Here is a 144,179-nt window from a genome sequence, read left to right on the forward strand (position 1 = left end):
GATATACTGTATGATGGAGAGGTATGTCTGGAGACATATTACATTTCATTTTTATCTTAATTGATACACAAAATTTGTCAGGAGTATTACTAATCCCCAGCAGATAGGAGGCCCAGGGGCACACTGTAGAAATTGACGAATCCTTATTCAACCGAAGAAAACATAACGTTGGGAGAATCCTAGGAGGGTTTTTTGGTCACCGTGCCAAATCAAAACGCTGAAACTCTCCTTCCAATAATAAAAAAGATTCTGCCGGGTATAACAGTCGTTTCCGACTAAAAAAGAAAATCAATATTTTTGATACAAAAAAATAATACTAATAATTAAACAAAAACTTGTACTTACATCTAACAATTATACGGGTGAACAACCTTTTTTTTTGTTTTTGCAGATAAATTAAAAAAAAACAAAAAAAAACTTGTTACTGATAAATATTATGCAAAAAAAAAAAAAAATTGTACTTACACCTAACAGTTATACCCGTAATCAACCCTTTTTTGCAGATAAATTTTAAAAAAACAAAAACTTCTTGTTGATAATTATAAAAAAAAATACAATAAATTAAATATATTTGTTTTTTTAAAGGTAGGTTTCTTGTTATTATTTGAAAATTTTAAGGGTTTTTTTTTTTCCGTTTTGTTTTGCTTTTTTTCCTTAGCCTGCGTCTGTTACGCCGCTCGGTTGTCACCGATGATTGCCAGTCTCGCCCGATCCGGGCTCGACGGGAAATCACGAGGATCCAGATCAAATTATGCAAGAGTACCCACTTTTCTATCTCTGTTTTATTATCTTTGACTGTTAATAAACTATAAAGCAGAAGGTAAGTATAGATCATTATAAACAATAGGGAATATCACAAGTATTATTAATGTTTAATCCAAGCTTAATAAGAGAATAAGAGATAAAATGAAAGAAAGAGTGAAAAGGAAATAAAGTGAGCAAACAGAAACTAATTTTAGATTTTGTCTTTTTTCTTTTTTTAATTTAATTAACTTTAATAATGTACTTTTTTGCCCAATTCAAACAATCTAACACAAGATCAGTTGGTAACCCAACGGGTCACATTTCTTTCTCGTATAAAATAATATGGATAAATTCTTGTAAAGGAACTATATCTTATAGAAAAATTGTTGTAGACAAATTCACCAGATTCCATACAGACTATTTGATGTAGAATATAAATCATTGAAATTGAAAGAAAAAAATCTCACAAGAATCATAATTACTTCCTAAAAATTTCTTCTTTCAATAAAATATTTAGAACTTATCTGAATTTTTGTTTCCAATTAAAAAAAACAAATTTCAGATTTGTGTTGTTAAATAATTTTTTTCATTTCGAGCAAATATAACCTTTTGGTTTTTTAAATTCATCACAAGATAAACATCTTATCACAAAGAATCTTAATGGTTTTTATTTTTTATTTAACTATTACCCTAATCTCTAGTTTAATTAATTTTGCTAAAATTAGCGTAAATCTTATGAAGATATTGCTTTCAACCTAAACTTCAAAACATCAGAATTTTAACTAAATATTTGTCTTTAATATTTTAAAGACTGTGAAGCTTTATTCTTTATTCAATATCTAAAAATGTTTTTCTTATTAAGAAAAAGAAAATCATTTCATGGAATAAATCAGAAGCAACCAATCTATTAATTGGAAAGCAATCTGTCATCCATTTATTCAAACATTTCAGTCAAGGAAATTTTTTTTTTTTTAGGGGGGGGGGGGTAATATCTTTTTTTTTCCTGCATTCCAAGACAAAATATTGCTCAATATTTGGAAGGAGAGGCCGGATATTAAACACTCTCTCTTATAGATACAGAAGATAGATTACCAGTTGCCAACTTTCTAGCAAGTATATTATCATAATAACTGGTATGGAAATCTCTAAACTATCCAAGGGCTAAAACCGATCATTCAAGATCAGCTCCTATTAAAGTGCTTTATGTATATGTTGTCCAGCCATCTGAATACAGAAATGCTGTTTATATCATAGAACATGTCTTTATCTCTTTTCGTCTACCAAGCCCATGAAACACCTTCAGATTTGGCTTGTGTAAGCAAACAAATTGAAAATATATTTTAAAGACCTGAAACAATCAGATTAGTAAAGGAATAGATAGTCAGTCAAAGTGTAAATTTCTGGAACAATCTATAGAACAGACAATTCAATACAAATCAGACAAAATATTGATCAACTTTGAGAATCAAACAGCTGCCATGAACACTATGTATCATCAAGCAATATAAACATGTATGAAAAGGAAATAAAAGTTACAATGAGGACCAGACTTTGATGAAAATGAATGATTTTCTTAGTTAACTATGTTTTTTGGACAGATTATTTTCTTTATCAAAATCCAGGACTTCCATGCAATATAGCCATGATAAAATAATAATCTCTAGCTTAAATACGGTTCCAGACTATGGGGAACTTTTGGTCTTTGTCTGTTGAGCAGCAATTCAATCCTTTGTACATTATTTAATATGAAAACACTATTTTAATTGATCCATTGTATACAATCAATTGAACAAAGGTTGCAATTTTACCTATAGCTTAGGGGAATAGCAGATTCATACTTTTATCAAGAATATTAGGGCTGAACATTACATTCTATACAATAAGCTATTTCATGGTGCAACTGAGAAGCTTATTGATTTTTTTTTTGGAGATGTTTTTAAGAAAAATAAATCAACTATATTCAAAAATAGATACAACATTCTGACTCATACCGGAAGTTGTATTGAAATATAAATCAATGAAAATACATAAATTATCAAAGATGTTACTCCATAGCAGATATCTTAATATTTAGCAGTAAATCCTATATTTACTGATTTAATATGTGAAATGTCTCTTGAAAAATAAATAAATTTTGTGAAGATCCGTAGCCTAAATATTGTCTTTGTTCTCGTTTATACTTTCTTTCACCATTCAGGTTTTTTTTGTTTTTTGCATTATCATCTGATGAACAGAACCAACCAATCTATTAATTGGAAAGCTAAATATATATTTTCATTTATTTCTTTTTCAACACATTTATTCATAGAATATCATTTTACATATTTTCAAATGTAGTTGTCTTAATTTCCTTAAAGACGCATAAAAAGAAGAAGCATACCTTAAAGGCATTCAGGCATGCTTCTTAGCTGTGTTATGCGCCACAACCATGAATGACCATAAGGATTGAATAGAATATAAACCGGGCACAGCTGATTTCACAGTCACAATCATCCATTGGTTCTTCATAGAATATTAACATTTTTTCATAGTAGCAGATTTGGTTAGTTTTTAGTTTTATGGCATATCAACACTTTCGGGTTTAGCAGTAATATATACATTTAGGTTAGCTATGATTAACGCTTAAGTTTATTCGATATGAGGGACAAGATGTGGCCTTGAATTCAGCTATGATCCTATCTATGAAAAAGTGGATGTGATTGGTCAATTTATTCAAGATTTGAAGTTGTTTGGATTTTTTGCTTTTGCTTTCTTTTAGTTTCCAAGATATTTTAATGATTAGATCTCTTATAAAACATAGATGCTTTTATACTGCATATAAAGGGATAAAATATTCCAACAAGACAAGTTTTTGTTAATAATATCCAATTAGTTGTTAGTAATTTTTTGTTACTAATATCCAATTAGTTGTCTCCTTCCTCAAGAACTGAACAGCTTCAAGTTGCCCATGCACCATGAGAAAAAAGTATCAAGGGAAGGAACAGGGTGACTCACACAAAAGCGGACAAAAACATGGTGATGGGACATGGTAATAAGGAATATAAAACACCTTTATTCACAAACTTCTGTTTCAAGTTTTGTTTTTGTTGCTTTTTTTGTTTTCAATTTTATTTTCATGTTTTAAAATCGGTCATTTAATGACTTTAAAAAGATACATCCTTATTAAGATGAGGATATTAGCACAAATATTGTATATTATATTGGTATCCTTTTTTTTTTAAGAGATAATGGATACCCTCTGAATGGATGTCTGTACATTGAGGAGTTTTAGTGAAGCAAGGGTTGCACAATCCCCTACTGCACTTCTCCTCACTTAGTATTGTTTAAGTCCAGTCGCAAAGATAAATCCAAGACAACCGAAATTAAAGTTCAAATAAACCGGTGAGGAATATATATATATATATATATATATGAGGGGGAAAGAGAGAGAGAGACAATGTTTTGTTACAAAGAATGTACATATGAAATTGTGCTTTCTATTAACACATTTTTCTTTTTCTTTTTGAGTGTAATGTTTTTTCTTTGTGAAATAAGAAAATTTTCACCCTGAAAACAAAAAAGAAAAGGGGGGGCGGGGTATTTTGATTTAAAAAATAAAAAATATTTGTTTTTTGGAGAGAAAAAAAAAAAATCAGAAAACCCAGCACTGGCCATAATCGACAAGGAACAAAGTCAGAGACTGATTCTAGAAATTATCTTTTTGTTCAATCATAAACATTAAAGTCGGGCTGAAAACAGTTTCAAAGATGGCCAAGGAATCGACAATGTAATAATCCAAGATGGAACCAATCCATGTTAAAAAAAACCTTCCTGAGAATTTTTTTCTTTTTGTGGTTGGAAATTTTACGATTCTTTTATATGACAGAGATGCATGTGAAAATTCCTTTTTATTTGGTTTAAGAGAAAAAAATAACCATAATAATAAGACTTGACTTTAGCCTTTAAACTGGAATTCAAGGCAGAAATTACTTTCTTTTTAGCAGTTTAAAGGCTTCAAAATTACTTTTGAATCTCACCCTAGTAAAAGACATATTAGTCACTGTTTAATTTATTAATAATAGATTCAAAAGATGATTGGCATATATTTACTATTGTAAGACACTCTTATCCAAACGTAATTTTGAAGTCTTTAAACTGCTGAATAGAAATTAATTTTTTGTGTTACATATTATGAGGGGGTAATATGCTTTTAGGGCTAAACATAAATTTGTGTTATTCACAAGTGTGACTGACAGGATCAACTATCGTTGTATGCAAGAGTAGATAACAGATTGGTTTGAGTTTTGGTCATGTGACTGAACGAATGGATTTGAAGTTATAACAGTTGCAGGTGTGAAAACATGTAAGATCCTATTAGAAGCTTTAGAACCCTTTTCTCACCTCTGATGAAAGCTACAAGAAACTCATAGTCAAGGAAAGGGATCTATAGTTAAAGTAATAAAATATATAGTTTAAGATTAAATTGTCATTGTTATCTTCATGTGTTACCATGTTCTGGCTATCTGCCAGACAGAAAAATCTGGAGATAAGCATCAAACCCGACCTACTGGAAAAAAAGAGACAAATAAAGTCAACCCCTGAATCACGAGAAAAAACAAACTTTCATGGCCCCCTTCCTCAATTAAAGAGCTATGCAATCCTGGCTTAATTTTTTTATAAGTTTAACGACAAAAGTTAAATATTATGGTACTTATGTACCTCCAAAGAAAAAAAACAAAAAAATTTCAATAAAAATTTTAAAACAAAACAGATTTTCTTATTATACATCACTGTCGTATAAAAGAATTGATTTTCCTTTGAATTTGTACACAATGAAGAATTTTTTTTGTTTCCTTTTGCAATTTTTGTTGTTGTTTGTTTTGCCAAGAAGTTCAAACGGCCATTAGACTGGCTAAGATGAGCGATTTCTCTTCTGTTAGAAATTGGTAAATCACTTTCTCAATCGGTTCGCTGCTACGAGCGATTTGTTTCTCCATTGTGGCACGGAAATCTTCCTTCACGCCTTTGTCTACTCCTCGGGTAACAGTACGCTGCCTGCAGGGAGAAAAGAACGCAAAGAAAAAAGGATAATGGGATTAAAAAAATTAAAGTGTACCAACTAAGCATTCATCTTTCAGAAATTGATTTTTAAGGCATTTGGATTTGTTTGGGACAAATATCACATTTAAAATTGTTGCTGACAAGTAGCTTTTTTATGTTGTTAAAACCTTTATTATCTTATGTATTTTCTAATAGTCTTCAATGGTCGCCATTGTAGTTTTACTGCAGGCAAGAGAAAACAAACCAAAACAATTTTTCCAAACATTCTTTGAAGATTTAATCATTTTCTGTAAACATTTTTTTAGTCTATGAGCAGTAATATTTTATCATTAAAAAAAAACAATATTCATGTAAAAGTTGTTCACAGAAATACTTCAGAGTTTTCTATTTAATTTTTTCTTTGTCAACTAAGCTCCAACCCCTGTCCCATCGCCGCAATGTTGCATCCCTGTGCCTGTTTTACAAGTATTTTAATGGAATGTGCTCTGATGAACTCATTGTACTTCTGCCTCCTCAACGTATATATCCTCGACAAACCCACTTAGCAACAAAATCACATCCTTTCACTGTTGAGGTCCTTAAATTTCAGAAAGCTTTCTACTCTAATAACTTCTTGCCTCAAACAGCTAGACTTTGGAATTCCCTTCCTGCTACCTGCTTCCCTGACTATACTAATATGCAGAAGTTTGAATGTAACATAAACCAACATCTTGTTTATCTTTCCCAGGCATTGTCTCAAATAGTAGCCCCAAGTGTCGATGTGCCTTGTTTGGGGTGAATGTGAGTAAAAAAAAAAAAAATTCATACTCACAGGGAAGCCCAACATCGCATGGGATTGAATGAGAATCAACAAATGTTCCATGCTTCTAATACCTTTATTTTCATTGAAATCAGTGACATTGCCCATTCGTCAATCAAATTGATTGATTGCCTGTTCTAGACGGAAACTCACTGCAGTGCACCAGGAGGAAGTTTGGATACATCCCTGCAGTGATTTAGTTCACAATACATTATAGTCTACATTGCACTGTAGAGAACCTGCTGTTAAATTTACAAAATTGTTTTTTTTTTATATATATAATGACTTGAATTAAAGTTTAAAATGCAAGTATCATGGTTTAATTGTACTTTAAACAGATGCACTTGTGATGTTAGGCTGTATAAAAGTGTTCTTTTATCGAAATCAGACTGTTCCTTCTTTAATTGGAATTTTTCGATTATCAATTTTCACTACTGATTGGAGGTATTTCGATACAAAACCTATCTAAGAACACTCCCAGGCACAGAAAGTACATATGTATGAACTTTCAAAAAGATCAGCCGAACCATTTTGGGGTACATAGGAAACTAATTCACACACACACACACACACACACACACAAAGTGCCTTTTTTTATATAAGTAGAGATAGTGTCTATGCTGGCAAATGATCATAGCTAAATATAGAAACTAATAAAAACAATAAGATCATCAGCATTATTGCTATTATTCAGTTTTAGTTTTTGTTTTTTGTTTTTTACTTTTAATCACTTAAAGAAAAAACACAGAAAGTAATTTAAAAATTTAAAAATATGAAAAAATAAAAAAGTTGAGTTAAAGAAAATGATGATGTTGACTACTTACTGAGCCATCACTTTTGTGCTTATTGGGAGAATATCAAGGTTGACTTTGCCTCCTTCCTGGGTTTTGATGAATGCAAATTCCTCTAAAATATCAATATCTGAAAATCACACTCAAGGAAAAACAATAATGTACAAAAAATTTATATATATATATGTGTGTGTCTGTGTGTGTATGAATTAGTTTCCTATGTACCCCAAATTTCTATGACTCTGTGCTACACACACATGTGTGTAGCACAGAGTCATAGAAATTTCCAGGTTGGTATGGGGGGGGTATTAATTAACTGGGAGAGATGCACTCTCAGTCTTCGTTAAAACATGCGTCTAGAAGGAAACTCTGATGTAAAAACCTGCAGTCTACTGTATGCTCTGTCTAACAGAAGCCATTGCACCGACAAAGATTAGCAGTAATACGAAAAAGTGTGGTTGGTTCTACACAAAGGCTTCACCACTATAAAGAAATCGTCTGTGTGGATTTCTGAACAACTTGTTGTGGCGGAACCTCATACATCGAAATTGACAGGAGAGTGATATATATATATATATATATATATATATATATATATATATATATATAGTGATTTAGGAATTTAAAAATTTGTGATTTGAAAAAATTAAATTTCAAATATAGAAATTTTATTGTATGCAAGACAAAGAATACAGTATAGTAAAAAATATTTCCTTAACCCATGAGTTTTCGATGTTTATACATCTCCTCGGAGGAAAAATATTAGCAAATATTATAAAAGGTTTGCACCTAATTTGCTAAAGGTAATAAGCATAGAAAATTAAATGTTTTGAAAGTTTTTAAATCATTTTAGCTACATAGAATAAGGAAAATTGGATATTGATGCAGCAAAAGAAAGAATATTGAACTTCAAATCGAAAGTGTATGCTAAATCTTGTAATGGAAGCTCTTGTCGGGGGACCAATAAATAAAAATTCAGAGAATTTTGCTTAATTAGTGCCTAATCATTATTGATCAAATTTTATACAAATCTGAAATATTTGAATTTTCAAATGAGACGTTAAAACCCTTTTAAAATATTCCAAAGAAACTAAAAATTTGGAGAATATTTATGATGATTAATACTTACTGTTAAACTTTCATAAAGAACTTTTACTATCTCTTAGCAAATTTGCACAAAACTAAATACAGTCCACAATAACCATCCTTATGCCTATCAGTTGTGTTCCAAAATTCCTAATAATCAGCTAATTTAGCTGCTAAGAGGTCAAACTTGAAAAAAAAAAAAACAATTGACCTTGCCAGAAGTAAATCAATTAACTGCTGAGCATGTCTGCATATACATTTTTAGCTTGAAATCACTTTCTTTATCCATCTGGCAATAGCTCAGACGACAACAATGAAGGCTGAAGCGCTGAATGTTTTGGTTTCAATTCCAGCTATGGCACTGAAGTCATTTTTTTTTTAATATTTTAAAATCATTACTATATATATATATATATATATATATATATATATATTGGATAATCAATAGAGAATTTGCTCTATAATAATAAATATGAAATCTGCATAAATTAAAATATCATATTTAAACATATTTTATGACCAGGCAATGCCAGGCAGCCTGCTAGTTAAAGATAAAAATCAGTTTTTGTATTTTACCCATTTGTCATTCATTCTTACTTGCTTAAATAACAGACTGACTTATCTCCCCCTACTTTACAGGTATTTCTGCTCTTTTCAGTGGAAAATCAACAAAATACAAAAACTGATTTTTATTTTTGATTAAACTTCTACTCAATAGTTTTTTCCTAATTTTTGGTGAGGATAATTATTTTTGCTTGATACGTAAGTATCAAAGAAGTTCTACTTGGAATACGATCTTCATATGCACCCCATCCTGTATAAGCGCCTAAATATACATGCTTAGAATTACAAGATATGTGTATCCCAGCAAAATAAGTCATATAGGAGAATTCCAGACTGAAGACCTGAAAATCAATCATGGGTTCCAGCGTCCCCATTTAAAAGGGAGAAGGAACAATAACAATAAATAGTTTGTTTTTTTTTTAACAATTAGGGTCAATTAATAATTTTAATAAACGATAATGTAATAATTAAATTTGATTTTCAAAATTAAATTTAACAAAATCTTTGTGCCATAGTCATTAGCAACTGCAGTTAATTCAAACAGAGAATCTTTACTTATAACTGACAGGGATATCCAGTGCTGCCTGGGAAGCATGCATAACAAAACAGAAGAATCCAAACAGTAACATCTTTATTTTAAAACTTTTCTTACTCCCTCATCATCCTCAGTCACGTTACTTTTTGACACTGCCACCACACTGTCTGTGTCTCTCTCTAGAAATTTGTTTAATACAATAGAAAGGAAAGCAAAACGAAAAAGTCATCAGGGAATAATTGACTCTTCACCCTAGTTTCAGTATAGTTTTTTGAACAACTACTAATAAAAATGAATTTTTTTTTTCTAACTACCTATCACACTAATTTGATCTCTGGTGATCTTAAGTGAATGAATATTACAAGGAGAGTAGAAAGTAGACCTTACATTTACTTTTAACAGTCTCATAACCTTTGCTTCTTTTATCCTGTCCTTTTGTCCCCATATTCTATAGAAGATGTTCCTGGCAAAGGGAGAAGAATTTCCATTTTCTGGGTCGGAATCTATCCATCTAACACTTATTTTGACCTTGAAGTGTTATTTTTTTTTAGCTCATCTTTTTAGCTTATCAAGTGGCTTCATGCCTTGTCAAGAACGATTTACGTGTAAAAAAAGAAATATATTCTTGTTTTTCTTTTTTTATATTAGACAAATCAAGATCATATGAAATCCAATGATATAATGTTTGTAACTGTATCTGTGGTAGTTTCTGAGTTTTAACTGGAACACACACAGAGGTGAAAATATCATTTTTCTTTTATATAAGAGTAAATCCTTTAACTAAAAGAACAATGACAATATAAAATAGGCGAAGATTACACAAAGACACAAAAATAATATGCAAAAGGATACTGATCACATAATTGAAGAAAATGTTATAAGTAAACACTCCACGCGATTGTATACTGTGTATTGCCTTCGAAAAAGTGGAGTAATGTTTGGGCCAATCATATTGAAGCAATACAATCATGTGACCAATGATAGCATCGGCTGCATTAGCTTGAAAGACTTTCTCCTGAAAAATCAATTTAAAAATCAAAACATCCAACTTCAACGGACAAATGTGCAAACACAATTTAAAAATAAAAACAAACATCAACACATGATCGCATATAAAAGAATGAAACATAGAAGTGAAAATTAATGTTTTCTTTTAGTTTAGAAGCACAGGTGAACCATAATACTTGACTTTCTTTTTACTTTTATTCACTTCAAACAAGGCATATTGTCATAGAGTCATAAGAGACTACTATTTGGGACCATGTGTATAAGGGACAATGTACAGAATTTAGCAACGAGATGTCTGTTCACATTACATTTAAACTTTTACATATTAATAGTCAAAGAAGCAGATAACAGGGAAGAAATTGCAAAGTTTAGCAATTAGAGGGAAGAAACTATTAGAGTAAAAGGCTTTCCAGTATTAAAAGCAGTGAAAGAGTAGGGGGTTTGCTTGTTGGGTTGGTCAGGGAAGGGGGTATGTACATCGAGGGAGGCACTAGTGCTGCAAGTTCATCAGAGCATGTTCTATCAAAGTATTTGTTTTACAAGTACAGAGATGCAACATTGCAATGATGCGACAGGGATTGGAACTTTGTCGATAGTTTGGGACTCTAAGAAGGAGAGACTAGTCAAGCCAAAATATTATCGTAATCAAAAATGCAATAACATAAAATAAAACTTTTTAAAGATTCTATTTAAATAAAAAATAAGTTTACCATATTCAGTTTAATGTCCATTTTACATGCTGGAATGTGTTGGGATAGCTTTTAAAAATTGACTTTCAAATTAACCTTATCTCTGGATAGGTCTTTATTTATCCCTCTTTCTCTCAAATCCATCCTTATCACTTCGTTCCAGGCCAACTGACCCTACTACCCCAACTGTTCTACATCTAACTAAAGAACTCATTGATTCTTTCAATGTGGCTAAACTAACAAAGTCTCCTAGTTTAAATTGGACACCACTTTTGGAACTTTGGAGATTTACATGATTTACATAATTTCGGAAGGCTGCATGTTTTGTCTAGCGTAAAATAGATCTCCTAACATTTATCTCCTTTTGCCAGCCATTTTTTTTCTAAGAGGATTCCTTCATACTTGTGACTGACAGAGACTTCTAGTGCTCGTCCCCAATCTATTTAGCTGCCTTCTTCATGGTTCTCATAATGTAGTTTTCTATCTCTTTAAGTATCCCAACATTTTGATCATCAACAGTCAAAATTATTGTCTTTCTTCTAAGTACATGGTGGAACAAGAGAATTGTTGCCCTAGAAAAGACAACATGATTCCATTTCTGTTTGATGAAAACCAGTTTTCTTTTTTGTTGCAGACCATTTACTAATTGGCCAGTTGTGTACAAATCCCAAGAGTGATAGGAGCCTTCTATCATGTCTGAAAGTAACACAATGTTCAACAAGCAGGATCGGAGATGTGCCGCTGTACAACTCATGCTCTCTACCAATCCAAGTTATGACAACAGAACTATTGCCAGCACCCTCAAAATGCATCGCTGGGTTGCCACAAATAACAGGAGTGTGCCCAGGGTGATGAAAATGTTTCCGGCCACAGTTATGGTCTTTGGTATGGTTTCAAGTAAGGACCACATCATGGTACCTCACATCTTCAAATTTGGCTTGAAAGTCAACACCAAAGCGTACATGGATGTGCTGATTAAGTGGCCGCAGGCACACACTGGGTGTGGCAGCAGAACTCAGCGTCAGCCCACATGTAAAAAGGGACCCAAGCTTGGCTTCAGAAGGAGTGCTATGACTTTGTACCCTTCTCTCACTGCCCCCCTCCCTCCCCTCCTGCTGGACTACTTTGTTTGATCATACGTTAAGAACATCACTAACATGACCTCCCACAACAAACCCAGCCCGATCGCTGCCATCCACTGAGTATTCGCCAAGTTCCCACTGGCGCTTGTGAAAAAGGCATGCTCCCAGTTCCGGACTGTACTGTATTTTGTTACTAACTTTTAATGCCATATTCCGGGGTTCTACTGTAGTTTTTATTTTTATGAAAAAAATAATTTTTAAGCAGAATTTAAATGCATACTCTAAAATCTTGCAAATTGTTTTCAAGAAATTGTCACAAAATTGTCACTTGTCATTTAGCAGAAAAATTTGATTTTCTTATCTTCTATAATATAAATCTCACCTGTCTGTTTAAATGTATGTATGTTTGTATTTCTGCCCAAAACTTTTGACAGAGGCGACAGATTTTCACGAGATCAGTGTTGTTTTGAAGCTCGACCCTTCGGACGAAAAATATTGAAAAATTGGCTAAAAACATTAATTCCTTCACCCTCAACCGGGCACTTTTCTACAAGGAGGGGGGTCGCTCTTTTCATCAATATTTTTGAAAGTCATCCTCTCTTTTCGATTGACTAGCCTTAATTTAAACCTTCGCCACTTTCGATTTGGTGATGAATGCAACAAAAAAGACAATCTTTTTTTTTTTACATTCTTTTCCTTCTTCACGGTACGGGTTCAAGCCTGTCTGTCTATTACTACTCTTTTTTTTTTGCTCAACACACACCTTCAAACACCCAGGTAACGCCAGGCACTCAGGCTAGTTGAAAAATAAAACTACTTGATCAATTTATGTGATTTTTAGTGTACAATATTTTTTTCCATCATGTGTATGTACATCATACAAATTTTTCTTTATTTTTTGTTTATTTCATAGGATGAGGGGTATTGAACAAGCACCATATAATTGCACTAAAATTTTCTTTGAATTTGAATTCAATAAAAGCTCCAAAATGCAAATTTAATTATATTTTAATATCAAAATAAGACCTTTGAAAAGATTATAAAAAATATTGAATTTCAAGTAAAACAACTGGTACCTACATAACTGTCATGTCACAAATAGTAATATATCCAAAAATTACGGAACACGATAAGCTTGAAAAATAATTATTCATGAAAAACAGTGCTGATAAGGGTAAAAACAGTTCCGATAAGGTTACACGGTAGGTCAGACATATTGGGTTATGTAACATAAGAAAAAGGGGAATTAACTTAATTGAAACACTATGTAGCAGATAGAATTCATTCAGAAATCAAAAAGTAAACATACTATACATAATTTGTGAATTTTTAAAAACAATTTTTTTTTAATTGTTTGAATTTAAGAATGTTTTTATAAAAAATAATTGATTAAATTCGTGAGAAATTGAAAACTTAATTACCTCCCCTGTTAACTCTCCAATTCAAATCGGTAGATCTTGAAATCAAATCACTAGATTTTACAAACATCTTTTGTCATTTTTTTACCTCATTGTTTTTGGATATGTTACTATTTATGACATGACTATTACGTAGGTACCATTTGTTTCACTTGAAATTCAATATTTTTTTGCTAATATAGAAGCACCAAAAAATAATAGGCTACCAATGGCGGTAAGTCTGATTCAAAAGACATAACCTGGCCTACCAGAGCCAAAAAATAGGTAAATAAACTAGAATCATTTATATTCAGAGAAATTATATAAATAAAAAGTGCTTATTTACTTCTGATTAGAAAGATTTAAAAACTTTAAAATATCAAGCTAGACATGAAACTTGATGAGTAACATGCAATAACACTTGTTTATATGGGTGAGAAAAATATTTTCTGATATGAGGAAATACCTTAAAACAAGAGAGTAAGATTTGAACACAATAGGAGAGAATCTCTGACTCTGAACAAACAGTCAAAAGAAGTTGACGTCCCGATGAAGTTTTCTTCGTTTTGTTCTCTTTATCTGTCACAGCTGGAGTTGCCTTAGAGTCCATGTTGGAAAATTCAGTTAATGAACCAACCATATCCAGTATGAGCTCACAGGCTCGCTGAAAATAACCAATCAAATTTTAGCCATCAGACTTAATTTACACATCATAATTAAATGATAAAAAAAAAGTTTTAATTTTAAAATGCAATCACTTTTAAACAATTAAAAAGTTAAAAGTTACAAAAGTTCAAACAATTTTCAAACAATTATTTTTAAAGTTATAGATCATATTTGTTCACAAGCTCTTCATAAGCTTTTGAGAGAGATACTCCAACCTCCACCCCCATAACAATATATATTCTGAAATCACATTATGCAGTGTATATAGATGTTTCATTTTTATCAAAGTGGATGCAATATGCTCATTAGGTCTGAGTTCATACTTGACATAAGAAAATACATTATTTTATTAATAATGTCAAATTTAAAGAAAATAAAAAATTAACAAGCCGAGCATACAGGGTTCTCCTCCAAAAGTGGGTAAATTCATTCTGGCAAAAATTTACTTTCACCATTAATGTTTGCGTAAAATTTCAACTAAATCTAAGGCGTGGTTATTGAGAAGAGTGCAAACAAACAAACAATTTTGGGTCAATTTTACCCCCATAAGGCCCCTGGGGGGGGGGGGACAAATAGATTATCCTGGAAAATCCGTTCTGGCAAAAAATTACTTTCACCATGATTAACATTTGTGCAACATTTCAAAACCATCCATAGCACGGTTATTGAGAAATGGACAAACAGACAAAGGAGAATGATGAAGAGCTTGGATCAGAAATGCACAAGGATCTTAATTAATGGCAGGTGTGCCTCAAGAGGGTTAAAAATTATGAATTTACCAATTCTTTTTTTTCTGTAAATGTCACTATACAATCACATTTGTTTAAATCACTCTAAACAAGGTATGAAGCCACTTGGTGTAAAGAGTTAAAAAATGTAACTACAAAGTTTAACAAAAAAAAAAAAAAAAAGCTACTCAATGATATTCCAATCTAGAAAACAGCATTTCTTCCCCCTTTGTCAGAAACATTGCTCATAGAAAGTGAGGACTAAAGGACAAAATAAGGGAAGCATGAGTTATGAGGTTTTCATTTCATTTCATTAATGTTATGTATATCCTTGGGCTCCACCCCAAAAATTGAATATTTAAAAGGTAAAAATTATGGACACAAAAAAATTGTGCAAAAAAAAAAAAAATGGTAAAAAAAGGACAGTGTTCCTCAATCACAAACAATGCCAGATCTTCTGGTTTACGTATAGATATAATAAAAATTATTTAAAGCAGTTTTAACTAGTAAACATTTTACTAGATAAAAACAATGATAAATTACTTTTTATCTCTACGTAAACATGCACTGAACTGTTTTAGTGGTGCATTTAAGTGACAGACGTTACAGATGATGGATGATCAACCAAAGGAAAAAAGGAGGGGGGAGGTCACAGAGAATTCCTGAGAGCTCTTATTCAAAGAGTTGTGTTGAGACTTTGATTTCAATTTCGATTTGGTCAGATAAAAATCTTGTTCTGTAAGTCTGCAATTCAACCTCACTGCTGATGCTATTCTCTATCTATATAAGAGCCAGGTACGTCCAAGGATGGAATACTGTTGCCACATCTGGGCAGGAGCTGCTAGAAAGGACTTGTCCTGCCTTGATAGAGTTCAAAATAGACTTCGTAGCCTCGTAGATGTCCTTTTCTCCTCCTTGCAACCTCTATCTCACAGAAGAGATGTTGCGAGTTTGTCTCTGATGTATCGTTATTTTCATGGAAAGTGTTTGACTGAGCTTCAATCTATGGTCCCCCCTCGCCAAACTTTCACAAGAAACACTCGTCTAGCTGTAAACACTATCAATAATTCCCCCCACTCTTTATCTGTGCCTAAACCTAAACATAGATTCCATGAACAAAGCTTCTTTCTTAGAACTGCACGCCTGTGGAATTGTCTTCCGTTTTCCTGCTTTCCGGCTGACTACAATATGGTTGTGTTCAAGTCTAAAGTAAATAAGTTCTTGATGAGCTGTTCCATATAAGTTATCAAATTTACCAAATTTTCATTACTATATTGTCCAATTTCTACTGTACACTCTTTAACCCTTATCCTTGAGTGGCCTCTGGGCCTTGATAATGTGGTGATGCCTATGTAAAAAAAAAAAAAAAGTAAACGGGTATCACTTGTAATCCCCAAAATAAAATAAACATGTTATTTGTTTATAAAATGGTATCACTTGAGATGAGAGTTTCTGTGTTGTAGCACTGACACTTTTTACCTCCAAAATATTTTTTCTGTTTCTTTTTTTTACCTCCAAAATATTTTTTCTGTTTCTTTTTTTTTTACCTCCAAAATATTTTTTTCTGTTTCTTTTGTTACCTCCAAAATATTTTTTGTTTCTTTTTTTACCTCCAAAATATTTTTTCTGCTTTTTTATCACCTCCAAAATATTTTTTCTGCTTTTTTTATTACCTCCAAAATATTTTTTCTGTTTCTTTTGTTACCTCCAAAATATTTTTTCTGTTTCTTTTGTTACCTCCAAAATATTTTTTTGTTTCTTTTTTTTACCTCCAAAATATTTTTTCTGCTTCTTTTTTTACTTCGAAAATATTTTTTCTGTTTCATTTTTACCTCCAAAATATTTTTTCTGCTTCTTTTTTTACCTCCAAAATATTTTTTCTGTTTCTTTTTTTACCTCCAAAATATTTTTTCTGCTTCTTTTTTTTTACCTCCAAAATATTTTTTCTGCTTCTTTTTTTACCTCCAAAATATTTTTTCTGCTTCCTTTTTTACCTCCAAAATATTTTTTCTGCTTCTTTTTTTACCTCCAAAATATTTTTTCTGCTTCTTTTTTTACCTCCAAAATATTTTTTCTGCTTCTTTTTTTACCTCCAAAATATTTTTTCTGCTTCTTTTTTTACCTCCAAAATATTTTTTCTGCTTCCTTTACCTCCAAAATATTTTTTCTGCTTCCTTTTTTTACCTCCAAAATATTTTTTTTGTTTCTTTTTTTACCTCCAAAATATTTTTTCTGCTTCTTTTATTACCTCCAAAATATTTTTTCTGCTTCTTTTTTTACCTCCAAAATATTTTTTCTGCTTCTTTTATTACCTCCAAAATATTTTTTCTGCTTCTTTTTTTACCTCCAAAATATTTTTTCTGCTTCCTTTTTTTACCTCCAAAATATTTTTTTTGTTTCTTTTTTTACCTCCAAAATATTTTTTCTGCTTCTTTTTTTACCTCCAAAATATTTTTTCTGCTTCTTTTTTTACCTCCAAAATATTTTTTCTGCTTCTTTTTTTACCTCCAAAATATTTTTTCTGCTTCCTTTTTTACCTCCAAAATATTTTTTCTGCTTCTTTTTTTACCTCCAAAATATTTTTTCTGCTTCCTTTTTTACCTCCAAAATATTTTTTCCTGTTCCAACCAGAGAAAAAGATTTTACATTGTTCACTTTAGTTTTCATAATGTTCTAACTTGTTGGAGAAAATGCTGCCTGAAACAAGATGATCAACACCCAAGGGATACGAAATGCAGATCTTCAGTTTTCTTTGATATATCAGATATTGATGAGTTACAAGCATTACAAGCAATTTCTTTAAGCAAAGATACAGGCTACGCAACACATAACCATCAGAAGCAATGTCACAAATAACCACTTGAAATACATTGGAGACATTAATATTTGAAATTCTCTTATGAACAAAATAAGGAGAGATTTCATTACATTTATACCCATACGAATCAACAGTTTTTATAGATCAGATGATGTCAAGAACTTCAGAGGAAATTTCTTAATAAGGTCATTTTAGTGAGATTTGAATACATAACACAAACATAAGTGTTTAAATTTTTTTTTTCAACAGAAAATAAATAAAACAAGTAGAAACTTACTGGGTAACTTGCAAGACAATAGAAACAGGAGGCCAACTGCAAAGTATTCCTTAACTGAAAGAAATAAGAAATTAGTTGAATAAATCATGTCTTTTTAAATACTTAATTCAGCGGGACACATTGTTATGCGATACACCTTTTCCCCTGTAAATGAGTATGTGTATATAAAAATTAAGAGGAAACAAAAATTTTAACAATGAAACAAAATAAATTATGCGTGACTCCCTGTGATCAACACAAAGAAATTTGATTTGAGGCAGATTGTTAGTTATTTGCTCAAAAAAAAGGCATTTAGACATTATTTGGGGGAGGAGGGGCAGGTCTACATTTTTAATAATAATAATAATTGTCTGCACAGTTGACGATTTATTATTAGTTATTATTATTAAATTGACTAATAAATGTGAAATGAAATATGAATGACTTGATATTGCGAAAAAAAAAAAATCGAAACTTCTTATTTTTTGTGTTATTTAATTCTATTGTTTTTCATTTTATTTAGGTAGTTTTATAGTTTTATATATGTTCTTGTAATTAAATACTTTTTTTGCAATATCAACAAATTCTTATTACAAATAAGTAAATTTGGGAAAAAAGTTAAAATTTTATTTAAAAAAGGGTGCTTTTTTTAAGTAGTTAAACATTTATCATTGGCAAATTAGAAAACAAGTTATTTGTTAAAGTTCTGAATTTTTTAGATGAGGGCTGATTATATTACTCGTATTGATCAGACTACTATTCTCATTTTGAATGTTATTTGTGCAACGCTTCAGTCAGATTGGCCTTCGACCATCCTCAGGCATGTTCATTTTGTTTGGAAAAGAAAAGAGAAAAGTTACTGGCTCCGTAAATATTTTTGTATTCTTTGAGTTAGTCTGTACTTTATGGTTATTGTTGTTTTTCTATGTGGAGACTACACATTTCACGTTGGGAACCAACATATATCAATGAGAAGAAGGTTTAGCAATGGGTTCACCACTGTCCTCAGTACTAGCCAATATATACATAGAACATTTTGAGGAGTTGCCAATAATCTCAACACCACTGAAACCAATTGTGTGGCTACGATATGTAAATGTTGGACATTTTGGATATTGCTTTCCATACATATTTGCAGTCATTCAGCTTTATCATCCACATATTCGGGATAGGTTCTGGAAAGTGCCAAAATGCTTAGCCAATGAAATCACAGCAGCTGATAATTAGCAAATGTATTTTTAATTATTAAAATGTTTTTTGATATCTTTTGTTTATTAAATTGTTAGGTAAAAGTGAAGAATAGTTGAAAAGTCCGTTCTCCCTATGTTAAAAATGGCTTTCTAAATAATAATGTTATTATTACAGCACAGTCCATGAACTGCACAAATACCTTTTTTTAATTGAAATTACCATAGTATTTCAAACATTTGTAATAGGTTTTAGAACAAAAAAAAAAATGAAGTTTTCGTTCAACACCTTAAAAAAAATCGGTTAACGTTTTGGGGGGAAAAAAACACTAAGTTTTGTTTCACATCTTATGGTAGTTTACGTAGCCATCCTGGAATATGCTGTCAATAACACAGTCCATATTCTGCATAAATACTGACTTTTGTGCCGGTTGGACATGTATCCTGACCCAACAAACTTGCGGGAAATGTGCTTCAGTGTTCACCAGAGATCAAGCAATGGGTTGGAAAGCCTTATATTAAGATCAAAACTCTTCAGGAGAAATACACTGGACTCTTAAGATTAGAACTCCTGGCCAAGTAAACATTGTGGTTCACACAAACTGTATAAATGTTCCACTGTCAATTTTTCTTTTTTTTTTACTCATGTTCACCCTTTATGAAGCCTATCGCCACTTGGATGTAAGGGGCTACTATTTGGGCCCATGTCTAGGAAAGATTAACAAGATATTTGTTTATGTTACATTTAAACTTTTGCATATCAGTACAGCCAGGGAAACAGGCGGCAGGAAGGGAATTCCAAAGTCTAGCTGTTAGAGGGAAGAAACTATTAGAATAAAAAGCTTTCTGGCATTTAGGAACATCAACAATGAAGGGTTAAGATCTTATTGCTAAGCGGGTTTGTCGAGGATATGTACATCGAGGGGGTACAAGTGAAACAAGTTCATCAGAACACATTCCATTAAAATATTTGTAAAACAGGCAGAGTGATGCAACATTGTGGCGATGGGACAGGGGCTGGAGCTTAGTTGATAAAGTGGGACCAATTAGATTGACAACTCTTTTTCGGACCCTATCTAAGAGGGAGAGACTAGTGGTAGATGCATCAGCCCAGATGTGGCAACAATAGTCCATTGATGGATGAATCAACACAGGGAAATGAAAAATATTTACTGATTCATAAAATGTTAATACCTGCAACTTTTCTGTCATTCCAACGCGGAAATTTTGTAAATGACCAACGGCTTCCTGAAAAAGTCCCTAAAAAGAAAAAAATAATTGCAAAAAAATTTAAGAAAATGAAAACTGATGAAAAACATAAAAAATTTGAATATTTATATTATACTGATAGATTTGTTAGCTCGTTGTGCTGCAAAGTTTGGAGAATTATGGCTCACAGCAGCAGAACTTTTTGCAAGGAGAACTTTTTTTCCTTGATCACCATTTTGTTGCATAAGCATGGGCGTCTTTTGATGATGGAGGTTTACTCATCAAGCGTGAATGAAATACTGACTCAGCTTTATAGTTTGGCCATTTATGTTCAGCAACTCTCACCACTTCACATGGTTTATCTTGTCCTTCTCCATAAAACACACCACATAATCTTGCATCTTATTCTTCTCCTGGTTTCCCTGCACTGACAGCAGTGAAAGCATACCTTTTGCTTCTTTAAGGTGAGGTTGTTTGTAGCACTACACTCACGTTAGGTATCAACCTAAAAAAATATAGTTCTCTTGAACCAAAGGAGTTATTGCCCTTGGGGAAAAAGGAGATCCACCATGACAGTTTTGGGAGGAAACAAAATCATTATGCATTCAGCAGCTTCTACCTAACTATTTTGTACTTTAAGTTGTTGAATAAATCTGTTAGATTATATTTCATCCTTTGGTTATTTTTGAGTTGATATTAAACCATTAACATGTATCATTCATTAGTAGGGCTGTGACAACAGAAATTCTTTTCATTCTTTTGACTCTCGGGTATATATTAGACACAGTTAGACACACATAATCAACTGAGAAGCACATCCGTCTATAAAAACATAAGATATTAACGGATATATACTCAAGAGTCAAAATAATGAAAAGAACATGCTGTTATCACAACCCTAATCATTAGACATAACAGCTTGTTTGTACATTGAAGGTTTTAGATGATGGAACGAAAGGGGAATGACATGAGAAGTGATAGGAAAAGCAGAATAGAAAGAGAGGGAAGTGGTTGAAGAAGAATGGCATAAATAATTTCAGAATCAGATGAGAAGTGATAGGAGGAGGGGAATAACATAAATAAAAACCTTTTGGACATTCCAAAGAAACTTCATCTAGCAGAGAGTTTGGCAATTTAGCTTGTCTAGATATTGACTTCTATTTCCTTTTTATCCAACACATGTTTCATAGATTTTATCCAACATGTTTCATAGATTTTATCCAACATGTTTCATAGATTTTATCCAACATGTTTCATAGATGAATGTATCAATTTTCAAAATGTATTTTGTATTATTTCGATTCTTTGGACAACTGTTCTCATCTTGAGTGTCATTTTCACAACGTTTCTATCGATGTAACTTTCCACCTTCTGCAGGTGCATCTTTTTGAGTTGTAAGCCTTTTTAGTTTCAGAAAAGAAATGTTGTCCCAAAGAAAATGCCCACATCAATCCAGAGTAGCTTTAAATTGTAAAAGCTTGCAGACGAAGAAAACGATTATTCAGGAGGCAGCCACTCTGAAGAAGTCTTGAATTGTAAAAGCTTGTAAATGAAAAGCAAAGTTCTTTCTCGTGTGAAAACGAAAAGTTATATGCATGGATTCTAAACACAGTATGTTTTATGGAGTGATTCCGGTTCATAATTGGTTATAAGCAGAACATGGTTCCATCTGACTGGTCAGTTCTTGTCACCTCTGTCTATAAATAAAATCTTCCAATTTTTTGTAATCATACCCTTTATTGTACCAAAAATATTGCAACACATCTTATCGAACTTGGGACTATGTATGAAATTAATCCATAGTGATAGTATACTCTTGTTCTGTCAGCCATGACTGGGTAGAAGCCTTAAATAATTTATGATTGTATTCTGAGCATCGTCTGCGCTAAGGACTGAACTTTTAACCTCCAGAAGAATGTCATATACAACTGACTTTAATTAACTTTATCTGATATATCATGGATTCTTGCGGACAATTCTAGTATGAATTTTGTATATCTTAAACCTATTCTTGTTTTTAGATTAACAATCTTACTAAATATCACTATGGATTACTATATATATATATATATATATATATATTAGGAGAGACCTGACGTTGGCCAGGATTGAATGAGGATCAAAAAATTCCAATACTTTTATTGTCATCAAAACCAGTAAAATTACCCATTTTTCAATTAAATTGATTGATTGCCTGCTCTAGCTGGAGACCCAACACGGTACACCAGGAAGTTGAGCATGCCTCTTCCGAGTGACAGTCCACAATATATTGTAGTCTACATTGTACTGTAGAGAATCTACTGTTAATTTTATAAATTTATTTTTATATAATGGATTTAATTGAAGTTTAAAATGCAAAAGTCAAGTATCATGGATCAATTGTGTTCTAAACAAAAACATTTATTTCAAATGTGCTTATTTTATCAAAGAACCTACTGTTGAATTTATATGCTGAACCTTTCTGAAGGTGATAAACCTTCTCAAATGCACTTGTAATGTTAGGCTGTATAAAGGTGTTAACTAATCAAAATCAGACTGTTCCTTCTTTTCGGATTTTTTCGATTTTTGATACTTATTGGAGACATTTCGCTACAACACCTATCTAAGAACACTCCCAGAAACAAAGTATATTTGTGAAATTTAAAAAAAAATCAGCCCAGCTATTTTGGAGTGCATAGGGAACAAACTCACAGGCACCAGTAAAGTACCTTTTCTTTTATATATATATATATATATATATATATATATATATATATATATATATATGTATATATATATATATATATATATATATATATATATATATATATATATATATATATATATATATATATACACACATTTTTTTAATTGTGACTTTATTATTTATAATTAATGGTTCCCATACTATATTAAATTCTATATTACATCTTCTTTGAGTTTTCTTACCCTCCACACTATTCTTCATGTTTATAATTTTTACTTCATCCCACAAGGGTAGATGGTTTCCCTTTTCCTTCCATATGTGGTCAAACATACCCAACTTTTCAATATTACACCAACCAAAATTATCCTTAGGCAGGTTGTTCTGACACACCCTCTTGTACATAGAGATCTACTCGAGGATAGTGTCTAGTCGGCATTAAAGTTTGTGACTTTTTATATGCAAAGAGACATACAATACTATGCGCACCAAAGTTGAAAACCACCAATGTTTTTTTTTTCAAATAAACAATAAATCGTCCATCACTGAAAATAACTTTAAATAGCCTGGATAAAAAATATTACTGACAGAAAAGTACGAATTGTACATTAATAAAAAAATTTTAAAAATTAAAAATTTTAATTAAATTTTATTTCCATACAAATTTTAGAAAAATAATTCCAAAAATAATGATATATCAGAAGTTGAAATTGGAAGTAACTTCATAGTATAACATTTAAAATTGTATTCCACAAAATTTACTAAAATATGAAACCAATGTAACAAAATTTTGCTCTTACCTGATATATAAACATGTCCGTCTGAAAGTGTCCCATCCAAGACCAAGTCTCAGACCTCCAGTTTTGACAGAGTTTGATGAAATCTAGAAACAAACAAAAATATTTGGTCAGAAGAAATCTTTTTCAACTGAGTACTATGAATCACATTGATTTTACACATTTACAAAATGATTCGATTATTAAACAATGATGAACACTTTAGGGCACAGCTTAACAAAGTTTCTGGCCATGGTTATGATCTTTGGTGATTGAGGCTGAAGGTGGCTACACTGAATAGATATCAGTTCTACTACATAATCAAGTTACCTGAATTGATTTTTTCGATAAAAGTTTTAAAATAAAGTTGTAGTGTTGTTTTCTTTAGGGCGAAAATTTTATCATTCCACCCTGTATTTTTAAAAGTTAGAGTCTTCAATTTTTTTTAATCATGCGTTGACTGTACGCAAATCATAAGATTTGACAAATCTCCCATGCTATGCTACAGATATGCTTCTGAATTTTGGAGATGAGGATTGGTTATTCATATTTTTGGGATTCTTTAGACGACAGTTCTCATCATGAGTGTCATTTTAACAACATTTTGGTCGATGTAATCTCCAACCTTCTTCAGGTGTATCTTGTCAAACTCTGGAATTTGGATAAAATTTCAAACAGAACCCTTTATTTACTTCACGGGGGTAGCATGTGCTCATTTCGTCAGCCATGACTGAATAGAGGTCCTAAGTAATCTGCTATTGCATTTTTTGGGCGCTCACACTGAGAATTGAACCTTCAACCTTCAGGAGAATATCATTTTTACAATTACATCGATTGAAACATTGTGAAAATCACACTCAAGACGAAAACAGTAGTCCAAAAAATCCAAATAATGCAACTATGCTACAGATTTATGTAAAATCTTGACTCATCATCTGCTGACATTTGGGTGCACATATAAAATAAACAGAGTTGAGGTGCTGATTGACCAATAGTGATAGAGAATGGAAAAGAATTTTGAGAAAATGAATTTACTAAAAAGAATTTACTATGAAAAGAAAAGGTTGAAAACAAAAAAAGTAACTCAGTTATAACTTCAGCAAAATAGCCAAAGGTTGGGATGGGGGATCTTCAATGTCAACTCCTTTGGCTTTATGTAGATACAGCAAAGTTAAAGCAAAAATCCAGCATTTCATTGAATTGAGTTATTTGTGGAAGTTAACTTTGTATTGACATACTTCTCTCTTGTCCCATCCTGTTTTAACCCAAGTTCATCACTAACAATATCACCTCATCTTTGCCTGCTCCAAGACTTGTTATAGATAAAATTTGGTTTGCTTGTTGCTTTATGGCATATCAATCCTTTTGAGATTATTTAATTCTGAATCCAGTAATTTTGGAAAATTTTTCATGCTTCAAGCTCTTTATATATCTTCAAACGTTTATTCATGGAGTTTGGTTTGATTGCTTTGTAGAAGAAAATTTGTTTTGTCTTGATTTTGTAGAACATAATTGAATTTTGCAAAGGGAAAGGAAAAAAACAATAACATTAATGTTTGGTGCAGTCCAGGTGAGAATTCCAATATCTTCAGACATCCTGATCTGGTAGCACCAAGCTCATACATAAAGTCATAAATTTTATGTAACCCACGGAGGCAAAAAAAAAAAAAAACGAGATTTTTAATTTCTTGTATTTGATCGACCCATTTGACATGATGGTAAGTGTTCACTAATGGGCTGGGAGACTAAGGTTCAATTATCAGTTGAGTCATATCAAGAACTGAAAAAAATGATACTCAATCATGACTGACTATGAACACACAGCATTATCAGATGAAGATCAAGGATAAATGAAATAATCATGGGGAAAGAGTAGTACCCTTCTCTACATCTCAGTGTAGTTGCTAATTAAAGGGGAGCTTTTGGGTCGCCCTCAACTATTATTGACTACTTTACTTGTCTGAAAGTAACGGTCCTGGATATGACCTTAAACTATATCCGATGGTGAGGTCCCAGCTTGCGGGCTTTGAGGAGTGTGGAGCCACCCCTTAAATTGCCATTGCTCCCAGGTTCGCTCTAACCTGGAGTGGTAGTACCTGTTAGGGTCCCAACTATGGGTTAAATAGAAACTGACTTGAAAAAAAAACAAAATATATATATATTCTATTAAAAACTTTTTCACTGGATTCGGCATTAAATGACCTGAAAAGGGTTGATATGCCGTAAAACAAAAACAACCAACCAACCAACCTGAAAGTAACATTTCTATAGGTTTATAGTTAAAAAGAAATTATATTCCAAAATTGAAAGCTATGAAAAATCTGCAGATATTATGCCAAATAAATAATTTTAGAAATTTACACAGCATTTTGTAGCCTGCTTGTCTTAACTAAATAAAGAACATATATACATATCAAATATATTTAGTGCATACATAGATATTATATGTAAACTAGTGGACCTACATGGTATAGCCTGGGTATTAAATATATAAGGTGCAAATGCACCATGACTCATCTTTGTTGTACTTACCTCTTTGTAACACATCATCTGAATGTAATAACTCGTAACACTTGAGGGCCGTTGTGAAATTGCTGATGATTGATTGTGAATCTTCAATTTGTGAATTAGCTGTGATGAGAGGACAAGATGGCTGCATATCTGGACGTAACTTCTTTGACTTGGAACTAAATTAGAAACAAAACAATTAGAAATTAATGAAATGATCAAAAGATGCCATATACAGCTCCATTCACATATATTAAGATAAACAAAGAGAGAAAAAAAATAGTATAACTAAATACAACAAAATTAAAACATTTTAGGAACTACAGCAATGCGTTTCTCATTTTGCTTTCTGTTCTTTTAAGTGCAATTGTTTGTATCTATCTTGCACTTGGTTCACCAGTATATTCACCAGATAGTTTTTGAGATTTTTTTCATGAGTCTGGTTGCTCCTATAATAATTGGAATGATAGAAATCTTCCTAAGATTCCAGTTTCTTTTCAAGTTATACATATGACCTTGGTATTTCATTATCTTCTTCCTTTCAGCTCTGTTTAAGCCAACATCATCAGGAACACTAACTTCTACTAGGGTCTTGTATGAATTGACATGGTTGTAGTGGTAATGGAGTCAGTTGAATTTTTTAGGTCAGGAAGTTGGTATCTCCAGACAGCCTGATATGGTAACAGCAGAACAATGCTATACTACAGATTCATGTAAAATTTTGACTTATCATCATCTGTTGACATTGGGGAATACATATAAGACAAATTTCCATTGGTTGAGTTGAGGTTAAGCAATAGACACAGAGAATAGAAAAGAACTATGAGAAAATGAATTTATAAAAAAAAACTTAAAAGAAAAGGATGATAAAAAGTAACTTAGTTTTGAGCTGAGCAATATTGCCAAAAGTTGAGATGGGAGATTTTCAACATTAGTTTTTGGCATTTTTGTAGATACAGCAGACAATTTCAAGTTTACAGTTTTTTTTTTGTTTTTTTTTTTACATAAACGTCACCACTTATCAAGGCCGATAGGCCACTCAAGGATAAGGGTTAAAGAGTGTAGAGTTTGTTGTATTCTTTTGATTGAGACATTGTCAACTATTCATGAGCACATGTCAAGTGACCAATCAGACGCCATCTTGTATGGTCATAGGAGTGAAAACAATTATAAAAATTAGAAACCAAATGCAGTTTCACAATTTGTCTCTAATAAATTGAAATATTATTAATCTGGTTTTAAATTAACTTCTTTAATTGTTCTAACACAAGATTAAATGTTTGTTTTGCTTTTTAATTTATGTGTTATCATCTACGGCCACTAAGGTGATAATAAAACTAAATCATTATTACTTGTTTCAGTGCTTGTCCAAAGTTCTCCCTATATTAAAAAAACAAAAAAATAAAGAAAAATCTGTATGATGTACATACCCATGGCAGAAAAAAAATATCATATTCCAAGAATCACATAAATTAATCAAGTAGTTTTATTTTTAAATAAGAAAGTTAAATTTCATGTCTAACCAAAGAATGACCGTCTCGGAATGACATTTTTAAAACATGCTGAAAGAACAAAGGAGAGAACTCCAAATAATTCCAATTTGCAAGATTTTAGAAAACTATTCTTAACATGGGGAGTGAAGGGGAACATTGGAAAAACTCAAATTTACTTAAAAATGATTTTCTTCATAGAAATAAAATTCCTATATCTATTTATGTGATTTTTGGAATATAACATTTTCTTTCTGTCACAGATACATACATCATACAGATTTTTTTTTTTGTTTTTTAATATAGCGGAAATTCTAGACAAACACCTTTTTTATGGAAATCGCTCCATACAAGGTATGAAGCCACTTTATAAAAGGAGCTAAAAATAATGTTAAAGTCAAAAACTAGCCAACAATTTGTGTTAGATGGAATAGATTTTGATCCAGAAAACAGTAATTTTTCCCACTTTGTCAGAAAAGTCGTTCATGGATTGAGAGAACTACATAACAAAATATAAGAAGCAAGAGCTATGAGGTTGCCAAAAGTAAACCCTAACACGACTTTCTACTCTCCAGTTATTCAGATGTTACAGAAATTATTATTCATTCTAGACAAACACATTTTTTATGGAAATCGCTCCATACAAGGTATGAAACCACTTCATAAAAGGAGCTAAAAATAATGTTAAAGTCAAAAACTAGCCAACAATTTGTGTTAGATGGAATAGATTTTGATCCAGAAAACAGTAATTTTTCCCACTTTGTCAGAAAAGTTGTTCATGGATTGAGAGAACTACATAAAAAAATATAAGAAGCAAGAGCTATGAGGTTGCCAAAAGTAAACCCTAACACGACTTTCTACTCTCCAGTTATTCAGATGTTACAGAAATTATTATTCATTTTGGCCTATTTAGTTTTTAAACTGTGATCTTTAATATCCTGCAGCCACTACTCCATCATTTAGTCATTAATTTTAATAGATTGTATAGGATTTTTAAAAATGACTTTCAAATATTGATTTAATTGAATTAGCAATATATATAAACAAAGGGTTTCAAATAATTTTGCAATGAATATTAAAGAAATGACAAGATTATTTGAAGATCAATAAAACATTTTTCAACTTACTCTGAATTTGATCGATCTGTTTTGAAGCCTTCAATAAGAATTAAAGGTGCTTGAAGACCAGATGTGGATGAACCTAAAAATAAAGAACATATTTTTTCTTTTTAATGTTTTTGAAGCGTTCATTTGAAATTATCTATAACAATAGACAGTTTATTGTACAATTTTGCATATTATGTAAAGATATTAAAATATTATGTAACAATGTGTAAAATATTGTGTAATGATATTTAAAATATTATGTACCGATGTGTGGCATATCATGTAATGATATGTAAGATTTGTCACGCTGTGAAAGACATTGGGCAACATTGTATAAGATATGTAATGACGTGTAAAATATTATGTGACGATGTGTAGAATATTATGTAACGATGCATAGTATATTATGTAACAATGTGCAATATATTTTGTGCCAATATGTAAGCTATTGTGTAACGATGTGCAATATATTGGGTAACAACGTATAAGATATTATATAATGTGTAAAATATTATGTAACAATATGGAATACCTTGTGTGCTGATATGGAAAAGTATATGCGAAATATTATGTAACAATATGTAAACTATCATGTAACGCTATGTAAAATGTTATGTAAGTATACGTAAAATGTTATGTAAGAATATGTAAAATGTTATGTAAGTATATGTAAACTATTATGATATTCAAAATACCCAAATGTTGACAGTTCAAAATGTAAATTTTGCCCGTTTTTGTTTACTTTAGTGAAATATTACATTCACTTTTTCAAGGCATATTGCCACTTTGATGTAGGGGGCTACTATCAGGGACCGAAGTTCCAGGGGTACTATGTAAGGAGTTTAGCAGCAAGATGTCTGTTCACATTACACTTGAACTTCTGCATGTCAGTACAGTTGGGGAAGCAGGAAACCGGACGAGAATTCCAAAGTCCTGCTGTTCTGAGGAAGAAGCTATTAGAGTAAAAGGCTTTCTTACATCTAGGGATCTCAACTGTGTAGGGGTGGGACTTTGCTGCTTGTCAGATTTGTTGGGGTCATTTTGGTCAAGGGGGTAAAAGTGCTTGTAGTTCGTCAGAGCATCCACCATAAAAATACTTGTAAAACAGGCAGAGGGATGCAACATTTCGTCGGTGGGACAGGGGCTGAATTTTAGATGACAATTCAGGACCTATTAGGTTGGTGACTCTCTTTTGGACCCTGTCCAAGAGTGAGAGACTAGTAGCAGATGCACCAGCCATTAGATTTTTAAAGAAAAATATAGCATAACAGAGTTCCATTTAAAATTCAGTGCAGATTCACAAGTTCTACAAGATATATCTGAAGATGATCCGAGGTTACATAGGCTAAAACATTGTGAAAATAACACTCAAGATGAGAACAGTAGTCCAAATAATACAAATTATTAATTCTCATCTGTAAAAATTCAAAATCCAGTCAGATCTATTGCAGTCATCTACACATTAATTTTGTTAAGGAACATATAAACCCACAATTTGTCTTGTATATGGATAAAATAGCAACTTGTATTCAGTTAACAGTAGACTATGAACTGTCTAAACAGACAAAACAAATTAAACCTGATTTTAGATCTGAAAGATAAAGCAAGTACAAAAAATAAAATTAATGTTTACCGATTGCAAAAATGGCTGAATCAATGCAGCTGATATATGAATAGAGGCAGTCAAGAAAGATGACTGTTGTCATGTACAACATTTGATGATAATTCGATTCCAGGCTTGTTTGACTCGCTCGTTGGTACATGACCAAAATTTGTTGCCACTGATATTCTCTGGAAAAGAAAGAAAAAACTATATATATTTTGAAGTTTGGTTACAAATGTACAAACACAGAATCTCTATTATAATCATAATTTTTTTTTTCCACTTTGTAAATTAGTATTTCTGGTTTCAATTGGATACATAGCTTTTAGAGGCCTGTGGCACCCTGATAGATCCAATGTTATAGAAGGTTGCCAACAAGATTTTCATATATGTACTATGAAGCGAAATGTTGATCTTTAAAGTAAAATTTTACAAGGGAATTTTGTTCTGAATATTTTTGTTAACACCAGAGATGAGAAGTTGGCTCATCAAAATCTGATTTCAATTCTTTTTTCTTTTTTTTAAAATAACTGAAAAAAAAAAAAAAAATGCCACATCTGACTTACTAAACACTTTAACAAATATCTGACTCCCAATAAAATCCAACCACATCTGCAAAATTTGATATTGACTCCAACTCATCACTTCTGGTTAAAATATAAATTTGATTAAAGATTTTTAGTGCATCTTGTATAGTTTCTGACATTTAACCGGACATACAGACACAACAATAGATTCATAAATTTTAATATATATATATATATATATATATATATATATATATATATATATATATATACAGTAGCATCCAAAACAAATTCAAATGTTAGTATGTTACTATGGATGATAACGACTACCAGTTGTAAAAATTTCACAGTTGTTATTTCTAATATTAGGTTTTAAAATTTTGTCCCTTAGTTTTGAACGCTACTGTATATATATTGCTCGATATGAAAAAGCTTAGTCAAAGAAAGCAAAAATATGTCAATTTCACAGTATAGATTTCTTTAATTAGATTTTCCCTGTAGGTATATGGCAATAATCATGTTGACATATTGGTTCCTGTCAGCTAATTGAAGTTAAGCTGGTACTTATGCAGAATATGGACCATGCTGAAATAATAACATTGTTATTTAGTAACCCATTCTTAACATGGAGAGAAGAGAGCATTTTGTAACTATTTTGTACTTTCACCTAATAATTTAATAAAGAAAATATTGTGTAAAAATTGAATTTCACATGAAAACCCTATCTAAAAATAGCATGGTCCGTATTCTGCATAAGTACCATTAAGCCATATTGAGCCTCGTCACTACTTAGATAGGTGAGCATATGGGAATACCAGTTGTTGTAAATGAATATTTTACGCAGATGTATGAATGGGAACTACAACCAGTGACAAACTAAGGTTTTGTCATAGGGATGGCTCAGGTCATCCGTTCCACTTAAAGTAATAAAACTGTTGTATATTGGTTTATATTGGAGGAGATATATTAAAACGTGTCATGTGTTATCTAGTGGATGCAAGATATTGTTCTTTTAACAGACAGATAATAAACGTATAAATCGTATGTATGTTGTTAGCCAGGGGACATGATATTGGCATGTAAACCGAGTCATGTTGTATCAGACTTATCACACGGGATATTTTTACAGTTCATATGTAAGAAGAAGAATATATGCTTCATACCTTTTTCTAGAAGAGTTCTTTTAACTTCCTGCTGCTCCGTGACGAACCATGAAGTGATCAGCACCAACCAATTGAGACATTTGTTCTTATTTGTGAAACCATTAAAAAAACTCTTTATTTTTATAATATAAATTTATTACAGTTGTCTCAAATGGTTTTCACAGGATCTGCAGTTTGTCTACATTTCTATTCTAACAGCTCACTCTCTAGCTGTCTGTCCACCCCTGTCTAGACGTCTGTACGCTCTGGTGATCAATCCTCAACTCTCTGAATCTCTCCAAAACTAACTACATCACGTGTTCTCTTACGTCACCTAATTATGTGTTTCAGACCAACCTAATGTTTCCATCTAGTTATTTGTTTATCCAAATCCAAAAGAATGTTTACATCTATTTTCTATTTTCGCATTCCTTTTGCGATTTACACGTCAATCATTTCTTCTTCAATTTAATTGTTTATTCTTCTAATCATAATAACTGATCCAGCAAGCATCCATCGCTCAAATCAATTAATAAGAATACAATAACAATAATAATAATGTTTTGACCATTGCTCCCGCTTGCCACAGTTAACAGATACTACGCTATGATCACAGCCTAAAGGGTCATAACATTACAAAACTGGGTATAAACACCAAACTGAGAAATGGACTAATATTTTTTAGAGAAGCCTTGCCATTTAGATTATTTTCAGTTTATATCAACTCCTTGATACCTGGGTATGTCAATTACCATTTTTATTTAGCTTCTACCACTTCATAGCTCGTGTGAAGAAAAATATTTGTGGAATAAAAATATGCTAACATTTGAATGAGAGAGTAAGTAACTATTAAGATTATATATATATATATTTACATATTGTTTTCATTAAATAAAAAAAAAATTTTAAGAAAAGATTCATTTTGAACTAATGAATATCCTTTATGGGTACTTATGCACTTATTGTACCATACTAAATATTAATATTATTTAGAAAGCCATTCTTAACATGGAGAGAGGGGAGGCTGTACTTTCACCTAACAATTTAATAAAAAAAGAAAAACTTGAATTAACTTGAAAATACTATTTATAAAAATTAGCGCAGTACAGTAAGTGCATAAGCTCTCTTTTAGGTCTACTTTTTTTGCTGATTATAAAAAAATGGTCATTTAGTTTAATAAAACATATTTATGCAATGTGTTTTTATATTATTATTTTATTTTTTACATTTATAAAACACATATCTAATTCAAGAAATCCTTTCAACTTATATGAGATTTGACATTGAGTCCTAACATTGTAAAAACTACTGCCTTAATAATGTGTACTCGGGACAAGATCAAAGTGTAGTATCTGTTCTTCAGATGCTGCACTTCAATTTCTTGTTCTCTGTCAGTGGAAGAGAAGTCCTTCACGACTGAGATAATTTTTATTTTTGTTCCTTTTCTCCACGTTAAAAAACGACCCTGGTGTCTAACTCTGTCCTGTGGGGAGGCATTGTAAATAGGAACAATGTGTAATCTGCCTATTCCTTTTTGTCAACCAACTATGTTCCTATTTGTGTATAAACAATAAACTCCAAACTACCTTAACTCTTTTAATAGTATATAGATCTTTTCGACAGTTATTTTTATCTTTGTTGTTCTTATTTACTTGTCTCCTCATGAGGACAAAGTTATCCTCCATAGTCAGTTTTAACTGTGAAGAAAATACAGCTCCTCAAAAAAGGGTCACTCTGGATTGGAACAAAAATTTAAAATTGCCCTAATCTAGAAGGATTTCTCCTTCACTGATTGAGGACAGAATAGACTAAGTATAGCATCAGAACAGATACTACACTTTGCTTCTAGGCAAAAGGCCAAGGAAATTAAAGTTTGACAATTGTGATATCTGGTCTTCTTCAGATATCTTTTGTCATAATCAGCACTTTTCTGAAAAATTTAAACTGAAGAGTCCTTGCTTGTTTCTTTTTTAAATTTAACAAAGCAATTTGTAATAAAAAGCAACTTGTGCTTATTTATGCAACAATATAGGAATTACAATTTGATTATTAAGTTAAAATTACATCAAAATAAATCAAACGATAACAACAACTAACAAAATATTTTAAAAACTGAAATGACTGACCGTGGTTTTGTGAAGAAGTCTGAATCAATGTCCCATTTTAATAAAGTTGAAATGTGTTGAATGAGTTTGAAAAGGCCGCCCCATGGATCAGAAACTTGACTCTCTTTTTCTTGTAAACCAGCAATCGATGGATATTTTTTAATCATTACTTTCTTCGTAGGTGACATCATATCTACCAAAATACAATCATAGAAAATGTATGATGATAATTTTTATTATTTGGATTATTTGTATTAAAAAATAACACGAGTGTTATTTTTACAACATTTCAGTCGATGTAATCTCTGACCTCCTTTAGGTGTATCTTGTCAAACTCAGGAATCTGAACAGAATCCCAAATGAAACCCTTTATTTAATCCACAAGGATAGCATGCTTTCATTCTTTCAGCTATGATTGGGTAAAAATTCTAATTCGCAATTATATTTTGAGTGTCACCCACACTGAGGATTTAGTCTACCACCTCCAGAAGAGTGTAATTTACAAATGAATTTTACCAAGTACTTTATCCACTATGTTACATGTTCTTGTAAAAGGGTTCCATTCAAAATTCCATGCAAATTCCCAATTTTGGCAAAAAGATTCATGAGTTTTACAAGGCACACCTGAAGAAAGTCAAAGGTTATATTGACCAAAATGTTGGAAACAGTAGTCCAAATAATATTAAAAAAATAAATAAATATATCTTTATATAATAGAAGGTGACCTCCCAAAAATTCAGTTCATAGAATTATCAACAAAATTCACAAATATTTTTGCAATCCAACAATTTGCGACATAAATAAACTTCATCTATACCTAACTTGCCCACCAAGTTTAAGTCTCAAATGTCCAACAGTTTTATCATTCAATTATAAGCACACCTGTATACAATGTTCAAAATTGTCAATAACTGATACACTCCTCTCTTGGCATTGCCTCTCTTCAGTTCAGGAATAGTCCGGGAATTATTTTGTTAGATATTTTCTTTGAGATAACCACACAAATAAAAAAGGGGGAGGGGCTTATTTAGGATCATATCTCTTACCTGATTTTGTTGTTTTATGGCATATCAACCCTTTTCAGATTATTTAATGTCAAATTCAATAATTTGGGGAAAAGATTTTATCCTTCAAGTATTTTATATCTTCAAATATTTGTTTTGTAGAGGAAAATTGTTTTTTTTTCTTGCTTTTGACTTTGAAGGAGTTTTGCAAAGGGAAAAGAAAAAATAATAATATCAATGTTTGGTGCATTTGAATCAGGAAGCTGATATCTTTAGAAACTTTATCTGATAGCACCAGAATTTGTCTTACTGATGAGACTATTACCAAAGTGTCTCTACATATCATTGAATGGTGATAAAATAAAGACTTTCATAAGTGAAATTTCGTGGACAAGACAGGCATAGATTAAAGTTTATTTCTACCAAATATGGTTGAATTGCAGAGAGAATTGTGAATTTTATTAACGATTCTATGAATAGCAGTGGCTGGAGGGAGCACCTTATACATTGTGTTGATAGGAAATTACAACTGTTTTTGCCCTACCTCCTCCAGAAGTCGGAGTTGTTGATTCAGTTTGACTCGGTGGTTGCGTGACATATGTTATACTGAATTCAATCGCCTTTTGAAGCCAACAGTAAAGGTCAGGAGGTGGAATGGTTACACGACATTTCTGCAATACGAGCGGGAGTACATCACACACTGAAAAAAAAATAAAAAATAAAACCAAACATTATTTCAAGGGCTTAAAAATCAGAGTAACTTGTTTTGACCACACTTGTAAGCTTTTCAATAACTATTATGGTTTTATATAAGCTGCTTATTATCAGCATACTTATTATTATTGCTCTATATTGAGGAGCTTGGAGAGAAATAAGGCCCAATACCGTTCTCCCCTGGTCTAGAGGGGGGGGGGTGACAGTTTGAATACATGGCAGTTTGATATCACGATTCACAAAGATGTCTTTCCTGGCCAGGGTTTAATAAAGAACTCAGCTGTGAATTTTTGTTTGTGTGGTATTTTACAACAACACTGTCCTATGTCACATGATGTCAATCAAAGAGATTTTTCAGCTCCAAATCTATATAATTATAAAACTCTGTGGACCTTGCATCTTGTCTTCGGCAATACGGTGATTTCATCTTTTAAAAAAAATGAGATGACAGATGAATTTATATATATACAAAAAAAACAGGGCTTCTTCAGTCTTTAACAGACTATGGATACCCACGAAGGGGTACCTGCGCATGAAATTTTTGTAGCAGGAGGTGCACAATCTCCAACCATACATCTCTTTAGTCGACATTGTTAAATACCAGTAGCAAGTGAAGTGTATGTACAGGACGACTGGAAACAAATGCCAAGATAAGCGGAGAGAACATACAGCGCCTATAATTCTCAAATGGTCACCAATCTGGTACTAACCAAACTCAACATTGCTTAACTTTGGTGATCTGACGATCCGAGAACTGATGTGTCAACATGATTATGCCCTATATATATATATATATATATATATATATATATGATGAAAATAATGGAAATAGTATTCCGACAAAATAGAGAAAATAAAAAAGGAACAAACCGTATTATGTGTTCACCAACGTTTCGTCTTTATTTCGAGACTTCCTCTGGGTGAATTTTTATATATATACACAAATATACATATATAAATATGCCTCCTTGATGATCGGGCTATTCCATCTTTTAAAACAGGGATGATAGGTGAATTTGTATATGTGTTTGGCCATTCTGCAAAGGCTAAGGAATGAGGGAAGAGAGTTGTACGCTTTGGTTTCAATTCTAGCTGATAGCACCCAAGTCATATATTTTTTTAGTTTTGATCTCACTTCTATATATTAATCGATAGAGAATTGTCTCTATACTAATAAATACGTAATCTGCATAAATTAAAATATCATATTTAAGTATATCTTACGACCGGGCAATGTCAGCTGGCCTGCTAGTATAATATATTTTTTGCTTTTCATTTTGCATTTCTTTGAATTTATTAAATGAACTGAACTCAATTTTTTATTATTCAAAGTTTCCTGTGTCACTAAATATTCAATTTATATTTTTATTCAGTAAAATTATTATAATAAATTAAATAAATTATCAATTTTATTTTCAAAAACATAGTTAAATAAAACTATTTTAATTTCTTTATATCAAAGAACAAAACCGTAATATCAGAGATTAATTTGTCTACTTTAAAAACAATGTCCACTATAAAAACGATTTTATTTGTAATGTAAGGTGTACCGCCCATGCCTTCCTCATTCTGCAAACAATCAGCCAAGAATTTTCTCCATCTTTCTTTCTCTTACTTGTTTTCTCTCTCCAAAAGAGAAGAAATGCTGAGTCACCTAGCAACAGACAAAGGCACGTGCTGCAGCAAACAAAATTTAATTGGTTGATTTAAAAAAGATGAGGAAGAAATGTTTGTAGCAGGAAAACACGATTATGAAGGAAAAAAGTTTTAAAGAAATTACTTCACATGTGTCTAGCACCTACATTAGATGCATGAAACCCTGCATTTCATTCAGCTAGACAATAGTGAGAATCAACAGCATATCAACCTGCATGCTGTACATCTAAGTCAAACACATGAAGATGATGGAAAAGGAGTGACCTTTATTTCCGAGTTTCCTGCATTATGCTGAAGCCAAAGCTGATATTATGAGATATGTTTTGTTTTAGTCTAGACTATAATAAAGGATTAAGAAATCATCATAATTGTTTGAATTACAAGGAACTGTATTTAAAACTAAGTTGGAACTCATGCCCAGGGTGTAAAATATTTTCTAAAAAACTATAATGGATCGATAACAGAATTGAAATTTCGCAAAGAGAAAGGACCAAGATAGACAATTAAATGGAAAAAGAAAACAAATATATATAAGAAAAAAGAGAGAGACAGACAGACAGAAGTGGGGGGGGACATAACACAAAAATGGAGAAAAGGAAAAGCCAAAAGAATACACAAACAATAATATTTCTGAGTACACGAACCATAATATTCCCAGGTTCAACAGATTCCCAAGTTCGACAAGATACACCTCCGTTAATTCAGAAAATTTTATGACATGATTATTTCATTTTTTTATATTTGTTTCTTCACACAGCTAAGAAACATTCTTTTTCTTACAGCCTTATCCGCAACCCCCATTTTCTATTGTTGAATAAATGTTCAGAATTTTGTGATACCATTCATGTCCGAAATTTTTTTTGCTGTTGCTTCGTTCTCCTCATAGTGTTCTGTTCACCTCTTTCCCCCGGTCCATTGAGTTTGTTTTGTGGAAATTCCTTAAAATTGAATCCTTTATAATAATAAAAGTCCCTTATTTTTTAGTAATTGATTGATAACTACCATGAGAGGGTTGAATATTTCCACATACTACCCACTCAAAAGAAGAGCCAACCCAGAAAAAAAGCAAATCCTCACATTCCATGAATGATGGCACTGACAAAGAGGAAAGAATTGCCATTTTCAAACTGTCAATCTATCCATATATTAATCCATATCCACAAATAGTTTTTTGCCTTAACAAATTAGTAAATACAAAAAAAAAAAGAAAAACATGAGTTATTTGTAAAATCAGTTGATGTGGTACCCAGGCAGTTTAAGAAGCTGGTTGCGGATGCTATAGGACATATTGAATTCTAAATAAAATCCTATGCTATACTCCTTATAATCATTTATGGGTTTGTATTACTGTACACATAGATTTGAAAACATTGTCAAAAAACAAATATATAACAAATAAATATTATCAAAGGCAAGATAAGTTACTTTTCTACCTAACTGGATACTTTTTTAGTGTTTTTATCTAATGTTTATTCAACTCAAAAAACATCCAGTGTTTATGGATGTACTGGAAAATTCAAAACGGCGCCCGACTCTCTCTTGAACACAGTAAGTTTAGGAAATTGAGTTAAAAATAAAAAATACTATACAAAATACTGTTAGAAACTTGCTTAATATGTTACAGTGACATGGGCTGACATATTCGGTGAGTTTCTAACAGTATTTAATATAGTTTTTTATTTTTAACTCATTTTCCCAAATTTACCATGTTCAAGAGAGTCGGATGCCATTTTAGATTTTCCAATGCATCGGTAAACACTATGTTTTTCGAGCTGAATAAACATGTTACATTAAATAAAAACGCTAAAAAAACATCTAGTTAAGTAGAAAAATTACTTATCTTGCCTTTGATAACATTTATTTGTTATATATTTGTTTTTTGACAACTTTTTTGAGTCTATGTGTATAGTAATACAAACCCACATTTTTTATATTTCAGTAACAAATTATGAACATTTAATAATAGGGAGTTACTTATTACATACTCCAGAGAATAAATACTCATCAAACAAAGAAAAAAAAGGAGTAAAAAATAACTCACCCAGTAGTTTCCGATAGCAATTAACTGGTGAATATACTGTTTTGATACCTTCTGAGAGAATCAAGGTTTCTATCAACTTTAGCTGAAATAGAAAAAAAAAATCAAGAGAAACAAAAAAACCTAAAGTAACAAAAAGTCTTGAAATAATTCAAATTAACTATATGACTCATCGGGTCAATTCTATTTTATCAACAATAGCTAAATTTCAATCTTAAATATTCCATCTCCCATTATACATATTTCCTACATGCCCATCCAATCTACCCCAGTAATAACACTATATTCCATTACTAATTATCCTACAACTCATTTAACCATTCACCACCACTCTCCTATCTCAACTTTTTCTCTTCATACTTATCTCCTACTCTAAAACACATACGGTTCCATCCCTCCTTCTATAGAGATCATCTCACTGCTTCCTGTTCAATTCCATGTCTTCATCTCAGCCTCGCAAATTCTTCTCTCTCCTGTTCATGTCTATTTTGAAAACTTACCCCACTGCCAACTGTTGTATATATAAATACTTTATGTTATCCTTCTTGAAAAAGCTTTAATAAAGTTTTAGGTGAAATATCAATTCATACATGCCTCTGTATTGACTTCTGTGAGTTACATTTGGATTGTTTTTGCTTTTATTATTTGTTTCCTTTTTATGTCACCTATACATTGTACACTTGTATATATGTTTAATGTCCTAAACTAACTGTGAAAGTAAATATGTTGTCTACTGAAGGTTGGGTATTTTAGCTAGTATAAAACAATTCTTATATTCTGTTCAAATCTCCTTAGATGCATTTAAGGATGGGTGAGGCAAAGAGTTGTCTGGCAAGGTCAGAAGTTACAAAACGTGTGAACAAAAAACAGGAAGTGAACTGCTTTCTCACAGAAGAGACGTTACAAACCTATCTGTTTAATCATTATTTTCATGGCAAGTGATCGTCTTAGCTCTAATCTATGGTCCCCTTTCACCAAACTTTCATGAGAAACACCTGTCTAGTTGAAAACACTATCAATAATTTACCCCACTTTTTATCTGTGCCTAAACCTAAATGTAGATTCCATGAATAAACCTTCTTTCTTAGAACTGCACGCCTGTGGAACTCTCTTCTGTTTGCCTGCTTTCCAGCTGACTACAATATGGCTGTCTTCAAGTTCAATGTGAACAAGTTCTTGATGAGTCGTTCCCCTTAAGTAATTCAATTTACCAATTTTACACTTCTAATGATTACTATGATATTGTCCTTTTCATCAATGTACACTCTTTAACTCTTATCCTCGTGGCCTCTGGGCCTTGATAAGTGGTGACTCTTTTGTAAAAAAAAAAAAAAAAAAAAAAAAAAAGAGTGATGTCATCATAAAAAATTAAAAAAAGATTTTGTAAAATTTTGTTAAAGGATCGGGGGTGAGTCAAATCAGACGCAGAAATATGAGATCTTAAATAGGAGTAGTTAAAACAAACTGAGGTTGTTTCCCTTCCTCTCTTCCGAACCGTGTCAAATTCGGATATGAGAACCCGAATAAAAGAACAAAATGTTAACTTGAAAATCATCTCAGAATTCATTTTACTAATTTAAATTAACGATGATTGGTTTTCTTTGGTTCAGCACAAACCTTTCATTTCCTTACTATTACAGTGTTAATAAATTCCATAAGATAAAGTCCTTGTCATTTCTTCAGAGTCAAATTTCAATAGTCCACAAGCCCACAACACTCACAACACACCCACTAGATGATCGATTGATCATAATGAGGACATGGAACAGATACATAGATTCATAAAAACAAAATCAAGAATTTCAAGATAAATTCAGAAATCTAATCTTGAGTATCATTTTCACAATGTTTCGGTCGATTTAACCTCCGACCTTCTTCAGGTGTATCTTGTCGAACTCAGGAATGTTTCTATTAAATTTGGGAATTTAGACGGAATTTCTGAATTTGGGCAACCGAAAACTACAATTGCAAATTATTTAGGATGTCTATCCAGTCATGGCTGATGGAACAAGAGCATGCTACCTCCGTGAAGTAAATAAAAGGTGCATTCGAAATTCCGTCCAAATTCCTGAGTTTGGCAAAAACATTCCTGAGTTTGACAAGATACACCTGAAGAAGGTCGGAGGTTACATCAACCAAAAATGTTGTAAAAATGACACTCAAGATGAGAACAGTAGCCTGAGGAATCAAAAAAAAAAATACGAATAACCAATCCTCATCTCAAAAATTCAAAAACATCAGAAATCTAAGCTTAAATTTTTACAATATCCTTATTTTATTTAGATCTATATAGTTTTAATTTATTTATCTCTTTGCCAGGAGATTAGATACAAGGTCAAGTTTGGATTTGATGAAAGTGTTTCTGTGGAACATACTGGGTTAGAACTTGGCACACCCAGGTTTTCAGTTTGTATCTTTAACCCCCATCATTCATTTATGCATATGTTTGAGAAAGCCATAGTTGATTCTGCTTTATATACATCTCGCCAGCTAAGACAGAATCAATGACTCGTATGGATTACTGGATTTATGGATTTACTTTAATATATAGATATTAGTTTTGGAACGATTAATCGGAATCAGAAAAAGTGTGCCAATCTTCCAATGCACAAAACCGATTCTTAATTGTTTTTCGTTTCTTTGTTTAAAACTTAATTTTCAATTACTGGTACGAATGATAAAATAATAAAAATCTATTGCTTTTAAACTACGAGTTAAAACTAAACTCCATAGATGAACCTCCACAAGTCTATTGCAAAAATGTATACAAATATTACATGAGTTTTTGCAGTAATCTAAAAATAAAAACATGAAAAATAACTCTATAGTTAAAAATTTAAAGATTTTTTTATAAATCTGAATTGGTACTGGTATCGGAATCAGGAATTTAGAATGGAATCAGTAATTGTATTGGAATTGGAAAAATATTTGAATCATCCCATCACCAACAGATATAGAATTAGTTATTTTTCATAGAAAACTTATTGTAATTGTTTTACACACATGTAAATATGACAGCAAAAACTAAAGCGCCTTGATACAGTTTTGCTAGAAATATTTATATGAAAGAATAGAAAAATGCAACATTTTAATGGAATACAGAGCATCTAACAACTGTGAATTTCATTCAACATCAAAACAGAAAAGTAGAATAAAATTCAGTACAAAATACAATATTATACGAACCATAACACAATTTATTTTTTAGATAAGATATGAACAGTTTGTACACCATAGTATTTGAATATCCCTGCTTATCAAAACATACATTATGCGCCATAGGGCAGATCGATCAACAATTGAAAGAGGACGACCCAGACAATGGTAGATGACCAGACTTCCTCCTAAGCAAGCCTTTGATCATGTATGGTGGAAGGAGAAATCCAGTACAACTCCTCGCTTTGCAAGGAGAAAATGATGATATTCAGAGCTCTCTCTTTCAATTCATTTTGTTCTATTTTAAAAATGTGAAAAAAACATAATGGCAGAGGATTATTAATCTAAAAAAAATTATGAAATACGAGACAGGAAGTTGTCAGCAGAGTCAAGAGATTACAAAGTTGAGTAGTGATGAACGCCATTTCCTTCACAGACGTCAACCAACAGTCCAATGAAGTCAAGGAGAAGCTTTCTCAACCATTCCAGCTTCTACCAACATCTTGGAAAAAGACCAGATTCTAGCTGTGGATCAGAGAACTAAAAACTGACTCCCCTTCTTATTGGAATCCCCTCTTTGGAAAACCTTCCCACTGGTTCAGATTGAGTGCAATAAAAGACACTCAACCACCTGAGAATAAAAATGGAGTGATCAAACGTTGTTGTGGTTAGATGGGACTACAAAACTGACTCAACTATCTGAAAATGTGGAAGGGAGTGCCATTGAATGAAGTACTTGTCTGTCCTCTACTCTCCAACTAGTCTTGCTTGAAAGATCTTCTAAACTTAAACGGTAATACAAAGGATCGTGTAAAGAAATGGGAAGCAGTCATGATGCGATCACATACTTCAAAGAAGAATTAAAATGTCTGATTATTATGAGTATAATACAGGGTGGAACGATAAAATTGTCACCCTAGAAAAGATGACATGATTCCATTTTCGTTTGATAAAAACCGGTTTTCTTTTTTTTATTTGCAGACCATGTACTAGTTGGCGAGTTGTGTACAAATCCCAAGAGCAACAGGAGCCTTCTATCATGTCTGAAAGTGACACAATGTTCAACGAGCGAGATCAGAGATGCACCGCTGTACAACTCATGCTCTCTACTGATCCAAATTATGAAAACAGGACTATTGCCAGCATCCTCAAAATGCAAATCCGGATGGTTTAACGCTTGAGGACACAGTTTAACAAAGTTTTCGGCCACGGTTATGGTCTCTGGTATGGTTTCAAGTGAAGGCCACATCATGCCACCTCACATCTTCAAAGTCAGCTTGAAATTGATTGAGATTGTCGGACTGACTTCCTCATCTTGGTTGTTATTGTCACAACGTTTCGGCCGTTTTGCCCTCCGGCCTTCATCAGGTGTTTTGTATCGAACTGGGGAACCGTTTGTTAGGAGTCTCGAACCCAACCCTTTATTATTATTACAGGACTCCAGTTAGGCTTTGGGACATAGTTGCTGATTCTCTGTTTTGAATGTTACTTTTTCACTGCCTTCATTCAGGATTGAATTCAGCACCTTTGGGTAACTGTAAACTTTGATACGTCTAGGACCACTCGGCCATATGTCACTAGGACATTGTGACAATAACAACCAAGATGAGGAAGTCAGTCCGACAATCTCAATCAATGAAAACACCTCATCTCAAAAATACAGACAATTACTATCAGCTTGAAAGTCAACACCAAAGCGTAGCTGATGTGCTGAAAAGTGTGGCAATACCCTGGTGCAATGAGGTGGCTGCTGGCAGAGCCTGGGTATGGCAGCAGGACTCAGTGCTGGTCCACAAGTCCAAAGAGACATAGGCTTGGTTTCAGAAGGAGTGCTATGACTTTGTACCCTTCTCTCACTGCGCCCCTTCCTCCCCTGACCTGAATCTACTGGATTACTTCATTTGGTCATACGTTGAGAACATCACCAACATGACCTCCCACAACACCAAAGCCAACCTGATTGTTGCCATCTGCCGAATATTCGCCAAACTCCCATTAGCGCTTGTAGAAAAGGCATGCTCCTAGTTCCGGACCTGTATTGAGGCGGTGATCGAGGCTGAAGGCGGCTACATTGAATAGATGTCAGCTCTACTACATAATTAAGTTACCTTTATTGATTTTTTTCAATAGAAGTTTTAAAATAAAGCTGTTTTCTTTAAGGCAACAAATTTATCGTTCCATCCTGTATAAAGTTTACACTTACCCCTTGCTCTGTAACTAAATTTGGAAATTTTCTCATTGCCAACAGCAAAAGTCGACACTGCTCTAAGATATCACTAATCTTATTAGCCATACACAACAGCATTCGACATTGGATATTGGTCGGCACAGAAGCAAAAATGTCTGCAAAAAGAAAATCAACAAATCATTGAAATAATTTTTTTTTAATTAAAAACTTTTTTCATGATTTTTTTAATACAAATAAAAATCTTATATTAATAGAAAACACAGGGAAATTTTCTTCTTTTAGTCTTATCCAACTCCCCCACCCCCCCCCACCCCCAATAAGGCATATTGCTATTTGGATGCTACAATTTGGGACTATGTTTACAGGGGTACTATGTAGAGAGCTGAGCAGCTAGATATCTGTTTGCATTACATTTAAATTTCGGCATGTTATTACAGTCAAGGAAGCAGGAAAAAGGGAGGGAATTCCAAACTCTAGCAATTCAAAGGAAGAAACTATTAGAGTAAAAGGCTTTCCAGCATTTAGGGACTGCTACAATGAATGGGTAGATTCTGTAGCCTGTCAGGTTAGTCATAGATATTCATGTTGAGAGAGCACAAGTGCAACAGGTTTGTTAGAGCACATTCCATTAAAGTATCTCTAAAACAGGCACGGGTATGCAATATTTTAGTGATGGGACAGAAGTGGAGCTTGGTTGACACTGTGGGACCCATTGGGTTAAAGACTATTTTTGGTAGATGCACCAGCCCAGATGTAGCAACAATACTCCATGCATGGGTGAATTGTGGATTTGAAGAAATACAGGTTACTGGTGTGAGTAATTTTCTAGCATGGTAGAAGGAGCCCACCTTCCTTACAACAGCCTTCAATGTATTTGTTCCAATTCATGCTTCCTGTAAATATCAAGCAGAAGAGTTTGAATAAAGAGTTTTGTTAGTCATGGCAATCAATGGTTGAAAAGATTTCTTATAATCATCACAGGGAAGAAACTTAGTCTTAGCAGCATTAAGCGTTACCATCCATTTGCGTTTATTCCGCTACATACTGAAGGTCATTTTCTAAGTTTTCAACCATTGCCTGGGATATGTATACATTCATTTTACCCTTGTGTGCATTATAGAGCATGGTGTCGTCAGCAAATATACCCATCTCAGGCAAATTTTATAAGGAAGGTCGTTTATGAATATCAGGAATAATAAAGGTCCAAGGATCAACCCTTGAGACAACCCCACATTTATATCAGGTTGTTCAGACATACAGCCATCGAAAATGACCCAAATTTAAACATTGCGTTTCTTGAATTAAGAATTACTATTTATATAATATGCAGGTTCTGGGCCATTTTCTTTATCTTGGTTGCTACGTTTCAGCCAATGTTCTTTTTTCTTTTTTTTTTTTCAAAGGCCCAGAGACCACTCGAGGATAAGGGTTAAGAGTGTACAGTAGTCAACTGAACAATATAGTAATCGTTAGTAATGGAAATTTGGTAAATTTGTTAACTTAAGTGGAACGGCTCATCAAGAACTTGTTTACATTGGACTTGAAGACAACCATATTGTAGTCAGCCGGAAAGCATGAAAACGGAAGACAATTCCACAGGTGTGCAGTTCTAAGAAAGGAGCTTTGTTTATGGAATCTACGTTTAGGTTTAGGCACAGATAAAGAATGGTGAAAATTATTGAGTGTTTTCAGCTAGACGAGTGTTTCTTGTGAAAGTTTGGCGAGGGGGGACGATAGATTGAAGGTCAGTCGAGCACTTGCCATGAAAATAACGATAAAGCAGAGACAAACTCGCAACATCTCTTCTGTGAGATAGAGGTTGCAGGGAAGAGAAAAGAACATCTCCTACGAGGCTACGAAGTCTATTTTTAACTCTATCAAGGCAGAACAAGTCCTTTCTAGCAGCTCCTGCCCAGATGTGACAACAGTACTCCATCCTTGGACGTACCTGGCTCTTATATAAATAGAGAATTACATCAGCAGTGAGATATCTACTGGATCGATAGAAGGATCCCACCATTTTTCCAGCGGCCTTGGTAACAGATTTGATGTACCTGTTCTATTTAAGATCAGGAGTAAAGGTCAAGCCCAGAAGCTTGTCAAAACATGAGACCTCCCCAAGATGAGAGCCATTCATTTCAATTGATGCCAAATGGGGATCAGAACGTTGATGATGTAAAGATAGAAGCTTGGTTTAAGATGCATTAAAAGTAACCAGCCACTTCTTTCCCCCATTGTACCACATGCTCAAGATCAGGGGAGAGAGAATCAGAGAGAACTTGGTCGTTTACGGTCTTAGATGTGCTACCATAAATGGTAGTGTCATCAGCATAAATGTCTACAAATGATGTAAGGATGTGATTTGGAAGATCATTAATGTAGATCAGGAAGAGAGTTGGGCCCAGGATGGACCCCTGAGGGACTCTAGCATTAATACTGTGAGCTTTTGATTTTTGCCCATCAACTACTACTCTTATGAACCTATCAGAGAGAAATGATTTCATAATTGAGAAAACATTTCCAGCTATTCCATAGCCGGAGATCTTCTGAAGTAAACCTTTATGCCATACCTATCAAAGGCCTTTGATATGTCAAGAGCAATTGCCCTAGAAAGGTTGCCTCTGTCGAGAGATTTGCTAATCCTATGAGATATAACTGTAAGCACATCTGCTGTAGATCTAGCAGAACAGAAACCATATTGTGTGTCACTAAGAAGGTTATTTTTGCTGAGATGGTTGATTACTTCTCTATTTAACACAGACTCCAGCAACTTACTCATGACGCACAAGAGACTTATTGGTCTGTACTGAGAGGGGGACGAGCGATCACCTAAATTCTTAAATACAGGGCATACTGATGAGATTTTCCAGGGTGATGGGAAGCAATTCTCCTTAAGACAATGTTTAAACAGTTTTGGTAGGGTGGGCACTAGTTCTGGTTGAAGTTTTTTGAGTACTATAAATGGAATACCGTCAGGGCCGGTTGCTTTACTGAAATCAAGGTTTTTGATTAGCTTGGCAATGTCACGTACAGATATTTGTATATCACATAGCGTGTTTTCTGATACAGGAGGAAATATTGGGGGTTGGCGGCCTTGGTCGCAAAGGGTAGAATTAGCTGAAAAGTTCTTGGCAAAGAGTTTGGCTTTGTTTGATGCTGACGAAATTACCTCAGGTCCATTGATGATAGTTGGGATAGAGCACACGCTTCTTTTCAGGATCCTGTTTGCTATTTGCCAAAACTGGTGGGAACCAAGCCACTGCTCAGCTATTCTGAACTTGACGGACTGAGCATACAACTCTCTTGCATTCTTTATTACTTTCTTACAATGGTTGCTGGCAGTCCTGAAAGCGGCTTTAGTCTCCATACATCTATTACGTTGGAAGCTGTGGAAAAAGTGATTTCTGTGTGCAATGGCAGCAGCACATTCTGCAGAGAACCATGACTGGCTGTTAGCTTTTTGCTGGAAATTTTTTGAGGGTATGAAACGATCTATACCTACAATTAACCATTCCGTCAGGTCTGATACTATAGAGGACACATCCTTTTTAAACATGGAACGCAGAGGTAAATCTGATATAAATGTACGGAAGCTATCCCAGTCAGCCATAGTGTATCGATATACTGTATGATGGAGAGGTATGTTTGAGGACTTATTACATTTCATTGTTATCTTAATTGATACAACAGAGTGGTCGGAAGATCCAAGACAAGACAGAACGGAAATTGAACATAGTTCAGGGCAAGTTGTGAGAGAAATCATGACAGAACCTCCCCTTTTGTTTGAGTGGGTCAACCATTCCACATTGTGAACATTGGTCTCCACATAGGTGAATGTTAGCTAAAGGATAAACAGATAGGACGTGGTCAATTTTCTCAGACATGCTTTTAAAGATAGTAACTCCGCTGTTGTGGGGGCAATAGAGAGTAAATATAAATGCAGTAGTGTGAGCAAGTGCAACCTGGAAGCATATATAGGGTAAGTTAGGATCTTACCTGGAGATGTCCCTACCACATGGAAAGCCATCTTTAATATAGGTACATATTCCATGCCCATGGCAATCTTGGGGGTCAGATTTGGAAGTTAACTTAGAGCATCCTTTAATTACAATCTAGGGAAATATTCTGTCCGATGTCTTCCCTGCTTTTTGTGGTACAATTAGCATTTGAAGCAGACATGTTGATTTCCTTCTCCCAAAAACCAGATTGGGAAGCTGCCCAAGTTGGAAATTCATTAATGTCAATATTAAAAATTTTTTAAGAAAGCCAAAACAATATTAGTTTTTTTTCTTTTCTTTAAAAGAAATGTTTATTTAACTTCAAAGATATGTAGTAAGCTTCTGCCATAATTTGGGCTTTTTCAAGTGATTTCTTTTTATTAATAATTTTTTCTTTTTTTTCATTAATGTCAATTGATGAACAGTTTTGCAAGATCCTGGCCAGGCAGGTATAACATCATAAAACATGTATTATCTCTTCTTGATTAAATTTTCTTGCAGGTTCATGCACGTGCATTCTTGTTTCAAGATGGTACTCTGAAATAATACTGGGACTGCAATCTTGCATAGATATCTGTCAATCGATGTAAGTTCCAGATAACCGTAAAAATGAGGTGATGTCAAGAGAGTACAAGGAGGAAGAGAACCAGAATAATAAAAGAAGGTAGACAAACTTAAAAGAAGCTCAAAAGGAGATTAGAAAGTGGATCTTCAGTTTATTTTCAGCAGCCTCGTAACTCTTGCTTCGCTTACTTTAGTTCTCACATTCCATGAGCAATGTTTCTGACACAGGATGAAGAATTGCTGTTTTTTGGGTTGGAATGTATCCATCTAACATTTATCATTGGCTAGTTTTGACCTGGAGTGGCATTATTTCAGCTCCTTACATCAAGTGGCTTCATGATCTGCCTGGAGCGATTTTCAAAAGAAGACATTTTCAACTGAAAGGTTAGCGTTTACATTTTCCCTCGTTTTAATTGCTTAGCAAATGTGACAAACAATCTAAATAGTGAATTTCATAAAACAATACCTGTTAGTAACTGAGATTTGGTATCCTGAGAGTCAGATTGCATGGCTTCCAACATCGACTGGAGTTCCGTCCATAATTTAGGTTCATGTGGAAAATTCTGGAACCTGAAAGAACAACAAAGGTTAAATAAGTTTACCAAAATGAAAAAAATGGGAATAAACTGTTACTTTTTTTTTTCCAAGTTTTTTTTTTTTTATTTGCTTTTTTAAATAAGATAATTACCACACAACATAATGATTTGGATTTTTTTTTGTTTGATACATTTTTTTTTGTCTTATATCACCTTTATCATTTTTTAATTAAAGACAGGGAGGTGGCAGTAGCTAAGTGGTGAACAACACAGGCTGACAATTTGGGTGTATCAAGTTCAAATCCAGTTCATTCCACAGAAACACTAACTTAGGATGTTAGCAACTTTCAAGTGGTCCCTTTCATAAATACTCAATGTCTTTCTAGAAAGAATTCTCACTAGAAAGATATCAGGGAAACTAATACCAACAATAGAATCATTTAATTCATACAAAATGAATAAGTTAGAGACAACAAATTTCCTAAGATTTCTACATACACATGTCTATAGAATAATAGTTTTAGTTCCCATCTGTTCATTTGTTTAATCATGGACTTCTAGGGTTTGGGAAATAGACCCTCACAACTACACACACACATTATATATATATATATATATATATATATATATATATATATATATATATATTTCTTAAACAAAATTATTCAGGATATGTGTTTCAATCAAAGCAGATAGCAGTATTATGGGGTCTGTGACACACTCAGCATTAATGAAAAGGAAATATGTTTTACTTATCATTTATAACTTGAAAACTATAGGAATTACCTGGCAAATATACCCGGTGAACCAAGTGCAAGAAAGATACAAACAATTGCACTTACAGGGACAGAATCTTAAAAAGATCTCTCAGTTGGAATATATGAGATAGTGGATGAATGCTTTGCATCCAGTAGGATGCCCCATCTCCAGCTTAAACAAAATGATGAGAAAATTAAAAAACAAAAAATAGAAATTAAAAAATAATACAAATGTTAAGAGGTTCAAGACTTGGCACTGACATGAACTGGAAACTTCACTGACTTGTAAGAAATGCTGAGTTTGCTTAAAGTGGGTTGAACTTCAAAATTCATTTCTATAAATATCACTTTATTTATATCTTTGTTATTCAATCAATGATGATGAGATCAAAGTGGAACATTATAAAATGTAAAAAATAAGAACATAAAAAAAGTAATATGGTGTTATTTTATATATATATATATATATATATATATATATATATACATATATATATATTGTGCAAATTAAGCCAGCTTCTTCTGATGGAGGAAGTTTATAGGGAATATTAAATTCACAAGCAGTCCCGAAGGGAAGATGATAATGCTACGTTTTTTTTTTTTTGTTTTTTGTTTTTTCGCAAGGTGTCATTGTCCTTCCACATACAGTCCCTCATTTTAGTACTGACCAAACTCAATGTTGCTTAACTTTGGTGATCTAACCAGTGTTTGAAGATGATCATACCAGTTTTTCTGCTAGTATATATAATTCATATCAAAAATAACTGTTTGAAAAGATGAATGTAAAAAAATTGTAATATCTTATGTACACACTGATATACATTCTTACAAATTAGATTATTACATTTCATAATGTATCTTTTTAATTAGTTTATGGAGAATTTGGAAAGTTATAACTCAAAATTATTCTTTAATATTATTAATAATAATAATAATAATAATAATAATAATAAATGGTGGCACCAACTCTGTTTAGTATCACACAAAATGGTTGTGAATGACCAAGGAGAAAGAGCACCACCCAGACTTCCACCGGAAGAGTGCAGAGAGTACTGGAATCTTGGGGAGAAATAGTGACACTCAAAATTCCAGAAAAGGCTGGCGGTCTTTATTAGTGAGAAATTAATGATAAGCTATTGTTGCAATAATGCAAAGTGATTTGCAATGGTTATCAAAAGAGGCAGAAAGTGCTAGAAATCTGAAGAAACTTGTTGTCACTCGGATTTCATTTGTTATTGCCAGTGATCAATCAGGGATAATGAATTGTTTGAGAACTACAAGTGAGTAAATAACAATAATGATAAGACAGATATAAAAATTGGTTGATTATATCATTATCATAGTTTAGAACAACAAATATAATTTGAACTCGTACTATTTGCATACTTCAGACTGTTCTCATCTTAAACGTCATTTTCACAACGTTTCAACAGATGTAACCATTAAGCCACAGGTCCTTGCAGATAAAGCACTTGGTAAAATTCATTTGTAAGTGATACTCTTCTGAAGTTGAAGGTTCAATCCTCGGTGCAGGCGATACTCAATACAATTGCGAATTGCTTATTGCGTCTACCCGATCATAGCTGACAGAACGAGAGCATGTTACCCTCATGGATTAAATAAAGTTCCATTTAAAACTCCATGCAGATTTCTGAGTTTGACAAGATGCGCTAGAAGAAGGTCAGAGGTTACATCGGCCAAAACATTGTGAAAATAACACTCAAGATGAGAAGAATAATCTAAATAATACAAATTATCAATGCTTATCTAAAAATGTCAAAAGAAAAAACAAAAAGAATACTGATATAAAAATTGGCTGATTATATAGTTCTAATAGTTTAGAAGAACAAATATAATTTCAGCTGTTTGGAATTAAGTTTAGAACAATTTTTGTAAGAATATTAATTTCAATGGAAAATTAAACAAAAATGTTAACGAATGAAATCTTTTTTGGTCAGCTGGTATTTATTTGCTTTCTACTGCTGCAAGATGTAACACATGGTCAGACGATGAGAAAAAAAATTACTCCAAATGGATACTGGTCATATATTATAATAGATGAGAACAGACCTATCAGCATTTCCTAGTAAGGGCACTTCAGGTGGCTAGCAATAAATCACCCTCACCATTCTCCCGGAAGTGTATACCTCATCAGACCAAGCTGAAGCATACTTCCTTCTGACAAATAAATGGTTCAAGGTGAGCCCAGGTGAGACAGCAGGCGAACCAGTTGTTTTTTTTTGTTTTTTTTAAGTTTTGCTCAGTTGTGTTAAACAAGAAAAAAAGCAAACAATATTTTTAATAGAAATAATAGTAATAAAATGGCTTACATTTCTGACAGCATCTGAGCAGCTTCGATCACATTCTTCCCTGATTTTTCCAACATGTAGGCTTCAAACTGATTGAGAAAAAAAAACATTTTTTTTTTTTTAAATATTAAAAGTCTGATAAAATATAATGATTCACATGTTTTCTCATGTATACAAACTAACAAAGCAAAAACATTAGTAGACATATAAGATATAATTTCATTATTATTCTACTTGTTAATAAATTACACTTAAACTGCCTTAAAGAGTTGCTTCCCTTCGCTCTTTAAGTCAATATAAATTCTTTCATGCTATTATTGTACAATTAAATCTTCTTCTTCAAGTGTTCAGTCTGGTCTTGCAGAAATCAACGATCATGGCTTTCCATTCTTCCCTGTTCTAAGCCTTTCTCATTAGCTCATTATTAGTGCCCTCTTTATTCATTGCAAATTTGTTTAAATTGTCTGTGAATTTTGTGCGTTGTCTTCCTCTGCTCTTGTTTCTGCATATTTTGCCACTCCATAGCAATATCTCAGTCCATCAGCCCTGGTTAAGTGGTCGAAAAATTTGAGCTGTCTTTCTCTGATGGTATTGAGAAAGGATCTCTTGTAAATTAAATCATGGGACAATAATTAGAACTTGAAGCAACTCAGAATGACATTATGAAAAAAGTGAGAGATAAAGAGACAAAATATGAATATGTTTTATTGACTAAAATAAAAAGAATCACAATATTTTAGATGTGTCCATGGTACAACCACAATAACAGGGCCCCAACTTAAGTTAAAATATTGAGATCAAATAGGCACAATTTAAGAGATGATATGTAACTTGAAGATAAAAACAGAATTTACACTCTAACTAACTAATGTAAGCAATGGATCGTTGCAATGTGTAGGTATCTGGCATTTACCCAGATACTGAACTAATATGTACAAAGCGTGTTTGAATCAATGTTCACTTTATGCCATTATATTCATTTATTTACAACTGAACAAATTAGTTCAACGAGGTCAAAAAGGGCTAACAATAATACAATTAGATTTTGTCAAGTTAAACAAAAATGAAAACCTGAAAAGTGTGTTTTAAAAATGGAAAAGGGTTAAATAAAATGAAAGCGTGTTTACAGATATGGACAAGATATCATCATAGCTTCATTGTCCAGGAGTCTGAGAATTCATCTGCTCTCTGCAAAACCTATGTAAAAACTTTTTTTTAATCATCCTTTCCCCCTTTCTTTGGGATAGGTCACATGATCAGAGATCCAAGAATGTATATTTCTAAGAGGTTGAGTGTGAAAAGTGAAAAAACATATTTAAAGGACTTAATAGGTTGACTGCTGAGTGAACCTGCACTGAGACCATTTCAGGTTCTATTTTTAGTAACCTAGCAGATTCACCGGCACCTGACAAGGATTTTGTATCTTTGAATCAAATATGGGTCAAATTGTAATAATCCATGCATCTCTACGAATGGTTTTGTTAATTAGTTTGTCTGTCATGCTTTAGCTTAAAATAGTATTTTCATCATTAAAAGCAAAGACTGATTGTTGAATGAACACATCTAATTTTCGATACATCCAAGTATCACAATTAGAGGTTCTGACTGTCGATTAGTCTCTCACCTTTGAACTTATAATAGCATTTGCATCAACTCAGTCTGAAATAACATTTTCATTGATAATCACGTAGATTAAATGGATGCAACTTTTATTCATCTTAATAAAAAAAGGCTTTGTCCGTCAATTGGTCTGTCATGCTTAACCTTACCAGACTGAGTTACTGATATACCGGTAATTTCCAAAAATGCTATATATTGAGTTACTGCTAAATCGGTATTTTTCTAACCACATATTTTTGTGTTGTCAGAGAGTTAAAAATAGCTACCCAATTGCTGCTTAGCCTTGATTTACCACAAGCCTAAGATTCTGCAAATGATCTCCATTTGTTTTGGCGGAGTTGTGAGTTGTTTTGTAGACTAAAGTAGGCATGAAGCGAGCTAGTGACGATCCAAGCACTTCAAAAGACCGAGACCAAGGAGCTTCACGGTGTAACAAGTGTCGGATAAAGTGACAAATTCTGATTCAGATGAAGGCGAATTTGATCAGGAGTATATTTCTGAATCAAGTAATGCTAGTGATGATGAATATATTGATGAAGGAGAAAGTGATGATAATTCTGATGATGCAAGTGGGCCTGTGCATCAAGAAGGGTTCCACCTGTTGGGCGGACGGGCACACGAAGGCTGAATACTAGTGATAGATGAAAGGCAAAAAATTACTAACGCATTTAAATTTTTTTCACAATTTTGCCCAGGAGGCCAGGCAGGGGAGGGGGAGGGGAGGACAAATTGGGTTCAGTAGCTCAGATCTGGTAGGGTTAAGCATGAGATTACTTTTTTGTTTATCTCATATAAGCTGGAAATAATTTCTTTTGTAGGCCATGCTTCAGTTTAAAATATCTTTTTTTTTATGTATCCACATATCTCTAGAAGAGACTTTGTCCATCTGTCACATTTAAGTTTGTAAAAATGTGCAGATTGAATGGATGTATCTTATTTTAAATGTGTACAGGCATCTTTATAAGAAGCATAGCCCATCTGCTGGACTGACACACTCAATTTTAATATAGTATTTCTGTTGGTCTGTCGCGCTCAACTTTGAAATAGTAATTTTATTGTTAAATGTGAATGAACACATCTTAAAAAAATATCTATTCTTGTTACTTTCCCCATATGCAATGTCAGTTTATTTTTCACAACAGTTTGCACCAAAGCTAAATTAAATGTACCATGATACGGTGTTTTAAAATCATTGCACTTCCTGTTTATCCAACTTAATAAAAGAAAATTAGTTTTTGAATTTTCTTAAAAAATTTTTGCCAAATTATTAAGCGAGGAAAAAGTTTCTCCACAAAACAATGCAATAATTTATTCAAAAACAACAGCTATGTTTCAAAATAGATATGATTTGAAGTAGCTGAGCAGTCCTGCTTCAGTTTGAATAATAAATCTGGTATGTTGCAGTATGGATGAGTATCGCAGATGTAGCAAAGTTCATAGCGTGATGCTTGTGTACCTTTCGACATCTCTTCCAGAATGCCTCTACCAGACGATATTTCTGGTTTAACCAGCCAATCACAATATTGCTGGAGAAAAGGCCTGGATGTACTTGTACGCATTAAATCAAAAATAAGCATTGTCAATGACTATGATCTTCCATCAACAACCTGCAAACCCTCAGATTTAGTCAAAGTACAAATTGTTTAGTTTTGAATTGATAAAAATTGAATGAATACGAAAAAAAAATTCTCATTTCTCTATCAATTAGTCTATGTGAAATCATTCTCTCAAATGATAAAAAGAAAATCTACTTTTTGTTAATATCAACATAAACGCATCCATCTTGTTATTACTGAGAAGAAATAATTTCTTCAACTAAAAAAAAAAATAAAACTTCCGTCACAGAGCTCTATGGACAAATTTATATTTAGTTGACCTTTGACAACTAAATATTTTTGTTTACTAGCCAAATAGAAAAGTTACTAGCCAAACCCACATGATTTTTAGAATATGACATCTCCGTTCTGTGATGAGTATGTACGTCATAAAAAATTTTCTGTATATTTTTAAATAAGTGTAATTCTAAATATACAACAAATTTTATGTTGATACTTTAAGGTGCAAACATTCTAATTTCTTCAGATATTTTTTTAAAACCGCCTTTGTTAAAAAAAAAATTTAAAAAAAAGAGTATATTGTTCTATTAAGCTTTTATTGTTTAAATAATTTAACTTTGTTCGTTTTATTATTAAAAAAAAGATTGAAAAGATATTTTTCAGTCAGTAGTGAGCTTTGGAAGATTGTCAGTGAAAGAAATACAATCGCCAAAAGATAAGCATTTCATTATTTCTAGTTGCCACTTTAAAAACTCACTCACAAATGCCACTGTTTTACTCACAATGTAGAGCCCTATGTCAAACAAAAACAAGTTCCTTCTCAGCCTGTAAAAAAAAACTTTGACATCAGTTCAGATATATTTTGTGTGTGTTTAGTTTTAAAATAAATTTTGTTTCTTTTTAACCTTTTATTCACTCATATTACCACTTGGAGGTAAGAGGCTACTATGTGAGGTCATGCCTACAGGGACCTTATGTAGGGAGTTGAGCAGCAAGAAATATGTTCATATTAAATTTAAATTTCTGCGCGTTAGTACAGTCAGAGAAGCAGGAAAAAGGAAGAGAAATTCGAAGTCTAGCAGTCTGAGGAAAGAAATTATTTGAGTAGAAAGTTTTCTGGCATGTAGGGATTTTTACAGTGAAGTGGTGGGATTTTGCTGCTTGTTGGGTTAGTTGGGAATATTTACATTGAGATGGTACAAGTGGTCAGTTTACCAGAGCACATTCTATTAAAAATACTTGTAAAACAGGCCTAGGAATGCAACATTGTGTCAATGAGACGGGCTGGTGCAGGACCAATTAGATTGGAGGCTATTTCTGAGACCCTGTCTAAAGAGAGAGTAGTGATAGTTTTGTTTGAATATGTGAATGAGAACTTATTGTCTATTAAAATGTGTTTGTTGTTATCTGGTGCATGTTCTGTTGAAATGTTTATCTATTTGGGAGTAGCAGGTGTTTTTTGTTGGATACTAATTTTGTATTTATTAAATCTGTCTAAAACCTAATTTTGTTTTGCCTATATATCTGCTTTTTTGACATTGTGTGCAAAAGATTTGATATATAACATTAGGTCTATCACAGGAAAGATGTGGTGATTATATTTATATGCATGTATTTGGGATTGGCAGGGGGGGGGGGGAATAAATCACAAAATATCTAAGTTTATTGCTATATCTGCAATAAACTTAGATATTTTGTTGGTTAGTTGGGAATATTTACATTGAGATGGTACAAGTGGTCAGTTTGTCTGCAATGTTTTGGAAGTGTTTTTACGATGTGGTGAGTATCGTTGATAAATTATGTGTGTGGGAGTGAACACAGAAATGAAGTCACTGATCATTATGAATTTTGGCTATACTTGCTAGATATATGGGTGGGTAATATGAGCTATATTTAGTTTTTTTTTTTAGTTTTTTTACATAGGAATCACCACTTATCAAGGTCCAGAGTCCACTCGAGGATAAGGGTTAAAGAGTGTACAGTATCAGAATCATAGTAATCGTTAGTAGTGGAGATTTGGTTAATTTGTTAACTTAAGTGGAACGGCTCATCAAAAACTTGTTTGCATTGGACTTGAAGACGGCCATATTGTAGTCAGCTAGAAAGAAGGCAAACAGAAGACAGTTCCACAGGCGTGCCGTTTTAAGAAAGAAACTTTAGTCATGGAAGCTACGTTTAGATTTAGGCACAGATAAAGAGTAAGGGGAAATTATTGATAGTGTTTTCAGCTAGACGAGTGTTTCTCGTGAAAGCTTGGCAAGAGAGGACCATAGATTGGAGCTCAGGCGAGCACTTGCCATGAAAATAACATTAAAGCAAAGACAGGCTCGCAACGTTTCTTCTGTGAGAAAGAGGTTGCAGGAAAGAGAAAAGGGCATCCCCTATTAGTCAACAAAGTCTATTTTGAACTCTATCAAGGCAGGATAAGGGTTTCCTAGCAGCTCCTCCCAGATGTGGCAACAGTACTCCATTCTTGAATGTGCCTGGCTCTTATATAGGTAGAGATTAATGCAAAGGGAGCTGGAAGAGTTTGTCAATTTTCATATAACTGATATTGATGAATTTTTAATCAGAGATTAGACATTAATTAATATTTCCAAATTTGTTTTCTTTCAGTATTTTAAAATCACAATATGAATACAATTTCCTATTTGAAAAATCAAATTTGATCCATAGTTATTACAAAGCAATTAAGTAAGATTTCCTGAATCTTAATTTTTTACAGAGACCCTGTAAACTTAAGCCCAAACCTGAATTTTGTTTTAGAATTAAAATCATATTGATATTTCATACTAACAGGATGCCCTGTATTGCCTGGTCATAAAATATGCTTAAATACAATATTTTAATTCATACAGATTTTATATTTATTATTATAGAGCCAATTCTACATTGATTATTATATTGCAATCAATTATAGTAGTGATTTTAAAAAAAAAATGACTTGGGTGCCATCAGTTACAGTTGAAACCAAAACATTTAGCACTCCAGCCTTAATCAACACTATTTGAGCTATTGTCAGACGCATAAGAAATAGTTAAAAATGAACCGACTTTAACATACAAATGTATATTTGCATATGCATACAAGAGCACTTTAAGTTGACTATGTCTGACAAGTTCCATTTTTTCAATTTTGACTCCTTAGCAGCTAAAAGCCTATGAAACCTTTTACCCTTTACCAGCTAAAAACCCATAAAACAACAGTTCACAAAAAAATAGTCATTTGACTCATCTCACTCTGGACACATCATAAACACACATGCAAATTAAATGGCAAAATAAGTTTCTCGCAGAAGGTGCATATTGAACATCTTATCTAGCATTTTTTTTTTTTTTTTTTTTGTTATAACAATATTGCTATTAACACCCGTTTTCTTTTTCTAATAATTATATATTTATACGTATATTAATTTGTGACAAATTTTCTGTGTTTTTATGAAGTACCCTGGAGATGTTCAATACATTTTAGTCAGTTTTAAATGCAAACTTTGTGTAAGAATGTTGTGAAAACAGATAATTGCTTTGAAAGTTATTTAAAAATTATAATGACTACGGCTGTGACACAGAACTTTTTTTTCATTCTTTTGACTCTCGGGTATATATCCGACACAGTCAATCAACTGAGAATCACATCCGTCTATATAAAAACATATAAGATATTAACGGATATATACTCAAGAGTCAAAATAATGAAAAGAATATGCTATTGTCACAGCCCTAGTAATGACCAACAAATGTTGTGAGAAACTTACATTTAAGTTATCACTGATTGTTAAAAAGAAATGAAAAGGGATATCGGAGGGAGAATTTTTTGTTTTGTTTTGTTTTTGATTATTTTCTTTGCTTTCTGTTTGTAAATATACAGCTGTTATGCTGTTTTTTTCTTGTTTTTTTGTTTTTTGTTTTTTGTTTTTGGCTAAGTGATAATAACAACATAACTGGAGGAAAAGACACTAAATGTTTTGTTCAAAACACAGGACTGTTAAATTTAACAAAAAAAAAAAAAAACTATAACAGGAAAAATGAACAGATTAGTAAACATTAACAATGATTTCCCTTCTCAAGCAATCAATAAAATTGTAATCGAGTCCCTTAAAATTATTTACAGTAAAATGGGTTCTGTTTTTTTTTAATGAAAAATTTTCTTTTTTAAAAAAAAAATACTGCTATAGTTAGGCATCCATATTTGCCCAAATGTTTCATGTTGTGATTTATGGAACAGACCAGGAATGACCAAGCACTCACTGAACAGTCAATAAGTACCAACATTAAATGAAACAACTTTTTCATTTTTTTTCTGACTTAAAGTTAAGCATAATAAATCTTTTACCTTTTAAGAATGGGTAATTTTGGTTGGTTGTTTTTGTTTAATTGCATATTAATCATTTTTGGGTTATTTAATGGCAGTATTTTTTCAAAAGATTTTATGCTTCAAGTTCTTTATAGTTGCAAATATTTATTCATGGAGTTTGATTTGGTTGTTTTGTTTTATGGCATATCAACAGTTTTTAATGTCGAATCTAATAATGTTTTTAAAAGATTTTATGCCTCAAGTTCTTTGTAGCTTCAAATATTTATTCATGATGTTTGGTTTGGTTGTTTTACAGAAGAAAATTGTTGGGTTTTTTTTTTGGACTTTACAGAACATGATTGAGTTTTGCTAGGGAAAAGAAAAAAAAAACAATATCAATGTTTGGTGCATTTGCAATATCTTCAGACAGCCTGATCTGGTAGCACCAGATGCCCTAACAGGTATCACTACTCCAGGCCACAAGCTCATACCCAGGACCTTAATAATTGTCTTCAAATCATTAAGTGAATCAACATTATTTTATGCTTTTTTTTTTTTAGGAAGTTATTTTTTAATTTATTTTTTGGAAGAGCTAAAAAGTTTCGGCACATCTGAACTACATTTTTTTATATCTTCAGATCAAAGAAAAAGTATTACTGTCTTCAGCAGAATACTGTGAATGTAGTACAAAAAAAACAATATTGATCATCTCTTTCATAATATTCTCAACTGAATGTTATATTTTATTCTTTATGAAAAAGATATTTTGAAAATAATTTTAAAATATAGAATATTACATTTTATTTATAAATTTTAAGTGTAATTTATTTTGAAATACTGCTGCTAAATTTTTAATAATTTCAATTAAATTCAATAAATATTTTGTTATTTAATGTTTTTTCTTGTGATAATTTGTTACTTTATCGAACTTCTTTTGAAGTATGAGAAAAGTTTGGTTAGAAAACAAGTATTAATTTTGGATGGTCTTCCCTTTTCACTAGTATAACACTTTTGAAAATAAAAACAAAAAAAATACTACTAATAAATTAAAGTGCACCTGTATCCAACTTTTTAACCTTAACCTAAAAGTGTGCATTTCTGTTTAAACTTGTTGCGATCTTGGGATTTTTGGCATGAAGATGTTTTTTTTTTTTGCAATTAGTTATTCACCAAAATGAACAAGTGCCATCACAGTTAAATTCATTGTTGAAATTTGCATAGCTGGAAGCACTTCTAGTATATTGCAATGGCTTATGGCAGTTTAGCTTCTGGGTGGAAGTTTCCTTTACATGTGCATTTCATTTGAAAGGTGCCAAAATTAGTTTCCAATTTGATATTGTTCAAATAAAATAAACCTTGTTTTGTCTTTATGACAATCGAATGGAAAGAATTTTACCCCCCCCCCTCTCCTTGCTCCTCTCCACAGAACCATTCCCAGGAACTCATCACTTCTGTGGCAATCCCCTTAAACGGAACCTTTGAATTAGTTCCCAATTAGTGAAACTTATATAAACTCTCATTTGAACTTCCCATCTTATGGTGATACATTAAATCTTGACCTGTCTCAGTCAAGAAAGATTACCATAGAAGTCAACTACTATCTCCGAAGCACGTTTTAAACACAATGTTTTCTGCAATGCTGAATTGAATCAAGAAAAATATTTAAGGTAAGTGTTCTGGCTTGTGAGTTTCATGTCGTCAGAGTCTTTATATCTGTGGAAGAAATTTCCACATAATTTTTGTTTTGCACTCGTAGGTATTGGGTGGGTTTCTAGCAGTATTTTGTTTAATTTTCTATTTTTGAGCAACTATTCAGACTTCAAAGATGTGACCCTATCGTGTCGGCCAATTCTTTTTTTTGTTCTCACATAACGCTCGACACTACTCGCTTTTCGAACTGAATAAACATTTTAAAATAAGTTAAAACACTAAAAACTTACCCATGTAGGAAGAAAAGTAACTTATCTAGGATTTGATAACATTTATTTGTTATATTTACACACACCACTTTTTCGTTCTGTTGCTTATTGTAAAACATGCCCAATGAAATTAAGATAGTTAAGTGAACCCACTTGAGGCATCAAAATAAAAATAAAAAATTAATTAAAATTTATTTTCCACAATCGTCCTCTACGGGATAGTCGGCAATAAACAGCATTTTTTTTTTTTTTTTTTTTTTCTTTAGGAAGAAGCGTAAAATTGTTTCACGGTAATTCTCAATTGTACCATTCTGCAAAATCGATTTAGTAGGTAAACGTTCTTTTGTTTACGTTTTTTGTTTTGCTTCTTCGTAACAATGATTTCTTTTTCATCGGTAGAAACTTCCTAGAATACGGATTTAATTCAAATCGAAACATGCTAAAAAAGAAGACATTGGTAGAAACCTACCCAATAAATGTTACCAACACATTTATTGGGTGGGTTTCTACCAGTATTAAATGTAATCAAATTTCTAGGCCTAATTCTGAAAATTGACATCGACTTTATAGTTGTACATAAAATCCCTAATTTCTATGTTAATAGCAACGGAAACAACATTATTATTATTATTATTTATTTATTAAAAAATAATAATTTTACAAATCGATTTTTTTTTTCTTTTTCGTAAGAAAAACAGATCGAAATTATTTAATTATTCCGTGTTTGTTTTCCGAATTTTTCGCATTGATGAAATAGGATAAAAACAAATTTAAAATAAAATACTCGCCTACACTAATCGATTCAATGAAATGTAGGAATATTTAAAAAAAAACGGGCGACTTGTTTACGGACTGTGCTGAAATAACGTTATTATTTAGAAACTCATTCTTATGGGAGTGTTTTTGTTTTGTTACTATTCTATACTTTCACCTAACAATTTAATAAATCAATGATGCTGTAAAACTTGAAATTAACTTTAAAATCCTATTTGAAAAACAATAGAATAGCCAGAATTCTGCACGAATACCAAAAACAATATTTGAAAATGCCTCTTTTTTAATGTTTAATTATCAATTGAAAATTTTTTTTGTTTGCTTTTTTAATTAACTAACTTTATTATTATTTCTTTTGATAATCATCAAAAACAAACTTCTATAATTAAAATATGCAATTAATGAACATAACTAAAAATAAAATAAAATAAACACAAAATGCTTAATTTCGCGGGTTGGTCTTAATTGACATTTGCAATCCTGGTTTAATTGTTTTGTTTGTTGGTTTGTACACACACACAACAGCGCAAAAAGTTGAACCAACCATAAGATCTACACGTGGTCTGCGTTAGACTTCTCACCTGAATATTAAAATTTCTAGGAAACAAACTTTTCGCCGTGATCATCCATGCTTTAGCAGCGTAGGTATCAGTCTTGATATAGCTCTGGGCTCGCAATACAAGCCAATCTTCATCGGACACGTTTTCACTATTTACAAGCGCCGCCATTTTGATAATAACTACAGCCGGCATGACAGATGCGCATTTTAGTTTCGTACATAACAACAAACTCAACTTGATAAATGAAACTAGTACATCTTCTCTTGATAAATTAGATTTAAAAAAAAACTATCTTTTTATTTTAACTATTTAAAAATGTATTGTATTATGTTTCGTTTTTACTTTATTTCGTTTATTTTCTTTTGTTTACAATTGCTTAGAATTTAAATTTTTTCTAGTTTTAATTTCCACATTTTGTACGAAACTAAATCTAGCAACTTTTCCTGATTGAGTTTTAGAGTTGTGAAACTTTTTAAATTATTTATTGACAAAGTTCAATGGAATATTTTGACGTGCTTATGTATGTGAACCCGGTTGCTAAATTTAGCAGCTTAAAATAAAATGACACTAAACTTTATGAAATACTTACTTGTTATTGAAAAATATCAAATTACACTGAAAAGTAAGGAAAAGGATCAAGTATTTTTATTTAAGAAATTTGTAGCAGTCACAAATAATGATTTATTTTCTATTATGAATTAATGCCTCTCCTCCCCTGCTGAGTGATTCGGCCACACGCCGACCAATCAGCTGATAGGACACTGATTTATTTGTCCCTTAAGGAACTTCTTTAGCCCTTTTGAGAACCACAGTAAGCCAGCGGAGAGAACCCGATTGAAAGATTGTCTATAGTTTTTCTCAGCTAATTAATCCCTATTTTATTCACATAAATTTGCTTGACATATAAGTTGTGTTTCTGCACAAGAAAATGCATTGTGAGAAATTCTGCAGAAATAATGTTGGGTGGGAAAAGAGAAAAAAAGATGGTGCCTGGTGTTTTATAAACTGGTCTCGCGAGATCGCAAGATCACAAGAAAACAGAGGGCACACATGCAAATGAACGAATTTGGTAACCATAGGTTGGGACAATGTGCTTGACAATGCTCTTCTAACTCTGATGGTAACTGAGACTCTGAAGAGTCAACAAGGAGGATCCTGCCCGTGGAAAATGGTGTGTTGATGCAGACCACGTAAATGTGTGGGTCGCCGCTAGTTCATTGGCATTGGGAGTCGCATTAGAGCAAGGAGAGAACATGTTTGAAGATGCATGTTGGCTGCGACCCGTGAGTGATGTTCAGCACATCAACTTAGCAGAGCTGGATGCTGTTATAAAGGGAATAGATCTCACACTGCAATGGCAATCGAAGAAACTGCACCTGTACACAGATTTTCTCTGCGTCTACCACTGGGTGTCTGACACGCTTTCAGGACGGACAAGAATCCGCACTAAGGCAGCCAGTGAGATGTTGATCAGCCGAAGGTTAGACATGTTGAAGATTCTGGTCTTTGAGTATGGACTATCAATGGAGGTAACGCTGGTAACATTACATTATAATCGTGCCGACCAACTAACCCGTGTACCTCACAGATGGTATGGAGCTATGAAGATGGGTGTAGAGCACACTGCTCGATCTCTCAGTTGCAATTGGCGTGATTAGCCCATGTCAAATACAGATGATTCATGCACAGAGCAGACATCCAGGTGTCAAGAGAACAGTATATTTTGCGAGGCATGTGGACCCAGCAGTGACAAAGGCAGATGTCAGGCAGATTGTCAGGCACTGTGAGGCATGTCAGTCTATTGATCCTGCACCAGAGCAATGGTGAAAAAGACGACTGGATGTCAAGAAGGTGTGGCAGCGGGTGGCGATGGATATTACCCATTACAGTGGTAAACCCTTTCTAACTCTTATCGATTATGGACCCACACATTTTGCGGTATGGCGACACATGATTAGACAGGACTCGGCAAGTGTTGTTCACATCTTGTCATCCATCTTTTTTGAGCGGGGTGCACCAGAAGAGATCTTGACAGATAACGATGCTGCTTTTTGCAGCCAACAAGTTTGGCAGCTGTTAGATGAATCTGACTATGGCTGCGGTGTGCTCATGTGCTATCAGGGAATGGCATTGCTGAGAGGAGCTATCATAGCATTAAGAGAATTGCTGCCAGAAGCAATGTATCATTACGGAGGCCACGTATTGGTATAACGTAGAGCCAAAGGATGGGAAATTACCTACAACAGCGCCGACTAATGCCATATACACATATCGTGTTAGACTAAAGGGAATTGATGCTGCACAGCCAGTCAACCAAAAAAGATATGCAAAATATGAGGTAGGGGATCCAGTTTGGGTGAGACCACCTGGAAACCGCTGCACCACCAAATTTAAGTGAGAACGAATCTCTGGGGTGATCAGCCAGCAGTCAGTCCTAGTTGATGGAACCCCGTGCCATGTGCGCGATCTTTGCCCAGTTTCTGAGGTGCATCATACATCTATAGAGAAGAGTAATGAATCCTCAAGTGATGAGTTACTGATGAACGAAATCAACAGACCAGAGAGTGATGATAATAATTCACCTGACGCAGCGGAAACAGAATCAGAACCAGACCCTGAATCAGAACCAGACCCTGAATCAGAACCTGAACCTGAACCTGAATCTGAATCTGAATCAGAATCTGAATCAAAACCAGAACCAGAGTCTGAACCAGAACCTATGAATGTGCCCCTTCGCAGAAGTAAGCGGACTAGGAGACCAACCCTGCAATGCACTCTGTGTGATCATCAGATCAGGGGGAAGTGTAACACTCACCAGAGTAACAAGCGTCCACGTATTAGTGCGTTGCATGGATGTGTCGACGGCATGACGGAGGAGGGGTGGACTTGCCGCAGGAAAGTATTGGGTGGGAAAAGAGAAAAAAAGATGGCGCTTGGTGTTTTATAAACTGTGGTCTTGCGAGATCGCAAGATCATGAGAAAACAGAGGGCACACATGCAAATGAGACAGGGTGAAAAACTGCATAAAAAGCAAGCTTGAGTGAGAGGAAGGGACAGTGTCGTTTACAGTCACAAGGTTATTGTGTTACTATTGCGAGTGTTGGTGACGATTGAAGTTGAATTCAATACACTTCTTTAGCCCTTTTGAGAACCACAGTAAGCCAGCGGAGAGAATCCGATTGAAAGATTGTCTATAGTTTTTCTCAGCTAATTAATCCTTATTTTAGTCACATAAATTTGTTTGATGTACAAGTTGTGTTCCTGCTCAACAAAATGCATTGTGAGAAATTCTGCAGAAATAAACAGGCTCTCCATTGGTCGGTTAGTCAACCCACAATTTTGTTTGAACCATTCAAGTTGCTTGTTATTTACTAATTGCTGAGGATGTGCTTTGGCGCCAAATTTATCTTTTCAGATCATTAGATTTGATACAGACTCTGGTTGAAATGGATGATCAAATTTTCACTTGAGGCTTGTAGCCTCAAATCACTTTGTCTCATTGAGACGGTTTACTGCCCTAATGTGGGGCAAAATGTTATCATTTGCAAATACCAATGACCTTATATTGCGCTCATTATTATATTATCGCACGCTATTGTGCTCTGTGAATCAATTGACTTTCTTTGTTACAATATAATGTATCTCAGTCTAATTAAGGTCTATAGTTTGATCTGTCATTTGTCCATGGACTCTTTGAGGTTACTCGACTTGCAGTAACCATCTTGGAAGATATCACTCAGCTCTTCAATTACAGCAGCTAGTTGAACATGACGCATGTTTTGCGACTTGGATCTTTTTGCTTTAATTAAATTTACGTTGAAGTTTAAAGGGTGAACCTGTTGTAATTCTGATCGATTTTCTTTCATTCTGCCAGGGACAAAACCTATGTGTGGAAATTCTCCACAGTGTATGTAAACTTCTCTGCGGCATAGTGAACTTTCACAAACTCTGGCTTTTAAATACGTGTTTAAAATTCTGCACAGCATGACAAATCTTCACTTTGACTTTAGAATACAAATATAACACTCAGCTTAATTGTATTTTAATATATTCATTTTATGAGAGATGGCAATTTTTCAAAAACTCTAATCGAATCATATCAGCGATGCCAATTAAAAAAAAACAAAAAAAGTCTAACTCACTTCAGTTGCATCAATGTTTGTCCATCTCCAAGTAGAGAGCCAATGCATTCCCCTCCAGATACAATGGTAGCAGGCTGCCCACATCATCAACCTTCTGAAGTTTCGCTACCAATCTCAGTTTCTTCAGCTAGGCAACCACATCTCCTTCACGGGCAAACGATTTTATCATATCACTGCTGATTTCTATCTTTGACATAATAATTGTTGAAATAGTTTGGAAGATTTTCTATCGTTTTTCTCCAGGAATTTTTTTTTTCTTTATTTTAGTCATGTTAATTCATTCAACATACAAGTCATATTCATGCGCGACGAAACATTTGCTTGTTTTCAAAACAGAGAAAAGAAGAAAGAAAAAAGTCAGATTCGGAATTCTTCTGAACAATCAACATTCTATTTCTTCATCGTCTTGCCCACTACACAAGACACAAGATAATTGGTCATTCCCGTGAAACAAAAAAAAAAACATCTTTTTATACTGCTGCTGCAAACCATGATAGCGCCTAAATTTGCATTTATCGTCTTTTCCATATCAGACAAGTTTCAGGTTCGAATGCCAGTGCTTCTTTACAACAGGCACTCACCAACCATTGGCACTTATTTCTGTTGTTCTCTACACCATTATTACACTGATTAGTAGCGAAATCATACACCTCTGTTCTTTTTCTCTCATCTCATGCCAACTGGACATTCCAGCATCGATTTTCACTGAAGATAACTGCTGGCTAACCTGAGACTACATGCAAAGAATAGCTGCCTTACTGACACACCCAAAGAACTGGCTACTCCTCTTTTTCAACCTGGACACAGTCCAACCTTCAACTTTCTGCTGCCAAAATAAATAATTTTGTTTTGTTTTGTTATTTATTATGTGCTTTTATGTTCAACAATTAATCATTTTATGGGGGGGTGGGTAGTTAACAAGCAACCTCCTAAAAATGAAACTAATGTACTAGTTATTAATATCTACTCAAGGGAGGTAAATCTCCCCTTTTATGTAAATCTTGTAAGATAAAGATGGCATATGGTGTCAGTCTATCATAAAATTGTTGATTTTATACATTCAATTTAGTTTATTCAGCAAAAAATAAAACAAGCACGGATGCTTAAGATAGAGTGGACAGATAAATTTTTTAAATGTATTAATGAATTAAGAAATTATTTTAAATAAATAATAAATTTTTTTAAATAAATAAATAAATTTTAAATGTATTAATGAATTAAGCAAAACCAATATTACATACTTAATTGTCATGTCAAAAATTACGAAAATTTATCAAGTAGAATAACTGCTATTGTGTTTTTAGTCTTAAAAAAAAAGTCTATCGCTATAGACAACAAATATTGCAGCCATGAACGAGTAATCTAAAAATATTCATTTTGGAGTTATGTCCCCTGTGTGTAGGCTCATATTGTCTACTTTATAACATTTAAGAAAAATGCAATTTTACCAAATTTTCCATGAAAATTACTTTTAACTATAAATAACTTTCTACTTAATGATTTTTTTGTAATTTTTGGATACATTACACTTTTTGGCATGACAATTAACGACATGTTTAGAAAAATCACTCTGTCGATTGTATCTTAGCAAGCACTCAAGCATGTATAGAAAAAGAGACAACAAAATGGAGTTTCATTCTATATTCAAAATCAACTTTATTTGTCATCCTCGTTAATAACGTGTACAAGAGAGAAACGGGTTAGTAGCTGGAAGTGTTCTTGTATAAAGATAGATTTAATATATTGCCGGCTTGTTGAGATGAGAACAGCTCAGTCCACACGTGCCTGCAGCCAGCAGTTGTCGGAACGAAGTTGGCCGGTTAAAGGAGAAAGGAAGAGCAAAGTATTCAGTGTATTTAAGTGTTGTAGCGGGTATGTGTGTCGGTGTATCAACGAGAACAGTTCTTTAGCATGATAAACAAAGTTTGTTTGGGTACCATACGTGGAAATAAATGTGAGTTTGAAGAGAGCCATGTTAGATCGTTGTACTCACGTTCGGCCTGGGACCAAAGCCCCAGGCTAGTGTCTGCTGCCAGCTGAAGCCAGGGAGAAAGAGGAGTAAGAGTTTTAGATTTCGCCTTCTATGTACTCGGTCACATGATTGAGAGCTGGCTTGTGATTGGACAAGCCCGGGAGAAAATGAATTTCAAATCTTGATCCGCGAGAATTAGCTCCTGCCTGTGATTGTAACAAGTTTCGGCTGCTACACATGCTTCAGGGAAAGAGTAGTATAACTACACAGAAGAGGATACAGTAGCCCAGCACCTGTTCAAATTCACTTTGAATAGTTATGCTGTTGACACATTTAGTACCTCTTTTGGAAGACTTTTCCAAAGTGCATGGATCTTGATTAAGAAAGCTACTTCTTTTTTGTCTTTGTTCATTCAACTTACTTTTTCTCTTTTGCTGTGTCTGACTAACAACTCACTCAGAGTGACGTCCCCTGAATGACGTCATTCCTTCTTTATAAGAAAAGACCTGGTAGTCGCCATCTTGGTCACAACTCATGCACACATCTTGTTGTCCTTCATGTTTACAAACTCAACATTTTTCACCCCTTTTCATGGGAGTTTGGTGTCAGACTTTTACGATTCAGACGAATGCAAAAAAAAAACAAATGACTCAAATCACTTACCCTCTTTCTTTTTCCACTCTATTTGAATTTGCTTTCTTCATCATTTAAAAACATGTCAGTTTTTTACAGGAACGTGTGAACTTAAAATATTTTCAACCAATATAAAACGTTTCAAACTCCAAAAATAACATGTCTATATCAAAATAACAGGTGTGTATGAACTTATAAACTTCTATAAAAAATGAATTAGTGAACGAGTTCAGAGTTCTACTGAGTGACACCTGTGACATGCTTCAACTCTCAATGTTAACAATGCTCTTTCTAGACAACTTTAATTCCCATGCTGAAATTCTTTTATGCCTGTTGCTATTTCTCCAGTGAGCTCAGTCACCCAGAAGGTAAATTCACACACATACCCACAACAGAACTTTGAAACACACTTTCTGATGCTTTTGTTTACTTCTTATCAAAGAACTTTAAAATTTCTTAACAAACTTTAGTCTATGAAAGTATATTTTACATTCCTATAAAATCGTTGATAGAAATATATTTTGTTCGTAAATTCATGTTTTCTTGTCTTCATTCTAAAATTCCCGTTGTTAAGTTAGCACTTGCTAACTAGTGACCCATTCATAACATTCATGTTTTTATCTATATTTTTCATTCACCAATTTAGCTATGTGAATATTAATTGCTAGTGTTGTTCTTCACAATTTCCAAAGGCATAACTATCACCAAAATACACTATCTGAAGCCAAAATTTCTTGTGGTACCCACCTGGACCTTTTTCTATTCGAGTGAATAATAGATCCCAAGATATATCATAATTATTAAGGATATTGTAGGCCAAAATGAGATCATAGCTTAATTGTCAGTGCTTGTTATGTCACTTGCATCGGTGGGAGTTATCCCCCTTTGTTCAATGTTTAAAATGTAAACTCTTGGACATGGACGTGATTAAACGAGACTCAGGCGGTCAGCCATTTTGGGTCTCAATGATGATTTCTCTTGTCCTGTTGTTAATGATAGAAAAACAATACAGAATAACAAAACAGTGCTCAAGGGTGTTATAAATAAGCATATGGTTGCAAGAAAAATACAAACAAAAAGATTAAATTTATATTTTTATTTTCGGTTTGATATCGAGAGTTTAGCAGATTTTCTCGTTGACCTCTTGGTCATGTCGTGACTGTTGTTTTAAGTGTGTTGCTGGCTGGCTTGATGCTGCAAATTAGAATGCCTGTGATGCACTGAACGTTTCTATTTATATACAACACACGGACATAATTCTATCAGATGTCTACAACTGACACAATGACATGGAAATGGTGATTTTTCGATGTGACATGTGTTCCTCTCCATAAATTTATCATTTAGTGAGGTGAATTCATTATTTCGATAATAGTATGTCCTGGCAGTCAATCAAAATTATAATAGCCCTCAAGTGAACTTAAAATAATTAAGTTGAACGAACCCCTCTGTGATTTCCATTTGCTAAACCACATTGACAAAAAAAAAAAAAAAAACAGTTTCCAAAATCTTCACACCTATCAGCTACATGCGGTTCAGTTACAACAACAAACTCAATTTCTTTTTCACTGCCGCCACTATTAGCTTACATTTTTGTCTGTAAATCGGAGGCGATATGTATTATTTTGTTTTATAACAAGGGTTAATTTTCTTGGTTCAGCTTTCATAGGGCAGATCCCATAGACCCTGCATCATTTGAGTAACCAGTCTTTGAACTCTCTCTAGATGCTGGATATTGCATATTAAATATGGAACACAGGACTAGACACTATACTCTAAGGGTGGTCTCACGAGGGTGACATAAATAGGAAGAAATATTCAATGAGTGAATTTGCAGAAAGAATGTCGAATGAGAAATAGAAATTGAAGGATGAGTCAACCAGAAGCCCAAAATCTTTTATCTCCTTCATCTCCATGAACAGAACAATGGCACTGCCGAAAATAAGAGCTGAATTGGAAGGAAAACACATTATATTATGGCAACATTTATCAAACCAAAAAGTATATGGTCTCCCGACTGATGCTTTGAATTTTTGGAGAAAAATAAAAATTAGCCCCAAAAGGTGTGTTTTTCATCCCTAAAACACCCTGGGGCTCAAGTCCAGAATTTTTCCAGGGTCAAATATTACGTTTCCAGATGTATGTCCATGTGATCTTGCTTTTGGGTAAATTTCAGAAAAATTTAATGGTTGAAAAATATTCTATGTCCTGAAAATTGCTATTTTTGGCCATTTTGACCCCTTTTGACCCCCTTGTGATGCGACCAGAATTTTTATAAAAAATCCAAGAATGTTACATTTCCTCCATTGAGTGGTTGTAACTTCATGCAAAATTTCAGAAAACTCATGTATAATGAGTAGTTATTAAGAATTTTGGGAATGAATGGATGAATGCACAAGGGTGAATCCTAAAATCCAATTTAGTCGGTGGACCAAATGGGGTTCTTATTCACTTTATAACCAATTCATGAAGATATACATGCATTTTAATTTTATTAAAATCGTACTCAATCATTTTCTGTAATCTTCTATAATATAAATCTCACCTGTCTGTTTAAATGTATGTATGTATGTATGTATATCTCACAAAAACTTTCGACAGAGGCGGCGGATTTTCATGAGATTGGTATCATTTTGAAGCTCGACCCTTCGGGCGACAAATATCGAAAAATTGGCTAAAAACATTAATTCCTTCACTCTCAACTGGGCACTTTCTACAGGGAGGGGTCGCTTTTTTCGCCTATATTTTTGGAAATCGCAGCCTCTTTTCAATTGTCTAGCCTTAATTTAAACCTATGTCACTTCCAGTTTAATGATGGGCACAATAGCTCACGTTTTTTTTCACTTTCTTTTTATCCTTCACAGCTGGGTTTGAGCCTGCCTGCCTACTACCACATTTTTTTTTTTGCGCTTGCAATTTTCCTTCTTTTTTTTTTTTTTTTTTTGTTCAACCAACACCCTTACACACACCTCCACTTTCTTTTCTGCCTTCGCATCATGGGTTCGAGTCTGCCTGCCTACCACAACTTGTTTTTTTTTTTTTGCTCAACAAACACCTACAATCACCTGGGCAATGCCGAGCACCCAGGCTAGTCTATTATATAAATCTCACTTGTCTGTTTAAATGTATGTATGTATGTATGTATGTATGTATGTATGTATGTATGTATGCCTAAAACTTTCAACAGAGGCGACGGATTTTCACAAGATTGGTATCCTTTTGAAGCTTAACCCTTCGGATGACAAATATGGAAAAATTGGCTAAAAACATTAATTTCTTCACCTTCAACTGGGCACTTTTCTACAAGGAGGGGTCGATTTTTTCACTGATATTTTTGCAAGTCATTCAAACCTCGCGTCAACGACGTCGCATAAAAGACGTTATTTTGACCGCCTGTAACATCACAATCGCGGTGGCCGCATCGATAAGAGCATTTGTTTTTTTCACCTCTTTTTCCTCTGGCACGTTACGGGTTCGAGCCTGCTTACTACTCCTAATTTTTTTTTTTTTTTCTCTCGCGATTTTCCTTTTTTTTTTTTTTTTGCTCACCCTACACTTTTACACACACCTCAACTTTCTTTTCCACCTTTGCATCACAAGTTCGAGCCTGCCTGCCTGCCTGCCTGCCTATTACAACTTTTTGTTTTTGCTCAACACATACCTACAAACACCCGGGCAACGCTGGGCACCCAGGCTAGTTTTCAATGTAGACTAATATTTCATAACATTTTCTCTCATTTTATTTTAATTGCCATATTTCACAATCAGTTTACATACACAGGCTACCTATTTTGATGTATTTTATTCTTGACGGTTCAGCACTGGGTAATCCATAATGTCAAACTTTTTCAAAAATCGTTATTATTATATATTTTTTTAAATATTCCCTACTTAAAAAAAAAAAATCTATTCACTTTGAAAAATATTTTCATTCAATTTTTCTAATAAACTTATTAAATCAAAATTACATATTTATTTTTATGTAAACTAAAAATTAAAACTATCAAATAAATATAATTAAATATTTTTAACTGAACTCCTAAAAACTCTATTTCATATTTTTCTAACTTAATTTTATTCATTTTTTTTTATTATTATTATTATTTATAAATTTATTTACATGCAAATTCCAAATTGAAACTAGCGCCAGTTGCAGTACTCTGGCCCTTGAGAATCACAAACACAGCTACGGCCTTCTTACACAAAGTTGAACCTGTATAATAACTCCATGCTTCAACCCTTGGGCTCAGTAACATTCCACTGTGAAGTGAAGTGTATAAGGGGGAAAAATAATCACCTTTCAGGTGGTGAACAGCAACTCATGATCACTACTTTCCAAATGAGCTAGCTCAGCTCAGAAACTCATAGCTTTAAACACAGAAATAAAGTTAATCACAAAAGAAGATATATTCAACAAATGTGAAGATGTTATTTCTGGCCTGGGAAAACTATTAGGCGAATACAAAATTGAAATTGACTTATGCAAAATCACCCTCTGTCACAGAAAACGGCGCTGAAAAGAAAACTTGACAAATTGCTTGATCAACGAGTAATAATCTGGTTGTTGTCCGGAAATCAAACAAATTGCAAATCCAAAGCAATACCTCCTACTTGGGGGAAGGGGTAGTGTAGTTTATTCGTCATGATCTCATTTTCCCAGGCTAGCAAAAATATGCAACTATTAAAATAATTTAACCAAATGATAATTTCGCTTTGATAAAGTCACTGTTTTAATTTATACTTGATGAATAATTTATAATAAAATATAATATAGATATTACTAATGATACTGAGCTTAGCAAAAAAAAAAAAGAACCACAGAAAAAAATAAGGCAGAAAATAGTAAAAAAAAAATAAATAAATAAAATAAACGAATAAAGACTAGCTAATAATAAAAAGTATTTAAGGTTAAATAATTATTAAAAACTATAAATCATATTGAATACCAAAACACGCCTGAAAATAACAGTAAAAATATAAAAGAAAAATGAAATGAAAATGCCCAATGATCCTAAGAAAAGCAGAGGAAAAAAAAACAATGAAAACAAATAAATGAAATAAACAAAGACTAGTTGATAATACAAATATAAGTAATTAAGATAAAATATTCATACAAAAAACTGCAAATAATATCAAGTAACAACACACGTCTGATATTAATAAATTGTGCATCAGATAAATTAATTTCCAACTTTTGCAAACCTGCTCCATCTACAATAAAACCTGCCATTCACACTTAAAAGTCAAACATACGCCTGAAAAAGGGAAGACATCCTGAAATATAGCATCACAGATACATCATCTCATCATTTGACGCAAGTAAGAACATCCTATATGTAAAATATTGTACATATAAAATAATATATATATATATATATATATATATATATATACACACACAGATGAATTGGATCAATAAAAGTGAAACAGCATAGCGGATTCCATCATTATATCTTAAGTTGCATCAGTTTGAGTCTATTTATCACACCTTTGCATTGTTCTGCTTTCTGTAAACATAAATTTCTTTTATATACACATTAAACAATGCTTCAAGCAAAATATATTATATATTTATTTTGAGGGATTTGTGTAAAAAAAAAAAAATGCTGAAATTAAACATCCAAAAAAACCACATGAGAGAGTGATAAATGATACTACATGTATTAAATTATGATATCAGAAATATCTTCACACAACTAATTGTGTTTGTGGCTTAATTAAAAGAATAACTATTGATTCTTTGAATATTTGAATGAAACACCTTTGTGAATGTATCAGATTCAAGTAAAAGCTAATTCAAAAAGTGAGAGATAACAGTTCCTTGTCAGAGACAATATTCGAAAGAGGATGAATAATAGCATTTAGCTTTTATTCCACCAAAAATTATGTGCTTGGTGATTGGTTAACACAATTCTTTTTGACAAATCAGATGAGGCTATTTTAGAATGCAAGGAAGGTGATTCAATGTCACAATAGACAAAGGGAGATAACTCCTTTTTTATCTATATAATTATAAAACTTAAATGACCTTGTAACAATGTACGTAACCCACTTTCCGGTTTACGACATCCGTTGCGCATGCGCGCATGACCTGCGCACTGAAATATTAACGCTATTATTTCGAAATTATTATTTAACATGGGAAGAGTGGGGTTTAAAATAACTTAAACGTAATATAGAAATGAACGATGTAAAAAAAAAAAAGCAGACAGTATTAACAATTGTTTATTTGGATAATTTAAACGCGAAAAAAAAAAAGAACAAGTGGGACGCTGAAATATTAACATTATTTCGAAATTATTATTTAACATGGGAAGAGTGGGGTTTTAAATAAACAAAAAACAAAAGAACAATTGGGACGCTGAAATATTAACGTTATTATTTCAAAATTATTATTAAACATGGGGAAAGTGGGGTTTAAAATAACTTAAACATAATACAGAAATGAACAATGTAAAAAAAAAAAAAATAAAAAAAAGCAGATATATCAAAATTTGAATTTAACTATAATAAGTATTATGGTATCTGTTCAGTGCACATTTACCTATAAGTATGGCCAACCACTTATAATTCAGTAACTGTAAATTTTTTTTTTTTCAAAAATAATTAATTATAATAAACAGAACGACTCAGAGAAATCTATCTATATTCTTTTTCATTTTAATATACTTTCATAGAAACGTTTCTGTTATGTAAAAAAAACAAACTATTTTCTTTACGTCACAGGTGTCACGCTCATACATGAATTCCATAGCTAATATAACATATTGACCCAACGGGTCACGGGTAGTCTAGTTTCATATAAAAACCTTCTTGACATGTATTGTAATTTTATAGCTATGCAAATTACAGAACCATCATATATAGGTACAAGCAAAAACTATGTGCCATCTAGCGCCTATTAATAAAAATCTAAGTATTCTTTTGAAATGCATAACTTACATTTTTAATATAAATCTATTGTATTTCAGAATTTTTGAGATGAGGATTGATAATTTTTATTATTTGGACTAATATTCTCATCTTCGATGTCATTTTTATAATTTTTCGGCTGATGTAACCTCCGATGTTATTCATGTGCATAGTCGAACATTGTTAGGAAGCAGGAGAAAGAATATAACAAAAAAAGAGGAAATAGTCTTTCTTTTTTTTTTTTTTTAAACATGGAGGTCACCACTTATCAAGGCCTGGAGGCCACTCAGGGATAAGAGTTATTGTGTGTACAGTAATCAATGAGATAGTATTGTAGTAATCATTAGTATTGGAGATTTGATAGAGTGTCTTACTTAAGAGGCTGGTTTGTTAGGAATTTGTTTATGTTGGACTTGAAGACATCCAAGTTGTAGTCAGGTGAGAAACAGGCAAACGGAAGGGAGTTCCACAGTCGTGCACTTCTGAGAAAGAAGCTCTGCTCATGGAATCTATGTTTTGATTTAGGCACAGTGGGGAAAATTATTGACAGTAGTTTCAGCCAGACGGGTGTTTCTTGTGAAAGATTAGCGAGGGGGGAACGAGAGATTGGAGCTCAGACAAGCACTTGCCATGGAAATAACGATAAAACAAAGACAGGCTTGTAACATCTCTTCTGTGGGAGAGAGGTTGCAGGGAAGAGAAAAGGGCATCCCCCACTAAGCTATGAATTCTATTTTGTACTCTGTCAAGGCAGGATAGGCTGTTTTTAGCAGCTCCTGCCCAGATGTGGCAGCAGTACTCCATCCTTGGACGTACTTGGATTTTATACAGATAGAGAATTGCATCAGTAGTGAGATATCTTCTGGAGCGGTAGAAGGATCTCACCATTTTCCCTGCGTCATTGACAACAGACCTGATGTACATGTTCCATTTCAGATCAGAAGTAAAGGTCAAACCCAAAAGCTTGTCAAAACAAGGAGCCTCCCCAAGACGAGAGCCACCCATTTCAATTGATGCCAGATGGGGATCAGGACGTTGATGATGTAAAGATAGAAGCTTGGTTTTGGATGCATTAAAAGTAACCAACCACCTTTTTCCCACTATACCACGCGTTCAAGATCAGAACAGAGAGAATTAGAGAGAACCTTGTCATTTATGGCCTTTGATATGTTGCCAGAGATGGTCGTGTCATCAGCATAGATGTCAACGAATGATTTAAGTATGTGTTTTGGGAGATCATTGATGTAGATCAGGAAGAGAGTTGAGCCCAGGATGGACCCCTGAGGGCCTCTGATTTCTGCCCATCAACCACTACTCTTATGAACTTATCAGAGAGAAATGATTTAATGATTGAGAAAACATTACCAGTGATACCGTAGCTGGAAATCTTGTGAAGTAGGCTCTTATGCCATACATTATCGAAAGCCTTCGATATGTCAAGAGCAATTGCCCTGGAAAGGAAGCCTTTGTCAAGAGATTCACTAATCCTATGAGACATAACCATTAACACATCTGCTGTAGATCTTGTGGAGCGGAAACCATATTGCATGTCACTAAGAAGGTTGTTTCTGTTGAGGTGGTTGACTACTTCTTTATTTAATATGGATTCCAAAAACTTACTCATGACACACAGGAGACTTATTGGTCTGTACTGAGAGGGAGATTACTTTTCACCTGAATTCTTAAATACAGGGCATACTGATGAGGTTTTCCAGGGTGTTGGAAAGCACTTCTCCTTAAGGCAACGCTTAAACAGTTTTGTAAGTATGGGGGCAAGTTCTGGTTGGAGCTTTTTCAGCACTATAACTAGAATGCTGTCAGGGCCAGTTGCTTTACTGGAATCAAGGTTCTTGATTAGCTTGGCGACCTCATGCACAGATGTTTGTATGTTGCATAGCGTGTTGTCTGTTATAGGAGGAAATACGAGGAGTTGATGGCCTTCGTCGCATAGGGTAGAATTAGCTGAAAAGTTTTTGGCAAATAGTTTGGCCTTGTCTGATGCTGACAAGATGACCTCAGGTCCATTGATGAAGGTTGGATAAAATGCACGCTTCTGTTCAGGATTCTGTTTGCTGTTTGCCAAAACTGGTGGGAACCAAGCCGCTGCTCAGCTACTTTGGATTTAACAGACTGAGCATATAGTTCTCTTGCATGTTTTATTACTCTTTTACAGTGGTTGCTGGCAGTCCTGAAAGCAGCTTAAGTCTCAGTACATCTATTACGTTGGTAACTATGGAAAAAGTGATTTCTTTGCGCGATGGCAGCAGCACATTCTGGGGGAGAACCATGGCTGGCTGTTAGGTTTTTGTTGGAATCTTTTGAATGGTATGGATCGGTCTATGTCTACTATTAACTATTCGGTCAGGTCTGATACTATAGAGGACACATCCTTTTTAAACATGGAATACAGAGGTAGTTCAGATATGAATGTACGGAAGCTATCCCAGTCAGCCATAGAGTATCAATATACAGTACGGTGGAGAGATATGTCTGAAGACTTATTACACTTCGTTTTTATCTTAACTGCTACAACGGAGTGGTCGGAGGATCCCAGAGGAGATAGAATGGAACATGAACATAGCTCAGGGGAAGTTGTGAGGAAAAGGTCTAGAAGCCTTGCATACTGACCGGTAGTATCGGGCACACGGGTGAGTTCGTGAACAATCTGAGTGAGGTCATAGGCAATAGCAGAATCATGACAGAACCTCCCCTCATCATATGTCTTGTTTGAGTGGGTCAGCCATTCCACATTATGGACATTGAAGTCACCGCAAATGTAAATGTTAGCCGAAGGATGAGCAGACAGGATATGGTCAATTTTCTCACATATGCTCTTATGTAATCCCACTGTTGTGGGAGCGATAGAGGGCAAATATAAATGCAGTGGTGTAAGCAAGTGCAACCCGGAAGCACATATAAGGTAAATTAGGGTCTTCTCTGGAGATATCCCTACCACATGGAAAGCCATCTTTAATGTAGGCACATATTCCATGTCTATGGCGATCTTGGGGGTCAGATTTAGATTTTAAGTTAATTATGAATTCGTCTAGGGAAGTTGTTGGCCCTATGCCAGTTTCACTTAGAAAGAATATGTCCGGTTTCGTCTCCTGTAATTGTGTTTCAGCCTCTGGAAGGTTGGAACGTAGACCCCTGATGTTGGAGAAGGAGACCTGGTAGTAGGGGTCTATGTTGGAGGATGGAGTTCTAGGTTTATTCATGTTTTTGGGGGGAGATTTATCATGTTGAGGTTTTGGGATTCGTGGAACAGGTCGATAGATTTCGTTGGAGCAGGACAGAGAGGTAAAGTAAGAGAGAAAAAGACAAGAATTTTTTTTTTTGTAGCACATAAGGTAAAGCGCACTAGTATGGCATCAAGAGGCCCTACCAGAAACTACTGTATGGTCCAAAATCCAATCACCAGATGGCAATACAGCAGCCTCGGTACTTTGCACCTGCTGATAGGGCAGCCTTCTTAGTGGTTAATCCAAGGTTCGGGTCCCTGACTATCAGGCGGATAACGTTAGCCCAGCACCCTTACTAGTGACATGACCACAAGGATAGACATAGAAACAGAAATTTTCCGACTTCTCAGGCCACTGTTCACAAAGTACTACCGATCTGGAAAGTAGCTTTTTCTTCACTCTTTGTCAGAAAAATCACTCATTGGAAATGAGGACTGAAGGACAAAAAAGGAGAAGCAAGAGTTACTAGAGCTGCCAATAACACATCCACATGCATTATCTACTCTCTATTTAAAAAACAAACAAATGGTGAGAGGACTTATTAGTATTAGTATTAGTAAGTCCGTTGCCCCATTCCCAGTTTAAGATATTACTTGAAGATAGTCTCCCCTCCAATATTAATGCATGGATACTTTTGCCTTTATCTACTTGGAGCTAGAATGTTCGAGCATTCCAGCTCCACCCCATAATAAATATGCTAATGGAACATTTATCAAATTGGAAAGTATTGTTATTTTAACTCATTTAAAAAAACTGGTTCGAGGAGGGCTAAGGTGGTTGTAATTAAGCAGATGTAGACGTGGACTTTAGCATTTAGAGAGTTGATGGTGTCACACATGCAGCCAGAATCCAACTAATATACATGCAATTTGTCAGGATTTTTTTTTGCTTTGGAGTTGTTATTTTATTTTTATACTTGTGAACCTGTGCGCACCCTGCCGACAGCTGCCAATGTATAAACAACACGACTGGAACCAGAATGAGAGAAGATAAAAGAAAATCCACAGCACACAATGTTGGGGTTGGCAAGTATTCAAGTGGGGGAGAGGCAGGTTGAACATGTGGTCTCGCACAAGGACTTCAGACTTATATTTGTTACACCACAAGGACTTGTGGTGTAACAGAACTGATTATTACTTCACACTTATAAATGAAAATGTTTTGGAGGTTGAAGGTTCAATCCTCAGTACGGGTGATATTAAAAACACAATGATAAATTACTTAAGACTTCTACTCAGTCATGGCTGACAGAACAAAAGTAAGCTATTCTTGTGGATTAAATAAAAGGTTCTCTTCGAAATTCAGTACAGATTACTGAATTTGACAGGATGCATCGGAAGTAGGTTGGAGATTAGATCGCCTGAAATGTTGTCAAATAACATCCAAGATTAGAATAGTCTGGATAATTCAAATTCATTGTATTTTTTTTTATTTAACCATTGAAAAGTTTTTCCAGTCTTATTTTAATTAAGACCTAGCAGTTCCACCTGGCTTTGCTTGGGCCCTATGTACTGTTCATAACTTTATGTGCATCTGTATATATTAAAATGTGTGAATATGTACGATAATGCCTTTCTATATGATAGACTCCTTTACTACCATAGAGGAAAGTTGGTAGAGACAGCATATATCTTTTTTTTTTTTTTTTTTTTTTTTAACTTTAACCCCTTAACATTTGTTTTGGGCTCAAATTAAATTAAAATGTTTGACCCATGTTCAAGTAACCTACATCTAAAATTTCAAGTGTTTAGACACAAAATTTGTGGAGGAGTTTGGTAGAGTCTGCAAAGGTCAACTCTGACCTCTTGCCAGCCTATTTTTCGCCCAAAAACTGATTAAAAAGCTTGCTGTATGTCTGAATACCCTTTATATAAAATTTCAAATGTTTAGACCCAAAGTTGCCTTAATAGTTTGCTAGAGACCGCAAAGGTAAAATCTTTTTAACTTTAACCCCTTCGAAGCCAAATTTTCAGAAAAAAAAAACAAACCCGATTAAAAACTTGCCCTATGTCTGAATACACTTTATGTAAAATTTCAAATGTTTAGACCAAAAATTGGCTGAGTAATTTGGTATAGACCGCAGAGGTCAATTTTTTAAAAAACTTTGACCCCAATTATGATCTTTTGACATTTATTGTTTTGGGCTCAAATCAAATTATAAAGTTAAATCCCTATCCAAGTAACCTATATCTAAAATTTTAAGTGTTTAGACCCAAAATTGGTCGAGGGTTTGGTAGAGTTCTCAAAGGTCAAATCGTTGAACTTTAACCCTCTTAAAAGCCAAATTTCTGGCTGAATACCGATTAAAACAATTTCCCCAAATCTTAATACCCCTTATGTCAAATTTCGAGTCTGTAGACCGAACATTGACAGAGTTATTTGGTAGGAAATGTACACATACACGTTTTCACTTTTATAGATATTATAGATCATTGAAAAAAGAGCACAAAGTATTTTCAAAGAATTATTAAAAACACTTTAAAATCTTTTAAAACTATTTTGAGAATATTTTTATTTCAATAATTATTTTTATACTAATGTTATACTAATAGTTTGTTTAAATTATCTCCCTTGAAATTAACGGTTTAGTAATTACTTTATTTTTAATTTTGTAACTTTTAATATTAACAAAACTATTGCACACACACACACACGTGTGTATGAAAATATGGCAGAAACATTACAAATAATATCAAACATTAATGCATTATAAATTTTTCTAAAATAGTTATGAAAAGTAGGCATACAAATAGCTGAGATTGGGGGTTTGCTCGCTTTTATATGCACTATTTGAAAAGAATTGTAGTATTGATTTAAATAAGAGGAAGTTATTTCGTGGTAATATAGGTGTGATAAATAAATAAAACAAAACTTTCACATTAATTTAGAAAGATATAGGAAAATAGTATTGAATTGGTGTATAATTATTGCATTTTTTCTTTTCTTTTTTTTAAACAAAAACGGTTATAGTCAATTAGCGTACTTCCTAACTTCTGGCATGGCTACTACCGGAAATGGTGACAAGGCAAAGCAGTTGTTTTGCGTTTTTTCTTTCATGCCTATATCTCCCTTGTGCATGTATTTTTTTTTTTTTTTTTTTTTATTATTTACTAATCATTGAAAAGTTTTTCCGGTCTTATTTTAATTAAAAATTATTGGAATTAAGTTTGTTTTTAAAGAATTATTGAAAGCAGTTTTTGTGCTCTTTAAAAAAAAAAAACTTTTTAAATAAAATAAAAAGAATTATTTAAAAAACTTTAAAATCCTAAAACTATTTTGGGAAAATTTTGTATTGATTTCAATAATTTCATTTATTTTCATAAACGTATATTCATTATATAAATTCAAATAAAGTTTTATTTTTAAAATTAAAAAACATTTCTATAATTTCATTAACATATTTCTTATAAAATTTCAAATAAAATAAAAACTTATTCTTTTAAATTTGTTAAAAGTGCAAATAAACACGAATTGTGTTATTTTTATTGTATACTTTTCAATAATGTCCTTTTATATTTTATTTCAATAAATCGCTTCACAATAGGAAGCAGGACATTGGAAAAACTCAAATGCATTGTAAAATAATTTTGATAAAAATAAAACTACTTGATCAATTTACATGATTTTTGGTGTATGATATTTTCTTTCTGTCATAGATACATATATGTTGTAAAGAGTTTTCTTTTTGTTTTGTCATTTTATGGAGCAGGGGAGGTATGAACAAGTGGCAAGCATTTTTCAGGATAAAAACGGCCGATTAAAAAAAAAAAAAAGATGTCAGAGCTTTTTAAGAAGTATCAAGTTTCAATAGTGTTTGTTTAACCTTCGATATGTTTTGTCTCATTTTGAAAGATGGCTAAACAAATTAACTGAAGTTTTCTCTTCAGCATTAAGATATGAGAATCGCTTGTTCTTTTTTATTCCCATGATTAAGTTGCCATAACTTTATGTTCAAAAATATTTTTATAACTTGTGATCGATCCTTCGGGAGAAATATGCCACCTTGTGTGTGTTTATAGTGGAAGCACTTTATTTAAATAATTTTTTATCCAGCTACAACAGTTGGTATCAACACATAGTTCCTATTTTTTTTTTTTTTTTTTTTTTTTTAAATAAAACGAACAAAGACAAATTATTTAAACCATGAAAGTTCAATAGAACAATGTACTCTTTTTTTAATGAAGGCTGTTAAAAAAGAAAAAATCTGAAAATATTCAAATGTTTATACCTTCAAGTCTCAACATAAAATTCAGTGCATATTTAGAAATACATTTATTTGAAAAAAAAACCAAAAAAAAAAAACAAATAAACAGAAAAATCTTTATGATTTAAGTACTCGTCATGGAACAAAGATGCCATACTAAAAAAAAAAAAATATGTGGGTTTGGATAGTAAACGAAAATTTTTAGTTTCCAAAAGTAAATTTTAAAAAGGCCATGATAGTCTACTTGTTATCTTTGCCCAAACTTGGTGCTTGATCTTTACACTAGCCATAGCATAATCAGTCTCAGTAACAAATGGATTTTTCTTCCAAATAAGTAATAAGTTTCCATTTTCAGAGGCTTAAAATGATATTTGGTTTCTAGATTTGCAATCAAAACAATAGTTTCTTTCAAACAGACACAAAACAAAAGATTGGCAAAATCAAATCCTTTTCTAACTAAACACGGTTAGCTTAGAGCCCAAAAGCCCATCTGTCTCTGTTTTACTTTATTATATATAGATTTGATTGTCATTTAGGACAGAAAGTCCACTTACTAAAGATCAGCTGTTTAATCACTGGACATAAAAACTAACTGACAGTGTCTATTAACTGAAGGGAACATAAGTTCTATGTGATCTCAAGTAGCCCGCTTTCTCAGCATGGAAGCTCGTTTTTAAGAGGTAGTTACTTTTTCAAAATGGTATCCAATGTTCTGAGTGTGGTCAAATCTAGAACCAGATATGTTTCCCAATCACAAGTTTCATCTGTTCACATAAGATACTAGAAGGCGCATCTGGAGCTGATGAGGAATTAATGAGAACCTGTAGTCTCAGCTCTGAGCTCCATATTACCATTTCTTTACTATTTTATTGTTATAATTTTAAATTTTCAAGTAGAAAAAAAAAACCCTTCTATAATATAAATCTCACCTGTGTTTAAAATGTTTGTATGTCTGCCTAAAACTTTCAACAGAGGCAACGGATTTTCATGAGATCAGTATCATTTTGAAGCTTGACTCTTCGGACAACGAATATTGGAAAAAAAAAAAAAAAAAAAAAAAAAACATTAGTTCCTTCACCCTCAACTGGGCACTTTTCTACAAGGAAGGGGGTGGTCGCTTTTTTTTTTGTCGATATTTTCGAAAGTCATCCCCTCTTTTGGATTGACTAATCTTAATTTAAACCAATGTTACTTCCAGTTTGACAATGGATGCAACAGCAAAGCTGTCACGTTCTCCCCCCCCTCACATTCTCTTCCTCCTTTCCGGTACGGGTTCAAGCCTGCCTGCCTACTACTTTGTTTTTTTGCTCAACACACACCTCCAAACACCCGGCATCCAGGCTAGTACCAAGTAAAGTTTGGTTGATTATAACATTTTATAAAATTTAATAGAATTATTTTTAATTTAAGTTAAAAAATACTTACGTAAATTAACTAATCAAAACTTAATGTTAATACCGCATAATCACGTTGACACATCGGTTCCTGTCAAATCGTTGAAGTTAGGCAATATTGAGCCTGGTTATTACTAAAATGGGTGACTAATTTGGGAATTCCAGGCGCTGTATGTAGGAAGACACTGACACCTACCTGCAAGAGTTGCAAAACCCTAATGGAGATATACACGGGATCTACTTGTGAATTTCATACTCCCATGGAACTTCCTCCTTTGGAGGACTCACGTAGGGTTAGTACTGTTTCCATAAATGTAAATGTATAAATAAAATATAAACAAAGATAACGTTGAAAGGGACTCAAAACCAGTTAAAATAAATGGTTGCTTTTGTCTAATGATAGGAGGAGGTGGTAGTGGTGGCATAGCAAATGTTTTCATGCTTGTATTTGTAGCAGAAAGAAGCAATTTCCTGGGTTTAAACAAAGAATAAAATATTACAACAGTAACAGTCTGGTTGTGTCATTAAAAAGGATACGTACAGATATTGATGATTCATGTTGATATGTCAGTGTTTTAAGACTGAAATGCAAAATTAAGGTTGGAAGAAAAGAAAAAAGCTGCATGGCAATTTGAAATATACATTCAACAAGCATGTGACCACCACTTTGAAAGCAGGCCTGACAACCCATGAGTTCAAGAGAATTACGGCAACACCCCAGCTAGTTGTAGCTGAAACACAGGACTGATATCTGACTAGAAAGAGAAGGAAGTGAGCATACTTGTCATGTTGAAGGTATGTGTCAGCGACTTGTGTGTGGAACGAATGAAAACAAGCCGAGCATGCAGGAGTCCTCCTCCACAAGCAAAAAATTTACTTTCACCATGAATAACGTTTGTACAAAATTTTTTAGAAAAATCCAAATGTGTGGTTGAGAAAAGTGCAAACAAATGAACGTATGAACAATTTGAGAGCAATTTTACCTCTATAAATCTCCCAAGGTTAGGGTGGGGGTAACCAGATTATCCCAGAAAATCCGTTCTAGTAAAAAACTTACTTTCACCATGACTAATGTTAATGCAAAATTTAGAAGAAAAAAAAAAAAAAAAAAAAAAAAAAAAAAAATCCAAGTCATAGTTATCGAGAAAAGTGCAAACAGACAAACGGGAGTGAATTACTAGGTCTAATCCCTCCTTTGCAATGGGACCAATAAGTCTTTTTTACTTTGAGTCAAAGTTTAATTTCCTTTGCAACTGTCTCTACATAAAATGTTTGGGTCGATTTTAAAAGTAATAACGTTAGACAATAAGAAATCAATATCTCATTGGTGATCAATAAAAAGGTAACAGATGATACTTTTGTTTCATATCTCCGCTTATTTAACGCCAAATCCAGTCATTCAAGTAAAAAATATTTTGTTTCAAATTCTCAATATCTTCCCATATTTATTCAGAGTGCATATTTCTTCATAAATAATTTTCAAATAGTAATCATCTTTTGTCAAATATACTTGCAGAGAGTAGACAACAGTGGACCTCAGATTTACTTTTGGCTGCCTCATAACTCTAACTTCCCTTATTTTGTCCTCTACTCCTCATATTCCATGAGGTTTCTGACAAAGGTGGAAAAATCACTGTTTTGAGTCGAATCTATTCATCTCACCTTTATCATTGACTATTAAAGTAATTTTTTTTTGTTTGTTTGTTTAGACTCTTACGCATCAAATGGTTTCATGCCTTAAATGGAACACGTACATCAAATCTGTTGCCAAGGCCGCTGAAAAAATGGTGGGATCTTTCTATCGATCCGGTAGATATCTCACTGCTGATGCAATTCTCTATCTATATAAAAGCCAGGTACGTCCAAGGATGGAATACTGTTGCCACATCTGGGCAGGAGCTGCTAGAAAGGACTTGGCCTGCCTTGATAGAGTTCAAAATAGACTTCGTAGCCTCGTAGGAGATGTTCTTTTCTCTTCCTTGCAACCTTTATCTCACAGAAGAGATGTTGCGAGTTTGTCTCTGATGTATCGTTATTTTCATGGAAAGTGTTCGAATGAGCTTCAATCTATGGTCCCCCCTCGCCAAACTTTCACAAGAAACACTTGTCTAGCTGTAAACACTATCAATAATTCCCCCCACTCTTTATCTGTGCCTAAACCTAAACGTAGATTCCATGAACAAAGCTTTTTTTCTTAGAACTGCACGTCTGTGGAATTGTCTTTCGTTTTCCTGCTTTCCGGCTGACTACAATATGGTTGTCTTCAAGTCTAACGTAAATAAGTTCTTGATGAGCCGTTCCATATAAGTTATCAACTTTACCAAATTTTCATTATTAATGATTACTATAATGTCCAATTTCTACTGAACACTCTTTAACCCTTATCCTTGAGTGGCCTCTTGGCCTTGATAATGTGATGCCTATGTAAAAAAAAAAAAAAAAAAAAAAATGAAAAGGCATTCTAAGTATTAAGATTAAAATAAAGAAATTGAACCAGTTTTAAAAATTGCCTTGTTAAAGGCTTAAGATGGAAAGCTATTATCAAAACGTATGAGGAATTCGATACAAATTGGAACACCTGAATTTATTCAGCAAATACACCACACTGTTGCTGGTAGCCCTGAAGAATCATGAGGTTGATTGCAAAAGAATGCTACAAAAAAAATGCTCAATGAAAATTCCATGTGATGAACAGAAGTCATTTTATGTCAGAAAAGGAGGGAATTTTTATTTATTTATTTTTTTTTTTTTTTAAATTTATTTTTTTAAATATAATTTTTCGTACAAGTATTCCCAGTTATAAATTGAGAATTTAGGCACCAGGAATGATCATGGGATGCTTCATGTTTGTCTACAAAGAACAGCATTTAGGACTAGATATGTTATCACTTCAGCAACAGAAGATATGAAGTGACCTAGTTTTGGTATACAGCAGAGGTTGGCAACCTTCATAGAGAAAGTTGAAGGAAAACATTGAAATGATAATGATGGACTTCAGAGCAAGAGGAATGAATAAAAATCTGTCAAGAAATACGTTACTTTGGAAATCAATTACTAGAAAGCATTGTTTTCTGATGGGATCAGAAACTGAATACGACGATGAATCAATAGTAATGTCTTTGAAAGTAAAAGTTTCGCAAATGATTGACATGGCTTTTTTTCTTTAAAAACAAAATTGGTTTTAGTCACAGAAGGTAAAAGCAATATTGATGCAGTTTAGAAATTAAAGAGATGTAATTATAGGCCAAAATAGATGGGTTTCAATGCCTCTATAACCAGAAGCAATTCTTAGTTAAGAAAGCGGATCTGACTAGACAACACACCACTTAAGTCACAGTCCTAAAATATAGATGGCACCACTAATAAAAACATCCATATTTTTATGTAGAGCTAACCTTTAAATAGAACAGGTCAAAATTTGAACCCAATTAGATTACAAATTAGTTGTTTATATGAAGCTATTGTTGCAAAATTTCCAAACAATGGAAAAATCTGAATTTTGAGTCGATAAAGCATTGCTTTCTGATGGGGAAAATACTGTTCAAGCAAAGCAGTGATTTAATAAGTGTTATTCGAACTTCAGAAACAACTAAAGGATGGCATTCGGACTTTAAATGTAGTTTATATATATATATATATATATATATACATACACACACACACACACACACTAGCAAAAGTACCTGTCGTTGACTGGGTTCAAAAGCAGCCTACAGAAAATGGACTGATTTATTAAAGTATGACAGGTTATGAAAAGGAAGGGTTGTAAAGAGATAGCTTCGAATTTGAGGGTATCAAAACCAAAGTAAAATATGATGAAAGTAAAAATAAAATAGATACACCCCATAATTTATTATACCATACCTGTTCACACTGAAGCACTTATCACAATATTCTGTGGATCTATATTAAAAAACCTTGTTAAACTTTGTGACATATTTACATTCTATGGAGGTCAGGTTCGAACAAACACCCCATAATTTTATTATACCATATTTCTTCAAACTGAAACATAATTATCAAAGTATACTTACGCAGATAGATATGAAAAGTCTAAGTTTGTGCCTATTTCTATTCTATGGAGGTCAGGCGCGAACACAAACCCCAAAATTTTATTATACCATCCCTATTTAAGTTAAAACATACTTATCAAAGTATTATGTACATCTATATCAAACACTTGTAAACGTTTTTTTTTTTTTTTTTTTTATTATTTCCATACTTTGTGGACCAGGCGTGAACGCAGACCCCACAATTTTAATGAACCACCGTTCTGACAGATTAAACATACCCATTCCCGTGTCTAGATATATCTTCTATCATTATATGTAATCAGTTTTTTTAAAATAGTCAACCATATTCATGACCAGACACACACACAGACATTCAGCTTTTTATATATATATAATGTTTCTTTTTTTAAATGTGGAGGACTCAGGTTGCCCAAATTCATCAGTTGTCCTGGAAAATATAAAAAAGGACAATTTATTTTGGACAATTGTAAATTGATGTTGCGTGAGATAGCATAAGAGTTAAAGATATCAAAAGGCAATGTATTCACCATTTTGCATGAACATTTACCAATAAGAGCCATGTTCAAGTTGGTGCAGAGTTTAGTCATTTGATTAAAGACAACACATTAATAATTTAAAATATTGTTTGCAATTGTTTCACAGCAACAGGAGTTTTTGCATCAAAATGTGACTATGAAACGGATCCACCACTTCACTTTAGAGTTTAGTTAGTCCACCAAATGGACACCAATAGGCTAGAGGAGTATAAAGAGACCACAGATGCAAACATCAGCAGCCAAAGTTTTGGCCTCCATATTTTTAAGATGTACAAACATTCTCTTTAGGTGGTTTGAACTGGCTTACTCTAAAGGACAAAGGTCCCCAGTTGCATGTATACCCTGGTGCAGGAGAGGATTTTTTTTTTTTTTTTTTTTTTTGGTCAGTGTGTAGTATTTCCAAATCTGATACTGATCAGGTTCAACACAGCTTAACTTTGGTGAGCTAATGGTGTGTCAATGTGATTATGCCATACCTTTTTGTTCCGTTCATTATTATAGCATTGTTGGTGCATTTAAGAGAATCACAAAGTACTGTCACCAAGACAAAGTAAGGTGGTACAAGTTAATCGCAAAACTACACAACTACTACTCTTTCCAAGCAACTACTGGTCGTTTGCAGTCATTAAAAGAATAACTAAGGAAAAAGATTTCATTCCAATGAAAAAATGATATCGGAAACTGAAATTTAGGTTAAGGCCAAAGAAATTCTGCTTAAAAAAAAAAAAGAAAAAGAAAAAAAAGACATTGAATTGTTAGAAACTTTGGAATTAGTGTATCACCCTAGAGGAAACTATGTTGATGAATAAAGTCAGATTCTGCCTCCAAATTCTCGTATTATTACTTGTTGAGTGATGTAGGGCTTTACGTTGCAAGTGAAACAGTCGCATTTACGAGTGATTTTTTTCAAAAATTTCTATCTTTTGGCAATTGTGATTTTTTCACTGACAATCTTCCAAAGCTCATTACCAAGTGGAAAAGTGTCTTTTCAACTATTTTTTTTTTTAATAAAATGAGTAAAGTCAAACTATTTAAACGATAAAAGGTTTAATAGAACAATATACTCTTTAATGAAAACTGTTTAAAGAACATCTTAAATTCAAATGTCAAGTCTCAACATAACATTTGGTGCACATTTAGAATTACACTTATTAAAAAAAAATTTTTTTAAATCTTTATGATGTATGTACTCATCACAGAACAAAGGTGTCATATTCCAAAAATCATATGGGTGTGTAAAAGTAACTAAAAATATTTAGTTGTCAAAGGTCAACTAAAGATAAATTTGTCCATAAAGCCTCATTATGTGTTAAATATTGAGTTGTCTTCTGCCTTTTTCATCCCACATTGTTATTGTTTCCTGGGAGAAACAAGTTTAACTCTGACCACAAAATGGAGATAGGGTATTGGCTCCCATGCAATTTTCATAAAATTTTTCTCTGGAGGAAAAAAAAAAAAAGTCCTGAGTAAGAGAGAACCCAAACCAAGCAGGTGAATTCATTTTATTTACTCTGTAGATTCAGATAAAATTTCATAGTAGCTGGGTTGGCAGTTAGGAGGAATCTCAAAATATGAGGGAGGGAAATAAAGAGAGAATAGTATACAATCCATTTAAATACAGATTAATAACCAGAAGAAAAAATATTTTCAGCTTTTTTTTTTTCTTCAAATTTTATTATTTTCCGTATTAGAAAAATTTATCAAATGGAAAAAAAAAAAAAAAAAATTTCCATAATTTTGAAGCCATATTTACTTCAATTTTTCATTTCACTTCAGTCATTGGCAAAATAAAAAAAACAAAGAATTATGAATACATTTATTTCATTATTTTTTCAATTGTTGGTCCGAGGACGTTGCCAGACAATTGGTAGAGAGATTCTCTGGCCTTTTGTAGACAAGATGACCAACGTGTGACCGATGCCCAAAATTATTTCTTTATATGGATCGTTAAATGGGAGAGAGAAAGAGCAGGAATATTTTTTCAAGAAAAAATTTTTAGGTTTTGTCTAGAAATCTCTTTATATTCAACAAAAAAAAAAAAAAAAAAAAAAAAAAAAAAAAAGCACAAACAAAAATAAAGTGTACGATATATGTACCCGTGATGGATCGAAAATGTCATTGTAAAAATCACGTAAATTTTTCAAGTAGTTTTATTTTTAACTAAAAGAATCAAATTTTATGACTAATTAAAAAGGAACCATCGCAGGTCATCTTAAACAAGGGTAGATAACTCCACAATTCACACTTGCAAGATCAGTCTGTAATGCCTACGATTTCCAATTAATCACTTAAAATCGTTTAAAAATGATTTCCTTTATAAAAAAAGAAACTATTTGAGCAATTTACGTGATTTTTTTTTTGGAATATGATCTCTTCATTCCGCCATGTGTACATACAAAGATTTTTTTTTTTGTATCTTTGGCTTTTTAATATAAGGGGAATTCTGGAAAACCGTCAATTTTTGAAAAAAAGAGAACGTTCATAAAAAAGTTCAGGCAAGGATTGGTATAAAGAAATCCAACAAAAATATATTTTAACAAAGAATAAAAAAAAAATGTAGACTTTCCATATGTCGAGATGATGGAGGATTTATTTTAGCATTTTAAAAAACAAAAACAAATAAAAAATATAGCAGAAGTTATTTTTGTTTTTCTTTTTTAAAAACTTTTTTTTTTTAGAACTTATGTGAAAAGTTGCTCATAATTCAGGTGAGAAAAACAAAAACTACAAACCTAAGGCAAAAAAAAAACGAAAATAGGAATAAAAAAATAAATCTTAAGTGGAAAGAAAGGGGGAGGGCTGATAATCATAAACTTTGTACTTACAGATAAAATATTTTATACATCATTATAATAGAAAGAAAACAAAAATAAAAAAGGCCTACTCATAATAAAATGATGCATTTTTAACATTTCTTTTACATCATTCGAACTGTCCTAAGGCATTAACAAAGCAATAATTCTCCTATTTGGACCGTTTTATGATAATATATGTAATTATATATTTCATTAGATTGGATGAAATATCCGACAGTTTATAAATATTATCAAAAAGAAAGAAAAAGACATTCCAATTGCTATATCCTCTTTAAGGTCTCATATAGAAGACTTATCAATAAATTTGGCCAACTCCACTCAAACACTGCCCTGAGGAAGGAATTATTGACCGAAATGCAGACTATTTAAGTCATTAAAGAAAAGAAACACTTGGAATATGGATTTTCTTTTGAATAATATTCATAAAAATATAGCATTTTTAAATGAATTTAGAAAAAAAAAAAAATTTGTAAAAACAAAAAAGGTTCAGTATTTTTTTTTTTTTTTTTTAATAGAGCAGTAATAATATTGTCGGTCAACTACAATGTAGTACACCGTTTTTATGTTAACATATTTAAGGTGGGCCAAAATAATTTTTTTTTTTTTTTTTTTTTTAAAGAAATGAAAATTTTGAATGTTGGACAATATAATTGGGGAGAAAAGAAGGGGGGGTAATTTTTTTTTTCTCTAAATTATACTTTAAGAAATGCTAGAGAGAATTTAAAAAAAAAAAAAAAGCTCTTAAATATTCCAAAATAACCTGTGTTAGTCTATTTCTTACAACAGAATAGAGGAAAAATTTTAGTAGGGCAGAATAAAGTCTTTCGTGCGAGAGAAAGATGAAAGTTATGTTTGTTTCAAATTCATGAGAGGAGAGGATTTAGTAGGACTGATCCACAACTAAAGTAATAATTCAAACATGCCCTTAAAAAAAATTTTGCTGCTTCCTTTTGCTTTTAATTTAATTCCCTTTAACTTACATGATGCTTATATATATTATATATATAACAGTTATCTACGTACATACTTAAATTGTGCTCTGAGAAAGGAAGTGGTCTCCCCCATCCTCCCCTCTCTCTTATTCGCACATGTCCAACATTTAGTGACCAGGATGGCATTAAAAAAAGAAAAAAATTTAAAGAGGGTCACAATAAAATATATTGTCTGTGTGACGTTTTTTTTTTTTTTTTTTCATCATGTAGTTCGAATCTTTCCTGGAACATAGTTTTTGTCGATGACGGGCTCCTGGAGAAACATGTGCAAGCTACGTTCATTTTGAGCTAATGGATGGCCAGCAACTCTGAAAAATTAAGAAAAGAAAAAAAAAATAACTGGAGGAAATAAAAATGGGTGGGATCATCAAGACCACACTGAAAGGGGGAGATGAGGGGGATCAAGAGGGTAGGGGGAGAATCAAGAGCACGCGGAAAAGGTTGGGATCAAGAGCACACAGAAAATAGGGGTCACAAAAATATTCTTTAGCTTGATGCATTTAATTTGTGCATTTAGTAATGAAAATTAGAATTCATCTTTGAGTGCAGAAACTGATCAACAGTGCTTCATATAGAGATGAATAGTCACACTTGAAAGATTTCAGGCTTACATTTTGTTCATTTTTTAAGGATTAGTAGGAAAAACCAAAAGAACCTTGATCATAAAATACCATATTTTGGGTTAAGAGGAAATATGTAAAGCTATTGTAAAAGTTTTTTTTGTTGTTTTTTTTTATCTTTATTTCATTGTTTTATTAATTGTGTAAATGGTTTTCTCGTGCAAAAATGTGCCGATTCTATCTGGCAAGTTCATTTGAAATAGAGCATAAATAGATCTGAAAATGCTGTTCTCTTACCCCCCACCTTCCACACGTTACTACTTATAAAAGAACATGCTTGTCCAAGTAGCGAGCTATATCACGTGATGACAGTTTTCTTTTCAAAAAGGAAACACTGAAGTTTATTTCAAGCAAAATCAATTCTTATTTGCAGTCACGAAGGACGAATTTTAGCAATTATGAATTTATATTTTTTTTTTTAGATGCAAGTGCTAATATTAAATTTATTTCAGTTTTTAATCTATCTTTATTTCATTGTTTTATTAGTTGTGTAAATGGTTTTCTCGTGCAAAAATGTGCCGATTCTATTTGGCAAATTTATTTCGAATATATATGGTTTTATTTTTTTCATACTAGATTTTTCTTGTCCATAAACATTGTTTATATTTTCCAAGTTGATAGCCTAAACAGATCAGGCAATTCTATACATTTTCAGTTAGTGAGAGGGGAATCTTTCACCATACCTTCCCTTAAACACGCCAAATGGACTTTTATTAAGTATAATACTTAATATTTTTATTTATTTATTTTTTTTAATGGAGAGTAGACAATGCATTGTGGATGCGTTATCGGTAGCTCCTGTTACTCTTGCTTCTCTATTTGTCACTCAGCCCTCATTTTGATAAGTGATTTTTCTGACAAAGGGAGAAGAAAAACCTGTATTCTAGGTTGGCAGTATTTTGCATGAACAGCCGTCAGAGAAGTCGGAAATTTTCTCTTTCTATGTCTATCCTTGTAGCCATGTCACTAGTAAGGGTGCTGGAGGTAAACGTTTTATCTGGGTTATCCGCTCGATAGTGACCCGAACTTTGGATTAACCACTAAGGAGGCTGTCCTATCAGCAGGTGCTAAGTACTGGGGCTGCTGTATTACCATTTGGTGAATGGATTCTGGACCATGCAGTAGCTTCTGGTGGGACCTCTCAATGCCATATTAGTGGGTAATTGTTAGGGCTTTACCTTTTCATGTGCTACAAAAAAATATATATATAATATAAAGCTGAATGTGTGTGTGTGTGTGTGTGTGTGTGTGTGTGTGTGTGTGTGTGTCTGGTCACGAATAGGCTCCTATATGGTTGACTATTTTAAAAAACTGATTACATATGATAGAAGATGTATCTAGACACAGGAATGGGTATGTTTAATCTGGCAGAACGGTGGTTCATTAAAATTGTGGGGTCTGCGTTCACGCCTGGTCCACAAAGTATGGAAATAAAAAATTTAAAAAAAAAAAAAAAAAAAAAAAAAAAAATGTTTACAAGTGTTTTTGATATAGATGTACATAAGAATACTTTGATAAGTATGTTTTAACTTAAATAGGGATGGTATAAAATTGTGGGGTCTGCGTTCGCGCCTGACCTCCATAGCATGGAAATAGGCATAAAATTAAAGAATTTTCATATCTATCTGCGTAAAGTTTACTTTGATAATTATGTTTCAGTTTGAAGAAATATGGTATAATAAAATTATGGGGTGTTTGTTCGAACCTGACCTCCATAGAATGGAAATATGTCACAAAGTTTAACAAGGTTTTTTTATATAGATCCACAGAATATTGTGATAAGTGTTTCAGTGTGAACAGGTATGGTATAATAAATTATGGGGTTTATCTATTTTATTTTTACTTTCATATTTTACTTTGGTTTTGATACCCCCAAATTCGAAGCTATCTTTTTACAACTCTTCCTTTTCATAACCTATCATACTTTCCATAAAATCAGAGTCCATTTTCTGTAGGCTGTTTTTGAACCCAGTCAACGACGGGTACTTTTGCTAGTATGTATATATATATATATATATATATATATATATATATATATATATTTCTTCATTTCTATTTCTCTCTGCCCTGCTCCAAGCAAGTCTGTCAACCTAGTCCACAAATCCCAAAAGTCCATGAAGTATTGCAATAAAAAAACACAATTAAACCCGGATCTTCAACTTCTAATGTAACCCCCCCCCCCACTATTATGTCTCCTTCTCGAACATCAGGGGTCTACGTTCTAACCTACCAGAGGTTGAAACCCAATTATAGGAGACTAAACCAGACATATTTCTAAGCGAAACTGGCATTGGACAGACTTTCCCTAGATGAGTTCGTAATCAAAGGATACTCTAATTTAACTTCCAAATCTGACCACCAAGATCTCCATGGGCATGGAATATGTGCCTTTAAAGGTGGCTTCCCATGTAGTAGGGACATCTCCAGAGAAGATCCTAACTTACCCTATATGTGCTTCTGGGTTGCACTTGCTCAAACTACTGCGTTTATATTTGCTCTCTATTGCCCCCACAATAGCGGAGTTACTATCTTTAAAAGCATATCTGAGAAAATTGACCACGTCCTATCTGCTTATCCTTAAAAATATTCATGTCTGTGGAGACTTCAATGTTCACAATGTGGAATGGTTAACTCACTCAAATAATACCAATGATGAGGGGAGGCTCTGTCATGATTTCTCCATTGTTTATGACCTTACTCAGATTGTTCACGAACCCACCTGTGCACCAGATACTGACAGCCAGTACGCAAGTCTCCTAGACATTTTTCTCACAACTTGCCCTAAACAGAGTTCAGCTTCCGTTCTGTCTCCACTTGGATTTTCCGACCACTTTGTTGTATCAGTTAAGATAAAAATGAAATGTAATGTCCTCAGATGTACCTCTCCATCATACAGTATATGGGATAGCTTCTGTACAGTTATATCAGATCTACCACTGTATTCCAGGTTTAAAAAGGATGTGTCCTCTATAGTATCAGACCTGACCAAATGGTTAATTGTAAGTATAGACTTCCAGCAAAAACCTAACGGCCAACCATGGTTCTCTCCAGAATGTGCTGCTGCCATTGCACACAGAAATCACTTTTTCCATTGCTTCCAATGTAATAGATGTACTGAGACTAAAGCCACTTTCAGGACTGCCAGCAATCATTGTAAAAAAGTAATAAAGAACGCAAGAGAGTTGTATGCTCAGTCCATCAAGTCCAAAATAGCTGAGAAGCAGCTTAGTACCCACCAGTTTTGGCAAATAGCAAACAGAATCCTGAACAGAAACGAGTGTTCTATCCCAACTATCATAAATGGACCTGAGGTAATCTCGTCAGCATCAGACAAAGCCAAACTATTTGCCAAGAACTTTGCGACCAAGGTCGCCAACCCCTAATATTTCCTCCTGTATCAGAAAACCTGCTATGTGATAAAATCTGTACATAATGTTGCCAAGCTAATCAAAAACATTGATTCCAGTAAAGCAATCGGCCCTGACGATATTCCAATTATAGTACTCAAAAGGCTTCAATCAGAACTAGCGCCCATCCTTACAAAACTGTTTAAACGTTGTCTTAAGGAGAATTGCTTCCCATCACCCTGGAAAATCTCATCAGTATGCACTGTATTTAAGAATTTAGGTGATCGCTCATCTCCCTCTCAGTACAGGCCAATAAGTCTCCTGTGTGTCATGAGTAAGTTGCTGGAATATATTAAATAGAGAAGTAATCAACCATCTCAGCAAAAATAACCTTAGTGACACGCAATATGGTTTCCATTCTGCTAGATCTACAGCAGATGTGTTTACAGTTATATCTCAAGTTCTCTCTAATTCTCTCTCCTCTGATCTTGAGCAAGTGGTACAATGGGGAAAGAGGTGGCTTGTTACTTTTAATGCATCTAAAACTAAGCTTTTATCTTTACATCATCAACACTGATCCCCATCTGGCATCAATTGAAATGGATAGCTCTCGTCTTAGGAGGCCTCATGTTTTGACAAGCTTCTGGGCTTGACCTTTACTCCTGATCTTAAATGGAATACATACATTAAATCCATTGCCAAGGCCGCTAGAAAAATGGTGGGATTGTATCGATCCAGTAGATCGATCACTGCTGATGCAATTCTCTATCTATATAAGAGCCAGGTACGTCCAAGGATGGAGTACTGTTGCCACATCTGGACAGGAGCTGCTAGAAAGGACTTATCCTACCTTGATAGAGTTCAAAATAGACTTTGTAGCCTCATAGGGGATGTCCTTTTCTCTTCCCTGCAACCTCTTTCTCACAGAAGAGATGTAGTGAGGTTGTTTTTGCTTTGTTATTTTTCATGGCAGGTGCTCGACCGAGCTCCAATCTATGCCCCCCCCCTGGCCAAACTTTCACAAGAAACACCTGTTTAGCAAAAAACACTATCAATAATTTCCCCCACTCTTTATCTATGCCTAAACCTAAATGTAGATTCCATGAACAAAGCTTCTTTCTTAGAACTGCATGCCTATGGAATTGTCTTCGGTTTTCCTGCTTTCCAGCTGACTACAATATGGTTGTCTTTAAGTCTAACGTAAACAAGTTTTTGATGAGCCGCTCCATATAAGTTTACAAATTGACAGGACTTCCATTACTAAGAATTACTATATTGTCCAATTTCTACTGTACACTCTGTAACCCTTATCCTCGAGTGGCCTCTTGGCCTAGATAAGTGGTGATGCCTACGTAAAAAAAAAAAAAAAAAAAAAAAAAAAAAAATTTACCTCATGCTCAGCTTTCACAGAGGGTCTTTCAGCTAACTCGATGTTATCGATGAAGGATAGAGAGTGGAGGTATCTATCATATCAAGTTTTTTTACATCTACAATTCAGTATTAATCTGGTATAATCTTTTTAGGAATGAGCTGTCACATATGAAAGTCTTTCTTGTAGCCACTTTTCTGTCAAAGTGCTTAAAATTTTTTTTACATATATTCAGTATAAAACCATTTTTTTTTTTTAAAGTTTTCACAACTACATAAGGCGATGAGCAGTGCCAACATTTAATGAAGCAAAACATCCCTTTACTTTGTATCCCATACTAATCTGGGATGGTCTCTAAAAAGGACAGTTGTCTTATATCCAGGGTTGCGGAGTCAGAGGTTTTAGTCAGAGTCGGATTTCTAAAAGTACTAGCAGTCGGAGTAAATTTTTTATTCAACTCCTTAAGTTCAATCAATTTATTTATTTATTTTTACATAGTTTTCCTGTTTGGTTATATCAGTTTTTTCTTTGTTTTATAATATACTAGCGAGGGATACCCGGCGTTGCCCGGGTGTTTTTCGGGGTATGTGGAAAAAACCCGAAGCGTTGACGACGCGCAGTTGGAAAATAGTAAATTGTTTTAAAAAAAACAGGTGCGCGTTTTTGATTGGCGTTATGGCGATAGGTATTCAGCAGTTATTTTCTGCGGGGCAGTTTTGAATAAATCGGTTTGTTTGTTTTTAAAAACAAGCTCCCTGTTTATTAGGAGGAGCGAAATGAAAGCTACAGTCTGATATGACGAAGTCGACATTGAACAAACTGGCTCTGGGTCTGTGATTAGAGTCGAGTTTCGCTTTTTTTATACAAAAAACCGAATGTATAACACGTGCCGATGCGGGAAATGTGGAATAATTAACGTTTGAAAGTCAATAAAATTAAATAGAGAGGCGAGCTCTGTGGATAATTCGTAGATATTACAATTTATAGATGATATAAAAAGTTTTAAAAAGTTGTGAAGCAAGCAAGCGCTTCTTTGAAAGAAGCCTTTCGTGGACATTGAGGAAAAGCAAACATACATACACACATACATTTTCGCTTTTATATATATAGACTAGCGAGGGGTACCCGGCGTTGCCCGGGTGCTTTTCGGGGTATGTGAAAAAAACCCGAAGCGTTGACGACGCACAGTTGGAAAATAGTAAAGCTACAGTCTGATATGATGAAGTCGACATTGAACAAACGTTACTTAGTTCTCTTGAGACAACTGGCTGTGATTAGAGTTAAGTTTCGCTTTTTTTTATACCGAAAACCGAATGTAACGCGTGCCGAGGCGGGAAATGTGGAATAATTAACGTTTGAAAGTCAATAAAATTGAATAGACAGGCGAGCTCGTGGGTAATTATGAGATATTACAATTTATAGATGATATAAAAAGTTTTAAGTTGTGAAGTGAGCAAACGCTTCTTTGAAAGAAGCCTTTCGTGGACATTGAGGAAAAGCGAACATACATACACACATACATTTTCGCTTTTATATATACAGATTTATCCCAAACAAGGCACATCGCCACTTTGATGTACTGGGCTACTATCAGGGACCTAAGTTGCAGGGGTACTATGTAGAGAGTTTAACAGCAAGATGTCTGTTCACATTACACTTGAACTTCTGCATGTCAGTACAGTTGGGGAAGCAGGAAACCTGGAAGAGAATTCTAAAGTCTAGAAGTTCTGGAGAAGAAACTATTTGAGTAGAAGGCTTTCTTACATCTGGGGATCTGTGTAGGGGTGGGACTTTGCTGTTTGTTGGGTTTGTCGGGGGTATTTTTGTCGAGGGGGATATAAGGGCTTGTAGTTCGTCAGAGCATCCACCATTAAAGTATTTGTAGAACAGGCAGATGGATGCAACATTTTGTCGATGGGACAGACGCTGAAGCCTAGATGACAGTTCAGGACCTATCAGGTTGGCAACTCATTTTTAAACCCTGTCCAGGAGTGAGAGACTAGTAGCAGATGCACCAGCCCAAATGTGACAGCAGTACTCCATACATGGGTGAATGGTGGCTTTGTAGAGGTACAGGATACTTTCAGACATAAGTAACTTTCTAGCATGGTAGAGTGAGCCAGTTTTCTTTGCAGCAGCCTTGGCAATGATCTCGATGTATCTATTCCAACTCATGTTCCCTGTGAACATTAAGCCAAGGAGTTTGAAGGAAGTACTTTCAGGTAATGTATCTATTTTTTTTATTTATTTTTTTTTTTTTTTAAATCAATTTTCACTCCAAACAAGGCACAGTGCCACTTTAAAGTAGGGGGCTACTATCGGGGACATAATTTGCAGAGGCATTATGAAGAGAGATGAGTAGCAAAATGTTTGTTTACATTACACTTGAACTTCTGCATATCAGTACAGTTGGGAAAGCAGAATACCGGAAGGGAGTTCCAAAGACTTTCAGTTCTGGGGAAGAAACTATTGGAGTAAAAGGCTTTCTTGCACCTAAGGATCTCTACTGTAAAGGGGTAGGACTTAGTTGCTTATCGGGGGTTTATCAGCGGTAGTCACATCGAGGAGGTACAAGTGCTTGTAGTTCGTCAGAGCATTCACCATTAAAGTATTTGTAGAACAGGCAGATGGATGCAACATTTTGTCGATGGGACAGACGCTGAAGCCTAGATGACAGTTCAGGACCTATCAGCTTGGCGACTCTTTTGAACCCTGTCCAGGAGGGAGAGACAAATAGCAGATGCACCAGCCCAAATGCGACAACAGTACTCCATACATGGGCGAATGGTGGCCTTATAGAGGTACAGAATACTTTCAGGCGTAAGTAGCTTTCTAGTACGGTAGAGAGAGCCTACCTTCTTCGCAGCAGCCTTGGCAATGCTCTCAATGGATCTATTCCAGTTAATGTTCCCTGTAAACGTTAGGCCGAGGAGTTTAAAAGAAGTACTTTCAGGTAATGTGTTCTTGGCCATTGCTATTGGTGGTAGAGAAAGTTTCTTGTAGTTATTGAAGGAAACAAGCTTAGGCTTGGCAGCATTGAATGTGACCATCCATTTTTGTCCCCATTCCACTACAGATTGGAGGTCATCCTCTAGTGTTTCTGCCATGTCCTTAGATATGTGTTCATTTGCCTGTTAGAGAGAGTGGTGTCATCGGCAAATATACCCATCTCAGAAACAATTTTATCAGGGAGGTAGTTTATGAATATCAGGAATAATAAAGGTCCAAGGATAGACCCCTGAGGTACTCTCATTTATATCATATTGTTTAGATGTATGATCGTCGAGGACAACTTGGATTTTTCTCTTACTTAAAAACAATTTAATTATATTATGTATTCTGCCAGTGATATCATATGATCTAATTTTCCTTAGAAGACCATTGTGCCATACCCTGTCAAAGGCCTTAGATATACCAAGGGCTACCGCTCTACCTTTCCCTGTTTTGTCCAGCTATTGGTGGTTGGTAAGGTTTCATGTAATTATTAAAAGGAAACGAGCTTTGCCTTGGCAGCATTGAACATTACCATCCATTTTTGACCCCATTCCACGACAGACTGAAGGTCGTCTAAGGTTTTTGCCATTACCTTAGATATGTGCTCATTAATTTTCCCTACGTGCCTGCTATAGAGCATGGCGTCGTCGGCAAATATACCCATCTCATAGACAATTTTATCAGGTAAGTTACTTATGAATATCAGAAATAATAAAGTACCATAGATCGATCCCTGAGGTACACCCGCATTTATATATTATTTGGACATATGCTCATCTACAACAACCTGGATTCTTCTCTCATTTAAAGATTTAATTATGTTAAGTATTTGTCCAGTAATACCATAGGATTTTATTTTCATGAGAAGACTATCGTGCCATACCCTGTCAAAAAACCTTAGATATATCTAGTCCTACTGTCCTCTCTTCCTCTGCCTTATCAGTATAGTATATATGTTCAGAGATTACAGTTAAAATATCTGCAGTAGAATGGGCATGTCTAAATCCATATTGAGTATCAGACAGAAGTTTAGCAGCTGTAAGGTGGTGGACTAGAGCTTGATTAAGGATTCAAATATTTTGGCGAAAGGTGGGTTGGTTGGTTGTTTTTGTTTTACGGCATATCAACCCTTTTCGGGTTATTTAATGCTGAATCCAAAGATTTTGAAGAAACTTTTTTTATAGAATATATTATTTTCACGTCAGTTTCTATTTAACCCATAGTTGGGACCCTAACAGGTACTACCACTCCGGGTCAGAGTGGACCTGGGAGCAATGGTAATTAAAGGGTGACTCCACACTCCCCAAAGCTGGGGCCTTACCACTGGATATAGTTTAAGGTCATATCCAGGACCGGCGAAAAGAGGGAGGAGGCTAATTGGGTGAGAATTTAATGGGTTAGTTCTTTTGCCAGAGTTTTTGTAAACTGGTACCACAGAAGCAGTCTTCCAGTAGTCAGGAAAGTAAGATTCATTAAGGCATTTGTTAAAGAGTTTAGAGAGAACTGGAGCAACCTCAGCCGAGCATGTTTATTAATAGCACAGCCGGAATGAGATCAGATCCACATGCTTTTGAGGTGTCCAGGTTTTTTATGATATCATGTACTTGAGAAGGGGTCATTTTCAGATCATCTTGTGTGGTTTCTGCCCGTCAAGGAAAATCAGGGAGGGAATGGTTTGCTGGGTTCAAGGTAGAGTTTGAGGCAAACTAACAGGCAAGCAGGTTAGCTTTCTCAGTTCCTGTGGAAACAATGATTGTTGGATAGTGGGGGTATTGTTGATTACCAATTATTTACTACACTATTATAGATTTTCCAGAAATCACAAGTTCCTAATTTCTGCACTTCAATGCGTTTCCTGGTGGTTCAGTATATTCACCCTTAACTGTCGCTACTTCTTTCTTACAATTACTTCTACCTTCTATAAACTTTTCTCTGTTGGTACAGGACTTATGCCAAATAAATCTATGGTATGCATGTTGCCTCTGAACAATGGCAGCTGCACAAGTAGATTGGTTGTTTTGGTTGGTTGTTTTACGGCATATCAACCATTGCGGAAAGTGGAGTTTGCTATAGAACTTCCATGTAGGAACATATACTTCAATTGCTGCTTTGAACCATTCAGTAGTCTAATTTACACACTTCTGCAGGAAGAGAAAAGATATTTCCCCATGGGGCATCTCTGATGTGATCTCCAATGGCATCCCAGTCAGCTTTATTGTAGTACTTTGTTGTTTGGAGCAATGGCTCTTCAACTTGGGGGTTGAGAGTTTAGAGTGATGTCTATCATTATCACAGCATGATCAGCATTCCCGGGTGGGCAAGGAGTATTTATTACACAATCCTCAGGAACTGTTAGAAATAGATCCAGAAGTGAGGCTTGCTTTTCCTGATGATCTGAGAGACGGGTTGGGAATGTTACTGTCTGTGTCAAGGAATGGGATATAGCAAAGTTATGGATAAGGCTACCTACTGACCCAACTGGTAGCATCATCCATAAGTTTGCTATATTTAGTTAGAGAAGCCAAGCCAATTTCTGTGGTGGGTGTTAAAAAAAAAAACGTATTTGGGCGAGGGAGAGTGCTACAACTATGCTATTAGAGACATGATTAATTATAGTACAGTCCCAAGTTGGAGAGCAATAAAGAAAATACAGGTAGCTAACTATGTTGTAAAGTTTGTTTAAAGTGTATGAAGGCCTGATCACCCGATTCAAGTTTAGATGCCCTAGACATGGCGAGGGTCTTACAGACTCCAAGTCCATGCAGAGTCTGTCAGAGTCCTCATGACAAAGTGGAAGATAACCAGACATGTTAAAGTGGTTAGATGGGATGGAGGAGTGCAAATTAGTTTCATTTAGTGCTAAGATATCCGGGGAGTTTGCTAGGAGAATTGATTCGACATCATCTAAGTTATTTCTAAGTTCTCGGATATTTGTATATGCAAGCCTCAAGGGAGGAGGCGAATTCTTTGAGTATGTCTGATTTGAAGGCTTTTTTGGTTTTTTTTGGATTGCGTTGTCATTTCATTTTATTTCCTAGTTTCAGATCTAGGATGAGGTGCTAGGAAAAAACGGATGTGCATAGCCACCACCATGCAACTCGAGTAAACCATCAGCCGGCTCCTCATCTACAGGAATGTGGCCTCAGGAATGCCTACCAGAGATGAGTGCAGAGCTTCTTTCCAAGCGTGACATTGCACTACAAACATCCCGATATTATACAACTGATTATAGAGCAGCTGCTCTAAGTGTTACCAAAGAGTTAGGACTCCTGTACTGTCAGTCGGAAATAGCAACCAGCAAGTGTCAAACCGGTACCCTCAAACCTGTCTGACAGCAGACCAATCATGTTAGCATATATGGTAAACAAGCACTCCCAAGATGCCCAGCTATAGGAGAAGGGAATGAGGCAAATGTAGAGGATGGCATTAATTGCCCTAGTCATGAAACAAAGCTAAGCACTGGACATCTCTAATGAGTCCCTGTGGCCGCACCTTTGCTCCTGGGTAATAGACAAAGAAGGAGTATGGATGCTGGGGGATAGGCAGAGACTATCTACTCTTTAAGCAGTTTAGGTTTGCTGAAGTCATCAGCTCTAGGGAGGTTGTCGTCAAGGACTGCTTGGTGCTAAGACGTAGGAGGTCAGTGGCACAGGTTTACAAATCAGTTTTCCTTCTAGATGGATGACCTGACCAGATTTACGGATCCATCAGCACCGAAAAGGTTTTTCCCGCACCTGGTTTCAAAGCCAGGTATTTTTATGCCTCCGAAGCAATAGTTTGGATTAATAGAGTTAGTATCAAGGAATTAATATCTGCTTTGAAGTTACACTCCTCTGAATAGTATTAAAATTGGAAGATGTGGTTACGTTTTGATCTATGAGTACGGGGTGTAGATTTAAGGTTACTATCTACTAGGGTTAAGAAAAGATCAAATATGGTTTGTGGATTAGGGACTAATTGGAAATTATAGTATAAGGGTTAGGGGGCGTTTCGAAATGTGCTGTTAGTCTTCATGTAAAGATAATCACCAGTACTTTATCCCATCCAAGTGAAAGATATAGTTGCTAGTTAATATAGATCACTTATAATCTGAGCACAAACAGTGGCTAATAGTTATCTATTTTATAGATATTCTATAGAGTATAAATATAGGTTAAGCTAATGCATGCCTTAGCAATAGAAATCTATAGATGTTTAATATTTATTGATTTTTAAAGGGCCAGCCTACTAAAGTCTAGGATCAGAAGCTAAACTCCCCTCCCAAGGTACGTGCAAAGTATGTGATTTTATATCAGCTTGGGAAGAAGAGCTATTGGTTTTTTAACCAGTTGGAACAGGAGATGATATACTTATAAGAGTACAGCATTAATATACAATATAGATATACAGAAATTTGGGGAGGATTTAGGAGTATAAGGATTTTATTATGTTTATCACGCAAAACAGACAGGCAGGTGTCTTGGAGGCAAAGTATACTCCCTTTAAAGCAGACATTTAGAAATAACATGTGTGCCAGTTATTTAAGTTACATACATCAGAATATGCATGTGGCCAATATAGGCCTTAAATTTAAACATTACACTTAGTCATAGAATGATAAATTATTTCCAAAAAGAGGGAAGTAGTGTAAGTAAATAAGAGCAGGAAAACAAGTTTCGTGATTAAGCAATAACTTAATTGCTTCCTAAGCAATGGTTTGCACAATTTAGCAGTTTTTGTATGGTTTTACTTTATTTTTGGAGATATTTTGTACTGTACTGTAATGCTTCTACTTCATGATATTTCGGTCTATCAGATCACTGCAAATCCTGTCTGGACAGCTGTTTTCATTTTGTTTGTAAAACTTCTGTCTGAGTAGAACTAGTAATACACACGGCCGAAAAAACGCTTTGGATAATCACAGATTTCAAGGTAGTTCTACTAAAATAGCCATATTTTTTAAACCAAAGCACTTCAAGTCTTCAAATTACTACTGTTTTGTTCGGAAATGAATATACTTTCAAATGAATTAATAAATATGAATGTACATTATATATTTTAAGAGTTTTAAGCAAATAAAGTGATAAAAATGTGAACGTCATAAAATGGCGTTTTCGGTAAGGTTTTGTAATGACCCCCCCCTGTTTTCTAAAGGTCCGTACCGTGATTGTATGAAGAATTTCGTCATGAAATTTGGGAACCAATCAGTAGAGGTGTTAATCTTAATACTGTCAAGTGTCCGAAATATTTTTGACCATTTCTTTTTTTGTCGTGTTAAAAATAAGACTTTAATATGACAAGTATCGAACATTTTGAAAAAAAAATTCTTCGGACACCCAGTAGTAAGTAAATCAATCTTTTTACTATCTTTATCAATTAAAAGTATTATTTTATGTTGAGTAGGACCGTGGTAATTGATAATTTAAAAGGACCTACCCGAAAAAAAAATTGTTTCTATTTCTCGAATTTGGTCAAATGAAGTTAGTATTACTAGAAGCAGCAGCTCCAGCCTGTAGAATCAGCGATGGCACAGTGTAAACACGCGTTCTTTAATTTTTATTCCAGAACGAATTAAGAAAAACATGAAAATATGAATATAAATGTTCTTATGTTTAATTAGAGCTATTTTGTTATCAGAATAACATTAGTTTAGAACTATTCCGTTTTCAGAATGTATAATAACAACAATCCCAACCAATTCGGCATTATGAATCTTTTCCAATTTCTCACATTTCTCGTCAAATTTAAAAACATGGTTAAAAAAAAAACTTTTGTAGATATATAGCTTGCATGCACTTTTATTCTTTAAATTTGTTTTGAACAGCGAATTAAAACAATGTTTTACTGCGAACAGCCACAAATGTTTTTTTCTTCAAAATCAAAATAAGTATCAAAATCTCGTTTATACATAGATTCGAAAAAGTTGTCAGAAAACAAATATATAACAAATAAATGTTATCAAAGGCAAGATAAGTTACTTTTCTACCTAACTGAATAATATTCTAGTTTTTTTATTTAATGTAACATGTTTATTCAGCTCGAAAAACGTACAGTGTTTACCGATGTATTGGAAAATTAAAAATGGCACCCGGCCCGACTCTTTGACACGGTAAGTTTGAGAAAAGGAGTTAAAAATAAAAAAAAAAAACTATATAAAATACTGTTAAAAACTCACCGAATATATGTCAGCCTATGTCACGGTAACATATATTGAGCGAGTTTCTAGCAGTATTTTGTCTACTTTTTTATTTTTAACTCTTTTCCCCAAACTTACCGTTTCAAGAGTCGGGCGCCATTTTAAATTTTCCAAAACATCGGTAAACACTGTTTTCAAGCTGAATAAACATGTTACATTAAATAAAAACACTAAAAAATTATCCAGTTAGGTAGAAAAGTAACTTGCTTTTGATAACATTTATTTGTTATATATTTGTTTTTTTTGACAACTTTTTCGAATCTATGTGTATAGTAATACAAACCCTCAAAATGTATATCAATATTCTTGAAATTTTAAAAGAAAACACACCAAACTACAATTAGGAAGCTTTTTATTTCGCTATTTTTTTTCTACTTATTAAGCGAAAGATATTTTTACAACCTGCTCCAGCATAGTATAAACGGCCTATGGAATTAACACCTTCAACCTCGAAAATAGAAATCAACAAATTTATGGAATTTTTTTTGAAATTTCGCAACGCAGTTTCTTATTAAATTAAAACTAAATATAACATTTGCTGACTTATTTACCTGTCGAATACACACACACATTTATATATATATATATATATATATATATTTCTGTAAAATATTTATTTGAAATGGAAACGGCATTTTGCAGTTAGGACAACCAACAAAACAAAAATGAAGTAACAGTTCGTATTCCTAAAACACTCTTTAACCCTAACAATAACACTAAGTTCGAGTGGCAAGCCCCCCCCCCAACAAAATACCTCTGTAAGCCACATACAAGCATCTAAAACAAACAAAAAATAGATCCTTCCTTAAAGAAAAATACACATAAAAATAAATTGGTTAACTGTCCTAAAATGCTAGAATGGCCAGGAAATGGTGAATTATTTTACATTAAATTTTTGTGAAACTAACCGCTCCCCTCTCTAATATTGTTTTTGTTAGCTTTGTCTCTGTCAAGTTTTCAGTATGTTCACACATAATTTTCCTTGGCCCCTACAATTAATTCAAAGTCCGAATGGCAACCCTCCCCATATTCTCATTGCATAGAAACCCCCTTAAAACTACACAATCATCTTTAAAAAAAAAAAAAAAAAAAAAAAAAAAAAAAAGCATGCATATTTTCCCATAGAAAAAAAAACAGTTAACTGCCCTAAAATGCTAGAATGACCTATATTAGGAAATTATTTTACATTCAATTCTAAAATAATTTGTTTATCTTTCATTAAAGTTTTTCATGGCATTTTATACATAATTTCCTAAAAAGGTAGAATCACATTTTGGAGGGGTGGTCAGAAGGAGTTGAGTGGGGTTAAACAGAAGGTGTTAATCTACAATAACCAAAGAAATATTGCAATATATTCATTTTTAAATGGTCTTATGTTTAGATTTAAGTTTTTTGTACATAAAGCACATTAGAATTCAACTTTGAGTTCTCCAACTTCTTTTCTGTTTATGGATACATGGCATTTTTAAGGAATTGCTGCATATTTATGCACATTTACTGCAGATTATTTGGAAACCATAAACTTTGGGAGATTTTCAGTTGCATATTCTGATTCCTTGTACAAAAATACACTTATACAGCAAATTTCATTTCTTAGTCTTGTGTTTTAACAAAGATATGACATTTTTACTGAAAAAGTAGTGTAAAAAATGTGACGAAACGCATATGGTCTTAAAGAGGGAAAAATATCCAAACGTGTGAGGCACAAAAATAGCCATAACTTCCTTAATTTTAATCAGATTTTAAAAATTTAAAAAGATTCTTTCTTAGCTCATCAAGCTCTTTCTATGCATACCAATATTGAAATATTTCAAGCTATTTCAATTTTTTCATGTGTATTGCTAGTAGAATCACTGTGGATTACATTGGATAACAATCGGATTGTAATCTGATAGTTATCCAGTTCTTGAATCTACTAGAATTTGGCAATTGGATTAGTCCAGGATAGACCCAGAATTACAATCCCCCCCCCCCCAAAAAAAAGGACATAAAAACCCATGGAACCCATTTATAGCTTTTTCCTTTTTTACATAGGAGTCACCTCTTATCAAGGCCCAAAGGCCACTTGAGAATAAGGGTTAATGAGTATACCGAAGTCAATGGGACAATATATCATAGTAATCGTTAGTAGCGGAACTTTGGTAAATTTGATTAAGAGGAACGACTCATCGAGAATCTGTTTAAGTTGGACTTGAATATGACCAAATTGTAGTCAGATGGAAAACAAGCAAATGGAAGAGAGTTCCACAAGCATGCAGTTCTAAGAAAGCTTTATTCATGGAATCTAGGTTTAGGTTTAAGCACAGATAAAGAGTGGGGGAAATTATTGATAGCATTTCCAGCTAGATGAGTGTTTTTTGTGGCAGTTTGGCAGGGGGGGGGGCATAGATTAGAGCCCAGAGGAGCATCTATTATGAAAATAGGGATAAAGCAGAGATAGGCTCGCAGTGTCTCTTCTGTGGGAAAGAGGTTACAGGGAAAAGAAAAGGGCATTCCCCACTAGGCCACAAAGTCTATTTTGAACTCTGTCAAGGCAGGATAAGTATTTCTAGCAGCTCTTGCCCAGATGTGGCAACAGTACTCCATCTTGGGAAATAAGACAAGACGAGAGCCATTCATTTCAATTGATGCCAGATAGGGGATCAGAGCGTTCTCTGATCCCCTATCATGATGTAAAGATAGAAGCTTGGTTATAGATGCATTAAAATTAACCAGCCACTTCTTTCCCCATTGCACCACATGCTCAAGATCAGAGGAGAGAGAATCAGAGAACTTTGACATTTATAGCCTTTGATGTGTTGCCAGAGATGGTAGTGTCATCAGCATCAATGTCTACGAATGATCTTAGGATGTGATTTGGAGTATCATTGATGTAGATCAGGAAGAGAGTTGGGCCTCTGAGGGACTCCAGAATTAATACTCTTCTTGTGAGCTTCTGATTTCTGCCCATCAACCACTACTCTTATGAGCCTATCAGAGAGAAATGATTTAATAATTGAGAAAACTTTCCCACTATACCGTAACTGGAGGTCTTGTGAAGTAGGCCTTTATGCCATACTTGATAAAAGGTCTGATATGTCAAGAGCAATGGCCATAGACAATGTTCTGTCGAGAGATTTGCTAATCCTATGAGATATAACCATAAGCACATTTGCTGTAGATCTAGCAGAATGAAAAACCATATTGCATGTTACTAAGATGGTTTACTAATTCTCCATTTAACATGGATTCCAGCAACTTACTCAGGACACACAGGAGACTTACTGGTCTGTAGTGAGAGGAAGATGCCCAATCACCTAAATTCCTAAATACAGGACATACTGATGAGGTTTTCCGGGGTGTTGGGAAGCAATTGTCCTTAAGACAATGCTTACACAGCCTTGTAAGTAGGGCAACTTGTTCTGGTTGAAGCTTTTTGAGCACTATAATTGGAATGCAATCAGGGTCAGTTGCTTTACTAGAATCAAGGTTTTTGATTAGCTTGGCAACATACACATATTTATATGTCACAGTTTGTTTTCTGATACAAGAGGAAATACGGGGGATTGATGGCCTTGGTCGCATAGGGTATAATTAATTGCAAAGTTCTTGGCAAAGAGTTTGGCTTTGTCTGATGCTAACGAGATTACCTCAGATCCATTAATGAAGGTTGGGATTGAGCACATGCTTCTGTTCAGAACCCTGTTTGCTATTTGCCGAAACTGATGGGAACTAAGCTGCTGCTTAGCTACTTTGGACTTAACGAACTGAGCATACAACTCTTGCATTCTTTATTACTCTTTTACAGTGATTGCTGACAGTCCTAGAATCAGCTTCAGTCCAGCTTCCTGTTTTTCCTTTGATTCCCTTTCCATAAGGCAATACTATCTTTTAAAAAATTTCTGTATAATACGTGTCTTTACTCCCCTCTTCTGATGAGAAGCGTTTTGCTTCGAAATGCCATGGCCTAAAGCGGTTTCCCTATTCTGAAATATTGTAGTCCCTTTCAAACTGATAGCATAATAAAATTTAATAGTAAATTTTTTATCCTACTATTCTATAAAATTAGTTTGTATTTTTAAATGTATTTATGTATTTTTGACCACATTTCCAAACTCCCATTCTTATCTGAATTTGTTTTAACTGGAGAAGCTACTCCATGTGTTACAATAAAATGTAATAAAATTTTGTAAGCGGGACTTGCATAAAAAAAAAAAAAAAAAAAAAAAAAAAGCTTTAATTCTATTTAAAATTTTAACCATCCCTTAATCTGCTTTTAAAATAGATATTAAAAAATTTTATTGTATTTTATTCCATTTCTATATTCCGTGCTATCTACACGCTTGAAACTATTTTCCCAGATTTTTCTCACATGTCATTTGTTTGTAATTTATTAGTAATAGTTAGCAATATATGTATAGACACAATAGAAAAATTGAAAATATGCATCTTTTTTCTAGCATTCATCCCCTTTGGTAAATGAGTTTGTATGTTTTAAATTATTAATACAGAAATTGAAAATTATACTGTTTCAATTAAATAAAAGAAGGAAATATTAAAATCAAAGCACACATTTTGCTCTTAAGGCAGATACTTCCACCTACCCTCTTACCACTCTCAAATAAACGCTAATCTTTGCACCTCAATTCATTCCACGTGGAGACACTGGTCTTTTAGCTAGACTAACATGGGTCACTCAAAGAACACCAAATTAAGTGCATCTATTTAGCTGTGTTGTGTGTAACCTCTATGTAGATCTAGTCCCACCATTTCTTTTGTTCTTTGCTTTATATTCCGTTACATATTCAAGTAATTATTAATATCCTATTCATTTATTTTGAAACCAATTAGTTGCTAGAGCAGATTGATTATCTCACAGTACTTGAAAGATGCAATTCTTGTAAATGTAAGAGGGAAATCTATCCCTAATGCTATGCTTATTTATGTAAAATAGAAAAAAATTTTAAAGTAAGATACTCAATATCTTCATTCATGCGGAGACGCATAGTTACCCCTCTCGGTGTGATGGACTCGTAGATCTTGTCAGATCATCCATCTAAGAGAAAGAAAACCGATAATAAAACTGGTGGAGGGAGGCCTCCTCAATCATGGTTGACAACATTCCTGGAGCTGGTTACTCAAACAAATTCCTGGTTTGCAAACCTAACTTGCTTAAGTAGATAGGCTCTGCCAATCACCGCCTTTCACACTTTGTCTATTACCCAGACCAGAGGTATAATATCAGGGACTCACCAGAGCCACCTTGTGTTTGGCCTTGTTTCCTGACTAGGACATTGAATGCCGTTCCCCTACTCCCTATTTTAAATTTTATTCTTTCTCTCAGAAACTGAGAAAATTAGGTTTGCTTGCATGCTACTTGTGCTCACATGATTTATTTGGGCCAGTTTTGTCTGAGAGGTTGAGGGTAACTGATTGACAGTTTGTCTGGCTGCTATTTCCGATTGACAGTACAGGAGCCCTAACTCTTTGGTAATGCCCAGACTGACTGCTCTGTCATCAGTTGTATAAAATCAGGATAGTTGTGCCATATTGCGCATAGAAAGGGACTCTGCTGCTATATGTGGTGGGCATTCACAAGATCACAACTTCTAGACAGAACTCAGTTAATGGGCCACTATTTGTATACTTGGTGTCAAAACTGGCCCACTTTGCTCAACACTTCCCCTAACCTGACAAAAAAAAAAAAAACGTAATGAAATGACATTCCAAATAAATATCACGATAAAACCAAACGACCACCCAAACAAAAACAAATTCACCTCCGCCCTTGAGGCTTGCTTTCACAAATATCCGTGGGCTTAAAGGTAATATAGATGATGTAGAGTCTTACTTTTTAGTAAACTCCTTGAATATCTTAACATTAAGTGAAACAAACTTGCACTCTTCAATCTCCTCTAACTACTTTAACATGACAATACTTCCCTCTTTGTTGTAAAGACTTGAATAGATATATGCACGGGCTTGGGGTCTATATTCATAGCACCTTCCTTTTAACTAGAGAGAAAAATCTTAAATCGAATGACCAGACTTTTATGTGCTTTCAACTAACATTTCATCACTGTGAGTTACTTATATTTTCTCTACCGTTTTTCCTCAAGTCAACATTGTACCCTAATCGGTCAAGTCTCTGACTGGATAGATGCAGCACTCTCCTTGGATAGTAACACCCAAATACATGTTTAGTGACTAATGTCCACCATAAAAACTGGCTTGGTTTCCCAGGTTACACAGATGCAACTGGACGCTCTACTTACAGCTTCTCTATACCTCATTCCCCTCACACAGACAGTAATGTTTCCAACTCGCCTACCAGATCGTGAACCTCAGCAGGCTTCACTTCTAGACCTATTCCTCATCACAGTACCTGAGGATTGTGTGACTAATGTTCAGTCCACTTGGAAATGCAGACCACCTGAATGGTGCAAAGCAGGCATTGAAGCACATGTTCCCACATGGAAATATTATAGCAAGCTTCCCCCCCCCCCCCGGTTCAATACAGATTGTGCAGCTGCCATTGCACAAAGAGCATGCATTCCGCTGGTTTGTACGTCAAGTCAAATAGGAAAAAAATTCATAGATGCTAGAAATCATTGTAAAAGGGAAATAGTGACAGCCAAAAGAAAGCATGCTGAAATAACCAAGAAACACAGAATCGCAAAGGATAAGAATTTGTGATTTCTGAAAACTATAATAGTCTAGTGAATTAAGGGCAATCAGTAATTTCTTCACTGAGCAACAACCAGAAGGTTGCATGCACGGGAATGGAGAAGGTAGAACTGCTTGCCCGGCGATTCGCCTCCAACTCCACCTTAGAGCCAACAAACAACTCCCTCCCAAATTGCCCTACATGGACTGAAGCCACATTAGATGATGTAAAAATCACCCCTTCTCATGTCTGCAATATCAAAAACTTAGACATGTCAAAGGTCTGATCTCATCTCTGCTATACTAATTAAGAAATGTTCAGCTGAGGTAGCCCTTATACTTTACAAGCTCTACAATAAATGCCTTGCTGAATCTTGCTTCTCTAATAGCTGAAAGATAGCCTCTGTGATACCAGTGTACAGAAATTCTGGTGAAAGAACAGACCCTCTTAATATCGCTCCATTAGTCTCTTCCCCCTCTTTGCTAAAATCTTTGAGACCTTAATCAAGCACTAGTCCACCACCTCGCAAAAGCAAATCTTCTGACAACCAGTATGGATTCAGGCAATGTTCTACTGCAGATATTTTAACATTCATCTCTGAATACATTTACCATGTACTGGATAAGGCTGGCGAAGCCATAGCTGTAGCCCTTGATATATCCAAGACAAAGTCTGGCACAAAGAGCTGCTAATGAAAATTAAATCATACGTTATAACTGGACGTAAACGAAATGTAATTATATCTTAGACAATAGAAACATACAGGTTGTCATTGACGAATGTATATCCAAGCAGCATAACATATTGGGAGTGCCTTTGGGTCGATCCTTGGACCATTATTATTCCTGATATTCATAAACGACTTCCCTGATAATATGATGATGTCCGAGATGGGTATATTTGTTGAGGATACAATACTCTATAACATGCAGGAGGGAAGAACAAATGTACATAAATCTAAGACAATGACAGAATCATTAGAAAATTACCTCCATACCCTCTATTGAGCTAGAAGACTATTTACACCTGAAAGTATCCTGTACCTCTACAAGGCTACCATTCGCCCATGCATGGAATATTGTCACATCTGGGCTGGTGCATCTATCACTACCTCTCCCTTTTGGATAGGGCCCCAAAAAGTTGTCAATCTAATCGGTCCTACTATCAACTAAGCTCCAGTCCTAATCGCATCGCTGCAATGTTGCATCTCTGTCCCTGTTTTGCAAATACTTTAATGGAATGTGTTCTGCTGAACTCATTGCACTTCTACCCCTCGCCATACATGTCCCCTACAAACCTACTTAGCAATAAGATCTCACCCCTTCACTGTTGAAGTCCCTAGATGCCAGCAAGCTTTCTATTCTAATAGTTTCTTTCCTTGAACAGCTAGACTTTGGAATTCCCTTCCTGCTACCTGCTTCCCTGGTCGTACTGATATGCAGAAGTTAAAATGTTACATAACCCAACATCTTGTTAATCTTTCCTAGACATGGTCCCAAATAGTAGCCTTTTACATCCAAGTGGTGATATGCCTTGATAGGGGTAGATGTGAGTTTAAAAAAAAATAAATAAAAAATACATAAAAAATAAAGCTGGTACATTTGAGTATATTTATCATACAAGTGCATGTTAAACATCAAAAATGATATACATGAAAAGTAATTATAAAATGTATGCTGGATAGATGTGGGCGACTGGTATATGGATCTGCAGAATAGATTTTCACTTAGGAGTCACGGAGTCGAAGATAAAGGAGTCGGAATGCTAGGAATCGGTTCAGACTTTCACCATCCGACTCTGCAACCCTGCTTATATCACATGAACACTAACCTTATTTACAAGTCACTTTAAAGGTTTTACTTACCCAAAGTTTTGGTTTTACTTTCACAATATTTTCTTTGGATTTTTAAATTTATAAATAACAAGCCAAGCATGCAGGGTCGCCCTCCATGAGTGAAAAAGATTTACTTTCGCCATGACTAATGTTTGTGCAAATTTTTTTTAAAAAAATCCAAGGCACGATTATGGAGAAAAGTGTGAGCAAACGAACAGGAGTGAATTACTAGGACCATTGCTCCTTTGTCGGGAGGAGGACCAAAAATCGGCAAACAGACAAATAGAAGGGGGGGGGATTACATGACTAATCAGTAGGGCTATGACAACAGCATATTCTTTTCCTTGTTTTGATTCTCAGATATATATCCATTGATATCTTGTTTTTATGTAGAGTGATGTGGTTCTCCGTTAATTGTGTCTGTGTCAGATAAATACTCGAGAGTCAAAGCAATGAAAAGAATATGCTGTTGTCATAGCCCTACTAATCAGCCTTGTGCATGAGGGAAACAGATGATTGAATATTAATGAAGCTTCAAAATCGAATTAAAAAAAAATTGCATTTGTTTATATTTGAATAAATAGTTATTTTGTTTACTGAAATAAAAAACAAAAATGTTTTTAAATTCGATTTTGAAGCTTCATTAATGTTCAATCTCACGCACAAGGCTGATTAATCATGTAATAGTTCCGCCTCCCACCACCTGCCACAATTCAATTTTAAATAGCAAAAAATTTTCATGGTTAATTATTAGAGCTACCTTGAAGAGAGAAAGATATGTGCGAAGTTGTCTCAATTGTATTAACAGAGAGAAAAAAGTTTAGAGTTCTGTCCAATTGCAAATAAAATGTTGACAACTCATACTTGTAGATCTTTCAGGATTTTCAAATCCATTAGACAATCTTTTAGAAAATGTGAAACATTTTGACAGTTTCATAAATTAGGAAGGTTCAACTAAATTTGTGTAAAAATTATGCATTTTTAACAATATAAATCATTTAAAATAAAGAGTATGCACAACTGAATTAAAGTTGTTTACAGCTGTTTCAAAGCAATGTTTATTTTAAGTAATACAATGCAACAATTTAAAGAAAATATATAATCTCTTACCAACAAGGTCTTAAAAAGATTTATTTCAATTAAAAAATCAAAAATTGCAAAGAATAGGAAAGTATCTGACAAGCAATACAAGTTGTTAAAATCATTCCACATAATTGTGCATATTTATTTAACTCAGGAGAGGATTAAAAGATATCGAATTTCAGCAGTTTATATATTAATACATATCTGTATTATGTTTACCTACCAAAAATAGGTCACACACACTAATATATACATACAAACACATACATACTAGTTGGCAAATATTTTAATTTATACAGATTGCGTATGTATGGTTATAGAATCAATCCTCTATTGATTATATATTACAAGGAATAATTGCAAAAAAAGTTACTCAAATTCCATCTGTTTACAATATCACGTCAGCTGATATTTGAGCTTGACAATGAATGCCCTGGAAAAGTCACTTCTGATTAAGGTTTAGTTAAAATATGCAAACTAAGAAATGGTTAGCGACGATTCTAAAATGGTACATCTTTTACTGTAAATTGAACTCATTAATAAGAAAAAGTTAAAATAAAATGGTGAGGTACACCTGGACTTGAACAGGAGGGGGGGGATCATTTGATCCATAGTCAAATGCTCTACAACTAAGCTATCTTTCCAGATTATAATAAGTTTTTTTTTTTTTTTTTTTTTTAAAGAAATGATTTGCTGAAATGTTATCTCTTGCCGGTGTAACAAAATATTCCCCTATAAAAATTATTCTTTTTTATCTACAAGAGAGAAAAGCTATTTTTAAGATTGGATTTTTGATACTTAGCGGATGAATTTCCGTATCTAAGAACACGGTTAGACGTAAATTAGCTTTGTGTGAAATTTGCAAAAGATAGGTTCCAAAATGGCTGAGCCTATGAAGAAGGAACTCACACATACAAAGTGATATATAATAGTATATATCTATAAAAGTGAAAGTGTCTGTCTGTGTGTGTACATTTCCATACACAATAACTGTCAATTTTCAGTCTACAGACTTGAAATTTGATACACAGGGTACTGAAATTAGGGAAAATCAGTGTGAACAGATTTCAGCCAGAAATTTGGCGATTACGGGAGTCAAAGTTCAATGATTTGACTTTTGAGAACTCTACCAAACTTCGACAATTTTTGGTCTAAACACTTGAAATTTTATACATAGGTTCCTTGGACATGGATCTAACAACTTGATTTGAACCGAAAACAATAAATTTGAAGGGGTCATAATAGGGGGTCAAAGTTTAAATTGACCGCTTTTTTTTTTTTTTTTTTTTGCTCAACATACACCTCCAAATACCCGAGCAACGCCAGGCTGAAATGCTAGTATATATATATATATATATATATATATATATATATATATAAAATACTCAAGATACTAATGAACTATTAGACATTTAAAACATTAATGGTCTTCTGTATTCTGTAATATTAAAGTGTTAAATTACAATTAAAAAGAGGGGGGTAATAATATGGTATCATTGAGGTGGTCTGTAAATGATGGAAGGAATTTGAAATGTGATTCTTAACTGTTAATCATTATTGCAATTGTCATTTTTCTTACCTGTTAATAAATGATTCAAGACCATGTCTTCGTTCTTCAATGAATTCAGACTCGAAAATGCCGTCATCTCCACGGAATGGTAACTGTCTTTCCCAGGCTTTTCCAGGAAGAGGGGGAACCACAATCTAGAAAAAAATTTAAAAAAATTTTTTTTTTTTTGATTCAGAACTTTGGTGAATCCCACTTGAATTCGATGCAGTTGTACTATTAATAGATCTATTTTATGCTTGACGAAAGAGTCCGTTTTTTGTTTTTTTTTGTTTTACCGTTTGAAAAGATCAAACATTCAATCTTTGGGTTTTTGCAAATATAAAGTGAAATAATTTTAACTGTTTTGTTTATCAGTAATAAAAACATGGATTTCTTTTATTGATGAATGAATTGATCAAAGTAGACAGGCACAAAGGGAGACAGGAGACAAGGGAGACACAAACATGGGATGAAAACAAAAGGAAGACAAATGATAAGATAGTAAACAAAAAATAATCTTGTAAATTATATCCCAAACAGTAATTTGAAACCTGGTTACATAAATCAAAATCTGGAATCCTTGCCATGAAACCACTTAAGTTATGCAAATATTTATTAAATTAAAACTTCATTGAAGCCTCGTCAATTTTTCAATCTAAATAATCACTTTAAACAGTAAGTTTGTTTATTAATACTCTAGAATATTGAGCATCACTTTCAACATAATATTTATTAAATAATCGGCATATTTTCAAATTCTTTTCTTATACATCTTGTGGTGGTAGAAGGGGAGCGAAAGTTGAAGGTTGACTTCTTGATTTAGGGGCACCTACCACTGCCCACCCTCTTTAATCCCTCCCTTCTTATTTCCTAATGTCATTGAAAATTAAAATCTGCAACTATTGGAATTCATGTGCTGATGAACCATCACCTTCTCATAGTATTAGGAATTAATTAATGAGCAAATTGTCCCCCCCCATTCCCAGGGCAGCTTATGAAATTTGAAAAGCTCTCCCTTTCATGGAGATATATATAATAGTGCAGAATTTTGTATTTACAAATCAATACCTACACTGTGTGCACATATTCGATAGAGGTGAACATTACTCAACATTTTACAAATTTAATACACGCATACAGGAAATTACTTGGCAAGTTTTTAGACTCCGCAAACAAAAGATACACATTGTCTACAATGATTTATGAGCCCCAAAACTGCCTTAGTCAAATCACTCCTTCCATTTTTATTACATATCTATTGCTGATAATTTAACACTTACCGGCTGTAATCATCGGAATCCCAGACACCAAAATAAAAATTCCGAATGCACAGGAACGCAGGTTAAAAAAAAAAATTAAAAAAAAAAAAAAAAAAGAAAGAAAAAAAAAAGAACTCATTTTGATAACTAAAATTTGTTTGAAAATTAAATTTTATTAATAGCAAGAAGTATTGGACAGTGTTTTTTTAATTACTATTTAAAAAAAGTACATTCGTAACAGTTTTAGCAATAAAAGTTTTTCATGCAAAAATAAAGGTGGTTTAATTTAGAAAATTAAATTCTATTTCCTAAAAGTTATGCCTAACTTCTATTTTTTTTTTTTTTTTTTTTTTTGTCAGATTTATAAATCTGATCAGAATTTGAAACAAGACTAGCAATTAGTATTTTTTTTTTTTTAAGCATAAAGCGTGTAAAAGTTTTTAAAATTAATATTTACTTGTCATCTTAGCTAAATCAACTAATTTCCCAAAGAAATCCATCGTGTCAACAATCTGTTATTAGGTTCTCTCTAAGTGGAAAAAAAAAACAAAAAAACTATTTGATGCCCCCTTTCTAAATACTGTATTATAAGGATCGAGGTTAAGTGGAGCGATCCTGGGAGTGAAGTGGTGCCTTTTCCAACACCTGTGTAGCAGCTAATAAAAAGGGAGTAAGAGTTGCTCTCAACTACAGTTGGTCACTTAGCTTAATTTTTTTATTTTAATTAAAGAAAATTAGTTTTAATTACAGCGTTCTTTATTAAAAGACTTTGCTATCATGCGAGAAAGTGCCAAGACGGGAGGTTTATCTTAAATGCTATTCTTTCTATTGCAATCCACTCATTTTAATAGTTTTATTTTAGAAAATACAGTCAGTAATCTTTTCAGGCTCGTCTTGGACTGCTTCCAGATTATAACAGAGCCCAAAACAATAAACATCTTTAGATCCACAGAAAGCTAGGCATGATTTATTCTAGACTGGGAATAGAAAAAAGTATACTGCCAGTTGTCTTTTTTCACCGCTTTTGTGGTTACGATTTGAGAATGTAAAGTCATTTTGCTAGCCAAGGAGTGATAACAATTGTTATCTACCCAGAATAGACAATTACAGAGAAAATTAAAATTCAAAGTACCATTCTTCACAGCTACGTAAAGAATGGAATTTTTTAAAAAGTTAAAACTTAGTAACAAGACCAAGATTGCATTTTTAGCAAATTTTGCACTATTTCTTTTTGGCAAAAAACAAGATTAGCAAATCTGAAGATGAAAAAGAAAAATATATTTTAATCACAGTAAAGTTATCCCAATATTTTTAATTCCTAAAGTAGAAGACAACAGAAAAATAAGACTAAAACTACAGGCATTGCTCCAGAGACTGAAATATATAAAAAGTCACTGAAATAGTAAAAGTATAGGTTCAGATAACTTAATTACAATTTATATGGCCCTTACTTTATCACAGGATATAAGCCAGTTATGATATACGACCCACTCATAAATATGGCTCCATATGTCACATTTACAGGCTGATTGAAATCAAAACTAAAAATCCAGATTGACCGCTTAGGTAATTAAAAAATTTTAAGTGTTTAACTTTAACTACATTTTTTTTAACATAATTTATAAATTTCAAGAACCCAGAATTTGTCACAACCCAATTTCTAAACATGTTTTCAACACTAAAATGCATGTTTCCACTCGTTTTTAAAATTAAAATAATTAGCAATCAAGAGGGATTTCGTTTGAATGATTTTCAATTGCATAAACAATGTTTTTATTTTTGAAACTATATATTATATAGTTTTGCCAACGCAGAGTTATATAATGCACTTTGTCTCCTTCAAATTTATCAAGTAAAATATTAAAGTCATTCACATTGGCCAGATGATTGCCGGAAATAGCTCTAATAAAAAAAAAATAAATAAATAAAATCCAGAATTTATCAGTTGAAAAATACATTTTAGGATTTCCTAAAACCACTCACCAAAGCGTGTACAAGTTTTTAAAATTAATATTTACTTGTCATCTTAGCTAAACCAACTCAGTATTGCTTAAGGACAGGCTTTAATAACTGATGGTACTTTTAAATGTATGCATGTCTGCCTAAAACAGAGGCAACGGATTTTCATAAGACCGGTACCGTTTTGAAGCTTGACCCTTCGTACAACAAATATTGAAAATGTGCTAAAAACATTAATTCTTCACCCTCACCCAGGCACTTTTCTACAGGGAGAGAGAGGGGGGGGGGTCGCTTATTTTGCAGATATTTTTAAAGTCATCCCCTCTTTTCGATTGACTAGCCTTAATTTAAACCTTCGCCACTTTGGTTTGGCAACAAACTTTTTTTTTTTTTCCACATTCTTTTCCTCCTTCACAGTACAAGTTCGAGTCTGCTTGCCTACTACCACTTTTTTTTTTTTTTTTTTTGCTCAATGCACACCTCCAAAATATCCGGGCAATGCAGGGCACCCAGGCTAGTCAATTAATAAAACAGTTCTTAAAAAGATTACCTTTTACCAAGAGTGATTTTACTGTTGCAATTGATCCTACACCACCTCTGAATTTTTTTTTTTTTTTAATAAAGAAAAAGTCCATAATGGAAATCCCTCCAGAAGTAATTTCTAATGCAGTAGTAAGGCATAACGCATCACATCTGCAGAAAATGGAGGATGACCTTTTAGTGAATTTCTTTTTTGTAACTTGTTTAAAAAGTATGACTCTTCTTCCACTACGTTTTTGATGTAGGTAGGAAAATTTTCTGCCATACTAAATTTTTTAAGTTCAGCATTATTTCCATAGATAAACCATTGTGGTAGTAATGGTTATAGGGTTACCAGTAATGTCACTAAATCTAACATCGAGTTGATTGAAAGAAAAAAATCTGTAAGTATTTAAAAATGTTTTTATGTTAAATATTTACCTGAGCAGTCATTTTGGGTTAATATTTTAAGCATCCAAACAAAAAAAATACATGATTTAAATATGTAAACATTAATTAAAAACATTAACATGGCAGTTTTGTAGATGCTTCATGTCTACAAAACTGCCATGTTAATGTTTTTAATTAATGTTTACATATTTAAATCATGTATTTTTCGTGTTTAGATGCTTTAAACAAAATAATTCAAAAATGACTTCTCGTGTAATATTTAAACATTTAATGCTTACAGATTTTTTTCATGCAATCAACTCAATACTAGATTGTGATATTACCTGAAAATGTGTTTCAAGATCAAAGACTATTCTATAGATTAGAATATACACGTCATGTTTTAATTCAAAATCACAGGGACAACATTACAGTCAATTGAGTAAAATCTGTTAGTGTCAGTTGAATGAAAATTTTGTAATTTATTTTTTTTTTAATCCGTTGTTTTAAAATTTTCTAACATCTTGAGTCAGCAAAAGAAAATGATTTTATGTTCTGAATATATTATGAGGATTAGTTGTAAATTTCAATTCAATTTTTCTTTTTCCTTTCAAAATATGTTTATCCTCCACATGTTTGATGAAAAAAAAAAAAAAAAAAAAAAAAACCTGAATTATTTCGATTAACAAATTTTATCAATTTTTCGATAAGATTGTATTTTCCAAAAGGAAAAGAAAATGGAGATTTTTACTGTCCATCTCATACCTGCTAGAACAACCAAATGCCACACATTTGTTAACCACTTTTTGTTATCCAAAAAATCTAATATTTAAAAGCCTATGTCTGCCAGTCTCCATATTTTCAAACTATCTCTTCCGAAACTAAAAGTCGCAAAGTAGCGCTAGGAGCCTCAAATAATTGGATTTTTTTTATGGACCATTCTATTATGGTCTTTAGTTGGTTAAAATAGTTTTTAAGAGATCAAAAATAGGTCAAAATTGACAAATTTGTTATAGATTTTGTACATTCATTTTAGTTTATTTTTAATCAGTTCATAATGCAGGTCACGTTGGTACAGTTGTAATGTCATGAGCTTTGAATGCTTTTGCTTTTAGCTGATGGCACCCAAATAAATTTTTTTTTTTTAACTTTTGAAATCACAACTACAATATATACGAAATTCGGACAAATTAAAATATATTTAAGTGTATTTTACGACCGGGAAAAGCCCCCCCCCCCCTGCAATTAATGCGCTAGCAAAAATATATAGTTTCAAAAACAAAAACATTGCTTATACAATTGAAAATCATTCAAACAAGATCCCTCTTGATTGTTATTTATTAATTTTTAAAAACCAAAGTGTAAACATTCATTTTAGTGTTAAAAACATTTAGAAATGAAAATAGATTTTGATAAATTCTCTTGAAATTTATAAATTATTTACATTAAAAAATTCTGACGATTACACCCCTTTAAAAAAATTTTTTTAATTATCTAAGCAGTCAATCTATTGATGACTTTTAGTTTCAATTTCAATCAACTTGTTAGGAATCAGCCTGTCAATGCGACATTTATGAGTAGGCTATGGTCTATCAAAATTAGTCTAACATTTTATTATTTCAATGCTATAGATTGGCATTTGGCATTAAGCACAGTGGAAAGAATAACTTTCCAGATAGTTGTATATATAACAAGGTATTTAATATAAAACATCAGTTTGAACAGTTTGTAAAAAAGCTTTTTTTCTCCAAATTAATTTGCAATATTACTATAATTAAAAGTTTAGATTTACAATTTTTTTTATGCACTAGATGCTTTAAAATCTCTACTTCCCACCTCTAACGTGAAAAGGATTATTTCTTTTTTTCTAAATTGAAGAAAAATTATATCAAAAGAAAATTAGTTAAAATATAAAGACTTCATCCTTCTATTTTCCAAAATTTCTTTCCAACAACATCCTGCCTATGGAATAGGATACAGCAACCCTATTTCTTAACCAACTACAGTATGGTTGACTTCAATGTGAACAAACATTTGTTGAGCTGATGATCTCTAATCCTTATTCTTGAGTGAGCCCCTTTGCTTTAAGTGGTGAACTCCTAGTAAAAAAAATTTATGAATTTTCTACAAATTATGGGAGTCATACAAGCGATACACCATTAATTTCATATCTATTTTTTTTCTTTAAATTAAAGAAATACAGAATCACAAAACTGCCACCAGTGAGTAAACAAATAATTAACAAAATATTTCACCATGAAAATGTTTTTACGCTTATGGCTGCTATATTTTAAGGTACATGTTTAGGAAACCACACTTAATGCAAACAATAGTTAAAAAGGTTTGAAACAAAAGTATGTTTGTTGTGTAACAGAAATTTGATTTTTTTACGTATAAATTTGGGAAGTTTTAAAATGGTTTGACATTTTTAATTTTACAAGAAAATGAATATTTTTTGCCAATTCTTTTTTTCAGATGTAACTAAAATTCAACCTAAAAGCATACTGAACTTTGCTAAATTAATGCAAATATGGAAAAAAAACAGAAAAAAAATGAAAGTCTTGGCAATTGTTTGAAATACTGAATACTGTGAAATGGTCAGATGAAAATTTAGGTTAACCATGAACTGAATTGAATCTATGCCTTTAAAACTTTGTTTTAGAAACAATTTTTACAGATTTAATTGATCTGAGTACAAAAAAAAATTTTAATTTTGCAAAAAGGGGGAATCATTAATGGCTAGCAATCGTTTTTCTTAGAACCTTTTTATTAAAATATTTCTGTTTATTATTGATAATACATAATAAACATTAAAAAAAAAAAAAAAAAAAAAAAAACTAAATTGGCACTCAGACTGCATAGCTCCAAGATTCAAAAGTAAAATTTTTTTTACTAATATAAGAATTAAATTTGAATAATCATAAGAAAATTAAACTTTAAAATTAAGTGATGTACTAAGTGGTTCAGTTTCTAGCTTCTTACTATGGAAAATGGTTTCAAATCCTGCTTGAAAATGGAAATTTAGAAAATTTTTCTTGGATGGTGGTACAGACAAAACAAGCAATACACTGACAAAGTTTTTTTACATTATAAAAAATAAAGTAAAAATTTATTGATCATTTTTTTTTTTTTGTATTTTTTTATAAACTAAGGTCTAGTTAAAAAATACAAAAAAAAACAAACAAAAAAAAACAACAAGTTAATGCACCAATTGATTGTGCAGATTAAAAATCTTTTTTCAAAAGATTTTAAAAACATTTTTAAAATTATTTCAATAGAGAAATTAAATACTAGAAACAAGATTAAATTTACAATGTAATCCTCTACCTTTCTGTCAGAGTGGCGTAGACATATTGGTGGGCTGCTAAGAACCTGGACAATCATAATCTAGAAGGACATGACCAAGTTTTCAAGTGCATGGTCTTTGACAGCGAAATCACAATTGGTTAATCATCCCGTGACCTTGCTCGGGATCACCATGCATGGGCTGCCATGATTCAAATAGTGCAGGCCAGGGAAAAAGTTGGCTCAACAAAACTAAGGCAAATATCTTGGCAACAACAGTACAGACTACTTTTTAAAATTGATTTTCTTTTTACAAGAAACAAACTGAAGTTGGAAAATCTTTAGATGTAAAGATGGAACAAAGTTTCTTTCTTAGAAATGCATGTCTGCGGAACTCTTCCGTTTGCCTGCTTTCCAGCTAACTACAATATGGTTGTTAGCAAGTTCAACGTAAACAAGTCCTTGATGAGCCGTGCCACTTAAGTTAACAAATTTACTGAATTTCCATTACTAATGATTACTATATTGTCCAATTGACTACTGTACACACTTTAACTCTTATCCTCGAGTGGGACTTGAAAAGTGGTGATGCCTATGTAAAAAACAAAAAAAAAAAAAAAAACGACAAACGGGTGTTCATTTGAACAGAAGGAATGTGACAAAATCTTTTCTGCTCCTCTGGCTGCATCAAGTGCTGAGGTTGACTAACATCACCTTGAGTATCCATTTGCTATTAAGTCACATAGGTGTCTGGATGCATGCAATACCTTCCACTACAGGGATCCGACAACAAAACTAGAAATTTGCCAACAATATAAACATTTTGAACATTGTGATAAACTTGACAATCCTTTGCCGCTTGAGTGCCTGACAGATACCATGTCACAGTGACATTTGAAGAGCTTTAGATGTTACCAGGGATAGTCACGTTGAAATCTGTCAGTTTGAAAAGAGACCAGAGAGAATTATGGTATTTCCTTTCAAATGTTGGGGGGAGGGGAATAAATAAATTTAAAAAATAATCACAAACTGGGACATCATGCGTTTCAATTACTTTTTCATCTATAATATAGTCACCTTTATTAACTCCAGATCTTTCACTAGTGGTACAGATGATCACAATTTTATCTATCTTTATGTCAAGCATTTTGCATCCAAAGATGGTGATATTGTTAAATCACTAGTCTGAAGACAGAAGGATTTCATATAAAAAGTTGTATTTTCATCTAAAACTAACAAAAATGCACTCAAACTTTGTATATTCAAATTCAGCATGACCGAAACTAATTACAATCAAATTGAAAACATATTGGTTCATCAGTAATCGTTAAGGATCAAATTAGTGTGTATGCAGGAGTTAAAAATATATATATATATATATATATATATATATATATATATATATAAAATCTAAGACTATTTATCAAAAAATTCTTAGGGATATTAACCAAGTTTAACATTGCAGACTTAGTGCTTGCATAAGCCAACTTACCATTGAAAAATTTACAATTACAAAAGGACATGATGAAAAATAAATAAATAAAAGCACATGATGAAAAATAAAACCTTAACTTATAGAAAATGTGGGGGAGTGGGGGACATCAGTTGTTTACCATGTTTTGGAAATATATATATATATATATATATATATATATATATATATATACTAGCATGGGTGCCCGGCGTTGCCCGGGTGTTTGGAGGTATATGCTGAGCAAAAAAAAGGTCAATTTTTTTAAACTTTGATCCCGATTATGACCCCTTTAAAATTTATTGTTTTGGGCTCAAATCAAGTTATTAAGTTAGATCCATGTCCAAGGAATCTTTATCTAAAATTTCAAGTGTTTAGACCCAAAATTGTCGGAGTTTGGTAGAGTTCTCAAAAGGTCAAATCATTGAACTTTGACTCCTTAACAGCCAAATTTCTGGCCGAAAACCGATCACATAGATTTTCCCAAGTCTCAGTACCCTGTATATCAAATTTTAAGTCTGTAGACTGAAAATTGACAGAGTTATTACGTAGGAAAGCAAGCAAGCACGCGTACACTTATAGATATATATATAGATAGATATAATTGCTAAATGTAAGAACAGTGAAACTAGGTCAAAATCAGCTGTTGATGACCTATATTTAACAAAATGTCAAAATTAGCGCATATAGAAGAGAAAGAGAAGAGCCTTCAATATTCTTATCCAAGATTCTAGGGAATGCTAAATACCCCCCCCTTAGCTTGATATAAGAGAACCGTTACATGTTTACATGAGAAAGTTAAGCAATTCAAATGTATTGAATAAATTGATACATACTTTTTAGGAGGGGGGGTACAATTTTTTTTTTTTTTTTTTAAATGAATAATAAAAAGTTATTCATAATCAGCTCAAAATAAAAATGCATTAGTTTTATGGCTTTATTTCATTCCAATTGTGAACAGCTGTACATTTCAGCTGTTAATTAAAATTACTAATTGTATTTGATTACAAAGGAATTATCCTAAAACTAAAATAAATTCTCACTAAAAGTACACTTATACACCCCCTCAAAAATCTAATAATCAAAATTAGAAACTAAAATTGCATTAAGCTGATAACACTGCAAAAGCTCAAGAGTCAAATTATCCAAAAATCAAACAAGGTAATGTTTATTTAAGGTTTCTAAATTTGTAACAGCAAAAACGTTACACTAACAGCAATCATTCATATATTAGAAAAAAAATGGGGCAGAAAATATTTAGATATTTAGTTTTACATTTAAAATGTGAAATTTTGATGCAGTAAAATGACATTTAAATAAGAAAATTTAAAGTCACAAAGTTAGAAATAAGTAGGGCTGTGGAGTCTAAGTTAAGAGTCAGATTTTTAGATTTTAGTTGTCATTAAAATTGGCCAACTCAGACTTTTTCCACACCAATTTAAAAAAAGGCATTTTGGGCTCTTTGAAAACTAAAGTTTTCCTCAAAAATGTGGCTCAGTTTTCTGTACATAATTTCATGCCAAATTTGTGAAAAATTAATCTTTGAGATTATATATAATATACACACTTCAATTTTTTTTTAAGCATGGTAAATATATTTTTGTTCTTTTTTCTTTTCTCATGGGGGAGGGGGGTCCAAATAATGGTGACATCTATAATTTCACATTTGGTTGATAAAGAGGATAGAATTTTCAGAGGTTTTTGGTCCTCCGAGTTATCAGAGAGGGACCTATGTTTTCAGTGGCATCCGTGCATCCAGACTATTGCCAGATAACCGTCCATTAGTTCCTTCCTGAAATTTTGCCACAAATTGTATTTCATTAAATAGATGTGCACAGTAAAAATAAATTTTTTAGCAAAAAATTCCCGTTGCGTTCCCAGGGGCTCAAAAGAGGTCAAAACAGCCCCAAAATGGCCAAAAAATGACTTTACCCCATAACTTTTGATCCATCCATTAAATTTTTCTGAAAGTCGGCCAAAATGTGGATCCCATTGTTCTTAATATAAATCCAGTATGGGTGACCCTGGCAAAATTTTGGTTTGCATCCCCACGGATTTTTAGTACTAAAAACTTTTTGTGGCTCTTTTTTCATATTTCTCAACAGAAACCTGATATGTATGTCTATATCATGGTTTTCCATAGTGCTGAAGTCAAATATACATGTCTTAAGGCATGAAACTGCACTGTTTGTCCATTTTCACTGGGATTCAGCATTCCGATGAGCTCAAAAGGGGGTTACAAATGCACCAAAATTGAAAAAAAAAAAAATAAATAAAATAAAAAGACTTTACCCCATAACTTTTGCCCCATCCATTAGATTTTTCTGAAACTTAGCGAAAAGTGAAGGCAACGTTGGCCGTTCACACTTCTCATATTCATCATTTCTTCACTATTTTTTGTGGCGTCATCTCACATGCAGCACCATATGGTGACCACGCACGCGGCTTGTTTTTCCTTGTTCCTGATGTTTCATTAAAGATTTATTGACCCATACTAACAAGGCCAAAGTCTACCAGAAGTAAAAACATAAGCTATCTTATAATATGTTACAGGTTTAAAAAAAAAAAAAAAAAAAAAATTATATACTAGCTGAAATACTCATTTGTACCAAATTACATGAAATACAGGGTGGAACAATAAAATTACCGCCCTAGAAAAGACGACATGATTCCACTTCCATTTGATTAAAACCAGTTTTCTTTTTTTTGTTGCAGACCATCTACTAGTTGGTCAGTTGTGTAAAAATACCAAAAACGATAGGAGCCTTCTATCATATTTGAAAGGGACACAAAATTCAACGAGCGAGATCGGAGATGTGCTGCTGTACAACTCATGCTCTTTACCAATCCAAATTATGATAACACGACCATTGCTAGCACCCTCAAAATGCATCACTGGATTGCCATGAATAAAGGGACATGCCCAGGGTGATGAAACAAAGTTTCCGGGCATGGTTATGGTTTTTGGTGTGGTTTTAAGTGAGGGCCACATCATGCTACTTTACATCTTCAAAGTTGGCTTGAAATTCAACATTAAAGTGTACCTGGGTGTACTGAAGAGTGTGGTGATCGTCTGATGCTATCAGGTGGCCGCTGGCAGACCTTGGGTGTGGCAGGAGGACTTGGCACTGGCCCACAAATCCAAAGAGACCCAGGCTTGGCTTCAGAAGGAGTGCTATGACTGTACTCTTCTCTCACTGCCTCCCTCGACCTGAACTACTTCGTTTGATCATACATCAAGAACATCACCAACATGACCTCCTACAATACTTAAGTCAGCCTGATAGCCGCCATCTGCAAAGCTCGTGCTAGCGCTTGTGGAAAAGGTATGTTCCCGGTTCCGGACCCATATAGAGGCGGTGATTGAGGCTGAATAGATGTCAGCTGTACTTTATAATCAAGTCACCTAAATTGCTCTCTCAATGGGAAGCTTACCTAGTACTTTACCCATTACGCCACAGGTCCTTACGAACAATTTTAGTATAATTTTTAGGAATCTTAAAGCTATTCTTATTTTTAGATGTACAATCTTAGCACTATTACTTATTACTACATATTATATATTTCAAGTTAGGCAGAAAGATTTTGGAGTTTGACAAGATACACCTGAAGAAGGTCCGAGATGACATCGGCAAAACATTATGCCAATAACACTCAAGATGAGGACAATAGTCTGAATAATCCAAACATCAAATCTTAAAAAAAAAAACTATTTCCTACTAAAAGAAAAGTATTCCAACTCACCTTGCTATCTCGTTCCAGTTCATTCCTTAACCATTCGAAATCACTGTAACGTCGACGTACACCGGATTCTTTCAACTTAAAAACGGGTAAATTTGTCTGCGTAAAGTAAAAAATTCAAGAGTCATTTTGTTTTCTGATGAATATAAATTGAAAGAAACGATCCTTAATGAAAAGGATGTTTGTAAAGTTTAAAAATATTAACATTGTCAATAACACAGTATTGAAATATAAATATTAACCTCATTTAACAGCTTTAATAATATTCAGAGTTTTGGTTACCGACAATTATAGTGAGGATTAAAAATGGAACCCCCCCCCCAAAAAAAAAACTACATAGTTGCACAAGAGTAACTATAGAGTTTATTTACATATTTATATTGACAAAAATATTAAAAAATGGTTTCTAATAAAACAATTAGTCTTGAACTAATGCTGAATACCTTTATTTTATCCAAAGGATAAACAAAACAAAAAAATATATAGCTTTATTAAAATTGGTAAAGCTCTTGTAAGCATCATTTAAATTAAAATTTAAAAACATTGAATAAACAAAATGTTTTGAAAACAATTTGAAAATATTTTATTAGAATTTTTTTTTTTTTTTACTCGGAAGTAAAATGTCTATCCATTATGCATAAAGACATGTTGGTGACACATGTGGTACTGTAGAACTCTTCAATTGAACTTTTTGAGTGCATGTTCGCACTATGAAAAGCTCTTATAAGCATCATTAAAAGTTTTTAATCATGTTGGTATCAGAAATTAAATATTTCAATTTAAAAAAATAAATAAATTTTTGTTTTAATGAAATATTTGCATCTTAACATGTTTTCAAAACAGTTTAAGTTTATTTTAATCTTACATAGGTAATTTTGTCTGGTTACAATTTTTTTTTTTTTTTTTTAACAAATACTTTGGGGAATTTGTCTCGTGTCAAAATATCAAACTTAAATAACTTTTAGAAATGGGGAATATTGCATTAATAGTAAATAATAAATTCCTAATAAATAAAGCATGTGCCATCAACTCAAATCTGAAACTGAAATCTTCAGTTTGAGGTTCTACCAACCAACCTATTTGGACTTTCTTATAGAACTTAAAAATCATGAAGTTTAATTTTAGCATTTACATCAAAACATGAATTCAAACATAAGCAATAATAAAAAAGTAAATTAATGGATAGATATTATCAATGGAGTTGAAAATTTTAATAATCAAAAGCAATTTTATTTTAAATTAAATGTTAAAAACAATTTCATAATATTAATTTATGAAGATAAATGGATGGAAGAAGCATATTGCCATTTTTTTTTTTATAAAATGCATAACATTATCATCATCATATGTCTTAGCATTAGTTTTACATGCTAGCATATGTTGGACAGCTTCCAGAAATTTACTTTCAAAACAAAATATCTATCCAAGTATTTATCCCTCTTTCTCTTAAGCACATTTCATTTTTATCACCCACCCCCCGGTTCATAAAAAAAAAAAAAAAAAAAAAAAAACGCCTTAATACTATGCACTCTTCCTATTCCTTTTGTCAACCAATCACATTTTTATTTGCACATTAAAAAAAAAAAAAAAAAAAAAAACAGCTCCAAAAATGCCATAAACTTTTAATATACAAATGAGTTTAGAAATAAATAGCAAGAAAATGAATTTACAAAAACATTAAGTTTATCTGATGAAACAGATAAGAGAATTTAAAATATAAAAAGGTGCCCAAAGAGGAATAAAGACCATAAAAATGAAGCCGTAATTACTAAATATGTAGACGTTTCTTAAATATTTGGATAATTAAATCCAAATAAACCTGCAATTTCTCAAGTATTTATAACTTGAGTTGCTCAAATCAATTGTTTTTTTTACGGTTTTAAAATAGTTTTGTTACAGTTTGTTAAAGGAAAATTATGAAATATGCACCTTGTGGTTTTGTCATTTTAAGGTTAGAGTTACAAAGACAAAATGTATCAAGAGGCTTTAGATCTTCAGAAATGGACAGGAACAAAAGCAAGGATGTAATTCCAAGACAAAAATAAAAAAGGCTTTACAAGATGTAACAATGATCATACATCCTAATGTAGAATTATGTCTGTGCCTCCGACTGTGGTTCTTTTTCCTTGGCCGTCAGGGATCTAGTGTAACTGGGGCGCAAGCCAAAATCCATATGCATAATAAAAAACATACATTGTATACAAGCAACTGTTGCATTTACCACTATCAACAAAAACACTGACATTTTATCTGACAAGGATGATCATCTCAACTGGTGGCAGTGAGCAATTCAATTAATTTTATCCATCTGTTTCACTTAACATTGATTATAGATTTTAAAATCAATAAATCATAATTATATATTTGAGCAAGATTTGCTTACCTTTTTCTATTTTTTTTTTTTACTAGTATCGGAATTTATACATTAGTCTTCATGAAGACCTATTTTAAATTAATTTCTTTCATATAATTGAAAAAAACAAAAAAAAAAAAAAAAAAAACACACAACTATAAGGAAAGAAGCAGGAATATAAGAATGGATATTCTCACTAGAATTTTGGATCTTGTTTGTCCCGTGGACAACGGATATCATCTAAAACAGTTGGAAGATATAGAAAAGATTCTTTATAACTTCTAAATGGATGATGTCAGAGGGGGGTGTCAAATGACAAAGTAAAAGAATTAAACTTGCTGAATGAGACTTAAATATTTGAATCTTTGTTGTAGGCAACTCTTATAAAGTTTAGCAAGATGAGATACAGAAGACAGAGCTATCAGAGAAACCTTTTGTGACATGTTTTAAAGAACTCTGTTATTGTTCTATGTTCAATTCTCGCCCAGAGCATCCAATTCATAACCCTGAATAGTAAACAGTTTGGACAACTGAAAAATAATTTTAAATTTAAAATCATAGGATTTGTGCACTATCAGGTCAACCAAACTTATTTGATCACTTCATAGTCGATCTGTCATAACATTTTCCTTGAAAAATTTCCCCATCTCAAATGACAATGATTTTATCCCATTGTGATATAGTAATACTTCCTAATGAATCACCACATATCAAAGTTTAAAGCCACTCAAGGATAAGATAGATTCTCGGTTAAATGATTCATATTATTGGAAAATGAATAGAATGGAATAAAATCTTCCTATTGTTTCTTTGAGGAATTTATCATGATCCAAAATAAAAATAGCCTTACATGTAAATGAGCCTAAGAAATCAAGTCCATACATGAAACTTAGAATTTTGATAAAGTGGCAATCCACTTTTTACCATCCAGTCATGTAAATCAAAAATTTAAACGTGTACTTGTCAATGAATGAACAAAAATTAATCAAAAGGAAAACTAAACCCTGATATTCTGATCATGTAAATACAAAGTTTCAATGGGCATTTCTAACAAAGCTATGATTATATAACCTATTCTGCTGACTTATTACTTCTATTGAGAAATTTTAGTCTACTGTTTTTAGTTGTAAGCTATTTTAGTTTTAAAAGCAAAGAGAAATGTTGGTAGTATTAGGCAATATCAAGCCAAAGACGCTTTGAATTGTAGCAGCTTACAGATAAAGACTAGAGTTCCCTGTTGGTGAGCAAATTCATAGAAGTCTTGAATTGTAAAAGTTTGCAGACTAAGAGCAAAATTCCTTAGTGTGTGGACATGAAAAATTATCTGCTGGAATTCTAAAAGATCCATATGTCTTTATGGAGTGATTCCGGTTTCTAGGAGAGCAAGGCACCTTTTGATTGGTCAGCTCTTTATCACCCCCTATTTACAAATAGAACCTTTCAATTTTTTGTAATCATACCCTCATTTATAGCCAAATATTGCAACACTTATTTCTTAAAAAAAAAAAAAAAAAAAAGGAGGGAATCAAATTTAGTAAGCCCCCCCCCCCTCAATGGCTTACTTAAAAACATATCTTTAAGCATTTGCTTTCTAAGGACAAATAAAATAGACATACTACTATAGTGGGGGCAGGTTGACGCCTGACTTAGCCCAGTCGTAAAATACGCTTAAATGATATTTTAATTTGTCCAGATTTTTTAGATATTAGAGATGTGATTTAAAAAAAAAAAAAAAAAAAAACATTTGGGTGCCATCAGCTAGAATCGAAACCGAAATTAAAACTATCATTCAAAGCTAGTGACGTGACCACTAACGACATAACATGTATATGAACTGATTAAAAATAAACTAAGATGAATGTACAAAATGTATAACGATTCTTTCAATTTTGATCTTTTTTGACCCCTTAAAAACTATCTTTACTGGCTAAAGACCTATAAAAAAACAGGCCATAAAAAATCCAATAATTTGAGGCCCCTAGCGCCACTCTGCAACTTTTAGTTTCAGAAGAGAGCGTTTAAAAATATGCAGATATAGGGAACTTTATAAAAAAATATTTAAAATGTTTTTATTTTGCACTAACATTTTTAATTTCAGTAAATAACCTATTAACAGTAAATCGAAAAAAAAAAAAAAAAAAAAAAAAAAAAAAAAAAATGTTCTAGTCACAGAGGTGAGAAACATAAGTGGTCACAATTTTAGAGATTTAAAGTACTTTATTTCATAGAATTTTTTTTTTTTTTTAGTGCAACACATTTTTCTTCATAAATCTATGAATACAGAATAACATTTCAAATCCATCTATATTTTCTGGAAAATTAAACCCATTTTGCATAATTATAGTCTTCATAGGTTGAGTGGAAATGTCGCATTTGAGGAAGTGACCCACCTTCTTCGATATTTGCCCAAAATGTTTTGATTGGAAATTTAGAGAAATTTGGTTTATCTAAGCTAGAGCTATTTTTTTTTCTTGTAAGAAGCTACTGTAATAAGTTGTATTATAATGAGGTGTCAACACAGCAAATTAATGGAGACAACTAGACTAAGGAGTCAAACGAGCTGGAACAAAGAAAGTAGGAATAGATCAGACAACACGTCATAATAGTACTTATAGAAATGACCGACACTAGCAGCATCACCTCTGAAAGAGACTGCAGAAAGGTTAAGGTCAATCAAATTATAGCACCTTATTAAAAAAAAAAAAAAAAAAAAAAAAAAAAAAAAAAAAAAGACAAAGAATCACCAGTTAAAACGACAGTACTCCATATATTTGTGCTTTTTAAACATTTGATGTACAATTTCTTTTCAATATTCTTAGTTTTGATTGCAAAGAAAACAAAATGGGTATTATTGCAATGGTGCTCACTAGTTGGGTTAAGCCGGCTTTTTCTGTGGCCTGTACATCTCAAACCATTGTAACCCATACATTCTGGTCTTGAGCAAAGTCAGATGGTTAACCTATCATGTTTTCACCATCAAAGACTGACCACTTGTATCCCAGAGAGCTCAGCCACATCCTTCCTAATGGTTAACACTGACATTCTAACCGGATTTTTGTTTGGATGATGCAAGTGTAACATTAGGGACCCTTAGGTGGTGATTGTTAGCTAGTGTGAATTTTGACACGAGTCACAGAGTGCATGATAACCCAGATTTGAAGAACCGAATCATTCTCAGGGTTGAATGAAAGATGGGCAACAAAGTTGACGAGGGGGGGAGGGGGGAACAGATCAAACGATAGAGAAAATAGAGTTGACAAATAGAGAAAATGGTGACAAACAACGTCACCTTTTCAAGCTGAGAGAAATAAAGGTTTTCAGATTAGTCTCTCCATGGAAGCCATACGAAAGAGACTGTCAATAATGTAGAAAACTCAATAATCTAAGTAAAGTGATACCTCAAGGTCTATGTGTGTGTGTATATGTGCGTGTGCATGTATATGTGCGTGTACCCAAAATTGGCAGAGGAGTTTGGTAGAGTTCTCAAAGGTCAAATCATTGAACCTTGACCCCTTAACAGCCAAATTTCTGGCTGAAAATGGATTACAAAGATTTTCCCAAATCTCAATACTCTGTATATCAAATTTCGAGTCTAGACTGAAAATTGACGGAATTATTGTGTAGGGAAATGTACACAGACTGACACGTTCACAGATATATACATTAGTTGCTTAGGTTTTTAAAGCAAAATTTACCTAACATAACAAATTAATTACTCCAGGAAATACCAGGTAGCTAGTTAATAAAATTCACAACGCTTTCAGCCATCAAACTATATTTGATACAAATCTGATTTGTTAAAGTTTTAGCCATAAATATCTAAGTCTTCATTTTATTGCCGTTCAAGGATACAGAAAAACTTTGGAAATTCTCATTAGGACTGATCCTGAATGAACTTCATATTCACTAGACCATAACCCTTTCTATACACATCTTTATCTGTGGATTTATTTCCAAGATAAATATCAAAGCAGTATGTAGACTATTGCTGAACTGAAGAGGGTCATCACAGCTAAGATCACTTGTATTCAGGTATGCAACATTTCAAGCATATCATTGAACAACAATAAACCAAAAACTGTTGGACATGACCAAAACATAAGCAAATCCGTTCCACGAGTCACTTAGGTCAATTCCTGATGCATTTTCAGAAATTATGTGTTTCATTCTTTCAAATTTTCTTTCTAAACAGCCATTTGCAGTAGAAATTAGAGGTAATTTCACTCATGCTAACATACTCCCACATACCTGAATGCCAGAGACATTTGTTCATGGGATTATGTCTTTTTTTTTTTTTTTTAAATAAAGTTAAAGACAAAGTTGTTTTTAATGTGTGGAACATTCAACTTCTAAAAAAAATGTGGTGATAATGTTTGTGAGAATAATATCCAAAGACAGAACAAATAATACACAAAATGCAAAACGTACATTTTTATAAATTAAGCACAAGTCCATTAAAAGGATAGAAAGTTTGGTGTTCCCTTGTCTATCCCATTAACTAGATGGGAATTACCTATTCGTATAAGCATTATTGAAATAATGCTTGTACAAATTTGTCTATGTTCATTTCAGCAATCACCAGAATACCATATTTACTCCATGGGCTATATTAAAAGGTCATCCATGGTTTAAAATAAATTTTATTTACAAATTGAATAATGAGAGCAGGAAAAGACTAAATACAAAGAAAAACAAAACAAAAAAATCAAAGGCAAATTAGTAAGACCATACCAACACTTTTTGAAATTTTTTTTTCAGTTTATTTAAAAACAAAAAATTTATCTGACCTGAAGTGGAAATTAAGAGAAGAAATAAAATAGGAGCATAGTCTTAAAGTAAATGTGATCTTCCAATATAAATATGATTTGCTAAAATCAAGAAAAAATAAATAAAATAAACAAAAACCAGAAATAGGCAACTTGAAGGATCTTTGATAAAAAATATTGGGGGGGGGGGGCTTAACCGGGCCGAGATCCAAAATAATCAAAACCAATATACACCATTCTCAGACAGGGAGCATTATACTCATACCAGACTCTTGAATTCACAGGGTCACAACTTGTACCCACCTTTTGTTGAATTCTATGGAATTCAGTCTTTTTCTATAAGCATCTAATTTTAACCCTAAGCTGATGCTTGAAGAATAAAGTCCGATCTAATGAGAAAAAGATTCAACCCCATACAATCATCTCAGCCAGGATATCAATAAATACCCATTCATTTCTTCCTGATCCACAGCAGATTTACATTGTCCCCACAAAGGGGCCTGGATACAAGATATGGTCGGTAATCCAGCTCCAGAGATGGCATTTTGGTAGGTTATATATAAAGAAAGCATTTCCTGATAGGAATGCTCAAATCGATCGGCAATAAACCAATCTACCTCCTAAAGGAGGGAGTAATGCCTGGGGGGGGGGGGAATCAAACAGAACTGATTTTTTTAATCCAGGATGGGAACCAGAAAGATTTCTTTAATTAGGACAGGCAAAAAAAAGGAATGTTTACAAATAAAATTAAACTTTGGTGTTCATGCACTTATTGTACCATGCTATTTTCACGTTTTACGGTATTTTTTCGTATTAAATTGTTAGTAATAGAAAAGTGTTCGAAAATACAGAATAGTTACAAAGCACCCTCTCATGCTAGGAATGGCTTTATAAATAACATTATTTCAGCACGGTACAATAACTGCAAAGTACCTAAACTTTTTAATCATTGAGGAGGGGGTGAAAACCTAAACTAATACAGTGTTGAGGGTTCATTTTAAAAGGTGAACAAAATATTTTGAAAAAAAAAAAAAAAGTTAGGCCGATGCATTTTTAACTTTGGGAGGGGTAGCAGAACCACACACACATATATAAGGCAAAAGCAGTGCACATTTTTGTATGTCAAGCGAGGCTTTTTCGGGGGAGGGGGGTATTATTTTTTAGAACTGTTTATATACCCCCTTAGATTGAAATATCGATGATTTGTGAAGGGACATCATGTTTAGATTTATTTTTATCGACTTTTATAAAATTTGCGCTCTCCCGTTGTGTTACGTGTTTATTCGGCTTTTTAGTATAAATAAAGTGAAACAGATGGGGTGAAAGTAATTCCTCCACTTCCTAGCCGGGGACATCCAGAAAGCAAATCAGCTTTGATCAATGCGATGAAAACCATCATATCAGAATTGCTATTCATTTGGACACTACCCTTTTTTATGGAGAGCTGGTTTTCCCAACAACTTGGGGGAAACAAAACAAAACCAAAACAACTGCCTCGCAGCAAAAGTTAAGTGCGGGATTTCATTTCCCCTATGACGTGATGTTTGACCTCATTTAAATTTACACACCTGTCACATAACTTTTTAACCATTTAAATTCATCCATTCATTCCGCTGCCTTCGTAACATCGAGGTAAGTTATCCTGCTTTTTTTTTTTTGCTTTTCGCTCAAGGATTTGGGTTCGAGCCTACCAAAACTTTTCCTTTACACCTACAAACACCCGGGCAACACTGGGCACCCCCGCTAGTCTATATATATATGAAAGGCAAAACGGCCGCGCACATTTTTGCACGTCCATGAAAAGCTTTTTTTGCCGGGGTTCTCAGCAAGGTTACTATTTTGGAAAACTTTCCTTATACTTCCTAGATTACAATATCTATGATTCCAGAACAAACGTAGTCCATTTTGATTGACTTAAAAAAAAAAAAAAAAAAAAAAAAAAAAAAAATCCCTGGGTTCGTGTTTGTTTCTCTTTCTCATAAATAAAGCAAAATTGATTGAAGCAAAAGCAAATCAAACTGCCTGGCCTTCATATCAGACAATTGCTATTCATTTGGACACTGCTAGAGCTCCCCTTTTTGTGGGGAGCTGGTTTTCCCCAACATCGTGGGGAAATAAGTACGGGCAGAAAGCTGACAGCTTAATTGGCCTCAAACCGGACATTCATTTCTGCGCCTGCGTGAACTCATTCATTCACTTAACTATCCATATCTGCAAGTCAACTTTTTGAAAAACCACTAAATTTGAACGCTTTACACTTCCTGTGGTGTCATAGCCTAGCGGTAAGATGTCAGCTTTCACTTTTTCTGCCTTTGCGTCACGGGTTTGAGCCTGCCTGCCAACACTTTTGTGCTCAATACCTCCAAACACCCGGGCAATGCCAGGCACCCCCGCTAGTTTTATAGACAATGTAAATAAAGTTATCAAACATGCGTGTTTCTCGCCTATACATAACTTTAAAATACTGAACTTTTTTTTTCACCAACTCGACTATTATTGAAACCCCAAAGCGTAAAACAAGCTTTTTGAACTCATTAAAAAAATAAGATAAATAAAAATTGTATACGACTATCTTTTGCTAAACATTTCACCCAAACAACGCCGGCTATATACTGTAAGAAATACACCCACGATTTTGTTTGGACCTATCACATTGATTTTTGTTATTAACTGCCGAGTCATATTTTTTATGTTTCAGGTCGCCTCAGCTTTTACAAAGACAGCAGGTCGAATGGATGTAAGAAAATTTACTCAAAGCATGTAGCCTCAAAACCCCTTTGTCTGAGACATTCATGTCCTAACATGGAGCGAAATGTTATTTGCAAACACCAATGCCCTTATGTTGGGCGAAATATTGTATTCTTCACACACTTGTGCTCTACGATTGATCAACTTTCTTCATAAGGTCTCTTTGAGACGAATTTAAGGTCTACAACATGACCTACCCTTTATCTACCATTCGGACGGTTATTTACTCTGAACTCCATGATTACTACCGGACTCTCAGCATTCATCCTTGGAAGGCATCACTTAACTCATCGACTTGTTGCAACTATTCTTCGAACAGCAGGGAGTCTTGGATCTTGCAAACGCAAAGATAAACCATGAACTACTACCCTTACAGGTGTTACCAGCTCCGATCGGCAGAAGCTAAAGATGGCACATCTTTTGCAATTTGGATCTTTTTTACTTTAATAAAATTTATGTTGAAGTTTAAAAGTGAGCCTGTTGTAATTTCTGATTGCTTTCTTTCATTCTGCCATGAACAAAGCTGAGGCGAAATAATATCTCACAATACAGCTGTTTTAGTATGTTTTTTTTTTTTTTTTGTTTTTTACATTAGGTCCACCTTCACAATTTTCTTTAAAATGACCTTTCTAGTTTTTCGACTATGCTGAATATGAAAATTACATTTAAATTTTGCAGAGACAAGTAGTTATAGAGATACAAAGACCTGTATTATGCACTGTAATTCTCTGGTGACCATGTTTTTACGCATGATAAACAAATCTACTTCGCAGAGAAGTAGACTTGTTCATTGCGTAAAAAACATGGCAGCAATGGTGCTCGTGAAAACTTTTTTTTTTTTTAGATCAATTAAAAACATCAAAAACAAACTATGTAACACAGAAAAATTAACCACATTTCTTTGTTTTTGAAAACTTTCTCATTTCAAATGTCTAAAAAATTCTTCCGCGATATGACAAGTCACTTTCGTGCACGCATCATGTAAAAATAACATAAACGAAGGCGGTGAGAT

The 144,179-nt window shown here is 33.4% G+C and overlaps 2 protein-coding genes across 3 annotated transcripts in view; both read right to left on the bottom strand.

Moving 5' to 3' along the window:
- Window positions 1–4,361: 4,361 nt before the first annotated feature.
- On the bottom strand, window positions 4,362–64,408 carry LOC145292131 (integrator complex subunit 10-like). The gene is made up of 17 exons (XM_080138237.1): window positions 64,204–64,408; window positions 53,482–53,549; window positions 50,324–50,427; window positions 45,311–45,450; window positions 39,955–40,036; window positions 36,088–36,243; window positions 34,561–34,732; window positions 30,796–30,953; window positions 29,184–29,256; window positions 26,591–26,745; window positions 24,083–24,165; window positions 20,585–20,650; window positions 18,225–18,278; window positions 14,202–14,399; window positions 10,412–10,574; window positions 7,408–7,504; window positions 4,362–5,778 (listed from the first exon to the last, which is right to left on the bottom strand). The coding sequence occupies exons 1-17, from the start codon at window positions 64,372–64,374 to the stop codon at window positions 5,616–5,618; spliced, it is 2,103 nt and encodes a 700-aa protein (XP_079994363.1). The 5' UTR covers window positions 64,375–64,408; the 3' UTR covers window positions 4,362–5,615.
- Window positions 64,409–93,823: 29,415 nt separating this feature from the next.
- The window catches only part of LOC145292132 (sorting nexin-12-like), a 53,950-nt gene continuing 3,594 nt past the window's right edge, over window positions 93,824–144,179 (bottom strand). Inside the window, exons 2-4 of one of the 2 annotated variants that reach the window (XM_080138239.1) lie at window positions 133,304–133,399; window positions 120,707–120,831; window positions 93,824–95,367 (exon numbers count right to left, since the gene is read on the bottom strand). In XM_080138239.1, the coding sequence (XP_079994365.1) occupies window positions 95,262–95,367; window positions 120,707–120,831; window positions 133,304–133,399 (327 nt within the window). In that variant the 3' untranslated portion in view covers window positions 93,824–95,261. The remainder of the gene's footprint in view (window positions 95,368–120,706; window positions 120,832–133,303; window positions 133,400–144,179) is intronic. The other variant, XM_080138240.1, reaches the window with a different exon arrangement.

This window comes from Euprymna scolopes, chromosome 13 (genome assembly GCF_053919585.1).
Source record: "Euprymna scolopes isolate OS-2025 chromosome 13, ASM5391958v1, whole genome shotgun sequence".
NCBI lineage: Eukaryota > Metazoa > Mollusca > Cephalopoda > Sepiida > Sepiolidae > Euprymna > Euprymna scolopes.

What these genes read in the sequence shown, in the direction of transcription:
- LOC145292131 (XM_080138237.1), bottom strand. Translation starts at nt 64,374, where the DNA reads ATGCCGGCTGTAGTTATTATCAAAATGGCGGCGCTTGTAAATAGTGAA. An exon ending in CGGACATGTTTATATATCAG is followed by an intron (nt 20,651 to 24,082) that starts GTAAGAGCAAAA and finishes TTTTCTTTTTAG; the next exon opens with GGACTTTTTCAGGAAGCCGT. An exon ending in ATTGTCTTGCAAGTTACCCA is followed by an intron (nt 14,400 to 18,224) that starts GTAAGTTTCTAC and finishes GGTTATTTTCAG; the next exon opens with CGAGCCTGTGAGCTCATACT.